Genomic DNA, 104,523 nt, shown 5'->3' on the forward strand with positions numbered 1-104,523 from the left:
AAAAACATTCTTTAAATAGATTAAATAGATCAGTAGCAGGAAACCAGCTAGGGACAAGATTAGACCTTTGGGGACAAGAGAGTGAAAGGTGTGCTAAAGGAGGATGAGGAGATGGTAGACAGGCTGAATGAATTCTTTGCATCTGTTAAGAACATAAGAAGAGCCTGCTGGATCAGGCCAGTGGCCCATCTAGTCCAGCATCCTGTTCTCACAGTGGCCAACCAGGTGCCTGGGCTGGCTTCTTCCCAAACACCAGGACGCATATGCAGTCCCAAGTCTCATGCAGAGATGCAGAGAGGGAATTCCAGGGAATAGATCATTCTTACTCTTAAAAACTCAAAAGAAACCCTTTTCAGCTGTAACAGTGAAGCAAGCCTTCACTTTTTTTAAGCCAAAAAAAAAATATATGCCACAGCTATCAGACATCTAGGAAAAAATATTTCAGAGCAACTCTCTATAGCTCTGCTGCCTTGGGGCCATTTGTTCTTGTACCTGTCTTTCTCTTAACATAAGAACATAAGAACATAAGAAGAGCCTGCTGGATCAGGCCAGTGGCCCATCTAGTCCAGCATCCTGTTCTCACAGTGGCCAACCAGGTGCCTGGGGGAAGCCCGCAAGCAGGACCCGAGTGCAAGAACACTCTCCCCTCCTGAGGCTTCCAGCAACTGGTTTTCAGAAGCATGCTGCCTCTGACTAGGGTGGCAGAGCACAGCCATCACAGCTAGTAGCCATTGATAGCCCTGTCCTCCATGAATTTGTCTAATCTTCTTTTAAAGCCATCCAAGCTGGTGGCCATTACTGCATCTTGTGGGAGCAAATTCCATAGTTTAACTATGCGCTGAGTAAAGAAGTACTTCCTTTTGTCTTCTTCCCAAACACCAGGACGCATATGCAGTCCCAAGTCTCATGCAGAGATGCAGAGAGGGAATTCCAGGGAATAGATCATTCTTACTCTTAAAAACTCAAAAGAAACCCTTTTCAGCTGTAACAGTGAAGCAAGCCTTCACTTTTTTTAAGCCAAAAAAAAAAAATATGCCACAGCTATCAGACATCTAGGAAAAAATATTTCAGAGCAACTCTCTATAGCTCTGCTGCCTTGGGGCCATTTGTTCTTGTACCTGTCTTTCTCTTAACATAAGAACATAAGAACATAAGAAGAGCCTGCTGGATCAGGCCAGTGGCCCATCTAGTCCAGCATCCTGTTCTCACAGTGGCCAACCAGGTGCCTGGGGGAAGCCCGCAAGCAGGACCCGAGTGCAAGAACACTCTCCCCTCCTGAGGCTTCCAGCAACTGGTTTTCAGAAGCATGCTGCCTCTGACTAGGGTGGCAGAGCACAGCCATCACAGCTAGTAGCCATTGATAGCCCTGTCCTCCATGAATTTGTCTAATCTTCTTTTAAAGCCGTCCAAGCTGGTGGCCATTACTGCATCTTGTGGGAGCAAATTCCATAGTTTAACTATGCGCTGAGTAAAGAAGTACTTCCTTTTGTCTGTCCTGAATCTTTCAACATTCAGCTTCTTTGAATGTCCACGAGTTCTAGTATTATGAGAGAGGGAGAAGAACTTTTCTCTATCCACTTTCTCAATGCCATGCATAATTTTATACACTTCTATCATGTCTCCTCTGACCCGTCTTTTCTCTAAACTAAAAAGCCCCAAATGCTACAACCTTTCCTCGTAAGGGAGTCGCTCCATCCCCTTGATCATTCTGGTTGCCCTCTTCTGAACCTTTTCCAACTCTATAATATCCTTTTTGAGATGAGGCGACCAGAACTGTACACAGTATTCCAAATGTGGCCGCACCATAGATTTATACAACGGCATTATGATATCGGCTGTTTTATTTTTAATACCTTTCCTAATTATTGCTAGCATGGAATTTGCCTTTTTCACAGCTGCCGCACACTGGGTTGACATTTTCATCGTGCTGTCCACTACAACCCCGAGGTCTCTCTCCTGGTCGGTCACCGCCAGTTCAGACCCCATGAGCGTATATGTGAAATTCAGATTTTTTGCTCCAATATGCATAATTTTACACTTGTTTATATTGAATTGCATTTGACATTTTTCCGCCCATTCACTCAGTTTGGAGAGGTCTTTTTGGAGCTCTTCGCAATCCCTTTTTGTTTTAACAACCCTGAACAATTTAGTGTCATCAGCAAACTTGGCCACTTCACTGCTCACTCCTAATTCTAGGTCATTAATGAACAAGTTGAAAAGTACAGGTCCCAATACCGATCCTTGAGGGACTCCACTTTCTACAGCCCTCCATTGGGAGAACTGTCCGTTTACTCCTACTCTCTGCTTTCTGCTTCTTAACCAATTCCTTATCCACAAGAGGACCTCTCCTCTTATTCCATGACTGCTAAGCTTCCTCAGAAGCCTTTGGTGAGGTTCATAGTGGAAGATATAGGGCAGATCCCTGTGTCTGAATGAGCGTTCGCAGGAAAGGAGCCTGAGACAAATAGTGGTAACGAGGTGGATTTTTCACAAAGTACCCCACTAAATACACCTGAGTAAGCTTAGCAATCGTGGAAAGGTCCCCTTGTGGAAAAGGTCCCGTGGAAAAGGTCCCCTTGTGGATCAAAGACTGTTTAAGAAACAGGAAGCAGAGAATAGGAATAAATGGACAGTTCTCCCAACAGAGAGATGGAGAGATGGATTCCCCCAAACAGCGGTATTGGGACATGGCCTTTTTCACTTAACAGCATAAGAAGATTCTGCTGGATCAGGCCAATGGCCCAGCTAGTCCAGCATCCTGTTCACACAGTGGCCAAACATGTCTGTAGGAAGCCCACCATGAGGCCCTGCTGTCCATTACAGCAGCTCCTTCTGAAGAAGTGGTGAACTGAAAAGATATTCTGGCGTTTTTGTCAATTGATTTATAGAACTGGACTCTTTATTATTCCTGTTTATGTACAAGTTTCACAGTGGCCGTTTAATTCCTGAGACGGTTTTCTACTATTTATTGTTTGTTACAAGCATTTGTATCATACAATGTTATGTTTGTGTTGTAAGTTTTCTATATTGAACTTTATCATTGACCAGTCATTTATTGATCTTTGACTTGCATACTCCATTGATGGACCTCTTCCCTCAGTTTATTATTTTGATCCCTATGAGAGAATCATGGCAGACAGAAAGGCATGGCCCATACCTAATTTGTACCTCACTCTGCCAGACGGTAATATCTTCCTTTTTCAGTTCTCTCTTGACCAGCTGGATTATTCTCCAGTTTTGACCAGGCGCCTAGGAAGGAGGCAAACTTCTCCTCTGGACAGCTGCGTTTCTTCTCACAAAACAACACACGCCATCCCTTTCTATGAAAAAGGGGGAAACAAGGCAATAATTAATGGCCAACTGACAGTCTTAGTATAGGATGAAGATTTCCTTACAGGAATCCAAGTTTGTAACATTTTCTCCTGTGGTTGGGGGAGTGGCCACCGGCTAGATAGGCGGCCTATAAATTAAAGTTTATTATCTATTATTGTTCAGTGGGGGAGCTATAGGTGTCTGCACTGTTGAATGAGAAAGCTATATAAAAGAAAAAGGCTCATACTTCCAAGCTGACGTTTCCCCCTTAAAAAGACAGGAGAGCCAGAGGTGTTGGAGATGCGTTGATGTCTTCATTGAAAGGGACATTCAGCTGATTTTCTAGCAGTTCTTGTGTGTAGCAGTTATAGGTTGCAGGGAAAGGCTGGGAACCTTCCATGGAAAGTAATGAAAAATAGGAGATACTTATGAGGTGTTTTTTTAAAAACAAAACAGAACACCAAACTACCTTAGGTTCATATCAGGGATGTCCCTGGGACAAGCTGTCACATGCAGGGCCCCTCTGGACTACTCCAGTAAAGTGGTGGCTCACAAGGAACTTGCAAGCAGATCTCCTCCTCCTCCTCAAGTGATCTGATCCAGGAAGGACGTGAACTAATAGATCTGCTCCCCCCCTCTTTCTGGCAAGCCCACCCACCTCCCCTCTCCCTTTGCCCTGAGAGCTCAGTTGGAGCAATGGGTGCCCTCAAGGCTGCCTGTTTAAAGATTTGGGGTGTTTGCAGCTGACATTCCTCAGGCATCCTTGCTCAGGTGATTCCAGAGCGTTGCTGTTTTCAGGTGAGAGTCAGGTTGCACAATTAACATTTATTTGCAGGTTTTGCACAACAAATCTCCTGTCCAAAAGGACTGGATGCTTTTGTGATAAGGAAAATGATGGAGAAATGACCTGGAACAGTGTGGGACAGCACCACTTCCTTGGCTTCATGTCATCTAGCCTCCCCACAAACAAATCAGGAATGAATGCTCAAGAAATAGGTCATCTGGACTGGAGGGAGCAACCACTGTCTCTAGGGCAGGAAGTCAGTCCCCGAGAAGCAAAGCTTTATATTCTAGGCAAGACGATGCCCCAGGCGTGCAGGTTCCCAGCAAGCAGCCTCTGTTCCCTTTGCACAAAGGCTCAGGAGATGTCGGGAAAGACTGGAGCAAGGGCCCAAGTATGTCCTGTGTCAACCATTCCTGACCTGCTGCCCTCTTGATGTTTCTGTTGCTGACTACAATTCTCACCAGCCCTCCCCCTCCAGCATGGCCATGGTGGCTGGGGCCAATCCAAAACATCTGGAGGGCACCAGGTTGGGGAAGGATGCATTACATTAAAGAGGTAGTATGGCGCCGTGCGATTCTTTTTTAAAAAATTAAGTAGCAGTTGCAGCTTTGAAAGGGAAACCAGGAGCAGGCCTGTGGTGTGCAATGAAGGGTCCCCCTCCCATGTGGTCCTGACAAATATCTCTCCCCCTCCCATCCTAAAGCTGTCAGTTTCTCATAATTAACTGTGTGGGAAAAGATGTGGGAATACAGAAGCAGCTTTGGAGGGCATTTTGAACAGGCTAATGGCCGAAGGGAAGAGGGTGAGGCACGCCTTTCAACATGACTTCTGCTCTTGGCTGCAGGAGATTTTGAGGCTACTTTCCTTGAAAAAGAAGCCACAATGGGGGAGGGACACCCAGTTTCATATCAGGTCTAGGGATGTAAGAAGATAGAGATTTCCATTCTGACTTGCCTTTGTCACAATCAGCACTGTTTCCTTTCTGCTGCAATTCAGGCTGCTTTCACACATGGGGCTAATAGCACTAGTTTAGCAGATTAAAAAGGTAGCGCTTCGTTCCGGATTTCAAAAATCCCTTTCACACTGCAGTACCTGTTATACCGGCATTTTGCGCAACAGTCTTTCACACTGGTGTATTTCCCCCGCAACTTTTCGTGGTGCTATTAGCCCCATGTGTGAAAGCAGCCACACTACAATGAACAGAGAGCAGAGTTTTTCTTTCCCCCCCTTCATTCAGCCTCAGGCTACACCGGATGAGCAGGTCTTCACCTACCTTTGGTTTGAGGCCTGTTCTTTCGGTGCGTGGGGGGGTTGAAAGAGGTGTGATTGCGATCAGCTGAGAGGTGTGGCAGCGCAGCAGCAGAGGGGGTGGTAAGGGTGGGAATACACTGTATGCTGGGATAGCTGTTTCTAAGGGTGGGAATGCAGTGCATGCTGGGATGCCTGTCACATGAGCAGTGGCAGCTAGCACAAAACTCCCGCGATCTTCTGTGTACCCAGCCTTGCTATCGGATGATTTCAGTTATCATTTACTGCAGAATTTAGCGCTATACTTGCACTACATTCCACCAGAATTCAGGAGCTACCCGTTATGTTGTGTGAAAGCTCAAATTTTATGCGCAAATTAACAGGAAATAAATCGTCAGAATAACGGAATAAAGTGCAGTGTGAAAGCACCCTCACTCAACTTCTCTGCAATCTCCTTATCCTCCGTTAGCACACCTTTCACTCCCTTGTCATCCAAGTGACCAACCACCTCCCTAGACAGTCTCCTGCTACTAATGTATTTCGGTTTCCTTCGCAAAGACGGGATGCCCTACCTAAGCTGGTTATTTATCCCCAAGTATAGGAGGGCATTATCTTTGGCTTGATTTAATGCCTCTAAACTTTTGGATGGCAGATATAAAAAAAAGTCCAAGAAACAACAGGTGCTGCCCCTGTGATAACGACGAAGTGGAGTCTATTCTACACGTCCTGTTTAATTGTAGTGATTACCAAGGGGCCAGGAAAGACCTAATAGACCCTATGATTATGCAGTCTTTCCCAGGCCGTTCTGTTGAGTCCCTTTTGACTGTTTTACTTGAGGGTTCAGATAAGGCAATTACTAAGCAAGCGGCAAAATTCTTGAACTTGACCATCCAGACTAGACCCTGTATGATTGTCAACGGTAATTAAATAACTTGAGTTGTTTAAATAATTCAGTTTGTTGCTTGTTGTACCTCGTGTTACTAAGTAATTTTATTTTATAACTCCCAGCATTATGTTTTACAGTAGGGACCCGCTTTACGGCGTTCCATTTTCTGGCGTTCCACTGATGGGGCGGCTTTCAATTAGGGGAAATTCCCTGTTTTAAAGCTGATGTTGCACTTATGCGGCATTTTGTGGCATTTCCACAGCATTTTTTAGTCATTTTAGCGCAACGTGACCCATTATAGTCAATGGGTTCCGCTTTACGGCAATTTCCGCTTTACTGCGGGGGGGGGCTGGCCCCTAACCAGCCGTATAAGCGGGGCCCTACTGTATATTTGTGGTCAGTTGACTATAAATAAAGATTGGTGATGATGATGTCTTACTAATGTAGTTAAATATTTTGTTGTTGGTGGTCTTTATGTTTTTAGCAATGTGCTCCTTATATTCTTTATAACATCCCTTATTTCTTTTTGTACTCCTCATTTCAACATTTGAAAGTTAAAGAGGAAAGCAGAAAAGTAGGACTACAGCTGAACATCAAGAAGACTAAAGTAATGACAACAGAAGATTTATGTAACTTTACAGTTGACAATGAGGACATTGAGCTTGTCAAGGATTATCAATACCTCGGCACAGTCATTAACCAAAATGGAGACAATAGTCAAGAAATCAGAAGAAGGCTAGGACTGGGGAGGGCAGCTGTGAGAGAACTAGAAAAGGTCCTCAAATGCAAAGATGTATCACTGAACACTAAAGTCAGGATCATTCAGACCATGGTATTCCCGATCTCTGTGTATGGATGTGAAAGTTGGACAGTGAAAAAGGCGACTAAGAGAAAAATCAACTCATTTGAAATGTGGTGTTGGAGGAGAGCTTTGCGCATACCAAGGACTGTGAAAAAGACAAATAATTGGGTGTTAGAACAAATTAAACCAGAACTGTCACTAGAAGCTAAAATGATGAAACTGAGGTTATCATACTTTGGACACATAATGAGAAGACATGATTCATTAGAAAAGACCATAATGCTGGGAAAAACAGAAGGGAGTAGAAAAAGAGGAAGGCCAAACAAGAGATGGATTGATTCCATAAAGGAAGCCACAGACCTGAACTTCCAAGATCTGAACAGGGTTGTTCATGACAGATGCTCTAGGAGGTCACTGATTCATGGGGTCGCCATAAGTCATAATCAAAGGCACATAACATTTGAACAAGGCATCCATTTTCTAAAAGAAGCCTTCTTGCCTCTTATTTGCCTCTGCTCATTAACCACACCAGAATCCTCTTGGCCCTGGTGGTACCTTTCCTAACCTGTAGCATGCATTCCACCGGAGCTTCTAATATTGTGGTTTTAAACAACTCCCAAAATACTCTGATGCATCAGCACCGATGAACAGGTTTTTAAAAAGACAATGAACTCTCTGTTTTCCTTAAGGTTCTTTCTCTCTTCTTTTCCTGCTTTCCGCTTCCTGATGCATAATGATGTTTTTGTTAGAAGTGTGACAAGAGCAACTCCCATTTGGTCCCTTTGCATGGGGGGGGGGAGAGGGAGAGTCCTAGTTGGCTAGGCTGCCACTGACCTGCGCTCATCTTTTCTGTCTGTCTTCCTTCCATGTGAACTGATATGTCTCAGGGAGCTGCTCGCACCTCTGACTCACCTTCCTGTTTCTCTCTTTTCTGCAGTCCACCAGAAAAGGAGCCACGTTCTCTTGGTCTCCTCTCCTCTAGCGTGAGGGGCAAACTCCAGGCATGGCCACTGCAGCCTCCAACTTAGTTAGCAAGAGAGAAGTAACATCTTTCCTATCCAGAATGTATTTCTATTAATGAAGTAGTATTTTCTTATTTTGAAGGTAGCTCACTTTCTGTCAGGTAAAATCACACCCATGAGGCACAGAACATTGAGCAAGCTACACTAAGCTAAACTCCGCTAATTTACTAAAACTCTAATTGGCATACTAACCATTGGAGAACCCAACACTTTTTATACTTTCAGGGAATGCCACACAATGAGCCTGCATCAGAGGAGGAGGAATTTTAAATTAGGGCTCCAGATCTTCTGGTAGGCTGTTTTGCTTTGCTTTGCTTAAAAAAGGTGTAAAGACAATGCTTTTGCCAATTGGTTTATTGAGAAGGAAATGTGTAGGTAATAGTCTACCCAGTCAATGCATGACACAGCCCGAGCCCAATTCAAGGTGTAAGGTGTTAGTACTAGCATATAAAGCCCCAAATGGCTTGGGACCAAACTGCTTAAAAGAGCTCCTTCCCCAGGCTCAGCCATCTCAGACCCTATGATCAGTGGGTGAGGCCATGCTGATGGTGCCACCACTGGAGGCTGCCCAGTTGGTGTTCCCTGCGACAGGGCCTTTTCAGTGGTGACTTCCCATTTGTGGAATGCCCTCCCCAGTGAGGTGCTCCTGTCTCTGTCATTGACTTTCAGGAGGAATTTGAAAACATTCCTACTCACCCAGGCATTTGATGGCTGAAAGATCCTGTTAAGAACATAAGAACATAAGAAGAGCCTGCTGGATCAGGCCAGTGGCCCATCTAGTCCAGCATCCTGTTCTCACAGTGGCCAACCAGGTGCCTGGGGGAAGCCCGCAAGCAGGACCCGAGTGCAAGAACACTCTCCCCTCCTGAGGCTTCCGGCAACTGGTTTTCAGAAGCATGCTGCCTCTGACTAGGGTGGCACAGCACAGCCATCACGGCTAGTAGCCATTGATAGCCCTGTCCTCCATGAATTTGTCTAATCTTCTTTTAAAGCCATCCAAGCTGGTGGCCATTACTGCATCTTGTGGGAGCAAATTCCATAGTTTAACTATGCGCCGAGTAAAGAAGTACTTCCTTTTGTCTGTTCTGAATCTTCCAACATTCAGCTTCTTTGAATGTCCACGAGTATTATGAGAGAGGGAGAAGAACTTTTCTCTATCCACTTTCTCAATGCCATGCATAATTTTATACACTTCTATCATGTCTCCTCTGACCCGCCTTTTCTCTAAACTAAAAAGCCCCAAATGCTGCAACCTTTCCTCGTAAGGGAGTCGCTCCATCCCCTTGATCATTCTGGTTGCCCTCTTCTGAACCTTTTCCAACTCTATAATATCCTTTTTGAGATGAGGCGACCAGAACTGTACACAGTATTCCAAATGTGGCCGCACCGTAGATTTATACAACGGCATTATGATATCCTGTTCCTATAAACCCGGAGATCACTAGATGAAAGACTGTTTTTAACTGCAATGGTGTGTTGTTACAATGTTTTTAATTGTTTTTGGAATGGTTCCCCCCCTTTTTTTGTTGTTGTGAAATTGTTTTGTTGATGTGTTTGCTGCCTTAGGCTCTTTTGGGAGGAAGGCCAGAATATAGAGTCAATAAATAAATTGTTTAAATTGAGCAGGGGGAGACATGATTCAGAATTATGAGCCTCAGATATAAATGGTACCAGTGCGCACAGAGTGCGCCTGCCTCCCCAATCTTGCTTGTATTTTATAAGATGATTCCATAGCACTAACTATAATATAAAGTCATTGGATTTTACCCAATTCTAGTCCTACACAGAACAGCCCATTGAAATTAATGAACATGACGAATCTAGGTTCATTAACATCAGCCAGTCTACTCTGAGTAGGCCTACCATTGGACACAACCCTTCATTCGCAGTCAGCCAAATGATACATGAAACTACGACTGTCCTTTTACAAAAATGCCAAAATGTGTGAGGGGGAGAACAAAAGTAAGGGGTTCTAGCACCAAGAGAATCACGGAAATGTTAGGGGAATCCAGCCAGAATTTGATGTGTTCCATTTCACCAGAGCCTAGAGCAGTTCCAGTCCAGGTTTATAAAAATAAAATAAAATAAAAGCTGCAAGGCACACAGCTCCCATTGCTGCCTAAAAAGAAATACATGTCCCAGCATATCTTTAAAGAAAAAAAGAAATCTTTCTTTTCGCTTCACTCTTAGCATAATTATGCTATCTTCTTAATCCCATCAGGTTTTAATGAGGACGAACTGCCACAGGAACTGTGGAAAAACATTTTTAAAAAACAATTTGTCATCCCAGTCTTCCCTAGCAGTTAAAAATATTGTATACATTAAAAAGACTCATTTATTTTACAGTGTGTGTAAATTTTTACAGTGTGTCCAGCGGATCTCACTCACAAAAACAGTGAAAGAATAAAGATTCCAACAACAAGGCTGGTCAGGGAAGCTGGGCCCTGAGCTTTCAGAATGTGTAGGTGTGGCCTTCTAGGAAACAGCTCTAAGCATGCTCACATATATTGGCTCCTGGGTCTACCAGAACAGTAGATCTGCTAATGTGGCTAGATTGCCGTCATGACAACAGGAAGAAGGGGAAAACTGCACAACTAGGGCTAAGAATAAAATACAAATTTATTATTATTTTCTATGTCCAGAGATAGGTGGGTGGGGCTTCCTGGCCATAGCAATACATTTGGAGTGAAATTGGCTGAATGGCACAGAAAACTGATTGGCCAGAGAATGGGAGATTGGCAGAAATGTCTTCTGAGCCTCTCTAAGTTCAAATAGTTTGTGGAAGGATGAGACTATGCCTCTGAGATTTTGAGGGAAACTTTTGGTGGGACTAAACTGTGGTTGTCCTAATCTGCTGGCTTTAATCAGGGAGTAGGCAAAATGAAAAATGAAGACTGTGCAGCAAACTAAAACACCAACGCCGCATCCACACCAGACATTTTATGGCTTCCCTTCAAGAATCCATGGAAATGTAGTTTGTGAAGGTGCTGACAGTTCTTAGGAGGCGGTTATTCCCCTCACAGAGCTCCGATCTCCAGAATTCTCTGGGAAGAAGGGCTGACTGTTCAACCACTCTGGCCATTAGAGCTCCATCAGGCGAATAGAAGTCTCCTAACACCTCTCAGCACCCTTCACACACTACACTTCCCAGGATTCTTTGGGGGAAGGCATTCCTGTTTAATGCGGAATAAATGTCTGGTGCAGATGTGGCCTATAATTCAACAGCGGCAATTCATCAATTGCAGGCATGTTTCAAAGGTATCCTCTCAGTTAAGAATGTACCCTAATCGCACGGAGAGCCCTTGGCTGCACAGGTCTCCAATTCTGCACATATATCTATAAATCCACCACTGTGTGGTTTCCCCCACACAGCCGGGGGGAGGAGGACAGGAGGACAAGGTGCTACATCAGGGAACACAAAACTAGGGCTGTGCACAGACCCTCTTCCCCGATCCACCCCATGCCTTCAACCCTCAAATTGATCTAGGGATAGATACAGGGCAGGGTGAAAGGTCCCAGGTTGCTCCTGACCATCCACCTTGCTCTGTCTGACCCCAGATCAATTTGGGGTGGAGCTCATGTTTAATTTAGGATTTTTAAACATAATTTTGGTTTCTCATTTTATAATTTCACAGATTATTATTTCCTTGGAGGGAAAAAAACTTTGTGTTTGTTGGCACAAGAGTTTAACGTGGTTTTGAAGCTGCTTGTGTCTCAATTTGTGTGTGTTGTCCACACAACATCCTCCTCATCCAGCTGACAGCCTGCACTCCCCCCTGCAATTAATTTAGATTTTCCTAATCTGAAGATAGGCCAGTAAGAAAATCCAATATGAAATTTCATGTTATTGACTGTGGATGCACTGAATAGCCCTTTTTGTTTTAAGAGTTATGACATTTTCCTGGGTGCTATTTATCACCCTACCTTTTGCTCAGTGTTTCCTGTTCTTCTGAGTACATCCTGGCCTTTTTGTTTCCATTTGTGCAAAATAGCTGCATTAAAAATTAAAAAAAAAACCCTTTGTGCGAGATAACACCCCCATATGGACACAGCCTTTGGCTCTCTCCACCAGCACTGATGCTCTCTGTCTAGCTGCCAGTCTCTACTTGTAGTGTAGACTCAAAGGCTGGAAGAATTAATTAGAGTTAATCAATCCTGGAAACAAGGAAGGTGCTGATTAACATCTCCCAGTGGAGCAGAGTCTCTCTCTGCACCTGGCAAAGTTACAAAAGAGATGAGAAATCAGCCTTGATTGCAGAAGGGAGATACTTATTCACTGATGGATGGGAGGAAGAGTGAATGTCTTCTATGAAATGTTTTTGGACAGAGATGAAATAATCCAGAGATTGTCATGCTGCCCCAAATAAATTTATGATTAAGATATGCTGAACACTGCCTGATGCCTATATATATACTGTATCTGCTGGAAAGTTTTTTTAACTGCCATGCCCCCAAAGGCATGGAAATTTCAAGTTAACGCATCCAGCCCTAATTTCTGTGCCATGTAAGTGGTAAGTAAACAAGTTCTACATTCTTGAGTGATGTGCTCACTTACAACTTAGCCTCCAAGCATCCACACATTCCCTTTGCTCTTCCACCCCTATCCTCTTCCTTGTGCGTGTGGGGAACTACTAACACTCAGAGGAAAAAAATGAGTTGCTAGATCTCATGGTTCCAAGAAAAATGTCATGATGTCTCTAGAGCAAGAGGTAGACTGAGTGGGATTTTTCTTTGACCTGGTGTGGGGTTTCAGTGTTAAGAACATAAGAGAAGCTGGCTAGGAAACAGGAACCTCAGCTAGAAGAGACACTACAGATTGAGAAAATCCTCTGGGGCCAAGAGAATGCCCATGTGATGAACGAGCAGAGTCAAATAAGAGCTTCTAATATTGTGGGTTTAAACAATGCCCCAACATGCTGGACATATTTTGCCTTTGCCTTTCTGCTTCCTTTTTTTACCATTCCCCTCATTTTTGGGAAGTTTCCTCTTTTGAATCCAAATGTACATATGGACTGTGTGGTGGTCTTTCCAAAATGGCTGTTGGGAAGAGAGTAAATCTCTTTGCATAGTTGTTTTGCTTAGTTTCCAGGATTTGCTGAGATCACAGGATACTTACCAGGCCTGGATGTGACTCATCACAGAGAAGATCTTTTTTGAGATACATGCCACCAACACCACTACCACCCTCCTCTGGCCTAGTACAGTTTTCTTGTGTTTCTTATTCATGCTATTAGCCTTGTCCTTCTTGAAAAACGGTGAATGACAGCACTTTGCACCTTGGACAGCTCCTTGTCAGTTTGAACTAAACCACAACGCGGATTTACTGCCCCGCTGACATCGGAGCCACCAGCCTCCCCTGGGTCACAAAACACAGCACAGATGAACACTCCTGGGCTAACATGTAGTGGCTTCTATCCCCTTCATGTTTTATGTGGTGAATCTCCCCTGCTCCCTGATGAATTCTGCATCCCGCCCTTCCTCCAAGTAACTCAGGATAACATATACAGGGTTATCCTACTTTCTCCTCACAACAACCCTTTGAGGTAGGTGAGCCTAGAAGGTTTGCCTACGGGCACCCACTGAGCTTCATGCGTCTGCTTTCTCACATGGAACTCAACCATACATCCCTATGCCAGAATGACTCTCTCACCCTACAATGTATTAAGCTCCATATTTTACCCCCCCCCCGGTTTTCTAAACCTCCTCTAAGACAGGGCTCCAATCCAGCAAAGGTGTGCCATGACTGAGTCCCATGGAATGAAACCAGTGGATCAAATTAGCTGTGTGGCTAACTTATGCCCTATTGCTTCCAATGGGATTTGACCACACAATTAACTGTATTGGGACGGACAGTTAACAACAGTTCACGGGACTATTTCATCATACAGAAAGGGAACAGAAAAGCCACTTTATGCCCATAGATTTTCCCACGTCAAAATAGCTGGTTATAAGGGAGTGGATTGTTGGCCAGACCTGCCTCTTGCACAGCAGGCTGGTTCAAGCCCAGGGACTGACCTTTTAATAGGAAGGAGAAGCTTTGCATAGCTTCGCGGCCAAGCACATGCCTCAGGTTCTCTCTCCCCTCAGGTGTGCCTTGCAGCTGGGCCCCCAAATGACTCCCAGCCAAGGCAGCCCTGAGATTCCCTGGAGCCCCGGATATCCCTTCCTGCTTCTGAGAAGCACCGCCAACCCTTCGCCATTTCCATGGCAACAAGTCAGGGGGTTCCTTGCTTTTCCTTGCCATGGTCCCTGAGCCCCAGTTCCTGCACCGCCCCTCCCCTTGCCCCATGCGGCCGACCGCTTCCGTGAGCCACCCGCCCTAGCCGACTTGGCGCAAATATTGTCCCTCTCTTGCCCTGAGGCTGGGATCAATGTTTTCTCCCCTAACTCAGCTGCCGGCAACACACGCACCCCCTGGTGGCCTTTACTGCCGGGTAACCAACCCGGCTCCTAACGGAACCAATGAACGGAGCAGACTCGCTCAGCTCCAACAGTGACTCTCTTCCATGCGGTTTGCCAGTTGCAAATGGCAAAAGGAAGTGAAGGCTGGTGGCCACGAGGATTAACAGGCTCTTGCTCAGACAGAGCTGCACACCCCAGTGGCATGAAGCACTCTTTGCAATGTCCCAGGAGGGCAGGGGAAGAGTAACAAGAAAAGGTTCCCTTTTTAAAGGTGGCGGGATAATGGAGCACCCAAACACCAGGAACACATCCAGCATCTGAAGAAACTGGCAGGAAGGGTGTGGTGTGGGACCCGGGTGCCCGGCAGCTCCTTGGTGCCCTGTTCTCACTGCGTGGCTGCATTGGCCGGGCTGTTTGTGCTGTGATTCTCCAGATAGATAATCCCCAGAGCCTTTTCCTGAGTCCAGGCTCCTTTGGGGCCTGATGGTTCCATAGGCAAGGTGGCAGTTGAGCCCAGAGTATCTTCAGTGGAGCTCTGGGAATCTGCATCTTCAGAAGAAAAACTCCCATGCCTGGAGAGCTGGAAATACTGTGCTGTCTCTCTCGTCCTGCTCCTTTGACCTCTTGTCGGCATGGATAAGCAAGGCTGTTTGGGGGAAGGTAGGCCATCACGTGCCCCCGGTACCTTCTTAGCATGAGGGGAAGTGGCACAGGCAGGAAGAGTTGTGTGACAACTTTCTGGGGCCTGTTCATCTAGGTCCTTAGCCTCAGGGCCCCCACATTCCAGAATAACATCCAAAGAATCAAGATAGCCCTCCTCACTTCCCTTCCCATCCTTGCTTATCTCCCTACTCAAAGGGTCCTCTTGAGAAGGACCATCATAGACACTAGTTCTGTCCACAGAGCCAGCCTCGTTCCTACGGTGGCACTCCAATTGCACCTCTTGCTCCTTGCTTTTCGCTGCTGCTCCATCTACACAGCAGTCTTCACCTATGGCTATGGGAGCTGGGTTAGGCTCTGAGTCTTTGGCACCTCCTTCCAGAGCCTCCCTGAATCTAGCAAGGGTGTCTTCAAGGAGCTGCTTGGCCTCTTGACATCTCTCCAAAGCTTCGTTCCACACAGCCAGACCCTGCTTGCTGCTCATGCTGGAAGCATGCATCTTCATCTGCTGGAACTTCTCAGCTGAAAACTCCCTGGCCAGTTGCTGGAGAGAGCGCTCCAAGTCTTGCTGGACCTCTGTGCTCCTCATCTCATTCTCTCTGTGGCTCCAGGTGTCCAGGCGTTGCTTGCAGTCGAGTTTAAACTGTGTGGCCTTGAAAAACAGAACAATAATTCTTACTCGCTCCTGCCAGGACTTTGTCTTTGCCCAGTTCCTCATCTGAAACATCCTTGCTATAATTTCTCTCAAGAGGTAGTGATGGCCACCAGCTTGGATGTCTTTACTATTTTTATTTATTTTTTAATTTATTATTTAATTTGTATCCTGCCCTTCCTCCCAGCAGGGCGGCAAACAGAAGCGCTAAAAACACTCTAAAACATTGTAAAAACAGACTTTAAAATATATTAAAACATCTTTAAAAACATGTTAAAAAGCAATTTCAACACATTCGCAGACTGGGATAAGGTCTCTACATAACAACCTTGTTGAAAGAGGAAGGTCTTCAATAGGTACCGAAAAGATAACAGAGATGGCGCCTGTCCAGTATTCAAGGGGAGGGAATTTCACAGGGTAGGTGCCGCCACACTAAAAATCCGTTTCCTATGTTGTGTGGAATGGACCTCCTGATAAGATGGTATCTGCAGGAGGCCCTCACCTGCAGAGCACAGTGACCGACTGGGTATATAAGGGGTAAGACAGTCTTTCAGGTATCCTGGTCCTGAGCTGTATAGGGCTTTGTACACCAAAACTAGAACCTTGAACTTGGCCCTTTAAAAGGGGATAGACAAATTCATGGAGGCTTTCAATGGCTACGGTCTACCTCCACTGTTGGAAGCAGGATGCCGCTGAATACCAGTTGCTGGAAACCACAGGATGGGGGAGTGCTGTTGGGCCCAGGGTCTGTTCATGCATCTAGTTGGACACTGAGAACAGGATGTTGGACACGGAATAACGGGCTCAAGTTACAGAAAGCCAGATTTCGGCTGAACATCAGGAAAAACTTCCTAACTGTTAGAGCCATACGACAATGGAACCAATGACCTAGAGAGGTAGTGGCCTCTCCGAGAATGGAGGCCTTCAAGAGGCAGCTGGACAGCCACCTGCCGGGAATGCTGTATGTTGCATTCCTGCATTGAGCAGGGGGCTGGACTGTATGGCCTTACAGGCCCCTTCCAACTCCACTATTCTATGATTCTATAATTTTATATGGTCTTTGTTCTGATAAGAACATAGGAAGCTGCCTTATACTGAATCAGGCCACTGGTCCATCTAGCTCAGTATTGTCTACACTGACTGGCAGCAGCTCTGCAGGATTCCAGACTGAGTACATTCTCAGCCCTACCCAGAGATGCCATTGGGGGACTGAATGTGGGGCCCTCCACATGCAAAGGAGGCGCCCAACCACTGAGCTACGGCAGCCCTTGCTTCTACAGGAGCCAGGCTCTTCTCAAGTTCTACCCAACCAACTCATCACTGTGACCCACCCTTCCCCAACCTCGTGCCCTCCAGGAGTTTTGCCCTGCAACCCATCAAGCCTTTCTCTAACTTCTCTTTTACCCTATATTATTTCTGTACATGTAACCAGAGACCTCTTCTCTTTTCTGGAATCCCAAACAGCCACACTTGCTAACGGGCAATGTCTAGATTACGGGCTGGTGCCTGAGGCTTTATCCCATGCTGCCCTGCTAACCCAGGAATGTTGAGGCAACCTAAGAAGGCAGAAGAACGTCACAAAAGCCGTGCCACGCAATCTAGTCCTGCAGCCTCTTTCCCACACGTGGCCAGCCAGATGCTTCTTGGAAGTCAAGCGGCAACCCTTCCTCCCCCAGCTTGCCCTCTTCTCAGCAACTGCCATTCAGAGGTCAACTCGGCCCTGAACTATGGGCCTCTGATCCAGGGGGAAGTCAGCCACACAACGTAGGGATGGTTCCCTCGGTTTCTCATCTTTCCAACCTTAAATTCAGGTCTCCACATTTCCACAGCAATTTGCTATTTTTTTTAAAAAAAATCCGCATGAAAATTCTTCAGCATTTTAGTGCAAATTTCTAGCAAACACATTTTTGTAAGCAATTTATCCTAATAATACATGTTTGTATGTTATTTTCACTACTTACATTCATTTTTAATATATTTATTTCCCCCTTAATATATGCGTTTTTCAAAATATTGTTCCATTGGCAAACTGCATCCCAAAATTCAAATGTGCAAATTTCGAAAGGTGGCTGTGTTTCGGTCCTGATATTGTTTTGGAAAGTGCAAATTTGACAGATTTACCTTTATGTGAAGAACTGAATTGAATTTATTTATTATTAAATTTCTCCCTCATCTCTGTCCACGTTCCAACAAGGACTGAAAGGCCTGGCAGGAGGCCACACGTCATCGTGGGTCTTCCTCTGTGCCTAGGTAGCCACATTAGCAGGTTTCTGGCTTTCCTGATAATATGGTGCACCCTCCACACCCGGGATTCTCCTTCCCTTGCACCAGTTCCCCATTTTCCCCAGCTTCTCTCAACCATTCACCTTGTCATAGAACCTGTAGAGGTCCAGGAGTGTCTCCAGCTCAGCCCCTTTCATCTCCATATCCATGTAGAATGTTGTCAGCTTAGCCTGAAAAGCCCTTTTCGCTGCCTCAAAGGCCCCCATCTCTGGGAATGTGGACCCTTGGACCTTGCTGGCTTCCTTCGACAGAGAGAGCCCGCGGTTGTAGTGGACCTAACAGAGACAGAAAGGAAATACCCTGAAATATCAGGTGTGCTGTGTACCAGTAGCGCAGTGGCAAACTCAGAAATGCAGGGTCCCTTCATGATAGTCACAGCCATGCCCCTCCCTCTTTTTTTGCTACTATGTTGAGAATGAGATCCTTGTTAATGCCTTCTCTGACAACAACAGCTGTCCCTAGGAGCCAATCATCATGAAAGAGGAAAGTGTTATCTACACTTCTTAGTGGCTGACTCACCTCCTTTCACTCTCATTGGCTCCAATCAGCAGGAAAGGACAAGCAAGCATGTTAGAAGACTCTTCTCAGTGGCTAACACACTCCCCTTTCATGCTGATTGGCTCATAGGATGCTGGAGACATAGGGATCATGTTGGGACCCTGCTCCCCAAAATGTAAGGGGTCTAAGATCCCCCGAGACCCTGGATGACTACACCACTGCTGTGTGTACCTTATTGATTAGTCCCAGGGACATGTCAGGCCCAAGAGACCTAAACTGAACCTCCATGGTCAGAGGCAGCGTAGCTCATGAGATGAAAAACAAACAGGGGAGGGCTATTGCCTTAAAGCTCAGCTTTGGGTTTCCAACAGGCTTTTCCAGCTGGCCCCTGCTGGAAGCAGGACGCTTGGCAATCTGGAACTAGGCATAGATGAATCTGTCAGTTTCTGTTTCTCTGATCCTCCAAATTTCAGTTCTCCAAATTTCTGCATCACTTTGCATTTTTTTAAAGATATCTGCACAAAAATGAATGAGCATTTTAATGCAAATTTCTCTGATACATTCATACCCTACAGCCGGCTGCCTCACTTGCTCGGCCGCCTGTCCCCCCACTAGTCATCCTTGCTTCCCTCACACCTTTGCCTTGCTGGCTTGTCCCCAAGCAACACCGCGTGATGGCTTAGGAAAATATTATATAGTGAGATAGATTATATAGATAGAAACAAGTGCTTAGGAATTTGCTTAGGGGTTTATGGAGAGGAAGACAAAAGAAGAGATGGGGGGCTGGGACTGATGTTTATAGAGTTGCTGAAACAGATTCTGGAGGACAATTCTCAACAAAGTCTCTGAAACTTAAAAGAGAATATATGCATTTTCCTAATCCACTCTTTCCACAGAGTGTTTTACAACAGTTATTGATGCTGCTAGATTCAGAGGTATTAGAAATAGAAAGGGAAAATACTAAAGTTGACTAGGGATGGGCAAATCTGTCTATTTTGATTCCTCTCCACGTCTCAAGTTCAGTTCTCCATATTTCTACATCAGCATGCATTTTTTTAAAAAGTCCTCATGAAAATTGATCCGCATTTTGGTGCAAATTTCTCCTAATATGCACATGCTTGTATGCAATGTTCCACAATATACAAATTTTTGGAAAGCAATTTCCCCTAATATAATGCATTTTTGTATGTGCACCTGGTTGGCCACTGTGAGAACAGGATGCTGCACTAGATGGGCCACTGGCCTGATCCAGCAGGCTCTTCTTATGTTCTTATGTTCTTATGTATGTTATTTTCACTAGCATATGTATATGGGTGCACATTTTGCCCCAGTATCTGCATTTTCGTACATATTACTTGGCTGGAGAGCTGCATTGCACAATTTAGAGAAGTGCAAATTTTGAAAGGTGGCTGTGTTTTGATTTGTGTGTTATTTTGGAAAGTGCGAATTAAGTAGGCTCACCTTTAAATGTGAACTGAACCAAAGTTCCATCCCGAAATTCAACATGTGAATTTTGACATTATTATCTTATACATTATATATAATTTAAAATCATCCTAAAATGGAATTTTAACATGTTGAAGTCTGACATTTCCGATGCAGATCTTGCCCTGTTTTGTTTGCAAGAGTGAAATCCCATTCCAGCTGCAGAATACATAGGAGGGTTTTGCCAACATACCGAGGCTTCTTTGAAGAACTCCTTAAAGCGCTGGTAGTACTCTTGGGCTGTCTCCTGGCTGCCCTCTGCAGATCCCACCTCACGGAGCGCTGACTCTCCTTCTCCATCAAACCACAAACTGAGCTGTATGAAGAAGCACAGAGTGTAGCGGCAGGATGTCTGTCTATCCAATCAAAGAATCCAGCTCATAGGAACATAGGAAGCTTGCTTTATACTGAGCCATACCATTGGCCCCTCTAGCTCTCTGCTGTTGACTCGCTGTGGCTCTCTAGGGTTACAGACAGGGAGTTTTCCCCAGCACTATCTGCAGATGCCACTGAAGATCGAACCTGGGGCCTACTGCATGCAAGGCAGATGCTCCACCACTGAGCTATGGCCTTTCCCAGATACAAAGGTTGAGGGAGGGCAGGAAGGAGCTGTAGATGGGCCACAGGGACATGCAGAAGGGGTCTATGCTTGCCTGCACCCAGCCAACACTTGACTTGTTGGATCTGCCTCATTGTTATGCTCCGAGGTATGTGTGGTTTATTGCATCTTGGCAGACTGAGCGTGCAGATAGTTGCTGACCAGCAAACATTGCTTCCTCCCTGCTAAAACAAGATCAGCACATGTCTTGTTTCTGTTATTTGGGCTGATTGCAGGTGTTGCCACCACTCACCATATGCTCAGAGGAACATGTTACCAAATTCTTCCAAGCTACACAAGAAGAGGACTGGACTGTGGAAGACCAACCCAAATTGCATTTGTATTTTGACCAATGTGTAGGGTGGTACAATATCTCAGAGAGGAGTTCAGGTCTCCTGCTCCCCTGGTGCATTCACTATAGCTGTCCAATTTCCCTGCTTTTTAAAGTTTGATAGAAATAACTGTCTGCTCTAGGTATGTTCTTAACCCGCAAGGGTTTTTTTTTTGCCTATTAGTGAATTAATTTAGTTCATTTACTTCAATTAACTTCATAAAAACGGCACTTTAAATGACTCCAAAGCAACACAGCAAAATGCCTCTAGGTTAAACTGCCAGAAGTCAATGAGGCATTGCCAACTGATCACACAGTTCCTAAACAGGCTGCATTACGCCCCAAAGACAAAGTCGAAACTAAATCCCATTTCATGCTGTTTGGATTCCTTTAATATTCAACAGAAAATTAGGTATGTCTTGCAGATTCAGAGGTTTGAAGACAATTCCTTCACAATTGGATTTCAATCACTTAGTAGGAAACCACTCGGTGCATAATATTAAACTCTGCTCCATAGAGCTGAAGCTCATAACAGCTGAATGCAGGTATCAGTCTTCTACTGCAAGGGAAGCTTCCAAACTATATGGGGGGGGAGGGAACAGCCACAGAAAGCTGCAATTTGGAGTGGAGCACTGGCAAGCGGAAGCTATTTGGTTTGATTAATTGATTTTCTTACATTTATTAACATGCTGACTTTCTTCCATCAGTGTACAAGGCTGCTCCCAGGAGTTGGCCAACCAGGCATTGACCAGGCCCAGAGATGCTTAACCCTTTTCTGCCTGGCATTTTCTCACTCACACTCCCTGTCCCCCCCCCCTTGTAAATCTGCTTTTTCATTTGCCAGAGACAAGATGCGAGTTCCCATTTCTCTTCCCTGCCAAGCGGTTAAGCAGCTGGTGGAGCATGGTGGTGGCTCATTTTGCACGGAAAAAATGGCCACAATGCAGAACTGGCTGATCTTCCATGCAGACTGGCAGATTCGCCGTACCTGCTTTTTGTTAATAAATGCAGCATCTTCAAAAGCCAAACTAGTGTCTGGGGAAAGTTATGGGCAACTGCACATAATGTCTCCTTTGGCTTGCAGACGTGGAGACTTGTGTGAATCGATTATCATGTGGCCAACCCTGCTCAGGTTTTTATAGATAGATAGATAGATAGATAGATAGATAGATAGATAGATAGATATGTTTGTGATGTTATAACGTTTAGCCATGCTTTGTTTCTATTGTATTATTTTAGCAATTTTGTGACTCTTCCCTCTGGAAAAAGTCCACGATGCAAGTGCAGAACAAAGCTTTGACATGCAAACACGTCTGCCCTTGCATTGGATCCACTGGCATTTTCTCACTCACACTCCCTGTCCCCCCCCCCTTGTAAATCTGCTTTTTCATTTGCCAGAGACAAGATGCGAGTTCGCATTTCTCTTCCCTGCCAAGCGGTTAAGCAGCTGGTGGAGCATGGTGGTGGCTCATTTTGCACGGAAAAAATGGCCACAATGCAGAACTGGCTGATCTTCCATGCAGACTGGCAGATTCGCCGTACCTGCTTTTTGTTAATAAATGCAGCATCTTCAAAAGCCAAACTAGTGTCTGGGGAAAGTTATGGGCAACTGCACATAATGTCTCCTTTGGCTTGCAGACGTGGAGGCTTGTGTTAATCGATTATCATGTGGCCAACCCTGCTCAGGTTTTTATAGATAGATAGATAGATAGACAGATAGATAGATAGATAGATATGTTTGTGATGTTATAACGTTTAGCCATGCTTTGTTTCTATTGTATTATTTTAGCAATTTTGTGACTCTTCCCTCTGGAAAAAGTCCACGATGCAAGTGCAGAACAAAGCTTTGACATGCAAACACGTCTGCCCTTGCATTGGATCCACTGGATCAGTTGAGGTCTATAGCAAAAAGGGGGGCGCCACTCCAGCCATCTCTGCAAGCGGGACAGAAATGGCTTCCATAGCAGCACCCCCTGAGGCCCAGTTCATACATTCAAGCAATTGGGTAACTGCTCACTTTAGATGATCCATCTGAACAAGACAGGAACCATGGATAAAATTTCACATCTATCCACAGTTCTGTAAGATTCATGTACATTTTCTAAGCTCAGTTTCATGGCATGCAGCTGCCCCTAGGCCCACACTCAAATGTCACGTGATAACATTTGCGAAATGAACTTGTCGCCAGCCACTGCACTTGAGGAACAGAAGCCACAGGCAACCTGCATGTGGAGACAGTAACGGCAGGTGTGTTGTGGCAGCCAAATGTGATGCTTGCTTCACCCTTAGGAATTCAAAGAATCATAGAACAGTAGAGTTGGAAGGGGCCTACAAGGCCATCAAGTCCAACCCCCTGCTCCATGCAGGAATCCAAATCAAAGCATACCCAACAGATGGCTGTCCAGCTGCCTCTTGAAGGCCTCCAGTGTTGGAGAGCCCACTACCTCCCCAGGTAATTGGCTCCACTGTTGTATGGCTCTAACAATTAGGAAGTTTTTCCTGATGTCCAGTCGAAATCTGGCTTCCTGCAGCTTGAGCCCATTATTCCGTGTCCTGCACTCTGGGATGATTGAGAAGAGATCCCGGCCCTCCTCCTTTCATGTACTTGAAGAGTGCTATCATATCTCCCCTCACAGTTCTCACAGTTCTGGGTCCAACTTTTCCCCTGTACCCACCTACCCAGCCAGCCTTCCCAAGACCAAATAAGACTGAATCAAACTCTACAAAACAGATCCCAAAATTAATTGCTGAACATTCCCAGACTTTTGGAGCGGATGGCCACAATGCTGTGGTTGACGAACTTTTACCACTTGCTCTCGTCAGGGCTACGGTGGCCTCACCAACCTTGCTAAACTCTGCCTCCAGCTCTCGGATCTTCAGCAGAAACTCCAGGTGTTCCAGGCGGCTGTTGGATTTGGTCACCAGCGTGTGAACTTCCTCCTCCACCAGATTGTAGAGGGCCAGGGCATGGCCAATGCTATTCCTAACAAAGAGATGTGTAGAAATCAAGCTTAAGCCATCCTTGCATCACTAGGAAAGACAATAATGCTGGGGAAAACAGAAGGGAGTAGAAAAAGAGGAAGACCAAACAAGAGATGGATTGATTCCATAAAGGAAGCCACAGACCTGAATTTACAAGATCTGAACAGGGTGGTTCATGACAGATGTTCTTGGAGGTCACTGGTTCAGAGGGTCGCCATAAGTCATAATCGACTTGAAGGCACATAACAACAACAAGTCATCCTTGCAGTGATCATTTGCTGATCCAGATATGCCTGGCAGGGTGTGGTAGCACATCACAACCGCATTTCTGTTGTCTGTGTGGGGCTGTTTTTGTTTGGTGACCTGGGCTCCTTCTGGGAGGAAGGGCAGGATATAAATTTAATAAGTAAGTAAGTTTTCCTGCTTTGGTTAACCTTGAAATACCAGACTTTGGGGAAATGGATGGGTAGGAATTGATGAACTGACGTGTTGTTGTAAGAGTGTCAGACTAGGGCCCAGGAAGACCAGGGTTCAAATCCCCACTTAGCCACGAAGCTCACTTGGTGGCCTTGGGCTAGTCACCATCTCTCAGCCTAGCCTACCTCACAGGATTGTTGTAAAGATAAAATGGGAAGGGGAGAGAGCCATGTTTTTACCCCACCTCTGTGGAAGATAGGATACAAACGGCATATAAAAAAACTAAAGAGAAGGGTGGGCAGAGGTTGATTGGTTTACTGAGTAAAGGCTCTTTTCACAAGACTCCTAATAGTGACAAGGGACTGGGCTCATGATATTCTTTCCAGCTTTTTTTTCTCAAAGATTGACAGCAAACAAATCTTTTTAAAAATGAGAAGGATCAAATTTAAGGATTCATGCTCCACAACATACATTTAAAGCACATACCGCACACACACAAAGACTCCTGGGAATGGTAGTTTGTTAAGGGTGCTGGGAATGGTAGCTCTGTGATGGGTAAACTACATTTCCCAGGATTCTTGGGGGTGGGGTGGGAATGTGCCTTAAACGTGTGGTGTGTATGCAGCCCAGGCTTCTTCCTTACGCTCCCTTGGTAGACCTGTCATAATTAGCTCCCCAAAACCCAGTTGTTTCTCTTTCTGTTCATTTGCTATGAAACAGCACAAAGTTCAATTACCTGGAAGCCTTCCACCGTTGCTTCTAGCTCCTATCACCAGTGAGAAACCACCAGTCCCTTTTGCTATCTGAAGATGTGCCAAGTGTGGCTCAATTCATATATAACCTTGGCAGCATATGATGGTGGCCAGTCCCCCAATGACCAGTGCCTCCATTGCATCAGTAACACGTGGGCTGTGAACACCCTAGTCACCAGATCAAAGCGTTTCCATTAGCCACACCTGGAGGGGGAATGGGTTGATCTGCCGATCAGTTGCAAATCTCTTTGAAGCTGTATCAGCGGTGTTACTAGGGAGGTGCGGGGGGTGCAGACCGTACCGGGTGACACCATGAGAGAGGGGTGACACCCAGAGCTGCCCCTAGGCACCGCCGCGGGAAGCAGGGCAGGCGGAGAGCTGCCCTGCTGCCGCGCTAACATGTGGAAGGCGTGCGCTGCGGCCGAGCTGGATCTCCCGCACAGCCAGTTAGATCTTATGAGGCCGAGGAAGCACGCAGACCACCCTCCCACAGACAGAGGCCTTTGATCTTGCCCCTCGCCTTCCTTCGGCTGCGCGCTCTGGCCAACGCAGGCGGGGGGGAGGAGGAGGCGGGGGCATTGTTGGGAGCCCGGCCCCTCCTACGGTGGTGGGGAACAGGGGGAGGCTGGAGGCAGTTCCTCGGCTCCAGCGGCCTCAGTGCCGTGGCAAAGGAGGCGATTCGGGGCATGCCAGGGCATGGCAGAGCCAGAGGAGGGGGGCAAGTTGGCCGGGGGCGCCGTCCCCATCGAGATCCGTGTGGCCGCAGCCCCTGATGCCAAGGTGGAGGAGGAGGAGGAGGAGGACGAGGATCGCCGCCGCAGGCGCCTGTGCCTGACTCCGCTAGGCGGTGGCAGCCGCAGCGAAGATGATTCCAGGCGGAGCTACGGAGGTGGCGGTGGGAGATCCAGGTAGGGCGCCCTCTTCCCACCTCATGGTTTGTTCCTTGGCGCGCCCGCTGAACATGCATGCCCTTCGCCATCCCAGAGGAAGCTGCGGGCTCCCACCTCTGGCTCCTGGGTTTGCAAAATAATTCTGTCCACTTGGGTCCCCCTGGGGGAGGGTTGTTTTTTCGCTTGATTGTTCATTCCTTCGGATTAAGTTTGCTTGGAAGAATTGGATGGCTTCTGCGGGCTAGAACCGACCGAGGCAGGTTTGCTTTATTCGCCAGCGTTTACAGCCCAAGCCTACCGATACGTATTTACTAGAGACGGGGGCTTAACCTCCCAAGTGGGACCTTGGCAACAGGTTTTTCTTTTTCCTGGAAAATCTGAATTAAATCGGAGGGGAAATGTGGCCCTGGCATTTTCATGCCAACGAGCTTGTATGGGTGCTGTAAAAGCCTTGCATGCATAAGTAGCACCCATCCTCTCATAAAACAGTTGTCTGGAAGCACCCACTCAGGCATTTCCCCCTCTGCCGTGGGGGCATTTATTTATTTATTTATTTATATTACATGTATTAGTCCTTTCATAACCTGGGTTTTTTTTCTGGGCAAGAATAATTAAAACAGTTTAATTTTTTAAAAAACACAGTCAAAATCCTTTTACAAAAGTGTTAATGTTTACACCGAAGTAGATCCCACAACATTCAGTGGGCTGGTCTCCCTAGAGCTATGTTTCAGGCTGGACCCTTACAGCAGAATCCTATGTATGTTTACACCATGTTCAGTACCACTTACTTTCTAATAAGTGTGCTTAGTGCTGCAGCCTGAAACACACTGGACTAATATGTTGCATTCACTCCACAGTTTGTTTGTTTTTTTACAGCAGAACAGGGGTTTTCTTCTCTCCCATGTCATTTCTCTGTCTCTGCACACCTTTGTAATTAGCTCCACACTAGTTAACGTGAATCTCAATCCACCTCTCCTACTGTTGCTAGAGGTTGGACTAGATTCCCTCGAAGGTCCCTTCAAATTCAAAAATTATATGATTCTCTGAATTTGGGAAATGGAAGATTGTTGGATCTTGTGCTGAGCTTTTGCAAAAAAGAAAAAAAAAGCCAGTGGTAAGGAAAAGCCATAGATGCTCCTTTGCTCTACAAAGCACAGGGTTTTTTCCACAAGCAGAGATTTCCACCCTCTGATGGAGGGGCACTTACCACTGGAGAGCAGGCGGATGACTCAGCGGACCCCTGGCCACAAGGCAAGTAGAATGAGACAGTTTGGAACTGGCACAAAGTACCCAGATTAGGTGAACAGTCACCATTTGATGCATGTATGGCCATGTGCCTGAGACTGTGTTTCATCTTTCATTCACACAGTAGCCAATGCCAATTCAACACACAAAAAGGTCAGTCTCCCTTTGGTGTGGGCCAAATGAGATGCGATGTTAAATGCATCTTTAGCAACCACATCAGGATTCTTGAAAACATTTGTGGTAGGCATGCATGTGTGTGTGTGAAAGAGAGAAAGAGACTCAATCAGGACAACAGCATGCTGAGACGGGAGGCTTAGTCCTTTCCTCCCCCTCATGATCCCCAAAAAATCTCCCCACAAGTGCTATTACACCAATAGTAGCTTCCCTGAAACTTGTGGCAGCGGGAGAGGGAGGTGGAGATATTTGTCAGACCACAGTGGGGGAGCAAAGAGTTAAACCTCCCCTCCCTCTGTGCTGTGGACCTGACAAGTGTCCCGCTCTGCTCACCTGTTATATAGGAATCTGCCTTATAGGGAGTCAGACCACTGATCCGCCTAGCTCAGTATTGTTTGCACTGACTGGCAGCAGCTCTCCCAGCCTGACTTGGAGATGCCAGGGATTGCAGCTGAGATGCTCCTCCACTGAGCCGCAGCCCTTCCCCAGTAAACTCTGTCATGATTGCGAAAGATGCATTTCATATCACGTCCCCATTTGGATCTAGGTGGATGTGAACAGAATGTGGTCCTTTTTAAAAAAAACAAATCCTCTGTATAGCTTTCCTTTGGGGGAAAGCACCCTGTCTCTGGGCGTGAAGATGGCCCATGAAGCACCTCGCCCACCAAGACGTTGTATCTTTCTACACCTGCCCCACTTCCTCATTCCCCTCCTAATCCCCCACCTTTATCCTCTTCCAGTTGCACCATCACCACCATCTCAGCATCTCAGACTTGGCCTTCCCTTCCCTCTGCTGTGCAGAAAAGGGGTTGTTGAGCCACATTGGAATTGTTCACCTGGGCAAAGCTGCCACTAGCTGCATCTCTCCACCAAGGCAGGAGTAGAATCCAAACCCTGGGCACAGAACCCGACTGTCAGGGATGGGGAATCTGTGGCCCTCCAAATGTTACTGGAACGCATCAGCCCCAGCCAGCATGGCCAGTAGTCAGGGATGTTGGGAGGAGGAGCCAGCCCTGCCTGATATTCTGCTGCAACTGATACAGAAAGGAAGGTAGCAATCCCCTTTCTTGCATTACCTGTTGCCGTATTCTCTCTTGGCATAGATGCTGTGAAAACACCCCCTTACATAAAAGAGGGAGACGGTTCTCTGTAAACAGGCACGTGGCAGCCCCCTCTCCCCGGACCGAGGTCTTCGAGGAAGGAGCCTGGTTTGGGGGCCACCCCAAGCCCTCCTCGCCGGGGTGGGAGAGGAAGGCTTCCCTCTTCCCCCCCCCCCCAGGAAAGCAAGGCGGCCAGAGGCCCGCAAGACGGCCAGATGCAGGGGTGACACCATGAGTTACCGCACGGGGTGACACCAACCCTAGTGACGCCACTGAGCTGTATTAAAACAAAAACTCACTCAAGCTGCTCCCACCAGGTTTGACAGTAACAAAGGGGTTTGAGAAGCGTCATGTGCCCCTGTTTTCAGAAGAGAGGTGGAGATGCACTGGAACCGGCAGAACAGGGAGCGTGTCTCTACCCTTGGAGTCTTAATGAATTTGTCCTACAAGAATACCAGTAGTTCTGATGATGGGGCGGGCTGACTCTGGCATGGGAAGACCCCAGATGGTTCAGTGACCCATAAGGAACCTCAGACAGCACGGATGCAGCCTGGGAGCCAACTGTGGTGGAGCGCGACATTACAAAATAGACTTCTCTGGCAATAAGCCCAGTGGAGTCATGCACAGTGGCACAGTGGGGGTCTTGAAAAATGGCCACTAAGCCCAAGACATTTTGCTGCTTGAGGCAAAGGACAAGATGGTGCCTCTGCCCCATCCCTCCCTCCTGAACCCAACTGTATGAGCAGCTGAGTCTTAACTTCAAACATGGGTGATGGAGATGGCTTCCTCCACTACACCGGAAGCAGGAGGCTAATTTTGTCTCATCAGACCCAGTGATGGTACTGGTGAGGCCAGAGCCCTTTGCTTTCATACCGGACATCAGGGGAGAAGCTGAGCCGGGCTGCCTCCTTCCTCAGTCTGGCAAGGGTGGCCCCACCTTCTCTCTGCAAGCTCACCAGCTGTGCATTGCACAAGACTTCCTGCATCAGCTGCCGGTGTCTGTCCACTTGCTGCTCAACTTCCTGTAGGACAATTATTGACGTTAGCGACATTCATGGAGGGGATGTCTGTCAATGGTTATTATTATGTATTTATTAATTTATTAGATTTATAACCCACCCTTCCTCCCAGTGGAAGCCCATATTAGCCATGTGAAAGCTAAATCTCTTCTCATCATCCCAGAGTGCAGGACACAGAATAATGGGGTCAAGTTAGAAGAAGCCAGATTTTGACTGAACATCAGGAAAAACGTTCTGTTAGAGTGGTACGACAATGGAGCCAATGACCTAGGGAGGTGGTGGGCTCTCCAACACTGGAGGCCTTCAAGAGGCAGCTGGGCAGCCACCTGTTGGGGATGCTTTAATCTGGATTCCTGCATGGAACAGGGGGTTGGACTCGATGGGCTCCTTCCAACTCTACTGTTCTATGATTCTATGAAATAAAACTTCCATATCCTGAGGCAGTCTCTCAATTTCCCAGAAGCTTTTGGCTTGCTGTTATAGGAAACAAAACGGAAACAAACTAGACCAGCCTTTGACACCGTGGTGCCCTCCAGATGTTTAAGACTACAACTGGTTAGCCAGGCAGATGGGCGACTAAGAAATCCAATAAATAAATAAACTCCCACTATACCCAGGGAGCCTGGGAATTGTAATCCAAAACATCTGGACAAAGAACCAGTTTGGCAAAAGCTGAACTAGATGGCTGTTTGGGCCCAATCCAGCAGAGCTCAGTTTAGATTATTATGGAAAAATGAAACATTGTTGAATTATTCCACAATGCTGTCTGCTCTGTGCAATGGAGAGCTGCCCTTTGAGGAAAGCTCATTCCTAACTTCCTGGCAAATGACTATATTGCACCCCTATAAAATAGTCTGTGCTATCCAGGGATCCAGCCTGAAGACCAGTAGAACTCTTCAGTGGAATCATTTTAGGGTCAAACTAGATAAGGAAACCCACTGCATCCACACTATGCATTTAAAGCACATCCCACCCCCACCCCCAGAACCCTGGGAACCGTAGTTTACCCCTCACAGAGCTACAAATCCCAGCACCCTTAACAGTGCCCAGGATCCTTGGGGTGGGGTGAACAGAATGTGCTTTAACTGCATGGGTATGCGCAGCCCATGCAAGAAGCTGCAAGCATGGCATTTCATCGAATAGTGGAGTTGGAAGGGGCCTATAAGGCTATCAAGTCCATCTTGTTTGGCTCTTAATTTGATTTGTTTTGAATGTACAGGGTACTCCTTGGGTGGTGGTGTTTTTTTGAAAGCCCCAGACTGCCTGCATGGAGCTCTCAGAGACTTCCACCGCAGGCACTGATCAGATCCGCACTTGCTCTGATTTTATTTATTTATTTATTACATTTCTACCCTGCCTTTCTTTTCATGGTTGAGACCCAAAGCAGCTTACATGTGGTTCCCAGGCGGTCTCCCATCCAGGCACTGACCAGACCTGACCCTGCTTAGCTTCATCAGGGAGCTGGCCTCACGTGCCTTCAGACCAGAGCCTGATTTGACAATGATAATGCCCCAGCTCATCAGACAGTCACAGGAACAGTCCTCTATGATGTGAAGGGAGGCTAGCTCTGCCTTGGAGTCTCTCAACTGCTTAGCAATAGGGAGACAGAAAAGCTAGTTCCCCTGTCCATTCTCACAGACCTCCAGCTGGCCTGTGAGAAGAACGGTGAACCGAAGTCACTCCTGTGGTCCAAAGCATTCTGCGATGTCCAATGTTTAGATAGACTCGTCTGGTCTGACTCAGGAGCAAACCTTCAAAGCAAGAAGCAATGCACAAACCCTGACAGAAAGGAGCTGCTTTGTAGCATCAACACACATGCATCGTGTGACGCACACAGCATCATTTCCTGAGGTCCTCCGGGGGTGTTACCTGCAAGTTCTCCAGCACCTCTCCCTTTTCCAGTTCTTGGGTGGTGCTCTGCAGCAAGTCAGAGGCCTTTCTGAGGTCGCTTAGAAACTGGTGCACCTTCTAAAAGGGGAAACAGAGACAGGCAGCCTGTCAAATAAAATAATCCACAACAAGAAGTTGCAGCACCCGGATAGAGAGAGACCAAGTAGCATGAAAATGTAGTAGACATGGGAAGCGAGCAAGAGAAATCCCAGGGTGGGCAAAGCTGGCGACAGATCATGGTTAGTAGCCCGGCACTCCTCCTAAGACTTGCTCTCTCCCCTGCCCCCCAAAAGTCTGTCTGTTTGAAAACATGTGAACAGAAGGAGCGAACGGATGGGGAAAGACATTCATCTTTGCCATATCAGCCGTTCAGAACTCTCTCTCTCACACACACACACACATACACACACCCCGTGCTGCATGGCAGAGTCTCCCAAGATGCTCTCCATAGTTGCTCGTGCCTCCCAAATTGGTGTCTCCCCTGCTGGACATTTCATAGGGGAAGGACCAAACCTCAGCAGTAGATCTGCTTTGCATGCAGAAGGCCCCAGGTTCAATCCCCGACATCTTAAAGACAGGCCCACGTCTGACACCCTGGAGCGCTGCTGCCAGTCAGTGTAGACAATACTCAGCTAGACAGACCAAGGGTTTGACTCAGCCTAAAGCAGCGCCCTATGCCCCTGTGACGATGCCTAGCTACAGGCTAGTTCCAGCTGCTTTGTTCGTTTTGGAAGAGGGGTTGGGAACCTATATTCCATCGGAGGCCACATTCCTTTGGCAGTAGTCTGATGGGGGCTGCGCGTCAGTGCAGGTAGGTGGCAGCCAGAGCCAGTGGCGAGCAAGTCCAAAGCGAAAAGGCCACTTTCCTCTCTCCCTACCCCCTCGGAGTTCCTCCTTGCTGCCACCTGCCTGACGTTAGGCAGCTTGCCCACCCCCTGACCTAGAGATTGGCATCAACGATCCTGGCATCCATCCGCTGAGGGCGTAGCCGCAGGAGGAAGGGACAGGCACAGATCCCAAGGCCAGGGGTGACTGAGAGCAGCAACGGCAGGGATCAGGACCTGTTTGATTTTTTCTAATTGCTTTTTCTAAAGGCGCGGAGGGCATTCCCCTGCGAACAGCAATAGCCTTTAGCAATAGGTGTGGCGCAATGGAACATGAGAAGACAAAGAACGGAGGAAGTCTGTAACGGCCGTGGCACAATAGACACCTGGAAGTACTGAACCCACTCGCTGTGGCAGTAGGCGAACTGGCCGTCCAAGGCTTCGGTCAGCTGGCTACCGTCCACGTGTCGGCCAAGGGCCTTCAGAGAGCCCAACAGCTCCATCTGCGGGAGAGACGCAGCACTGTCAATATTCTGGCTTGCATTGCTTTTTATTCGTAAAACTAGCCCGTTTCGTCAGACCAAAGCAGCTAATATAAATCCTGAAACATCGAAGTTCTGTATATAAAATATGCACGTTTTAAAAATCACAGAGCAGCACTATCAACCAGTGTGTAACAACAACACATTTACATACACAATATGTGATGAGAGGCCTAGCTGTATGAAGACATCTTTGCTGGTCTCAGGACCATGAGTAGCAGAAACAGAACAGACTATGCAACGTAAACAAATATATATGCACACTTGTGATATTTGCAGAATTTGTTCGTGTTGCGGAAGTTGGCCTTTGCTGGTGTGAAATCTACACACACACACAGCACGGTGTGTCTGTTCAGCCCTTCTTCTTCCTGAAAAGTTGCCCTTTTTCTGTTCAGCTCATTCCCCATCACCCCATTTTAGCCCCAGAAGAAGAGGCCCCGTCTAGTCCTGCATCCTATTCCCACAGTGGCTGGCCAACCAGGTGGGAAGCCTGACAGGAGGGGCTGGGGTGCAGCAGCAGTGGCACTGAGCGCCCTCCCCACGCCTGATTCCTAGCTGGCCGGCGAAGCCCATGAGCCTAGTTAGTGCGAAATGCAGATTAGTTTGGGGTTGTGGGGAGGGAGGAGAGCCTCCTGCCTCTCTTGCAATCCATCACCAGGCCAAGTCGAAACTCGTGCCTCTCTGGGCTCCTTGTCAGACTCGCAGGGGAAATGGAGAGCATTTTTATCATTGGCATCACAGGCAGTTCATCAAGCTCATTAATATTTCATATTATATTAATTAAACCAAGCAGCATTAATAAAAGAACAGTGAAGCCTTTCAAGTGCTGAGTTATTATCTGGATGCCCACGTCCAGCCTGTGGAGCTGTAATTGGGAGAGAGCTCACTCAGCCGCAGGCTGCGGTGGCCCATTAAGGCTCTCTGCTGCACCAACCAGAGTCTGAGTAATTAACTGGCCTGGGAGAGGGCAGGAGCAGAAGTGGGGACAAAGACTCCACTGACTGGGGGGCCAGGGGGTTGGAATGGGAGGCCTGGGCAGGGACCGCAGCCTGGAGGACTCAGGCAAGGAGACCAGCTGGTCTCACCGGTTGGTGGGCAGCTAAAGACATTTTTATTCCATGATACTTTCATCCTGCCAATTGTGAGTCTGTTTTATCTATGTAACTCTAGCTTTTTAAAATGTTCTTCGCCTTTAACTGTAGAGAGCTTTTCACTGCTGCAAACCATCTTGGGGAGTTTTCTTTTAGAGCAGAAAGGCAATATCTATTTAAGGCTTACGTAGCATCCTTTGGGGAAAGGCCATAGCTCAGTCGTAGAGGATCTGCTTTTCATGCAGAAGGTCCTAGGTTCAACCTCCCCAATGGCATCTCCAAGTAGGGCTTGGAGAGTCTCCTTTCTGAAACCCTGGACAGCTGCTGCCAGTCAGTGTTGGCAGTACTGAGCTAGATGGACCAATGGTCTGAGTATAAGGCAGCTTCCTGTGTGATGCTGTTTTTTTGGCAAGGGTCTTCTGCCTTTAACAGATGCCTGACAGAATGCCAGACCACATTGGCCTTGGGGTACACTCAGCAAAACAACCTTTCTCTTCTTATGACAGGCAGAAGCTCAACAGGTGAAGCTTCTTGCGGGATGAAAGTGCAGCAAATGGGGAAAGCTGCAGCTATCGTAACTATTTGCTTGCCACGCAGGCGTGAATGACGGAGGCCAGGCTGAGGTGGCATTTGCTGAGAAAATTGAATTAACAACCCCGAATATCAACTCTGTCGCTCTCATGGTGGAAACGATGTGAGCAGGTGCCATACGGAGAAGAGACTGGAGTCCATCGAAAGAACATGATGCTCTAGGACTCACCTGCAGGCCCGGGACCTTCTCCAGATGTGAGGCTGCCTCCTTCTCTGCCAACAGGAGAACAGCATGGATGCAGCCAGGTGAGGTCCTCTGCAAGAAAGATGGGGAGCCAAGATCAGCATTCAACCAGCCCTTCCCTTCATGACATCCTCGGACTCTGATATTTCCAAAAATCCCACACTTGTGTACTGTGTGAAGAAGAAGAAGCACCTCCTATTGTCTGTCCTGACACTTCCAACATCCAGATTTGTTGGATGTCCCTGGGTTGGGAGAGAAAAACTCTTCCCTATAAAGAGCAGAGGGCCTGTGACAGAAACTGTGTCATCCTCTACCCATTGTCCATTGGGGGGCTTTTTAATGAAATGGTTTGACCCCCACATGAAAAATTCCCCCTCCCGTTTTGGGTGATGTTTTGGGGGTAATGAGAAGAAAGGCAAACTGCTTTCCTCCTTTAAAGCGCCAACTGCATTTTGCATTTTGCGGGATGGGGTGGGGGGCTTGCACGGCATATAAGCACTGCAAAGAAAGTGGGGGGCAGGTCTGATAAATGTTCATTTTTCTGTTTGCCTAGGGAACCGGTGCTCTTTTGGAGAAAGCCTCCTGTGTCCTGCAATAGCATCTTTCTTTGTGAAAAATGAACTGTACAAAAACCCTGCACCTGAACCATGTGGGGAGATGCCCCAGTGACTAAGGGAAAAGGAAAGAATTTGGGTGTATTCTATCCATCTGAATTTTGACCCTTTATCCAGCCCCACAGAATTCTGAGGCCAGTTTCTTTAGGAGTATACTATCTGCTGCAATTGCCTTTTGAGGGTGAATGCTCTGTGAAGCACTCAGGTTTTAGAGGAAATCTCTCACCGAGAGATGTGAAGGCCCGGGGTGTGTGGAGAAGGAAACATTCGGGAGGGGGAAGTGTGGGATTTCTTTTAAATTTTTTTGGGGGGAAAGAGAAATTGGGGAGGGCAGAAAAAACCACCTCCCTCCAATTTTTTTCCAAGCTTTCATATCTCTATTCTCATCATAAAAGAGCCTTTACAAGGAACAACATCAAACAAGGAAGAAGAGACTCTGGGCTGGTTCATATGGCGGGTTACTGTGAGATTGGTGCTACTTGCGTCCCCATTTAATTTGCATGGTTCACATGACATTGCTGGCAATCAGCAGCTATCACACAGTTTACCCCATCAAACCAATCCAATGTCAGTGTGAAAAGGAAAGGAAAAACCACCTCAGGTTCGCTGCTTTCCTCCATGTAGGTGCTTTGCCTCATTTTTTTTTTAGTGGGCGGGCTCTCTTATGCCCCATTGCCAGCTCCCCCTCTCTCTCTGCCACCCACAAAAGCTGTATTTCACTCACTCCCTCTCTATTCAGTTTCATACAGTTTCGTGTCAATTGCACCCCACCCTCTCCCCCTTCAGTCCAGAGAGGCATGCAATTGACAAGAAACAATGAAACTGACAAAAAAACCCTCCCCTTCTCCATTAGCAATAGAGGGAGTAAGCATGTAAAATTAGGGGCGGGGCCACAAGGAAACAGAGATACTAAACCTTTCCAGAGGAACGCCTACTTGGGTAAAAGGAAAACAGCAGATTTGAAGGTAGAAAGTGTGAACCTTGCAAATCTATACCGATGGCAAAAGCTGCATCTTTACTGCAAAGTTCAGCTCCCGTGTGAATAAACCCTCTGTTCCAGATCTCCAGTGAAACTTTTTTATACCTCTCTTTCACCACATGAGGGCACATATTTACGCACATATTTAAGACGCAAACAGGAACCGTTCTTGGAGTTTGTGCCTTTGGGTGGCAAAAGCTCTCAGTGAAAAATCACACACTCCACACAGAATTTCCCCTGGTTTTCCCACCCACCTGAGATTACCTGGACGGATCCCAGGGCAGCAGAGAGGGCGGGAGAGGGAGTCTCTTTTCTGGCATCAATGACTATGGTCAGCCCTGCATCATTCAGCTGCTTCCTGTGGGAAAGAATGAGAAGATGTAGCCAAATTGACTTGGAGTTAGGGAAGGATGCTATTTGCTTAACTAACTCAAGCAGCTAACTCAAAGAAAAGTGGGAGCTGAGTACAGGGGCAAGATGCGGAGAGAGGGTGGGTGTATTCAAGGAGAAGGCTTACAACCTCTCTGCAAACTCTGTGCAAAGAAATCAAAATGAATGCTCACTAAACAGGTTGTCTGAAAACAGCCATAGTTCAAAGGAATGATCTGTGTGACTTGGCTTTTGGCAAGTCACAGTATGAGATGAATGCAGCTTTTATATCTCACAATGCTCATCCATTATCTGATGGATCTCCCTGTGGAGGGAATTCCACAATGGAGGTACCACCACTTCATAAAGGCCCATTTCACATGGAAAGGACTCTCTACTGGTTGTGGTGGCACCTCAAGCAAGAGGTCTGCTGATTATATTAATTAGCGGGGCAGGGAAGTGTTTGGGAGAAGGTGCTTCCTAAGGCAGCCTTCACCAACCCAGTGTCCTCCAGATGTTTTGGACTACAATTCCCATCTGTCGCAGCTAGCATGACGATGGTAGTTGTAGTCCAAATCATCTGGAGAGCACCAAGTTGAGGAAGAGAAGGCTAATTTAGAGGCAGCACAGAGATGGCCAAATGCATCAACCTTGATCATACAGCCCCATGAAAACAAAGAGAAATTGCATTTCAAAACATCTGGAGGTCAGCAAGTATCCCAACCTGCATCATTTAATGATTTAAATGATTTAAAAAGTAGTGCCTTAGATGTAATCCAGGAACAAAATGGCAGCCAGTGAAGTTCATACAGAATGGTCGCTAGTTGAGCCCTGTGTCTTGTTCTGTACAGAAGTGGTGCTGCTGCAGATGAAGTTTCTAAACGATCTCCAAGGGCAGTCCCATATAGTGTTACAGTCAGGATGACTTGCATTTATTGTGATCCCCAAGGATGGTAGGTATTACAGGGGATGAAATGGTTAACAGAGCAAACTATCCAGGCTTTGATTGCAAACGCTACACAGCTGCAGGAATTCGGCTCAATTATGAGCGGCCCATAAAAGGAGGAGGGAGGCTGCAGAGTTGTGTGGGGGAGTGAAGGAGTTATCTGAGAGAGGTGCTATCGTGTATATTTGTATTCCTATGTTTCCTGAGAACTTCATTTGTATGCTGCAAGTAAAGCTTCTTCCTAGCAAAGCTGTGGCAGTCTATCTGGCGTCTTACTTCATTATATTGGGTTACTGGGTTACAAATGCTGCTAACATAGGGTTATGGGCCCAGATTCTAAGCCTGAAAACCCAGATTCTAAGTGAGAAAACCCAGATTCCAAGCTTGAAAGCACAGGGAAGAGAACTGATTTGAAGCCGAAAGTGCAGCCAGTACTGGTAAGCTGCAAGAAAAGGCAAGCACCGCAACTCCTGAAGAGAGAGAGGCAAGGATGGCAATGTCTTTTGCATCTGGAATGCCCCTAGAACGTTTCAGTGACTCTAACTACATTTGTTGGAAAGTTAAGATGCAGATGCTGCTGATCCGTGAGGATTTATGGCATGTCATTGAGGATGAAACGCCGGATGACCGCACAGAGGAATGGCATCGCCAAGACCAGAGGGCAAGAGCCACAATAATACTTGGTGTGCAAGATTCGCAGCTGATAAACGTAAGGCATATGGAAACAGCCAAGGAAGTTTGGGAAGCACTGCAACAAGTACATATTCAAACTACTGCTGGAAGCAAAGTGCTACTCTCAAGGAAGCTGTTCCAGACACGTCTAAAAGAAGGTGTGAGTATGCATGCTCACATACAAACAATACGTAGTCTCTTTGCGCAGCTACAGGATAGAGACGTTATATATTCTGAACAATTACAAGTTTATTTTTTACTATTTTCATTGGACAATTCATATGACGCCATGATTTCAGCGTTGGAAACTATGAGAGACGAAGAATTAACCATGCAGTATGTTTCCTGTAAATTGCTTCAAGAGGCAGAGAGACGGAGTGAAAGCAGTACGCAGCAGCAAGCCGCCGCCTGTCCGTCCAAGACTAAAGACAATGCTAAAGCCTACGCAGTAAGAACATGTTACAGATGTGGATCTACAACTCATCTTCGTAAAGACTGCAAAGTACAAAGAAAAGCAGAGAAAGAAAAAGACTGTACGTCAATACGGGTCGTAACAAACAACATGTGTGAAGAGATAAAGAAAAACAACTCCGTTTGGGTGGTTGACTCGGGAGCAACAACGTTTATCTGTAATACTAAAGAACAGTTTAAAGTGTTAACTTCTGCTTGTGAGAATGTATATTTGGCTGATGGAACGAAAAGAGAGGTACAGGGGAGGGGAATTGTATTTGTAGAATGTTTACAAACTACTTTGACCAATGCGCTATTTGTTCCTCAAATGGAAACAAACATTATGTCCATGTCCGCATTGAACAAAATGAATTATGATGTTATGTTTGCTAAAGGTATATGTACAATAAGTAGAAAAGGGGTAGTGCAAGCTACAGGAAGTTTAAGGAATGCACTATATGTAATAGACATGAACCCTAAAGCCAAAGTCAAGACAGTATTGAATAAACCCATTCATGAAGGGTGTATACATGATTACCATAGAAAATTAGGCCATGCAAGCTATTCTACACTGCAAATGATGCCCAAACACAGTGCAGATATTTGTTACAAAACATGCAAACTGTTTCAAGAATGCTCAGTGTGTAAAGAAATGAAAGCCGAGGCTGCTCCTAAAATTAAAAGCAGTGACTGTAAGGCAAGCAGAGCATTTGAACTACTCAGTATGGATCTGGCAGGCCCATTTCCACAATCTAAAGGAGGGGCAAGATTTTATTTTGTTATAGTGGATCATTATACGAGATATAGTTTTGTCTATCTTTTGAAAACAAAAGCCGAAGCAGAGAACAACCTACGTCATTTCATTAAGTGGGTGGAAACTAAGCATAGAGTTAAGGTGGCACAGCTACATTCAGATAGAGGTGGGGAATTTCTGTCCGGCTCTTTACAGCGGTTCCTTAAGGAAAGAGGCATTAAACACTCTCTTACAGCCAGTTGGTCTCCTCATCAGAATGGAACCGCAGAATGCAGAAACAAAGTTTTACAAAACATAATGCGTTCAATGCTACATGGTTGCAGTTTATCACAAGGGTTTTGGGGCGAAGCTGCAATGTACGCAAACCAAATAATTAACAGGCTTTTCTCCATAGATATAGATATGACACCTTATGAAAAGTTCTATGGCAAGAAACCTAAACACGCACACCTAAGGTCTTTTGGTGAAGTTTGTTGGGTGCGTGTTGTTGAGCATCATAAACCTGGTATATCATGGATTAAAGGACTTATCCTGGGTTATGAACGAATGGCCTACAGGGTATGGGTAGTTAAATCCCACAGAGTGGTCTCAAGCCGGGAGGTAACCAGCAAGAAACATAAACCCACAGAACAGAGGGAACAAGTGGTAACCCCAGAAAAGAGGAAAGACCTAGTAACTTTGTGGGATGGTCATTATGCAGACAAGCTGCAACAAACTTACTCGGAAGTAGAGGGTACCAAACAACCCAAAGTGAAAGAAACAGTTGAGGATTGTAACATAGAGGTTACAGCAATGCCTACCAACCCGCCTACTCCACAAGTAAAACAAGAGGCTGCTGAAATAGGAGAAGGGGATGAGATGGGTCAGACAACAGTTACTGCACTGCGGAGGTCACAGAGAGCTAATCTGGGGAAACCTCCAGATAGATTCAAAATAGCTACAGTACAAACAAACAATAATGAACCTTCAAAGAAATATACTGGGGAGGATGATGATGAATGGACCGCTCAAGATTATGAAATGTGGTTCAAAATGTTGGAAGGGGATAGAGACTGGATGGAACAGCAGGATGTTCTAGTATTGGTCTAAACATGTACAGAATGTAAAGAACACAATATGTGTATGAAATGTAACATGTACTTATGTATGCAACATGTACTGTATAAATACTGGATAAACTGCATCTCTTAGAAATCACCAAGAAATACAAGGGTGGGGAATGTTACAGTCAGGATGACTTGCATTTATTGTGATCCCCAAGGATGGCAGGTATTACAGGGGATGAAATGGTTAACAGAGCAAACTATCCAGGCTCTGATTGCAAACGCTACACAGCTGCAGGAATTCGGCTCAATTATGAGCGGCCCATAAAAGGAGGAGGGAGGCTGCAGAGTTGTGTGGGGGAGTGAAGGAGTTATCTGAGAGAGGTGCTATCGTGTATATTTGTATTCCTATGTTTCCTGAGAACTTTATTTGTATGCTGCAAGTAAAGCTTCTTCCTAGCAAAGCTGTGGCAGTCTGTCTGGCATCTTACTTCATTATATTGGGTTCAGAGCTTGGAAAAGTTTCTTTTTTGAACTACAACTCCCATCAGCCCCAGCCAGCATGGTGCTGGCTGGGGCTGATGGGAGTTGTAGTCCAAAAAAGTAACTTTTCCAAGCTCTGATTGGGTTACTGGGTTACGAATGCTGCTAACATATAGATCATATTGTAGTAATCACATCACTAGGTAGGGCATGCAAGAAAGAACATGCTTCTTGAACAGCAGTCATCAAGGGACCATGATTACACCCAAGCGGTGAGTTTACTGCTTAAGGAGAGTGTGAACCAACCCCAAACTGGCATTAACTCCCACATCCAGACTGTGTCCACCCACTCAACTCTACCTTGTTCAGACTGTCTTTCCACTTATTTGTTTATAACCAGTCCATACAACTTCAGCCAGTTCTTCACAAGGGACCCTGCTACGCGTGATGCCAAAGGAGAGGCATATGCTGATTTGATGGCACTCAACCCCCTACCCCTAAATGACCTCAACTATATCTATCATCCACAAAAGTTAAGATGACTTTTTAAACAGGAAGATCGGTAAACAATTGTTTTGATGGATGTCCATGGAACGAAGTAGATATTCTAAATGTGGAGTCTTTGAATTGAGTGAGCCCATGAAGCCAGAGATCATATTAGTGGACTTGCTATTTACTGAAAGAAGGCTTTATGTTTTGTGCATCTTTACTCATTCAATTGTGGTTTCATTTTAATTGTATATTACTTTGTGTTTGTCACCCATAAAGAAAAGTGGGGGGAAAGTTATTAAAACAGTAAAATAAGAACAACAAATGTCTGAAATGCAGCAAGCATTTTAAATGTGTCATCAGAGTGAAAATTATCCAGAAGGTGGCAGTGGAAATCACCAAAGCATGTATCTAGCTGAAAAGAAATGCATCCATTAGCAATAATGCTAATAGGACAATCAGCTGGTATAGCCTAGTGGGGAAGAGAGCCTGGCTGGGAGTCCAGAGTCTGTGAGTTCAAATCCCCGCTCGTGTCTCCTGGGTGTCAAGATCATCTCCACAGTGAGTGGCTCAGGGGTGACATAAGAACATTAGAAGAGCCTGCTGGATCAGGCCAGTGGCCCATCTAGTCCAGCATCCTGTTCTCACAGTGGCCAACCAGGTGCCTGGGGGAAACCCGCAAGCAGGACCTGAGTGCAAGAACACTCTCCCCTCCTCAGGCTTCCGGCAACTGGTTTTCAGAAACATGCTGCCTCTGACTAGGGTGGCAGAGCACAGCCATCATGGCTAGTAGCCATTGACAGCCCTGTCCTCCATGAATTTGTCTAATCTTCTTTTAAAGCCATCCAAGCTGGTGGCCATTACTGCATCTTGTGGGAGCAAATTCCATAGTTTAACTATGCGCTGAGTAAAGAAGTACTTCCTTTTGTCTGTCCTGAATCTTCCAACCTTCAGCTTCTTTGAATGTCCACGAGTTCTAGTATTATGAGAGAGGGAGAAGAACTTTTCTCTATCCACTTTCTCAATGCCATGCATAATTTTATACACTTCTATCATGTCTCCTCTGACCCGTCTTTTCTCTAAACTAAAAAGCCCCAAATGCTGCAACCTTTCCTCGTAAGGGAGTCGCTTACGGAACGGATAAAGAAGATTATTAGAGACTCTTCTCAGTGGCTAACACACTCCCCTTTCATGCTGATTGGCTCATAGCACGCTGGAGATATAGGGGCCCTGCTCCTAAAAAAGTAAAGGGTGTAAGACCCCCCTGAGCCCCTGGGTGACTACACCTCTGGGATTGCAGGAAACAATCTGTGCATAATTCTCATTGAGGCTCAAGGGAGGATCATTCTGCTAAAGAGGCTGTTGGAGGAAAGAGGCTTACCTAGACATAGTGCGGAAGTAAAGGAGGAGCCGTGCCACTTTCCTGGCCGAACACCAAGGGGCTTGCCATGCTGTTCCACTGGTGCAGATCTGGACTATGGGTCTCCCGAGTTTATCTGCGTTCCCTGTGACACACAGGACAGCCAAGGCAACAAGAAATATGACGAATGCTGATGAAACTCAGTATCTCCACACCCATAATTGTATTCTATAGTCACTTTAGAAAAATATAAAATTGAATTTATTTATTTATGGGTGCATTTAGTCTTTACTGCAAAATGTGATGCTTCGCTTCTGCTTCCCCCTCCGCATTTGCTCCAGCGCTCTTATATGCTCCCTTTGGAGATATCTGGAGAGGGTGCAGCCTTTGGGAAGGCTCCGCCAGGAGGTTCTCAGGTATAAGCCTTCGATACAAATGCAACATTTTCCAGAGGGGTAGCCCTAATAGCCTTTCGCAGCAAATATTGGGCTGTAGTCCACAAACGCTCGTGCCATAACGGACAGAGCAATCCAGCTCATGGGAAGCTAGTGGAAGGGGTGCCGGCGGAGGAGGAGCTGTTGGGAAGCTCCACAGTGTCCATTTCCTGCTCAGGAGCATCCGGGCTGGCAGAACAATGGCTCTGCCGGGAGCTGGACACACAAGCAAAAAAAGAGAAAGCTGGGTCTCACGAATACCCCTACTGGGGAGTAAGCACTTCCATTAGAAACATTTCTTAAGATAGTCCTTTTTCTCGGTGTAACTTTGGCCTGGATTGGGACCCACAGGAGCACTACGAACAGGAGTTGGATGTCACATGAGTCCCCCCCCCAAGCCCCTCCTCTGATACGCCACCGCAATGTCCCATTTGGGGGCCTTCTGGTGGCTTCCGATGACCCCACTTCCACTGGGCTGGGCTTCCCTGGCAGACCCCCAGCTGAGTCTGCAGGGTCCCAGCTCTGCCACTAGGGAGGGGGTTTTGCCGGTGGCGCCCAGCAGAGCCAGGACACCGCTGGCTCAGCCGGGGATCTGCCATATCCAACTCCCCTCAGCCCAGCATAAATATGAGTTGGATTGGAAAGTCCTCATGGAAATTCATCATCATTTTTGTGTGAACTAATATACACATTTGTATGCCATTTTGCCTAATATGCACGTTTTTGCAAAGCAAACTTCCCTAATGTAATGCACATTTGTATGTTATTTTCAATAATACATGCATTTATATGCATATTTTACACCAATATCTGCATTTTTGTACACATTACTTGGCTGGAACACTGCAGTGCAAAATCCAGGGAAGTGTGCAGTTTGAAGGATGGCCGTGTTTCGGTTCACATACTGTGAATGTGAATTTGGTTAAGTTCACCTTCCAATGTGAAGTGAATCAGATTTCTCCCCCATCCCAAGCTGCAAGACACTTTATTGTTTTTGATACAAATGAGAGCTGTGCAAGAGGTCAGTTGTGCGGTTTGTGTGGGAAAACATCCTGGAGATGATACAATTCCTCTGTCATCATTCCACCTCTTTTCAGTACCTGGCAGACACACAATCCCAGAAGACAACAGCTCAGGACTGAGCAGCTCCCAGTGGACGAGCTCCTGTGGGCCAGATCCCAGAGGAAGCGATACTTTGACCAGGGCATCTGTGCCAGATGTGCTCGTGGTGATACTCTCTATGTTCTTAGGAGCTGGAAGTTCTGAAAGCATGTCACCCTGACTGGTACCTGGGCAGAGGGAAAACCTGACAGTTAGAGGAATTGCAGAGATGGACTGTACCAAAAAACCATGATCTAGCCTGGACCCAGATCAAGACTATCCAAGAAGACCTCACAAGCCACTCAATTCCATTGTGTCCCTTAAAAGGCAGAGAGCAGAGGTTCCGTATGCATATAAGCAGGGAGACTAATGTTGCACCAGACCAAAGCACCATCTAGTAAGCTAACCGTGAGTGTGTTGGTTTGTTGTTGGACTGCCTTCAAGTTGATCCTGACTTATGGCGACCCAACGAATAGGGATTTCATGGGAAACGGTATTCAGAGTGGGGTATTTACCATTGCCTCCCTCTGAGGCTAGTCCTCCCCAGCTGGCCAGGGCCTGCTCAGCTTGCCACAGCTGCACAAGCCAGCCCCTTCCTTGTCCGCAGCTGCCAGATGGGGGGCAGCTGGGCTCCTTGGGACTCTGCAGCTTGCCCCCGGCTACACAGGTGGCAGGGCACATAACCCGAGCCACTCCCTGTGGGGTGATCTTTAGCTGGCCCTTGACACCCAGGAGACACGAGTGGGGAGTTGAACTCACAGGCTCTGGACTCCCAGCCAGGCTCTCCTCCCTACTGTGCTATACCAGCTGTGTTGGTTTAGAACGTTGGTATGTTTAAATACAAATGTGCTGATCTTGTAAGGGTGTGTTTGAGTAAACTAAATGATCCCCTCCCCAACTGTAGTTAGACAAAATTATGTTATAAAGGGGGGGGTTGTTTTAATTGTTTTGCTTTTTATTATACTGTGATTAAGGAATGAGCTGATTTGTTTAATCTATTGTATTTAAAAATAAGCTTTTTTCCCTTGTCTTTTCCCTTGAAACCTAGGGAATATTTTGTTTAGTCTCTTATGTATATTATGTTTTTTTCCCTTATGTTTCTTGTACTTAATTTTATATGCAACGTTTATATTATGTTGATACTAAAGAGGATGTTTTGTTCAGTTAATTGCATTTTATTGATGGTTTTTTGTAGCTGATGTTCTGTCTTGTTGTACACTGCTTAGAGTTTTATTTAAATATAAGTGGTATATAAATGGTCTAAATAAATAAATAGTCTAGCATCCTGATTTCATAGTGGTCAAACAGATCCCTCAGTGGGAAACTCACAAAGAGGATCAGAGTGTAACACCATTCTCCCAGCAACTGGTATCCGTACTGTCCCTGCAGCAGAGTTAGAACAAAGCCATCATACCATCAGTAGCCTTCTCCTCCTCCACGGCCAACACAACCAGTGGCTATACTTTGTGGCAGTGAGTTCCAAAAATGAATTTCATGTTGTATGAAAAAGGACTTTCAGAAGTACTGAAGTCTGCATATCAGCATCAGTAACACCAGATGACTCAAACAAGGGTCATGGGGGGGGGGGTAGAGGGGTAATTTCCTTCCCAATCCCAAACTGGCCATTTGGACCCTGAAGGGGGGGGGGCTTTCATTCAAAAGACCTCACAAAATAACTTTTTATCAGGATGCTTGTGCAGACCACCCAATATCCCATTTTAGATTGTAGTACCCTTTGCAAATAAATACAAGAGTTTAAATTGCTTCATGGACTCCATTTCCAAAATCTTCACAACAATTTTGCATGTTGCTATTACCACCAAATTGCAGATGCTGGCTGAGAGAGAGCGGCTTGCCTCTGTCTGCCTTGCGAGTTCATGGCATCGGTCAGATTGGAGCTCCTGAGGGCTTGAAAGCTCTCAATTTCAGTTAGTCACACAACTGACTAACTCACTGCAATGGTCCTTTTTCTGAAGTTACAGAGGGAGAGGGGAGCCCAGACCTTGACCTCTCAGGCAGCAACAACTGCTTTCTTTTACAAAGCGTGCACATGGAATTTGGGGTATGTTCGGAGGAAAACACCATTGATTCCACAGGGGAACATAGTCAAATCAGCCACGCAGTGGAGACTGGTGGCTCCAACGTCTGTGGGGCAGCTCCGTGAAAGTTGGACTAAAACCCAGAGCGGATTCACTGAAATCAGAGCCACCAGCCCACACTGCTGCCATGTAAATTAACTCTGCCATATTCCTGAAGACTTCCTTGTCAAGCTGGGCTTCTGGAGAGGCCACAGCCTGTGCCATGTGGAGCGGATTTTCTCCCCTCGCCCTCCCCAGGTCATGTGTAGTCGTGACAGGAGGAGCCTGCTGCACACTGTGCAGGCTGCAAGATCCAGCAGTGGGTCCTTCTGGAGCACAGGGGCATGCTTCGGCCCACACACCACTGTGTGGCGCCTCCTCCGTTCGCCACACTGCTCCCTTTCCTAAGGACTCCTCTGAGCAAGTTCGGAGAGTTCCGTCCATGCCCGAAAGGCCACAACCTGGCAAGTCTCCCTGCAACCCCCTGCTCCCAATCTCAGCCTGATTCCAAGATTATGGGTATATTAATTGTATGTATATGGTTAAGTGGAATTTCCTCACCAGGGTTCCCCCACATGTGTGAGAACCCTTGAAAGCACGGGCATTTTTCTCAACATGGCAACTTTCCTGTTTTTCACACAGCTGGCTCCATGGAGGAGGCAAAACCGGCACAGGCAGACCCCAATGCGACAGGCAACACCAGGCCTTTGGAAGGGCTGCCGCTTCCATCTAACGCCTTGCTTTACTTTTGCTTATTCCTCGAGGCCTGCCCTCATCTGCCCGTTACCTTTCCCGGGTACTGCCTTTGCTCTGGCCGTTCTGGGAGAGCAAACGACCGACGTCCTTTTCTGGGGGCCTTCCTGCCCCTTCCCAGCTTTCTCTGACATGGACAAGCTGCCCCCCAAGGAGCCCAGCTGCCGGTGGCCTTTCAAGAAAGAGAATTTACTGCTGGCAGCAGGACAGTCTGCGGGAGGCTTCAGAGGTTTAAAGTGTCCTGGCTTGGAAGAGCCCTCCTCCGCTTTCCTGTCCTTGTATGGATGTTCAGAGAGGACTCTGGGAGCCGCCTGGTCTGGCCCCTCAGGAGGCAGAACATCTGTGCTTTCAGAGGGGGAGGACTGTTTGGATGCATCTATCTCCTCCATAATGGCTGCCATCAATCCTGAGCTGAAGCTGACAGGATTCTTGAGGGCAGCTACGTATGACTCGCGGTACCTGCATCTCAGCTCGTGGACCTTGGGGTCTTTGTTCAGCCTCCTCTTTAGGCAAGGTGTGCAGGGGCCTTCCTCTGGGTTTTGCCCCTTCCCACAACTCCAGACGCCCACTGTTGCCTCATTATCTCCCTCCACCCAAAGTAACCCTTTCCGAGCCTCGGGTGGTGGTGCCTCCCTTTGAGGCTGTTGTTCAGTGGCCGACGCAGCTGCCTTGGCAGGAGAAGATTCATCCAGTTTCCCTTCTCCAGAAAATCCCAGCAGATTCACATATTCCCCTTCCAGGTTCTCGCTGATGATGTCGCACAGACTTGGCACCACGAACAGTGTGGATTTCTTCCAGGATCCTTGCTCTACCTTGATGAGGCCAGGAAACTTGCCTTGAGTGGGCCGCAAGCTCCTGTCAGTTCTGCTGTGCTCATCGCCAGCCACGTTGCCGTCTTCCTGGTGCTGAGAATTCCCCCTCCAGTGTGTCTCTGGGCAGTCTGACGCCTCTTGCTCCACCGAGCCTTCTGTTTTGGGTATATTGACAAATTCCGGAGTGGCTATTTTGTTCCATGGTACAGGGACGATGCCATTCCCAGTGGCCACCAGGCAAGTGTGCAGCGTTGGCCGGTCAAAGCCTTGGTTGATCTCCTCCAGCCACTCTTTGGTAAAGAGCAAGGAGCAGGAGGATTCTGGGACGGGGATCTTCTCCACTGTGGTGAGATCCCTGGAGAGACACTTCACCACCAGACAGGCCGACTGTTCCCCACAGGGCTCTGCCTGGAGGTAGAAGTCGCCTGGGCGCAGCAGGAGGGGGTTGAGCGGGCCGAGGTGGACGACCACTTTCTCGTGGAGACATAGCGGCCAGCCTTCGTGGAGGAAAACGCAACTGATGTAAGGAGCCTATTAGTGGGCATAAAGAGACAAACAGGGAAAGATACAATGTGCAGGCAGCAGTAGAACCACCTCCCATCTGTCACCACTTGCTACCCTTCCAAAACCGATGGGAAATGCCTTAGGATAACTTTTGGAAGAGGAAAGAGCAATCTGCCCCAGTTAGGAATTTGTCTCAGAAAATCAAGCTTTTCTCCCTCCCTTCCAAACAGTCAGAAAATAGTTCTCTGTTCCCAAGCCCTGCGTTCAGTTCTGAATGTGCAAACCTCATTGTGCCCCCAGTGATGTCACTTGGGGCATGGTACGGTTGTTTTTATCACTCCCCCCCACCCGGTGATCCCCAAACCTTCCATGGATCCCTCAACTGTGCCTCACAATGACCATCTTCTCCTTCCTTAACTGGCGTGACCGTGGCAAGGTCTCTCTCGGTGGCTGCTCTCTCCATCTCTCCATCTGGTACCTTGAATGCCTGCAACAGCAACATCCAGAATGCAAGGGACCCTGGGAAATGTAATTATCTAGGCTGCCTGGATCCACGTTAAGAGAAAGACAGGTACAAGAACAAATGGCCCCAAGGCAGCAGAGCTATAGAGAGTTGCTCTGAAATATTTTTTCCTAGATGTCTGATAGCTGTGGCATATATTTTTTTTTGGCTTAAAAAAAGTGAAGGCTTGCTTCACTGTTACAGCTGAAAAGGGTTTCTTTTTGAGTTTTTAAGAGTAAGAATGATCTATTCCCTGGAATTCCCTCTCTGCATCTCTGCATGAGACTTGGGACTGCATATGCGTCCTGGTGATTGGGAAGAAGCCAGCCCAGAGCCTGCTATGCCCAGGCAAACATGTAGCTGGAAGCCATCTTTGATGAGTGATAATTCTATTGAGTCTCTGCCTTAAGAATGAGCGAATGATCCAGTCTACAATTAATGCAAACCAGAGCCAGGAATCAGGGAGAGATGCACCAGACAGACTCCTTGGGGGTGGGCCCTTTGGACTCAGCAGGTGACCTTTGAATTATTTAAGTGATGTATTTCTTATCATGATTCTATCTAGTGTATCCTGTACAGTGTACTCTGTTTGGGAATTACATTCAGTAATAAATAAGTCAATAAATAAGTTCAACCTAAATTTTGCAACAAGAAAAGTTAGATTCCATAGCCAGGAAATTTTTTTGTAAATTTGACTATTTTGGGCAATTTATTTTACTTTTTATTACTTTGAGCCAGAGCTTGGAAGTAATTAGGAAAAACTAATTACTTGTGATTTATTACTTTTTTTAGAAATGAGTGGGTAATTTCTTTACATTTTGATTGTAATAGGAGTAATTTTGTTACTTTTGAGGTATAATTGTAACGTTTCCAGCATTACATTTGGGCATTACTTGGGGGGGGGGAAGCAGGGGAAGTCTTCTGCTCCTCTGATTCGTAGATGAAAATCATGTGCCTCAAACTGGGCTTCTGTGCAGCATCGCTCTTCCCTTGTGCTCTGTGGATGGATAGGAGGTGACGAGGGAAGAGGTGGAGAATGAGACGGGTGGAGTGGGGAGAAAAAAATGTTAAAATGGATGGTGGTGGAGAAGAATGGAGGGAGAAAGGAACCAGTGGGCAAGAACATGAATAAAGGAGGAGAAGGAGGCAGCAGTGGAATGAAGATAAAGAGCTGTGGAGGGTAGAGACGATGACGATGACGTGTGTGTGTGCATATATGTGTGTGTATGTTGATACTGTGTTTGCACTTGGCGCATGAAGTGGCCTCCACCACCCTCCCTGGCTACTTTGCTGCATTTTCAGGGACTTTACTTTTTTGCACCCCAGGAGAAAAGGTTGGCTTGAGTAGGTGTGTCTTAGTTGGTGGCAGGGCAGTGTAAGAAACGACGCTTGCTGGCTGCACGCATGTGTGTGTGGGAGTTGCATTTGGTTTGATGTGCAAAGATCTGAGCTGTGGCCTCTGCCTCCCTCCCCACCTCCCTTACCAGCAGAGAGACCACCATTGCTATCTTATGGATAAAAATAATTACTCTACTACCTCTGTATGTGTGTGTTTATTTTTAATGTTGTTTTGGGCTACTTAGATGTCCAGCAGCCAAGGCCAGCACCTTGTAGGCATTTTTTTTAAAAAGTAACTGAAATGTAATTGTAGTGATTACTTTTGAGTAACAGTAATCAATTCCTTTCAGAACAATTATAATTCATTCCTTTTGGGGGGCATGTCACCATAATTGTAATTTATTCCCTTTTACAAGCAATCTTTCAAGCACTGCCCTGTCTGAGGTGTAAGGACTCTAGACAGCACTTGAACCCTAACCCTCTCTTCAGCTCCTCTCTTCCACCAGGTATTTGCATGCATTTTCAGGGAAGTTTTGAGTGCTGCAGATTCTCGTGTCTAAACTTCATGCATGCTACAAAATAACTACTGAACATGAGCAGAACACACAGCCGTTCATGAATAAATATTGATTGGACATGTGGGCACAGTCTTAGTAACGCAAGTTCAAACAGAACCGGAATGAGAAGGAGCAGATCATTCTGAAATGCAACTTCCTTTTCTTTTCATAGGCCTGTTTGAGAGAAGATGAAGGTGGGTGGATTGGGCCCTCTCTGTGGGTTGTAACCAGCGTAAGGCTAAGTAACAGCCCAGTCAGCGCAAGGATTTCCCTTTGTGCAACTAAACTTCCCCCCCCTCTCCTCCCCACCCCCACATCCCTACATCTACTCTAAGGGTTGACCCAACCCTCCAGAGCAGATTTGATGAGGTTGCAGGTGACGGTACACAGGACAGGAAGGGAGAGGAAATGAAAGTTTATTTATTTATATAATTTATTTATTAAATATATATCTTGCCCTTCCTCCCAAAGGGAAAGTTCTGTTGTGCAAGCAGAGATCCTTGGGCTGGCATGGGAGGGACACATCAGTTGGACACTGCCCCGTGCCACCTCTAATGCAACCCTCTTCAATGTGATGCCCTCCATATGTTTTGGACTACAGCTCCAATGGCTGCTTGGGCTGCTGGGAGTTGTAGTCCAAAACATCTGGAGGGCACCAGGTCAGGGAATGCTGCTCTAAAGGCCTCATACCCAAAGCAGAACACCCAAAGCCTGGGAAGTTCACATCATGTCTTCGGAAGAGTCCAGCCCTTCTCTTGTACTTACACAAGCTGCCTGCCTCACGTGCTCCAGAAGACGCTTGGAAGGGATGAGGAAGTCAAGGAGGCAGCAGAGTCCATCTCCATGGTATTTGGCCTCCAGGACCCGGAAAAGCTGGCTGAGGACTGTTGGGGCTGTGATGTCGAATGGAGGGTAGAGGCCTGAGAGTGTGTTCTGCACAGCAACATCCAGAGATTGGGGGTCCTTTGCGGGTGGGGGAAGAGTAAGCAGTTAGAACAACCCATGCTGTTGATGGCTGGGAACAGAAACACTCTGGGATACAGCATTGCATCCGAACGCTTCACAATTAGTTGCATACACGGACATAAAGGGACCTATGCAAGTGCCTTCTTCTGAGTCAGGAAAAACTTCCTAACTGTTAGAGCCATACGACAATGAAACCAATGTCCTAGAGAGGTAGTGGGCTCTCCGACACTGGAGGCCTTCAAGAGGCAGCTGGACAGCCATCTGTCGGGAATGCTTTGATTTGGATTCCTGCATTGAGCAGGGGGCTGGACTGGATGGCCTTAGAGGCCCCTTCCAACTCTACTATTCTAAGATTCTATGAGTCAAACCCCTGGGTCATCCAGCTCAGTACTGCCCACACTTCAGGATGGGCCGATGTGTCCATTTTGGTTGTCCCACTTTCTCATTTTCCCATATTTAAGCTTAGGTCTCCACATTCCCACATCAGTTTGTGGTTTGTTTGTTTTAAAAAAGTCAGCATGGAAATTCATCAGGATTTTAGTGTGAACTAATATACATTTTTGTATGCAATTTTGCCTAATACATAGCAATTGCCCCTAACAGAATGCAATTTTTTATTTTCATTAATATATGCATTTTATGCATGCTTTACCCTAGGTTCATCTTTAAATGTATGCAAAATGAATCAAAATTCTCTTCCATCCCTAGTCTTCGGCACTGACTGATTTCCCCAAGTCTTTTCAGGTCCTGCTATTCTAACATCTGTGCTCAGTAAAAAAACTGACCTAGTCTAACCACCGAGTGAATCAGGATGAATGCTGAACAGTGGAGGCTGGTAGCTCTGATGTCAGTGGGGCAATGAATCCACTCCAGGTTTTTGCCTGAATTTTTAAGGAAGTGCCCAGGGTGCATTTTGGACTAAAATCCAGAGTGGATTCATTCACTACCTCACTGACATCAGAGCCACCAGCCTCTACTGATGTTGAATTAAGCAGTCATCTGTAGGAGCCCAGTGACATTTGAAGAGAATGAGGTCCGAGAGAGGCTGTCTTCTGAGCACTTCGGATACGATTATGATCCTGCCATGCTAGTGGTGTAGGCTCCGTGGGTCTGAAGAGGAGCTTACCAAGGGGAGTTGCATAAATAGTAGAGGCTGCTGTTGCACAAGCAGCCTCTTCTGTTGCCCTGAGCTGTTTCCCCCTTTGGACATAAGGACCCCTCCTTCTGTCACCAATACTTGGAAGTAATGGAGTCTTTGGCAGGCTGGATGGAATTGCCATTCTACGTCTGAGAAGGGGATGGAATTTGAAGGGGGCTGTCTTTCTGTGCAAGGCCTTGGGGAAAGCCAGGGAGGGAGGGCTCCAGGGAGACCAAGACCTTAAAGAGCAACTGGAGAACAACGGAAGAGGCCTAATATATTGGCAGTTCCACATGCAGAAGGTCCATCACCGAATTGCAGAGCAATTGCTTTGCATACAAAGGTCCTAAGCTGACGCCCAGATAGGGCTACGAGTGACTCCTAAAACGTGAATAGCCACCGCCAGTCAGTGTAGACAACACTGAGCAAGATGGACCAATGGTCTGACTCAGGAATGGATGGAGGAGGGATTTGTTTGGTCTGCTTTGCGCAGCAGACGCAAGCCTGAAGCGACGTTGCCAAGTGTGCTTGTGGGTCAGAATGCAGCTCCCAGTCAGATTACGCACTTCCGGATTCTGCAATGCAATTTTGGTGGACAAAAAGTGCACACACAAAAACACATTGTTGATGTTAAAAAGAAAAAGCACACAAAGTGCATTATTTTGCTGGTGAATGTATTGAAAAGCATTGAGAAGTGTGTTTTTTATGTAAAAAATTGTGTACCTAAAAACTGTACACGAATTGCATACAATTGGATGAAATGTGATGCAGTAGAGTGCAGTAGGATGGAACGGACCTCTGACTGGAACGGCACAGAATTTATTTATTTATTACATTTGTATACCGCCCCAAAGCCAAAGCTCTCTGGGCCGTTTACAACAAGGATCGGCTGCTTGGCCCTTCCCACACTTGCCATGGTGGTGGAATGCGGCTCCTTATGTTCCTATAGGATTGTTGCTGAGACCCCAACTATTGTCTTTGTCTACTGAGGAACCCCTTGCCCTGTATTCCTGCCATGGCAACCCAGAGCACCACAGAGAATTTCGGGATTTGTTCTAAGGGTGGCAAAGAAAACCTTGATTGAGAGTCACTCTTGTCCTGTGCAAATGTGTGCCCCAAAACATTCCTGGCTACTCCCTTGGATCTGTAAGTCATGGTAGTGGGGAACATCATCTCTTACTGCTGCTCCTTCTCACTGAAGGACCCCTAAGAAACCTCTGACAAAACATACCGTTTTCCAGAGTAGTTTGGAAAAACCCTGAATGTGCCAATGAATTACATTTCTGAAGCTTCAATGTTTTTAATATTTGGAAACAGGAAGCCCTATGAGGAGAGACTGAAAGAACTCGGCATGTTTAGCCTGGAGAAGAGAAGACTGAGGGGTGATAGGATAGCTCTCTTCAAGTACATGAAAGGTTATCACATAGAGGAGGGCCGGGATCTCTTCTCAATCATCCCAGAGTGCAGGACATGGAATAATGGGCTCAAGTTGCAGGAAGCCAGATTTCAACAGGACATCAGGAAAAACTTGCCATACGACAATGGAAGCAATTACCTAGAGAGGTAGTGGGCTCTCCGACACTGGAGGCCTTCAAGAGGCAGCTGGACAGCCATCTGTCGGGAATGCTTTGATTTAGATTCCTGCATTGCGTAGGGGGTTGGACTCGATGGCCTTGTAGGCCCCTTCCAACTCTACTATTCTATGATTCTATGAAATGTTTTCTGGTAGCTTGCGACAGAATCTGAGAAGGGGCCTTCACATATTACCACGTGAACCCTGAAGACGAAACCCACTTCCATCTCCTGATTCAAAAATGGCTGCTTGAACTGGCGCCCTCATCTCATTTGATGCCGGTAGAACTCATTTTGTAGCAGGTTTTTAACTCCTCTATAGGCTCTCTGGGCACCAGCAAACCAGAGAGCTTCATCTCTGACCTTGTCAACTTTGTGCAGTAGGCCACTGTCTGCATTTTGCTCTCCTTGATATGGGCGGATAGGGATGGGATGCCAGAGGCCTCCACAAAGAGAGGGCCCAATGTCCTATTCAGCAGGAGTGAACACAGCAGCTGCCCTAAAGTGCTTCTCTTGCGGTCACCAACTTCACCCAGCAAAGGGACAATAGTGCTGGTCAGTAAATATTCCGTCCTTGCTGGCTTCCTACTGGGGCCACTCTGACAAGAGGATGCTGGACTGGGACTCGATGGGCCCTTGGCGTGATCCAGCAGGGCTCTTCCTCTGTTGTCATGCCCTGATGGCCTTTAGTCTCTGGCCCTGGTGCTCTCACAGCAGCACTGAAAACTATTTTAAAACCGCAGTTTGCACACACACATCCCACTATCATCTCTGGTCAAACAGGTTAGCAGGGTTTTGTAGCGCTTCATAAACCTGCAACACAATTTGACCAGAGACACAATAGCGGGGGGGGGGAATAACTATACATACCTCAGACAACAATTGCTCTAATTATACACTTCCCAAGTTCTGAAAAGCGATCATCTGCCTTTAGCATGAGAGAATAACTTCTGGATCTCAACCTCTGGCAATCCTCTGTGTTAAGATGAAAACATCTGACTAGGAGATTGCTCTGGCTTTTGTGTTTGTACAGAGGGCTCTTGGCGGTGCCTCTAACACCCGTCCAACATAAGCAAATCAAACGATACTCTGCCTTAGACCCCTGGCCTGGGAGACCTGGCAGCCACTCTCACCAAGAGCAACCCTCTTCTTTCTCTCTTACGCCCACCCTGGCCTCCTGGTGCTGCTCTCTGGTCAACATGAAAGATGTTCACTGAGCGTCATTCCTCCAGCCCACGCTCTTAAGGGACCACCCCAATTATTCTGCAGACCAGATCTCTTCCCAGACTCAGCATTTCTGGCATTTAGCCAGAGGAGGAGGAGGAGAATAAAATCTGTGCTTCTCACAAAAACCACACCAGTGCTAGGCAGCCCTGGAAATTTTATCACCAGCCCCTCGTGATATTCTCTTGTGCTTTATGCCAAAGTTCTGGCTTCAGGAATCATGCGGCACTGCAGAGATGAATTTAAATTGAAAGGAACTTACACCTCCTCCTTGGCTCTTTCTGTTTACGGAAAAGTTCTGGGAAGTGTTCACCCAGACTAAGGATTGCTCAACGTGGGTGAAAAATATTATTGTTCCTGGATATCGTTAGCTGATCTTTTGGAATGCTTTCTGCTCATTTAAACTTTCAATATGTTTCAGGGAACTATAATAGCTGAACTGGTATGTTATATTGTAACATGATTATGGCTGTTGTACTTAAATTGTCTGTCATGTGAACTGCTTTGAACACAATGCATTTTATGGAAAATGCAGTATGCAAATAAACTGATATATTTAAGAAGGTGATGGGGGATGACAGAGGGAAGGAAACAGTTTTCTGCTTTTCTGCTTTGAGCCTGTCTCAGTGTTTAGCTACTTGACTAGTGGCCACAAATAAAGTGTTTCGTTATTTTGTTACATTAAAAGAACAGTGAAAATCTGACAGTGCAACTGCGTCCCACTGAATTCAGTGGCTACATTTGTACTAATTCAAGCAAATCCACATTGCTCCAAAAGTAAGAGCTTAGTGTTTGAAGCAAACCCTGACAAGACCGAGGTGCTGCTCGTAGGTGACAAGGGAAGGTTAGGAGATGTAGACCTGGTGCTGAATGGGGTGAAATTGCCCCTGAAAGACCAGGTCCGTAGCCTCGGGGTCATTCTTGACTCCCAGCTGTCCATGGAGGCTCAGGTTTTGGCAGTGAGCCGGGCAGTTTGGTATCAATTACATCTAATACAGAGGATGTGACCCTACCTTCCTGTCCATCTTCTCCCACGAGTGGTACATGCCCTGGTCTCCTCTCGCTTAGACTACTGTAATGCGCTCTACGTTGGGTTACCCTTGAAAACAGTCCGGAAATTACAGCTGGTACAGAATGCGGCGGCACGGTTGATTAAGAACAGCCGCCGCCGTGATCATATCACTCCGGTGTTAGAAGATCTACACTGGTTACCAGTGGTTTACTGGGCCCAATTCAAGGTGTTGGTACTAACCTTTAAAGCCCTATACGGTTTTGGCCCAGTTTATCTAAAGGAGCGCCTCCAACATCACCAAATATGCCGCCTAACGAGATCGGCCACTCAAGACCTTCTCTCGGTCCCCCCAGTAAAAACAGCTAGGCTGGTGCGGACCAGAGAGAGGGCTTTCTCGATTGTGGCCCCCACCCTCTGGAATTCTTTGCCCTATGATCTCCGCCATGCCCCCTCTCTGCCAAGCTTTCGTCGAGCCTTGAAGACCTGGCTATTCAGGCAGGCCTACAAGATCCCGGGAGTAGATTAATTCTATCTTGCTACAGCTGTGGAAGCTTTTAGATTAATTTTAGATTGAAGTTTTGGTTTCTATGTTGTATTTTATTGCTGTATGTAATTTTAAATTGTACATCGCCTAGAGTGGCCGCTGACCCGGCCAGATAGGCGACCCAGAAATAAAATTTTATTATTATTATTATAAATGTAAATCCCACACATTTCATGAAATGCAAATTCAGCTCACTCCTCAAAGTCCAGCACAAGCAACTCTGGACCCTGTACATCCCAAAAGAGCTTTGGCTTAAGAGGAGGACCTTGCTTCTTCACAATCTCAGGGGTCTTCTCTGAAAGCGCCTCCCTTTCCCACGAAAACCCCAATAGACAGAAAGGTCTGGTGCGCCGCGGTGGGAGGTGGATTGAGGAGGGGAGCTCTGCTGCAAATCCCACCCAGTCATTCAAAAAGATAACTTTCAGGGCATTTTATTGGTTTGCAAGGATCGTTGTTATTTGATCAAGACTCCTATTTTCCCCAATGCTATTTTGAGGCTTTTGATTTCTTGCTGTAGCAGAAAATCCTCTGGGCTCAGCAAGCCTACTATAATCTTCCGGCTTCTTCCCCAAATCCTCCTGCAGAACCACTGAAATCTATTAGGAGACTGTTTTCTGGGGTGCATAGAAGGCACCAGCAAGTGACAAACTTGGGCAGCTGCCCAGGATTCATGAAGGTCAGAAGAACATAAGAAGAGCCACCTGTTGGATCAGGCCAAAGGGCCGTCTAGTCGCATCCTGTCCTCACAATGGCCAACCAGATGCCCACAATGAGAAGCCCGCAAGCAGAGCAGGAGTGCAACAGCAATCTCTCCCCACTTGTGATTCTCAGCAACTGGTATTCAGAGACACAACACCTCCAACAGTGGAGGTTGAATATAGCCATGGTGGCTTGTAGCCATTGATAGCCTTACCCTCCATGGATTTTTCTAACCCTCTTATAATGTCACAAGGACCCACTAAGCTGACCTGGAGGAGTGTAAATCATATACTCCTCTCTCTTTCTCTGTCTCTGCATGTGTGTGTGTGTGCATGTGATAAGGGCGGGTGTGCAGCGATGATCCTGGAGTGTAGGACAGCAACTGGTACTCAGAGACAAACTGCCTCCAGCAGTGGAGGTAGAGCATTGCCATTCTGGCTGGCCACCAAGGAGAACTGGACCTCCCATGAGGGTGGGCATCCTCGCCATCGGGTGAGTGGGACTGGGTGGAATGCACCCTGCTGTACAAAAGCCAGGATCCCCTCTGCTGCTTCTCCCACTTTTGCCTCTGCCGCCTCTTGGCACGTGGCCCCCAAGAAGGCTGGTTGTGAGGGAATGCGGCCCTTGGGCGGAAGAGGCTTCCTTGGACCTGCTCTACTGTGAGAATCAAGCCCTTCGTTCTCATCTCCTGTTGCAGTTTCAGACACACAGTGGCCTATACAGAGGCATGCCATTTGTGGCATGACCGTGTCTCTTTTTACCAGCCTTTTTTCCAACCCTAGACATATTGCTTCGCCCATGGTGCCACCTCCCTCTTTCTCTCTGAAATCCCTGGGCAAAATCCTTTTCCCTCCCACTCTTCTACCAAAGAGGGAGAATCTTCTGATCTGAGGCAGTTGGCAAGGCTGCCCGAGGGATCCCAGCTGCAAAGAACAGCCAAAGCTTTTAGGCTGTCACTCAGAGGCAGCCTTGGGGGCACCGTTGCTCCAACTGAGCTCTCAGGGCAAAGGAAGAGGGGTGGTGGGTGGGCTTGCCAGAAAGAGGTGGGGAGCAGATCTATTAGTTCACGTCCTTCCTGGATCAGATCACTTCTATCTGCAATGAGGCAGAGCCAGGCGGTTTTTCTAACCACAGCAGCTTTCCAGTCCCACACTCTCCCTTTCCAAACAGCTGCGAATGATCTCTGCAACCCTTGGTTGCTCTCTCAGTGCCAAACCTTTGTTCCCTCTGCTGGAGACGAGGAGGGCTCTTCGTGAGAAAGGGGATCCTCCTCCCAAGCAGAGAAAGAAGGAGGAGGAGATCTGCTTGCAAGCTGAGAAGTGGGAGCCCCAGTAGGCAAGCAGGCAAACTACAGCTCTGTCAGCCTTCTACATGAGGAAGGAGACCTTACAGAGTCACAACTGGCCCAAAAACCCTGGGTGGCTCTGGAGCTCTGCAACATGCAAAGAGGGAACAGTCCACAAGGCTGCAGCAGCACTGACCTACCCAAAGTGGGACTGGAGCACAACTGGACAAGGGAGGTCAGATGCCTGTTTTTGAGATTCACCAGGTTCTTTGCTAGGAGAAAATCCCCCAAAAGTTCACATATCATGCGTGTAAGCCAATGGAAGCATATGCATCTCCATTGGTTTGTCCAGTGCAAAATTAGTAGAGATTCTCAAAGGCATGACACACTTTCTCTTGCGTTGACTTAATTCCCAAATGGCTCAACCATTTGGCCAGGACAGGAAAGTCAACTGATGTCAAATGACTTTGGGAAAGATGTTTTTATTCCCTTAAAGCCCAGCTACAGCTACATCCTGCCTGATGAGGAATAGTGTTGGATCCAAAGGCAGGCTGTCAATGGTACCATCTCAGATCTCCTGTCCTTTTGAACCACCACGTTACTGAAATAGTTCAGAGGTGATACTGACTGACTGAACGCATCAGTACTTGTGCTAAACCATCAGACATCTCTGCTATGAATCCAAAGTGCTTTTTGAAAGATCTCATCACCTTTCTAGTCTCTTTAGTTCCCACAGAGGGTCCCAGCCTTGGGCTGCTACCTGTTAACTAGGGATGGAAATATTTGTCAATTTCTGTTTCCTCAGTTTCCCATTTTTCCAATTCCATTCAGTTCTCCGCATTTCTGCAGCAATTTCTTTTTTTAAAAAAAGATCCTTGTGAAAAATTCTCCAGCATTTCAGTGCAAATTTCTTCTAATAAAACACATTTTTGTACGCAGTTTTGACTAATGTACACATTTATGCAAGCAGTTTCTTCTGCATTTTTGTCTGTTATTTTCACTAAGACATTCATTTTAATGAATACTTTCCCCTAACGTATGCCTGTTTTGTAAACATGGCTTGGTTGGAGAACTGCATTGAAAAATTGAAATAAGTGTGAATTTCGAAAGGTGGCTGTGGTTTCGTTCTCATGTTGTTTCGGAAAGTGCGGATTTGTTAGATTTGGTTTTAAATGTGAATTGAAACAAATTCCTCCTTTAGCCATACCTGCAACTAAAACACCTAACCGCTGCTGGAAAACCGATTAAATGCCTTCAACAAAAATCACACCACCTCTGGCTCTCCTATCTTTGTAAGGAGCACATGGCTGCTTAGACACTTGAACCTTTTTTAGAGCGTTCTCATTCAGCAGGACAGACGCCTGCAGCACCGAAAAGTGTCGCGCAACAGCAAGAGAAAATGGACCTTCTAACTATTACGAACTCTTGAGTCCTTCAAGGCCAGGCTTCACCTTACACTAAGACCAGCAGTTTGCCATAAATGATTGCCGTGTTCCTCCCTTTTCCACAGACAGGAGGGAGGGGTTGGGTCAGAGCAGAAACTCTCCCTCCTCCTTCCCAGGTGCCCTGTCCCGGGCTGACCCCCTCGTGAAATCCAGGCAGCCAACAGAGAGCAGAAAGAGGACAAGCTTACAGTCTGGCAGAGCGAAGGGGAAAGCAGGTATACACAAAGCCGTGCTGAATGATTACCATGATTCCCTTGGATGTGACGCTGGAGAGGGCAGAGAAGCCGGGGGGGGCACAGAGCCTCGCTGCCCCCCTCTGCTGCCTCTTGCCTTGGCGATCAGTTGTTGGCAGCCTCTCTGGCCTTCCTGTTTCTGGCTGCCCCGGCCTGCTCCTTCCCGGCCATCTGGGCTGGTCTTCTGCGACGGCTCCACAGCCTCATCCAGGTGTGCTTCACGCCCCGAGGAGATGGGGGAGGGCCTCAGGCCAGCCTGCACACCGTCATCCCCACCAGCAACCCAGCCTGAGTCAAGCCCCACGGCTTCCCTCTCTCCAAACTTTTCCCATTCTCCGTGCCTTGCAGGGAAAAAAGAGCCAGCTCTCTGGCTGCGGAGGAGGAGGGATTGGGGAGTGGAAAGTGGGTGGGGGGAGAGGCTGTCTGGTCTTAAAAACACCGTCTCTCTCTCTCTCTCTCTCTTTCCCCCCCTTATGCTGCAAAGGCTCTCTGAGCAGTGCCAGACCAAGGGAACAGCAGCCCTCTTTGTGCTGAGGCACTGGCCCTGCCCCATGGCCAGACAGCCCAGGAACTAGTTCAGCGTGCATAGGAGGGGGCCGGCCGCATGATCCAGCTGTGATGTCACAAGGGCATTTCGCACCTGGGCTCAAGCACCAGGCCAGCCCTGCAAAACTATCACCCTTCCAGTCCTGTTTTTCCAGCCGTTCCTTTGCACAGGCAAACACACCAGCTTCCTTGCCACAGAGTCTTTCTTTTGGACCCTTGAAAGGGGCTTGCCAGCCGCAGACGCCATTCAGTGGAGCAGCTCTGCTTAATGGGGAGGGGGCTCGTTTGCTTTATAAGCTGACGGCATCCCCTTTCCCAGCTCTTAGGCAACTGTGATTCAGGAGAATTTAGGGGGCAAAGGAAGCTGGCTGAGAAAGAAAGTACAAAGGAGAAAGACCTCTGCAACTTTTTCTTCCTTCCCTCAGTGTTGGCTTGATATTCAGACAGACATTCCCTTTGATGTCTAAAGGTCTTCCTGAGCCTCTTAGGTAAGATTTGGGCCATGTCTAAAGGCTACGAACGCCTGACTACTTCCAGTACATTCCTGTCCATGTTGGTTTACATTTGCAATGCCAGGAGACAGGAGGGAAAGCCCAGAGCTTGGAAGATTACTTTTAAAAAGTAATAAATTACAGTTACAATTACACGGCCCCAAAAGTAGTAATTACCGTTATGATCATAATTGCTCTGAAAGTAACTGATTATTTTGCTTTTTCTCAAAATTATATTTCAGTTACTTTTTTTAAAAAAAATCTACAAGGTGCTGGCCTTGGCTGCTACACATCTAAGTAGCCTAAAACAACATTAAAAATAAACAAACACATACAGAGGAAGTAGAATAATTATTTTTATTCATAAGATAGCAAAGGTGGTCTGTCTGCTGGTAAGGGAGGCGGGGAGGGAGGCTGAGGCCACTACTCAGATCTTTGCTCGTCAAACCAAGTGCAACCCCCCCCCCTCAGCCAGCCAACATAATCTCTCTCACTTACCCACCTCCCAGACCCTGCCCTGCCACCAACCAAGGGACACTCACTCAAGCAAACATTTTCCCCTGAGATGCAAAAAAGTTAAAATACTGCAAATGCAGCACAGTAGCCAGAGAGGGTGGTGGAGGCCACTTTGTGTGCCAAGTGCAAACACAGTATTCACACACACACACACACACACACACAAGGCCGGCTCCAGGCATGACGGGGCCCTTGGGCATGCCTCCTCTCCCCTTCCATGATCCGCGGAAACAGCCACGGAAGGAATCGCAGGACAGGAGCTTCTGAGCCGCCCGCTGTCCCGTCCCATCCCCCCTGCTTCACCTACCTTTCTGCCTTTCTTGTGGCTGCGCGCACTGTGCGCGCAGGTTTGCCATCAATCAAGATGGTGGCTGAGGTTTCCCTAAGGGGCTGAAGCCTCTGCCGCCATCTTGGTTGATGGCAGCAATGTAGGCATGTAGCACGCGTGTGTGCCATCAACCAAGATGGCGGCAGAGGCTTCAGCTCCTTAGGGAAACCTCGGCCACCATCTTGATTGATGGCAAACTGCAAAAAACAGCGGAGAAAAAGGTAAGTGAAGTGGGGGGATGGCGGGCGGTTCGGAAGCTCTTGTCACACGATCTGTGGATTGCGCAAGGAGAGCAGAGGGCCCTCTGTAGCTCCAGGGGCCCTAGGGCCAGTGCCTCTCCTGGCCGCCCTTTAGAACCGGGTCTGCAAACATACACACACATACGTTGTCATCTTTCACCTCCACAGTTCTTTATCTCCATTCTGCTGCTGCCTTCTTCTCTTTTATCCATGTTCTTGCCCTCCGGCTCCTTTCTCCCTGCACTCCATTCTTCTCCACCACCGTCCATTTTTAAAAACAATTGTTTTCTCCACTCCACCCCGTCTCACTCTCCACCTCCTCCCTCATTGCCTCCTACCCACCCTCAGAGCATGAAAACTGGAAAACTGGTAGAAAGTATTATTAAAGCTAGATTAACTAAGCACATAGAAGAACAAGCCTTGCTGAAGCAGAGCCAGCATGGCTTCTGCAAGGGAAAGTCCAGTCTCAGTAACCTATTAGAATTCTTTGAGAGTGTCCACAGGCATACAGATAGAGGTGATCCAGTGGACATAGTGTACTTAGACTTTCAAAAAGCATTTGACAAGGTACCTCATCAAAGATTTCTGAGGAAGCTTAGCAGTCATGGAATTAGAGGAGAGGTCCTCTTGTGGATAAGGGATTGGTTAAGAAGCAGAAAGCAGAGAGTAGGAATCAACGGACAGTTCTCCCAATGGAGGGCTGTAGAAAGTGGAGTCCCTCAAGGATCGGTATTGGGACCTGTACTTTTCAACTTGTTCATTAATGACCTAGAATTAGGAGTGAGCAGTGAAGTGGCCAAGTTTGCTGATGACACTAAATTGTTCAGGGTTGTTAAAACAAAAAGGGATTGTGAAGAGCTCTAAAAAGACCTCTCCAAACTGAGTGAATGGGTGGAAAAATGGCAAATGCAATTCAATATAAAGAAGTGTAAAATTATGCATATTGGAGCAAAAAATCTGAATTTCACATATACGCTCATGGGGTCTGAACTGGCGGTGACCGACCAGGAGAGAGACCTCGGGGTTGTAGTGGACAGCACGATGAAAATGTCGACCCAGTGTGCGGCAGCTGTGAAAAAGGCAAATTCCATGCTAGCGATAATTAGGAAAGGTATTGAAAATAAAACAGCCGATATCATAATGCCGTTGTATAAATCGATGGTGCGGCCACATTTGGAATACTGTGTACAGTTCTGGTCGCCTCATCTCAAAAAGGATATTCTAGAGTTTGAAAAGGTTCAGAAGAGGGCAACCAGAATGATCAAGGGGATGGAGCGACTTCCTTATGAGGAAAGGTTGCAGCATTTGGGGCTTTTTAGTTTAGTGAAAAGGCGGGTCAGAGGAGACATGATAGAAGTGTATAAAATTATGCACGGCATTGAGAAAGTGGATAGAGAAAAGTTCTTCTCCCTCTCTCATAATACTAGAACTCATGGACATTCAAAGAAGCTGAATGTTGAAAGATTCAGGGCAGACAAAAGGAAGTACTTCTTTACACAGCGCACAGTTAAACTATGGAATTTGCTCCCACAAGACGCAGTAATGGCCACCAGCTTGGACGGCTTTAAAAGAAGATTAGACCAATTCATGGAGGACAGGGCTATCAATGGCTACTAGCCGTGATGGCTGTGCTCTGCCACCCTAGTCAGAGGCAGCATGCTTCTGAAAACCAGTTGCCGGAAGCCTCAGGAGGGGAGAGTGTTCTTGCACTCGGGTCCTGCTTGCGGGCTTCCCCCAGGCACCTGGTTGGCCACTGTGAGAACAGGATGCTGGACTAGATGGGCCACTGGCCTGATCCAGCAGCCTCTTCTTATGTTCTTATGAGGGAAGAGCAACGCTGCACAGAAGCCCACTTTAAGGAACATGATTTTCATCCATGAATCAGAGGAGCAGAAGACTTCCCCCCCAAGTAATGCCCAAAAGTAATGCTGGAAACATTACAATTACTCCGCAAAAGTAATAAAACTAGTTCTATTACAATCAAAATGTAAAGGAATTACCCACTTGTTCCTCAAAAAAGTAATGAATTACAAGTAATTCATTACTTGTGATAAATTACTTGCAAGCTCTGGGAAAGCCTCACATATGAAAGATGCCAGACTTGGAGACTGTAAAAGATCCTGAGATCCTTACTGACCTCTGCACGCAGGACATCAGATATCAAGGTGCAAAAGCTGTGCTGGGCCCCAGGGCTGTGGAGTTGGAGTTGGAGTCAGAAGCAATTTTGGGTGAAGTCGGAGTCGGAGTTGGTAGAAATGTACCGACTCTGACTCCAGCTTCAAACTAAATTTTGATTGACAAAATTTTTAAAATATAAATTCAGAATGTCAAAGAAGCTTCCCATGAAGTCAGCTGTATTTGAGCATTTCACCATAACTCAGGATGGAAAACATTTTGTGTGTCAGTGTATGACACAGGACCCAGATGAAGACAAATGCTGTGATGCCAAGATCAGTGCATATTCAGGCAGTGATAAAAATGCTCCTATGAGAGCTTCCGATTGAAAAAGACATTTACAGTGCTTTCCCGGGCTGTGGAGCTCGAGTTGGAGTCGTGGAGTCGGAAGCAATTTTGGGTGGAGTCGGAGTCGGACAGTAGAAAAATAGAGGAGTCGGAGTCAAAGGTTTGGCGTACCAACTCCACAGCCCTGCTGGGCCCACCCTTGTCCGCTGCAATCAAAACCATAAATGAGGGTCAGCATGGTGTTCAGTCTTGGAGGGTCACTCACACCTGAAACCTCCGTTCTGTTCTCATGATATGCCATGGGGCTGGTCTTCAGGAAAGGAAGATGCAACTCTCAGGTATGGTAGGTTCAGCCTAAAGACTGTTCTAAGTGCCTTCCTTATCTTCCAAAGAGTGCCCTGGCAAGAAATGCAATTAAGTTGGCATTTCAAGCCCTATCTATTACATTTTATTCTTCTTGTTGTTGTTGTTATTTATACCCCGCCTTTCAGCCAAAGGCCCTCAAGGTGGCTTACAAGAAAAATAAACACAGGTATAAAAATACAATATAAACAATACAATATACAAAAATTAAATTAAATAGAAACAACATTATCATTATCAGCACTGGCAGAAAAGAGGAGGTGGTGTTAGCGGGGGCGGGAGTTCCCGAGAGGCAGAAGGACGACAGGCATGTATTACAGTGAAGCTGTTTGCTGTTTCAATATTGTCTTCCTCTCCATGTCCTCGGGACATTTGCACTTTCCAAAACAACATGAGAGCTGACAGAAAGCCACCCTTTGAAATGCACACTTATTTGAATTTTGCAATGCACTTCTCCAACCAAGCAATGTTTACAAAACAGGCTTACAGTACATTAGGGGAAAGTGTGCACAAAATGGATATATTGGTGAAAATAGCATACTAAACATGCATTACATTAGGATGAAGCGCTTGCAAAAATGTGTACATTACTGAAAACTTCATGAAAATGTATTTATTAGAAGAAATTTGCACTAAAATGCTGGAGAATTTTCACAAGGATTTTTTTTTAAAAAACGCAAATTGCTGCAGAAATGTGGAGACCTGAATTTAAGGTTGGGAAAATGAGAAGCAGAGAATGAAACGGACAGATCTTCCCATCCCTCGTCCTCCTGACTGGGGATTATGGGAGTTGTAGTCCAACACATTGGGAAGGCACCAGGTTGGGGAAGGATGCTTTATACCACCTGCTTCTCGTCTTGTCCTGAGCAGAGATGGGCCTTGGGGGCATTTACAGGGTTTTCCTGGGCCCCTCAGCCTCACTTGGATAAACACAGGCTTAGTTATTTGTGCCTCACTAATTTCCCGTTGCCACCAATTCAGCTGGAATACTCCTAGACCACTTTCACACCATACATTTATTCCACTATTGTTCCACTTTAAACTGTCATGGCTTCCTCCAAAGAATCCTGGGAAGAGGGATTGATTGTTAGACCACTCTGAATTGTAGCTCTCCGAGGGGGAAGACGGCTCTCCTAACAACTCTCAGCGCCTTTCACAAAACACACTTCCCGGGATTCTTTGGGGGAAGCCATGACTGCTTAAAGTGGAATAACAGTGGGATAAATGTCTGGTGTGAACGTTGCCCTAGTCGTGCACATAATAGGCTTTAGGCGTGAGATGGAGACCAACGCCAGAGACAGGGTAGGCGTTAAACGAAGGCTGTATAGCCTCATTAAAGGGAGACTAGTTACATAAGAGAACGCTGATCCATACTGGGGTCTTAAAGGTGCTTGCTGACATCTTCTGAAGACTCAAGAGACCCCAGCCTCTAAGTGGCTTTCACCTCAGGCCCACTTCCCAAAATCCCCAGCCCAGCCAGATATGCCCACAACCTAGTCCAGCAACTGTGCCACCCACCAAGCTCCTCTGGTTGTGAGCCTGGCCATGTGGACAGTTTAGCCAACCTACAAAGCCCGCTTGTGTCCACCTTCCCTCTTGACACTGGGCTGCCTCTCATCTTACTGATTATTTATTGATTATTTATTTATTTATTATGTGATTTATATCCCGCCCTTCCTCCCAGCAGGAGCCCAGCCAAGGATTACCTGGATGGGGTTACACTCCCCCCTAAAGGAGCGGGTTCGTAGTCTGGGAGTTTTTTTAGATCCTTCCCTGTCACTTGAGGCTCAAGTGGCCTTGGTGGCTCGGAATGCGTTCTACCAACTTCGGTTGGTAGCCCAGCTACGTCCCTACCTGAGCAGAGAGGACATTACATCAGTTGTACATGCTCTGGTAACCTCGCGATTAGACTACTGCAATGCGCTCTACGTTGGGCTGCCTTTGAAGACAGTTCGGAAGCTACAGCTTGTCCAAAATGCGGCGGCCAGAGTAATAACGAGGACCAAGCGGTCGGAACACATAACACCTGTTCTGGCTCGCTTACATTGGCTGCCAATATGCTTCCGGGCCAGATTCAAAGTATTGGTTTTAACCTATAAAGCCCTATATGGCACAGGACCACAATACCTGTCGGAACGCCTCTCCCGATATGAACCTGCCCGGACACTGCGCTCTGCATCGAAGGCCCTCCTCCGAGTCCCAACTCATAGAGAGGCTTGGAGGGTGGTGATGAGAACTAGGGCCTTCTCAGTGGTGGCTCCCGAACTCTGGAATAGTCTCCCCGTTGAGGTGCGTACGGCGCCGACGCTGCTGTCTTTTCGGCGCCAGCTTAAGACCTGCCTCTTTTCTATGGCGTTTTAATTTAAATTTTAAAATATTATGTAATTTGATTTTTTGCACTTTATACGTTTTTGTAATATTTATTATGCACTTTTTATGAGAGGTATTTTGTATTTTCTGTTGTACACCGCCCAGAGAGCTATTGCTAGTCGGGCGGTATAAAAATAAATAAATAAATAAATAAATAAATAAATAATAATACCAACGCACCGCATAGTCATGCAGAGATCTCCGTTGTCCCCTCTGTTGTCCTCTGGCTTCCCACTGCCCTCATGAACCAACTCCCATCTGACTCCAACCAACCCACTCCCCTGACTCCCTCCCACCAACTGATTGGAATCTCCAGCCAATCAGACTGCTGTCAGTCACCCAGATGAGCCAGAATGAACGTACCTGATCCAGGCCCTGCCTAATAAATTCTCCACACGACCATGCCTCTCTCCTCGTAGAGGCTGTCACCAAGCAGCCACTGCTAAGCAGGCTGTAAGAACACAAACATTTTATGCATGGCCAGGGAATATTTGTGTATATTTTTATACACTTTTCAAAAAATTGCACATTTTTGTACACGTTTAATTCCAAAATATGCACTTTTAATACATTTTAACAAAAAATGCACATGCTGATATGTATTTTGTTACATTGTTGGTATTTACATTACTCTTAGTGTTGCCAAATTTTGTGCTGCAGCAATTAAATTTCAGTACAAACTGACTCTAGCCATCTTGTGACTCCTGCCCTTCACTGGATTTTATAATTATGACTTAGACAACTCTGTTTTATAATATTATGTCTTAATATAACGTAACATAATATAACTTAATATAACATAACATAATTTTATTCTATAATGTTTATGTTTTATCAACCTTATTTGATTTTATTCTATCTCGTTTTACTGTATGCTACCTTTGGGATAATTTTTTTTCCTTCTACCTTATGCTGGTCACTGACCGTAACAATAAAGATATACATTTTTGGGTATTGCAAATTTCCACTTATTGGTTGGGGAAGGACAGATTATGTCTGTTCAGTTGAAAATGAGGACAGAATGAAATCTGTAAGCATTTCTAGTTATCAGTTAGCACGTAGACCGAATTAGACTTTTCCAGTCTGTGCACAGGAATGAAGACCAAATTCTCCAAAGCTGGCCCCTGTAGCGACCCTCTACACACAGAGAGAACTTCCATCTTTTTTTTTGTTTACAAAAAGGGAGAGTTGAGACAAGGGTCTCTCATGCCCACGCCTCACCCTTCTTTCACCCCCCTGCCCCCACCCATTCTGCTTCCCCCCCAACCCAGCCTTTCTGCCCAGCTGCCAAGGCGAAACTCTGTGTGGCTTTTCAGCTTCCCTGGAAGGCACAGAGTCCCCATTCACAGATGTAGGGAAGCTTGGGGGCCCCTGTCTGCAGAGTCTCCTGGAAGTCGCCCACCCCATTTTCTTTTGCTCATGCACCCTGCCCCAGCGCTCTGGGCCTGCATTGTATCTCAGGTTGCCCCTCCAGACATCATGTCACTGAGCAGAAGTGAGGGGAGGGGTCTCAGGATGACCGGCTGGGCAGGGAGGGAACAGGGAGGTTTTTATGGAGGACGGTGACCTCAGTGCATGTCACTCTGCACAAAGGGATGGCCTCTGAATATGCCTTTCATTCTGGAAGACATTTCTGAATTACAGGTGGGGAGGAACGGGCATCTTTCTGCAAGTTCCCAGCAATGCCTTCTTCTGGAGATGGTTTGGACATTGTCGTGTAGTGGCAAAAGCCTTGCCTGGAGTTCTACTGCACAAATTTGCTATGGCTTCTACCCCCCCCACCAAAAAAGAGTGCTTTACTTTTTGCTATTGTTATAAGAACATATGCCATCCTGGAGCCAGGAGGAAGAGCAGAATATACATTTAATAAATAATAATAAGACAGGTGCGGGGAACTTCATGATAATCACAACTACATCCCCTCCCAGCCACACTCCCTTCTAATATTATAGAGTAATCTGGCCAGGCTTCAATACTGCTTTCTGCTTCTCTATCATTGTCACAATTTGACAGTCCGCACTCACTGTCAGAGATATTGCTTGAATTATTGAATTCAGGTTCTACATGATTATCAGCATGAAAGGGGAGTGTGTTAGCTACTGAGAAGAGTCTTCTCATGGCTGACTTGCCTCCTTTCACTCTGATTGTCTCCAATCAGCAGGAAAGGGCAAGCATTTAGAAACCTCAGTGGCCAACACACTCCCCTTTCATGCTGATTGGCTCCTAGGATGCTGGAGACATAGGGACCCTGCTGGGACCTGGCTGCCAAAAATGTTAGGGGTCTAAGATCCCCCCAAGACCCTGGATGACTACATCCCTGGTCATAATTGTCATGCCTCCATTTGGAGGAGTACTCAGAGGAGGATGAGGAGCAGGAGATTGGCACAACAGACCCAGGGGAGGGAACAAGCAGACCCACCCAGAAGCAGCTCCAGACCCTGCCACTGGAAGTTGTTCAGTCCACAGCTGGAGCCCCTCAGTCATACTCAGGGAGTGAACATGAGGCCCCTCCACTCCCTGCAGAGCGAAGATGCCTGCGAGTAGCAGAGCAATGCAGGCGTTCTGGCTGTTTAAGGCTACAACCTCCTGGGAGTTGGAGGGCTGATTGCTAGCACCTGAACCAGGGAGATGAGCTTAAAAGGTAGTGAAACGCCCTTTGCCCTTTACTAGAAGCAACGTCAAGACGCCAGTGTCAGACACTCACCAGCCGTGCCTTGAAACCCAGATTACCTTGTTAGAATATCGAACCTTGCTTTGTTAACTGACTTTGCCTTTTGGCAGATGACCCAGTGCATGCACTGAGACCCCTTGACCCTCTCCCTTGCTTATCTGCTTTACAACCAAGCCCCTGTTTAGTCAGCTGCTGGCTAATTGTTTTACAGCACCATATATCACTTGGTGCCGGCAGAGACTGACAACATCCTCCATGGATCTCCCCCATAACCTGCTCACATAAGCTGCCTTATACCGTCAGTTCAACTCCTTGTTGAGATGACTCAGGCTTCTGGTCCATGGGGGACCACTAATAGCGCTCCCCCAGATGATCTTGGTGATTGGCTTGGGACATACAGAAAAAGGTGGTCGTTAAGGTACCCTGGGCCTCAGTTCTTCAGGGATTTGTACACTAGTACAAGAACCTTGAACCCAGTCTGGTAGCAGATGAGGAGTCAGTGCAGGTCTCTCAACTGTGGTGTCATGTGTTAGCAGTAGTCTGTTCCCATCACCAGTTGTCCTGGCTCCTGTTCCAAAACACTACAACAAGGCTTCTCGTTCACTTAAAGAGAGCAACTCAGGAAAGCTCAGTACTGGTTTAGCAGAAGGTTCAGATGACCACAGGGCTCATGACACCAATCTATGTGCAGCATTCTGCACTAGCTGAAACTCCTGGACCAGATCCAAGGTAAGCTCCCATGCAGTGCATTGTAGCAATTCTGTCTTGAGGTTACCAATGCATGCACCAACGTGATCAAGTTGCCCCTATACAGGTACGGCCATAGTTGTCTGACCATTTGAAGCTGATGAGAGGCATTCCTCCTAGCCACAGAGCCTCAAGTGCCAATTATGGTTCCAGGAACACCCCCACAGTATGTTCCTGTTCCTCTGGATAGAGTGCAACCACATCCAGGGCAGGCAACTGGCTTGTCTCAGATCTGTGAACCACCCACCCAGATATCCTCCATCTTCCCAGGATTGAGACTCACTTTATTGGCCCTTCTCCAGTCCACCACTTCATCCAGGCGCCACCCAGGCCTTTCACAGCCTCTCCTGATTCAGAGGTAATCCAGAAATAGAGCTGGGTATCATCATCGTACTGAATGCACCTTGCCCCCAAACTCCTAATGAATGCTCCCAAGGGATTCATAGAGATGTTGAACAGCACTGGAGACAAAACAGTGCCCTGCGCAGGGGGACTCCATAACAGAACTGCCATGTGCCTGAGGTGCTGTCTCCTAATGCTTAGGGTTGCCATATTGCCCGGTTAGCCGGGTTTTACCCAGATTCTTTGCATGCCACCCAGCGCGTGGTTAGCCCATTAGGTGGCCCAGATTCTCAGCTTTAATTTTTTTTAAAAAAATAAGTTTCTAGGTGGTCTGGTTCTCGAGATATACATAAAAATGTCAGCCCCCCGACTGTTAAATCTTTCTTTAAACAGTACTGTATAGCACTTCATAGCTTTAACCCCACCCATTCAGGATTGCAGCCAATCAGTGAAGCCAGGGTTGCATTTGGTTGACCTGAGGCAGTGTCACTCTAAAAAACCTCATTGCAATGCCAGAAAATGGTGGTTTCCCCCCGTTTATCTGAAAATCTCATAAATTGGGAGTATATACATTTCAGGTTTTTTTCCTCTTGTGTGCAGGAGTCAGATCCTGGGCAGTGTTTTGAAAACCTTCCCAATACTTGCTTTTTGTAAAAGCAATGCTAATCCCATATGCCCAAAGTAAATCCCATTTAATTCAATAGGACTTACTTTGAGTAGACATGGTTATGAATGTGCTGAAAATCAATGGGACTTTGGAGTGAACGTAAAAAAGAATTGTGTTTGTGTTCTCTTTCTGTCCCTCCCTCCTCCAGTCCTATTTTAAAGCAAGTAGGCAGGGCTTACTTAGGTATTACAGTTTTTATTCTGTAGGAAACTAATACTGATTTTTTAAAAACTAATACTGATTTTTCTGCAATGACCAGCTGGTTTGATAATAAACTATTATATGGGCTGTATGTATTTATACATCTGCTGTGTGTGCGTGTGCGTGTATGGAGTCTTTCCAACACCCCTGTGAGGTAGGGTTGGAAACCAAGGCAGCTCACAACAAGAAATAAAGCCATTTTAACCATAAAAACAAGTATAAACAGTTGCAAAGCAGCGGAATTTTGGGTTGTGTGAATGAAGTTGCTTATCACTTGAGGTTGCATTTCTGTCCTTGTTTGAGTAAGCCCCACTGAATACACTGGGACTTGCTTCTGAATAAATAAACCTAGGATTGCACTATAAATATCTTTACAGTTTGTGTAAATAATAAATATATTTGATAGTCATGCTTATATGAATATTTCTTCATTTATCATATTTTTGGTTTTTGGTTAGGAATCCTGACTGGTTGTGAGATGCTTAGTTTTCTGCCTTACTCATAGGAATCTTGTTGTGGTTGGTATGGTGTTGCATTTAAGAAATCATGGTACGAAATGGCCTGAATCAGTATAAGGCAGATTCCTTGGTTCCTAAAAGTGGGAAGAGACTCAAGGGCCACAGTGACTCCAACATTTATTCATGTATTTTTATTTACAACATTTATATACCGCTTTATTGTAAAAAATCTCAAAGTGGTTTACAGAAAGAATTAAAACAATAAAATTATTGGCAAAAGCGTTAAGGACAGATACTTAAAAACATTCATAATAATAAAACCAACAATGAGTTAAAAACAGATTTAAAAACACAATAGTTTTCACATGCCTGGAAAGGCTTGCCTCAAGAAAACTGATTTTAGCAGGTGCTGAAAAGAGGCGTCTGCCTAATGTCAATAGGCAAGGAGTTCCAAAGTGTAGATGCTGCCACTTTACAGGACTGCTTTCTTACAAGAGCAGAATAAGTACTATGTGGCACCCGTAACATGGAAAGCACAGCTTGAACTTGGCCTGGTAGCAAATCAGCAACCAATGCAGATTTCAGAGCAGAGGTATTATGTGCTGATATGATCTCATTCATGTCAGCAATTGTGCTGCAGCATTCTGCATTAACTGCAGTCCCCAGGTCAGGTTGTGCTGCATAGGGATTTCTTTTTTTTTTTTAATAATTTTTATTCAAATTTTTCAAAAGACAAACAAAACAAAGTCAAAAAAACATAACAATACATCAACAAAAAATGAAAATAAAATAGTTGACTTCCGATTTGTCGCAGATCAGCTATAAGTATATAATATACATCAAACCTGTCCCTTAATGTATACATACAGAGTCCCTTTTCTCCGTAGGCTGTCTTAATTAATCGTCAAATCCCAATATCATCATTTTATTTTGATCTTTCAACAAAAAGTCTAAGAGAGGCTTCCATTCCTTAAGAAATGTATCTGTCGATTTTTCTCTAAGTAAACATGTCAATTTGTCCATTTCTACTAAATCCATTAATTTCAATAGCCATTCTTCCATTGTTGGTATTGATTCCATTTTCCACTTTTGTGCATATAATAATCTTGCTGCCGTAATCATATATAATATTATTCTTCCATATTTCTTTTCTATTTGTTTATCCATAAAACCCAATAAAAAAAATTCTGGTTTTGACTGAATATTTATCTTTAGAATTTTTTGCATCTTCCTACCTATCTGTGCCCAAAATGATTTTGCCTTTTTACATAACCACCACATATGATAAAATGATCCTTCTTGTTGTTTACATTTCCAACAAACATTAGAAACATTACTATACATTTTTGACAACTTTTCTGGAGTCATGTACCAACGGTACATCATTTTATAAAAATTTTCTTTAAGATTATAGCATAGTGTAAATTTCAAACCTTTTTTCCACATATTTTCCCATTGATCCATTTGTATGTTATGACCAAAAATTTTTGCCCACTTTACCATACACTCTTTTACTTGTTCTTCCTCCATATCCATTTTCAATAAGAGTTTATACATTTTCGCAATTATATTTTCATCATTTGTACACAATCCTATTTCAAAATCAGATTTACTTATTTCAAACCCATACATTTTCTTGTCCATTTTATATCTTTCTAACAATTGTAAATAGGCAAACCATTGAAAACTATATCCTTCCTTTGTCAGTTGTTCTCTCTCTTTCATTGTATATTCTCCATGTACATTTTCTAATAGTTCTTGATAAGTTAACCATTTCTCTTTTCCAGTCATTTCTCTTCTATAAAACACTTCTTGACTTGAGACACATAATGGTATTTTCGAACAAAACCTTGGTTTGTATCTATTCCATATTTTCAACAGAGGACGTCTTATAAAATGATTGTTAAAGTCTACATTTACTTTTACTTTGTCATACCATAGATATCCATGCCATCCCCACTTCAAATTATGACCCTCCAAATCCAATAGTCTTTTATTCCTCAATAAAATCCATTCCTTTATCCAGACTAAACAGCAGGCAGCAAAATAAAGTCTCAGATTTGGTAATCCCAGTCCTCCTCTTTCTTTGGCATCTTGTAGTAGTTTAAATTTAACTCTTGGTTTTTTTCCTTGCCATACAAATTTAGAGATATCTGCATAGGGATTTCTGTGACCTTGGCTGACTGGCTGCTAGGATTTTTTTAGTTTGGGTTTTTGGTTATGAATCCTGACTGGTTGTGGGATGCTGAGTTTTCTGCCTTACTCATAGGAATCTTGTTGTGGTTGGTATGGTATTACATTTAGGAAAGTGTTACTGCCTTTTGTGTTGTTTTTTTCCTATTTGCATTTCACTTATCTTTAACCTCACTCCGTTACAGCCATAGAAGCAACAGCAGCATATGCAAGATAATTAACTCCCATTAGTGATAAGAGCAAGAATTTATAATTATTATTTCAATTAAAACAAGAGGCTTCTCAATACTTTGAAGAGGACCAGATATTTATTTTGTTTCTGAGCCCAGGACTGGGTCTTTCATGATGCCCGGTGGGGGGGGGGAGCAGGAGAGTAGTCGATAAGACAGACATCCTGGCATTGATAATCTAATTAGCAAGGTATGTGTGGGGTTATTGCACACTTCCAGGCCCAGTTTCATTTTGAGTAGGGAGGTGGAACCTGTGTAAATGTGGTTGAGAAATTTTGAGTTAAGCAAAGCTCTGCTTTTATAAAACCTAAGAAACGTACAGATACTTTGAATGTCTGAGTGCCTGCACCAATGGAATACTGGAGGAACTTGTAAAACTTGCTGCAACAGTATTTAGAACTGAGCATGTGGTGTGAAAGACTCCTTTTCCTAACAATTTGGCTTCTTGTTTTTCTCCACCCACCACATCTTTGAAATATATCGTATATGGTTAACCGTACTGCTGCCCTGACTTACTTTATGTTTGTTGCTATTTTGTGTTTTTATTATGTTTTTATATTGATTGTGTATTTTTATTGTTTTTATTATATTTGTAAGCTGTGCTGAGCTCTGTTTTTAGCAGCAAAAGGGCAGGATATAAATCCTCTTAATCAATCAATAAATATTCCATAGTGTTGGAAACCAGAGTCTAGGTATTTAAGGCTGAAAATGTTGCTTTTAAAAAAAAGATTTCTCACATCTTTCCCCAGTTTTTGGTGGTAACTCCTAGGCACAAAAACAAAACAACTGGACAATCCAAATATTAATATGCAAATAATCTGCATAATATGAATAATTTGCATAATTTGCAAATTAGCCTGCCCAGATTTGTGGAACTGGAATATGGCAACCCTACTAATACTGCTGTCTCTGGACACGAGCCTACAAGTAGAAACCACTGCAACACTGTGCTATCGTCCTACATTGCCGAGCCAGAAAGATACCGTGGTCGGTGGTATCAAAAGCCACGGAGAGTTCAAGTAGAAGAAGTAGGGCCACACACACCCTGTCTCTCTCCCCGCCCCAAGAGATCATCCATCAGGAAGACCAAGGCTGATTCAGTGCCAGACCCGAGCCGGATCCAGACTGAAATGGATCTAGATAGTCTGTTTCTTCCAAAAACACCTGTTTCTAATTACAGCCCTGCAGTGCTCAGCACGGGATAAAACGTCTTGCTTTCAGTGCTCAGTTTCCCTCTTAAACGTTGTGAGTTTCTGTCCAGAGGGCTCTCCAGCCCAGCATCTGTCTTCTGCAGGGAAAGAATCGCCCCGCCTGTCTGAAACAATTGGCAGGCTGCTGTGAGAACAGGGTGCTGGATGAGGTGGGCATTTGCTCTGAGCCAGCTCCAGCACTCTTCTCTTTTTCTTATTCTGATGTGGACAGAAGGGACCTGCCCTTTCCAGAAATGAATCCCATGCCCCTGTCTCTGTGGTACAGCAGTGCCCAGACAGGAGCAGCACATCTGTGTTGCAGAGTAGGCCTTTATCTCGCCGCAAAGAAGACGGACACATCTGTAAAATTTAAAGTGGATCCTTTACTCAGCAACATCAGCCTTTACTGGTTACAGCAGAAGCGGGGAAGAAAGCGGAAAGAGAAAGTAAACTCAGAAGTCAGGAAGGTCAGTCAGCTTCCTCAGCATAGATGCATTAACCCTTTAGTGGCTTTTCCTTCTCAGTGAAGTGGGACTGTTGCTTTTTCCAACAGTGGATGAGGCCTGAGATGTAAATGCTGGTCTTTCCCATACAGAGTGCCTTCCCCATTCTCTGGCTTTACCCCCACATACACCACCTTGACCTTCCTGTTCTTGTCCCAGCTGGCTACTCATGCTCCGTCCCAGCAGTCTCCGACACATAGACGCCACTAGCTGCAACACTCGGAGCTCTGGGGTCGTGCGGGGGTGGCTGGTTGGGGGTGGGGAAGAGCCCAGAGCAGCAGCTGGAGAAACAGAAGCAAGCCAGGTGATGTTGACCATCCTTGGCCTCCTCCTGGCCTGGTGGTATTCTTATACAGACAAGGGAAGGACAGCTGGCCACAGCTGGCCATGTCTGGGAGGGAGATCAATTGGACTTCAGCATAAAGAGCAGTAGTGTGTGTGTGTGTGTGTGTGTATTGCTCTCTCTTTGGGGTCCCGGTGGAGTGGCCCTACACAGGGTCTGCTCCCAAGAGCCCGTTGTTCTGTTCTAGAAGGGTCAGCCACGTACCCCTCTCTCCACCAAATTAAGCAAGGGCTGAAAAGACAGGCAAAAGCCTGGCAACGCTAATCCCCTCCATTCCTCTTTCATTGCAGGATCTTGAACTTCACTCTTAGGGTTTTTCTTGCTCTTTTCCCAGAGAAAAGTCCTGACCCAGCCTCCACCTCACATTTTCACCGAGGAAGCACAAAGGAAGTTTTGCTGCAGAAAATTGATTTGTAGGAAGGAGAGTTATTTGTCTCCTTAATGATCATGGTTTGGAGGAAAGAGAAGGAGTGGGGGCTCTTTCCAGGGCAGCAGGGGGGGGTCCCCCCAATACCAAGAGCTGGTGGAGGCAGGGGAGGAGCTGCGGAAAATGCACATCTTGCAAGAGCTTTCAGCGAATAGTTTATTTTGCATGAAATTAGCGGCGGCAAAGAGTCCCCCCATCCACCCCCACCAGACCGCATTAGCAACTTGTGAAGTGCTTGTGTAATATTCATGACCTTCTTGCTATAAACAACTGAGGCTCTTGTGCAACAGCCCCGTTTGTTCTCTTCCCAGGCAATCAGGGCTGGGGCTTTTGGGTGGACATTTGTTCTCTGGGAGCCTGCAGAACGGAGCAGCAGAAGCAAGTAACCCCCTGATCCTTCTCTCTCCCCCCCCACAACTTCCTGTCTCTTCCCCAAAAGAAGAAACCAATGGTTCTTAAAAAGAAGGGTTGTCTTCCCATTCCTTCCCCTTTGACTGATTTTCCAAGCAGCTTTTGGAATCATTGCTTCACAATGGAAAGAAGCCTAGTTGCTCCTAAAAGCTGCTCTCAGTAAGACACCGTTCTGTGTCAACAGAGAGCTGGGCTCTGCCCCAAGAACTGAGGTCGAAGTGAGGTAGAAATAGGTCCCTTGAGAACATTTGCAGGAGGAATACAGTTCCACCCGGGGAAGATGGAACGAGGAGCTAAACCAGACCTAACTTCTGTGATGGTGACAGAGAGCCCTGTACAGAAGTCCGGAGAACTGTTGTTGCCAGTCATTGTAGACAATACTGAGCTAGGTGGACCAACAATCTTGGGATTGTTGTTGATCACAAGCTGAATATGAGCCAACAGAGTGATGTGGCTGCAAAAAAGGCAAATGCTATTTTAGGCTGCATTAACAGAAGTATAGTTTCCAAATTGCATGAGGTGTTGGTTCCCCTCTATTCGGCACTGGTTAGGCCTCATCTTGAGTACTATGTCCAGTTCTGGACACCACACTTTAAGAAGGATGCAGACAAACTGGAAGGGGTTCAGAGGAGGGCAATGAAAATTATCAGGGGACTGGAAACAAAGCCCTATGAGGAGAGACTGAAAGAACTGGGCATGTTTAGCCTGGAGAAGAGAAGACTGAGGGAAGGTATGATAGCACTCTTCGAGTACATGAAAGGTTGTCACACAGTGGAGGACCAGGATCTCTTCTTGAGCATCCCAGAGTGCAGGACATAGAATAATGGGCTCAAGTTGCAGAAAGCCAGATTACACCTGAACATCAGGAAAAACTTCCTTACTGTTAGAGCCATATGACAATGAAGCCAATGACCTAGGCAGGTGGTGGGTTCTCCAACACTGGAGGCATTCAAGAGGCAGCTGGACAGCCACCTGTCAGGGATGTTTTAATTTGGATTCCTGCATTGAGCAGGGGGTTGGACTTGATGGCCTTATAGGCCCCTTCCAGCTCTATGTTTCTATGACTCAGTATAAGACATGCTAGCAGGGCCTGGAGGGGATGCCGTGTGGCACATACAGCTCCCACACCTCACTGCTTCTGCCCACCCCAACGTCTGCCACCAGAGGCAGCTGCCTCATTCTGCCCAACGGTAGGGTCGGCCCTGGACCTTGCACAGTGACAACCCACAAGTATTTCAGGCTTATACTTTAATTCCCCAATACAGTGCCAGTAGCCCTCTGGGTTAGTTGCCCTCTGACAACTGCACTTCCCATGCACCTGGGCCACTGATTTAGGTATCTGAGGAATGTTTATGTGCAGGACCTCCCTTGTTTGTGGTTTTGAGGGCTTCTCCAGATAACCTGTTTATTGAGCATTCAAAAAGTTGCTTCGATAGCACTGACCTGAATGAGAACAAGTTTTTCTTTTTTCCTCCCACTATAAAAAGATGCCTCATAAACAAGCACTCTTTCTTGCTAGGTTTTCAGGAGGTTTTTTTTAATGGGGAGGGATCCCAGTTAATAAGAAAAAGGAGTCGTCCTTTTTACCCTTCACTCTCCCTCATTGCTCTTGCCCCTTTGTTTGTTCCCCAACTGTGGACATTTAAACTGTCAGCAGCACGGGACAGAGATCTCCAGCCCTGCTCCACCCTATAGGCTCAGTGTATCTCACCCTAAAGAGCGGCAACTCCAGCGCAAAGCTGTACGTCACGCAACTGTACACTTTTTGACGTTGGGGATGGAATGATCTGTCAATTCCCATTCTCTCCGTTTCTTATGTTTCCAAACTTATACGCGGTTCTCCACATTTCTACAGCAATTTGTGAATTTTTCTTTTAAAAAAGTTCTCATGAAAATTCTTCAACATTTTAGTGCCAATTTCCCCTAATGAATATATTATTGTATGCAGTTTTTGCAAGCAATCCTAATATAATGCATTTTTGCACATTATTTTCATCAATATATTTATTTTGTGTGCACTTTCTCCTAATAGTGTATATGCATTTTTGTAAACATTGCGTGGCTGGAGATCTGCATCGCAAATTTCAGGTAAGTGCAAATTTCAAAGGATGGCTGCATTTCAGTTCTAATATGGTTTTGGAATGTGCAAACTGAGCTTTTAATGTGAACAAATTTATCCCTCATTCCTACTTACGATTCCACATCAGTAACCTCCACTCCTCATTCCCTCTTGCAGTCGGAACTTTCACAGTTCCCACCTGCACCAACCTGTGCTGTAGGACTCCAGGGGGGCATCTCCAGCACTGCTGCTGAGCTGACGGGCAAATGAGAGGTGCTAAGCTTGTTCTTGTGAGGCCCCCATTACTTCTTGCCTTTTAAAAAATATTCAGCATTGTACCTTATGCAGAGAGTAATTATGGGCATCTCCCTTGCATGAGAATATTAAGGTTGGTCTTACAGGAGGGATGCGGAACAAATGTGGCCCTCCAGGCCTCTCTACCTGGCCTTTGGGACTCCCCCCTCCCCAGCCACACCTCCTCTCCCTAGGCCACTCCCCTTTGCACCCCCTTGAGTCTGTCTGCATGATTGGACTGTGTCCTTGAACTCTGAGAATGCCTCTTTGTTTGCCTGGGCGGAGGAGAGAGAATGGTGTCTGAGTGGGTGCAGGGACTGTACAAAGGTAAAATTCACATTTATTGCTCTGCCTGCATTTGTGTCTGGCCCCCGCTCTCCACCGCCACATGTCCCCTGAAGGTTGCCCAGAGAGGAATGAGGAACAAATAGGAACAGGTTTCCCCGCTCACCCTAGGGCACTGTTCTTCAACCTTGGGTCCCCAGATGTTGTCAGACTACAACTCCCATCATCCTTACCCATTGGCTAAGCTGGCTGGTTGATGGCAGTTGTAGTCCAGCAGCATCTGGGGATGCAGGATTGAAGAACAGTGCCCTAGAGGGTCAGATCCACGGTCCGTCCAGATCTGCTTTCCCTGCTGAGATGTAGGAAATAATGCAAAACTAGTCCAGCCTGTTTCTCAGAGGCAACAGTAGGAACTGTGGACTGGGCAGACCACAGCAGTGCAAATCCCTCTTTCAAGGCAAATTAAATCTCTCTGAAAATAAAGCCATTGTCTGTCTGCAGAATAACTGGAGAGACGCACTGCCTTATCTGTATGCAAATAGAGCCAGTCCCCTTTGGTCTAGAATCTTTAATCCCTAATCTGAGATGGAGGGAGATGAATTGTGTTTACTAAATGCTAAGGAAAAGCTGAGAGCAAAGCTGTCAGGAGTCTAGACCAAGAGGCTAGACTCCTAGCAGGGGCACCCAAGGCGGAATGGTCAAAACTGAAACACCAGATTAAGATGCATCCAAACTCAGAGGAAGGAAAGGGAAACCACCTCTGAATACCTCTTACCACGAAAACCCTATGAACAGAGTATCCAAAATGCAACACGAGATAGTGCTGGAAGATGAGACCCCCAGGTCAGAAGGCACTCACTGAGCTACTGGGGAAGAACAAAGGACAAGTACGAGTAGCGCTGTGACTAATGACGCAGCTGGGTCAAAGCCGAAAGGAAGCCTGGAGGCTGATGCGCACAGATGCGAAAGGAGAGTCCGGAGTTGTACAACGCGCACGATAGGAACATGGAATGTGAGAAGCATGAACCAGGGAAAATTAGAAATTGTCAAGCAAGAAATGGAATGCATCAACATTACAATACTTGGTGTGAGTGAACTAAAATGGATGGGAATGGGACATTTCCAAAGGCAACTACAAAATATTTTATGCAGGAAATGAGAAATTAAGAAGAAATGGGGTTGCTTTAATAGTGAGAAGTGATGTAGCAAGTGCAATTAGGAGCTACAACGCAAGGTCTGAGCGAGTGATATCAATGAGATTAAACAGGAAACCTATCAACATAACCATCATCCAAGTCTATGCTCCGACGGCAAATGCAGAAGAAGAGGAATTGGAGAGATTTTACGCAGAAGTACAGGAAGAAATTGATCACACGCCAAAACAAGATGTGCTGATAATCATGGGGGACTGGAATGCAAAAGTAGGGAACAGAGAAGAATTAGGAATTGTGGAGAAATGGGGCCTAGGAGAGAGTAATGAAGCAGGAGAAAGACTTACTGAATTCTGTGAAGCCAATAATTTGTTTCTTGCAAACACATTTTTTGAGCAACCAAAAAGATGACTGTACATGTGGACATCACCAAATGGCCGATATAGGAATCAAATTGCTTATATAATTGGTAGCAGAAGATGGAGAAGTTCCATACTTTCTGCAAAAACAAGACCAGGAGCAGACTGCGGTACAGATCATGAACTGGTAATATCGAAAATCAGAGTAAAGCTAAAGAAGACCAACAAAGCAATTATAATGCCAAAATGCAATTTAAATAACATCCCAGAAGCATATAAAGATCAAATAAGGAACAGGTTTGAGGCTTTAAACTTAGTTGACAGAGAACCAGAAGAACTATGGAATGAAGTCAGATACGTTATCAGAGAAGAATGCAAAAAGACAATACCTCTAGCTAAAAAGAGAGAAAGACCCAAATGGATGACTGAAGACACTCTTCAAATGGTTAAAGAGAGAAGGAAAGCAAAAGCAAAAGGAGATAGAAACACAATCAGAACCCTAAATGCAACAATACATCGACTAGTACGTAGGGACAAAGAGAACTATTATAATAGTTACTGTATAGAAATAGAAGAGGACACCAAAAAGGGTAGAACAAGAGCCCTATTCCAAAAGATTAGAGAAATGAAAGGGAAATTTAAACCACGAGTAGGGATGTTGAATAATCAACAGGGGAACACATTGAATGACCAAGATGAAATAAAAGGAAGATGGAAGCAATACACTGAAGAACTCTATAAAAGAGATGCCAGGATGACAGATTAATTCACGGAGGAACCTTATGATGAAGAACCAGAAATTTTAGAATGCAAGGTGAAAGCTGCTCTTAAAATACTTGGAAGAAACAAATCATCAGGAATAGATGGCATACCAATAGAGTTGCTACAAGCTACTGAGACTGAATCTGTCCAAATTTTGACTAAAATCTGTCAAGAAATATGGAAAACTAAACAATGGCCCACAGACTGGAAGCGTTCCATATACATCCCACTTCCAAAGAAAGGGGATCCCAGGGAATGCAGTAATTATTGAACTATTGCCTTAATATCCCATGCAAGTAAATGCTCAAGATTCTACAACAAAGGCTCTTGCCATATATGGAGCGAGAAATGCCAGACGTCCAAGCTGGATTTAGAAAGGGAAGAGGTGCCAGAGGTCATATTGCAAACATACGTTGGATAATGGAACGGACCAAGGAATTTCAGAAGAAAATCACCCTGTGTTTTATAGATTACAGCAAAACCTTTGACTGTGTAGATCATGAAAAACTATGGAATGCTTTAAAAGAAATGGGGGTGCCACAGCATCTGATTGTCCTGATGCGCAACCTATACTCTGCACGAGGCTACTGTAAGGACAGAATATGGAGAAACTGATTGGTTCCCCATTGGAAAGGGTGTGAGACAAGGGTGTATTTTATCACCCTATTTATTTAATCTATATGCAGAACATATCAGATGGACAGCAGGATTGGACCAAGATTGTGTGAAAATTGGAGGGAGAAATATCAATAATTTAAGATATGCAGACGATACCATACTACTAGCAGAAACCAGTAATGATTTGAAACGAATGCTGATGAAAGTTAAAGAGGAAAGCACAAAAGCAAGACTACAGCTGAATGTCAAAAAGACTAAAGTAATGACAACAGATGATTTATGCAACTTTGCAATTGACAATGAGGACATTGAACTTGTCAAAGGCTAGGACTGGGGAGGGCAGCTATGAGAGAACTAGAAAAGGTCCTCAAATGCAAAGATGTATCACTGAACAGTAGTCAGGATCATTCAGACCATGGTATTCCCGATGTCTATGTATGGATGTGAAAGTTGAATAGTGAAAAAAGTGGATAAAAGAAATTTGAAATGTGGTGTTGGGGGAGAGCTTTGCAGATACCATGGGCTGCGAAAAAGACAAATAATTGGGTGTTAGAACAAATTAAACCAGAACTATCACTAGAAGCTAAAATGATGAAACTGAGGTTATCCTACTTTGGATACATCATGAGAAGACATGATTCATTAGAAAAGATAATAATGCTTGGAAAAACAGCAGGGAGTAGAAAAAGAGGAAGGCCAAACAAGAGATGGATTGATTCCATAAAGGAAGCCACAGATGTGAACTTACAAGATCTGAACAGGGTGGTTCATGACAGATGTTCTTGGAGGTCACTGATTCATAGGGTCGCCATAAGTCATAGTCGACTTGGAGGCACATAACAACAACAACAAGGAAAAGCCACTCTGCACATGCTCTAGATCTACCCAGCCAGTATGAAGAGGTTCCAGGCTGAGCCTGGTGAGTTCTGTACATGCTCAGCTCTGCCACTTCTGCCTTCTTGAAGACTGTTCATCCATACTATCCTAGCAGGGACAGTCCATTGACAAGTCACAGGTAATTGGTCACTAATGTGAAGGCTTTGAAAGACAACTCAGCAGCAATTTAGGGAAGTCATTATGTTAATGGAATGCTTGCCACAGCCACTGCCGCTCTGCCCAGCCTTGACATATCATCTCCTTGGGAGGACCAAATGTACAGATGGCAATTTCGCATAAGGAGGAAGCGAGCCTAAATCAAACACCGGGAATCCATCACTCCTGGGAAGAAGGGAGATCACCCGGCACCCTCCACCTCTGCTGACCTTCTTAATCTGGACATTCGCAACATGCATCCTAACTCTCTGGGAAAACAGTTTCCATTCTCATTTGTTTTAATTTATAAGGCTCTTGTTAAAACAGCCAGAAGCGGCTTAATGCCGCTGTGGAAATGGATGTGAAGGATATCTTCTCATCTCTGATGAATCACTTCTGAAAATTATTAACACAGCACAGAAAGTGTATGTCAGGATGCTAGGGGAATTCGCTGTTTGCGAATCTGAATACAAAGTAACCTGATTCATACCATTTGGAATACTGTGCAGCCTTATTCATATTATTCAGAGAAGGAATACCCATTGAGTTCAATGGGATTACTCCCATGTAATAGTTGCACCCTGAGCATCATTTCCAAAAAATACCCATCTTCCCAAACAACTTTCTGGACAGTTGATTTGCATCTCCCTGTATTTTCCATGTGCTTTGTTTACACCATGGTAAAAAATGGTTCTTTGGTTACATTGTTGTATTGAAAATCAATTGACTTCTGGACAAGCTGAAGAATTATTTTGTTATGAATAAGGAGAGAATTGAGAGGAAATCTGGTGTGTCTTGCAATAGATCCTTGAAGTGGAAAAAAGCCTCCTATATATTTAATGGGTGAGATCTAGATTGCTCTTACTTGGCATTGTAAAATTAGCCCATTCAAGGCTTACCCCGTGACACTTCACCTTCCTTAAACCTTTCCAATTAACCTTTCCTTAAACCTTTCCCATTAAATCAATGCATGCAGTGAAGATTGGTGGCTCTCATGTAAGTGGGGCAGTGAATCCGCTCTAGGTTTTAGTCCGAACTTTCAAGGAGCTGTCCAAGGTGCTTTCAGCTCCTTGAAAGTTTGGACTAAAACCAGGAGCAGATTCACTGCCCCACTGACCTTGGAGCCACCAGTCTCCACTGACTACTGGAAACCCATCTTGCCCTGCTTTCGTCAGGGCTGGGTCATGCACAGGCAACAGTCTGAGGTAAACTGAGAGCCAGGAACAGCAGGGGAATGTGGGGGGAAGCTATTAGATTCAGGACCAAAGAGTAAGTTAGGACTGAAGGACAAGACAGAAAGCAAAACCGAGGAGGAGGGAATAATGGATGTTACAAAAATCACACAAGCATTGAATGCCATGGATGCCAAAGTGTAAATGTACACAGTTTATTGTTATTAACCGTAAGTCATGACAGTTTGTTGTTGTTATGTGCCTTCAAGTCGATTGCGACTTATGGTGACCTCATGAATCGGTGACCTCCAAGAGCATCTGTCATGAACCACCCTGTTCAGATCTTGGAAGTTCAGGTCTGTGGCTTCCTTTATGGAATCAATCCATCTCTTGTTTGGTCTTCCTCTTTTCCTACTCCCTTCTGTTTTCCCCAGCATTATTATCTTTTCTAATGAATCCTGTCTTCTCATTATGTGTCCAAATTATGATAACCTCAGTTTCCTCATTTTAGCTTCTAGTGACAGTTCTGGTTTAATTTGTTCTAACAACCAATTATTGGTCTTTTTCACAGTCCATGGTATGCGCAAAGCTCACTGCAGAAAAAAAGGAAAAATCAACAGGCATTCTTAAAAACAGTTGACCAATACACATCAAGACCAAAACGGGCTACTTTTTCATGAGTCGCATTTGCCCCTTTGCCTACATTTTATTGATGTATTGATGTATTTTTATATTTTTGGTTTTTTGTAAGCTGCTTTGAGGGCCTTTTGGCCAAAAGGCAGGGTAGAAATACAGGCATACCCCGCTTAATGTGGCTTCACTTAACGTCACCTCGCTATAACGTACATGCTCCATACGTCCCCATACCCCGCTTAACGTTCGCGCGCTTCGCAATAACCCTACACTTTATTGGCATGACGCCGCTGCCATCTAGTGGTGTTTGCTTGCAGTACAAGTGAAGACAATTGCTTCACTTATTTATTTATTTATTTATTAAACTTGTATACCGCCCCATAGCCGAAGCTCTCTGGGCAGTTTACAATAACTAAAAACAAATACAATTTAAAATACATCTTTTAAAAACAATTTAAAACACAATTTAAAAATTTAAAACAATATAGAACACATACTAAAATGCTTGGGAGAAGAGGAAAGTCTTGACCTGGCGTCGAAAAGATAACAGCGTTGGCGCCAGGCACACCTCATCAGGGAGATCATTCCATAATTTGGGGGCCACCACTGAGAAGGCCCTCTGCCTCGTTGCCACCCTCCCAGCTTCCCTCGGAGTAGGCACCCGGAGGAGGGCCTTTGATCTTGAATGTAGTGTACGGGTGGGTTCGTATTGGGAGAGGCGTTCCATCAGGTATTGTGGTCCCAAGCTGTGTAAGGCTTTATAGGTCAAAACCAGCACCTTGAATCAAGGTCGGAAACATACAGGCAGCCAGTGCAAGCGGGCCAGAATCGGTTTTATATGTTCGGACCGTCTGGTCCCTGTTACCAATCTGGCCGCTGCATTTTGCACAAGCTGCAGCTTCCCAACCGTCTTCAAAGGCAGCCCCACGTAGAGTGCATTGCAGTAAACTAATTTAGAGGTTACCAGAGCATGGACAACTGAAGACAGGTTATCCCTATCCAGATAGGGACGTAGTTGGGCCACCAACCGAAGGTGGTAGAAGGCACTCCGTGCCACTGAGGCTACCTGAGCCTCAAGTGACAGAGATGATTCTAGGAGAACCCCCAAGCTATGAACCTGCTCCTTCAGGGGGAGTGCAACCCCATCCAGAACAGGTTGGACATCCACCATCTGGTCAGAAGAACCACCCACTAGCAGCATCTCAGTCTTGTCTGGATTGAGCCTCAGTTTATTAGCCCTCATCCTGTCCATTGTCGCAGCCAGGCACCGGTTCAGCACATTGACAGCCTCACCTGAAGAGGATGAAAAGGAGAAATAGAGCTGCATGTCATCAGCATACTGATGGCAACACACTCCAAAGCTCCAGATGACCGCACCCAACGGTTTCATGTAGATGTTGAACAGCATGGGGGACAGAACTGACCCCTGCGGAACCCCATACTGGAGAGTCCAGGGTGCCGAGCAATGTTCCCCAAGAACCACTTTCTGGAGGCAACCTCCCAAGTAGGAGCGGAACCACCGCCATGCAGTCCCTCCCACTCCCAACTCAGCCAGTCTCCCCAGAAGGATACCATGGTCGATATCGAAAGCCGCTGAGAGATCAAGGAGAATCAACAGAGTCACACTCCCCCTGTCTCTCTCCTGACAGAGGTCATCATACAGGGCAACCAAGGCTGTTTCTGTGCCAAAACCAGGCCTGAAACCCAACTGAAATGGATCCAGATAATCGGTCTCATCCAAGAGTGTCTGGAGCTGGCCCGCAACCACTCATTCAAGGACCTTGCCCAGGAATGATTTTCACTTAAAGTATACTCTCTGGTCCCATTGCGAACGTTAAAGCGGGGTATGCCTGTAAACAACAACAACAACAATACCCGCCCCAGTGATGATGGGAGCGGGGGGTAGGGTGGTGCGTAGTGTCCTTTCTGTGTGTAGAAAGGAGAGCTGCTGGGAGGGACTCTACCACGATGGAGCTCAATCCGAGCAGGACGTGTGATTCTGCCAATGGGAGAGCTGGAAGCAGGGTGTTTCGGGGCAGGTGACCTGTAGATCCTGGAGCTGACACATTAGAACAAACTGAACCATGTGCCCCTTCCTGCTCTGAATTCCAAGGCAGCAAGGGATGTAGAACCCCTACCTGGAAGTCTGTGATTCATCCTGAAGGGCTGTCGCTCATTGGAAGAGCATCTCCTTTGCATGTGGAAGGTCCCAGGTTCAGTCCTCCGCAGCATCTGCAGGTAGGGCTGGGGCTGGACACGCTTGCATTAGAAACACTGGGCAGCTGCTGCCAGTCAGTGCAGACAATACTGAGTCATGTAGACCAATGTTCTACTTCACTATAAGGCAGCTTTCTATGTTCAGATCCTGGAGATAGCACTTTAACCCACTCTTTGACCATACGCCTACTTTCTGCCCTGAATTTGGGTGCACCCCTCTGCTGTGCTTTGCTCCTCTCCAGCCAGGATGTAGAATTCCTCTGTCAGAAGATCATTTCTGGCATATTTGATGAGGAATCAAAATCAAGAGAAATGTTCAGCGACGGCTCCAGGTGTTGCACCCCAGGCACAAGGGGAGTTAGATCAGGGAGGGGAGTCAGATGAGGACGAGGTCCCTGGGGGTGTTGAAGGAGGAGAGGACTCTGCCATCCTGCAGACTTCCTCGGCCAGCCCCCCCCCCACCGAGGCAGGTCCTGCCCGGTCTGCAAGCTCCCTGCCTGAGCCGTTGGGAAGTGACTCTTGGCGCCCACCCCCACAGGAATCCCCACCACCCAGCATTTCAAACGCTTCCCCGTCAACCAGCTTGCTGCTCCCTGAGGATGCGCCATCACCTAGCGAAGTCCCACTGTCAGATGGGCCAGCAGAGACTCACCCCGCACGAGACAGCACGAGAAGAAGGACTTTCAGAGGGTGGCACTTCGGAGGAGCCATCGTTTACGTGCGAAGACCTTCCCTACTGTGATAGCTGGCTATCAAAGTCCAATCTGACGAACTCCATAAAGAGACACTCCAGTCTTGCATACGGGAAACAGGTTTAATGAACAGCTCAAAACATACACTTAAATAAGGAATGCTAGACAAAGCACTTGGCTGATTGAATACTTCTCACCTGTGCTTAGCAAGCAATTCAAGTATCTTAAAAAGACATTACACCACATCTCCGTTTCATGACAAAACACATAAAAACAATAAAATGATATTTAACATATTAAAAACACAAAAATAAAAGAATCAAGAAGATCATTATAATGGGGCCAGAGGTCACCAGTACTTAGCCTACCACTGAGGATGGTCTCTACCACCATCCTTTCTCAAGGGACATAGTCCCTAAATCTTGCTGGTAAAATGACAGGTCTGCCTCGAGATGTTACACGTACAGGAAGCCTTTCTTTAACACGGGAAGCACTTATCTCCTGAGGTATGATGTTGTCCTCATTAGCGTCTTTGGCATCACTTACAGAAGGAGTGGCATTGTCAAAAGGATTGTTCAGTTTATTCTGTTCCATGGCAAGAAATTCATCCTGCCCTGAACACATCTCATCACAGTCTTCAGATGTCTGCTGTTGAAGCTTTAAATGGCGTCTATTACGCCGACACTTACGACCGTCTGGTGTCATTACTTTATAGGAACCAGGCTGCTCACATTTCTCTGTAACAGTAGCAGGAAGCCAACCTTCCTTAGACTTTATCAATACTGAATCTCCTGTATCCAGTTTGAATTTTGCTGAAAGTCCTCGCAGAATTATATCAACATACCATCCACCCACTTGACTTGCAGCTACGCCAGTAGTCTCATGAGCTAATTCTCCTATAAACAAACTGTTTAAATCAAGCTCATGGATTTGATATCCCTGTTCTTTGTTGAAACTTGATAGTTTTACTTTACATACTCTAGCATAATGATTTTTATGCCACATTTATGACAAATCTTTCCAAATTCTGGACAATGTCGAGGCTTATGCACTGTACCACAACAAGAGCACTTATTATTTCTAGTTTGTTCATAACTGCATTTAGATTGTGCCCTCTTAGGTCCAAGGGCCTGTACTGGAATCTCCTCACAATCCTTGTCAGTTACATGTACTACATGCAACTCCTTGCCATATATTGAGGAAGTTGACATAGTCTGTAGTTGAGCTCTCATTATTTCTTCTAGACGACATATTTCAGTTGCTTTCTCCAGAGAAATATTAGGGTCCCTCAGCAGTCTTTCCTTTAATTTCTCCTCCTTCACACTAAACACGATCTTATCCCTTATATCATTAAATGCCAAACCAAATTCACAGTAGCTGGCTTTAAGTTTAAGTTCAGTAACAAACTGTTCAATGGTTTCTCCATGTGTCTGTGAATGATTCCAGAAAGAATATCGTTCAAATACCACATTCTTACGAGGAGTACAATATATCCTAAATTGTTCAAGAACTTCTGCTACATCTTTTGGGCCCTCTTCAGAGATAGTAAAAGTATTATAAACTGCCAGCGCTTCTTCTCCCACACAGTGCAACAATATAGCTACTTGCCATTTCTTAGAAACATTATCAACTCCAGCAGCAGTAAGATATAGCTGAAAAGCTTGCTCCCAGCATTTCCAGTTCTCAGCCAAATTGCCTTGCAAAGCAAGTGGAGGTGGAGGCTGAAATGAGTCAGCTACTTAAGCTGATAATTGTGTGCAAAAATACACCAACAATCCCTCACTCAAAAAAGAGAGAGAGAGGGGAAAAAATCCAAATCAACTTCTGACACCATGCGATTGCTGGCTATCAAAGTCCAATCTGACAAACTCCATAAAGAGACACTCCAGTCTTGCATACGGGGAAACAGATTTAATGAACAGCTCAAAACATACACTTAAATAAGGAATGCTAGACAAAGCACTTGGCTGATTGGATACTTCTCACCTGTGCTTAGCAAGCAATTCAAGTATCTTAAAAAGACATTACACCACACCTACTTAAGCAGGTGCCCACCCGGGCTCTAGTGGTGAGTTAACTCTTCCCACAGGCTGCAGAGACTGATTAGGAAGGCTAGTTAGGGAAAGTAGCAAGTCAGAGCAGACACGTGTATGACGCGCACTGCTTTGGATGTAACCATCACACTAATAAAAGGAGAATTAGACCAAACCTTGCCCCCGTCTCGTGTCTCGGACTCAGGGCAGGACACCATGTTTCTTGGGAAGGGCCCTTGGCACCACCCTTTCCTCCTTAAACCACACCCCTCCTCCCCTTTAAACTAAAACAATTTTTGACCGAAGTGACAACACCTTATTGTCAAGAACAACACCACAAACTTTAGTGTTCCATTAGGTGCCTTTTTAATTTCTTTGTCAATAGTATAACTTTTTTGTTGTTATGTGCCTTCAAGTCGATTATGACTTATGGCAACCCTATGAATCAATGACCTCCAATAGCATCTGTCATGAACCACCCTGTTCAGATCTTGTAAATTCAGGTCTGAGTATAAGAGGTACAATTTAATCTGCAATCCTGTGCACACTGACTTGCCACCATTGGGCTCCTTTGTGTGGAAGGGTGTGATATAAACTGAATAAATAAATAAAATAAATAGACTCACAGGGACTTACGTCCAAGTATTTATTTATTTATTATTTGATTTATATCCTGCCCTTCCTCCCAGCAGGAGCCCAGGGCGGCAAGTAGACATGTACATAGGATTGTACTGTCAGAGAAAGAACTTGAGACATAACTTAGATGTAAACAGAAAATGTACATACAGTATCGTAACAACTATACTAAATGCTACCCTCTCCCCTGCAATTTCCAGCAAATTAACAGGCTACTAAAACACTTTCCACCTAGTTTCCACCTAGTTTTTTCAGTGGCAAAATGGTGAAGCATAGAATCAAAATCTGCATGTTCTGCTTCCTGTGATCCAGTCAAGGAAGGCAGGAAGAAGATAAGATCCAGTTGGACTTCAGGGAGGGGAGAGGAAAAAGGAATCTGGGTAAAAGCCGCCTCTGCCACTGGCTGCAAGCAGGCAGATTTGATTTAAATTTATTATACAGCCACAAGAGTGGCTGTATACCATAGCCAGCATGGATTTTTCACATTCTGTCATGTTAAATTGAAAATACCCCCCATGCCATTCTGCTGCTTCCCATAAACTCCTTTCAAAACAAAATCTTACAAAACATATAGTCCTAAACTCAGAAATGCTTGCTTAACAACCTCTAACTTTTCATAAAACACTCAGAGAGAATTGAGAGTTCAAAGTATAAAAGAAGAAGAAGAAAAAACAGACCTCTGTTGGACTTTTTTCCGTCAATGGTCTCATAATTTGTTTAAAATAATTAAAAATCAGCCATGTTCACAGAGTACCTGTAATCCTATTACTGACTTTGCCTCATACTCTGACTTTCATCGTCTGCAGTTTAAAAGTAAAAAAAATATGCATGGCTGATATTTAATTAAATTAAGAAAATTAACATTGGAGTCAATTATAAGCGCAGGCATGCTCAGTAAGAACCAACTGTCAGTGTTCTAAAAATCTAAAAGCTGCTTGGCTTGGCTAATCAGGAAACCCCTATTTGCCTGACAGAGCTCCAATGGCCAGAGTGGCTTAACAGTGAGCCCTTCTTCCAAGAGAATTCTGGAGCTCTGTGAGGGGAATAACAGTCTTGCCACCACATGCTCAGAGGCACGTTACCAAATTCATCCAAGCTACACAGGAAGTGCATTAGACTGTGAAAGACCAAGCCAAATTGTCTTTGCATTTTTACAAATTTGTAGGGCAGTACATTATCTCAGAGAGGAGATCAGGTCTCCTGCTCTCCTGATGCATTCACTATAGCTGTCCAATTTCCCTGTTTTTAAAAGTTTGATAGAAATATCTGTTGGCTATAGGTACTTTCTTAACCTGCAAGGGTTTTTTTTGCCTATTAGTGGATTTATTTTTTAAAAGCAAGTAGGTCACAAGCAAAGGAGCTGCACTTTCCCTTTTTTGGGGGGGGGCATCTTGATTAATGAATGAATGCAATTCCATGATATGAACCTACCCGTACACTGCGCTCAACATCTAAGGCCCTCCTCCGAGTGCCATCCCATCGAGAAGCTCGGAGGGTGGTGACTAGAACCAGGGCCTTTTCAGTGGTGGCCCCCGAACTGTGGAACAGTCTGTTAAGCTCTAGTCTGCACAGGCAAGGCAGAATTAGCTTGCTGCACAGGACACAGAGGTTTACAGCCAACACAGTTCCAGTAAGGCGGCAAACAGGAATGAAGAACTCCGACACAGTCCAGCTTCGTGCCAGTAACAGAAATCTTTATCAACGTGCAGTTTAACAAATACATTCACCAACATTACATGCTCCTACTTTCCCCCCACACTGCCTGGCTCGCTCGGCTTCCAATTTATAGCCAGCCCCTTAGATCAATTGCAGCTGTGTGTCCTTGACTTAATTGAGCTTTTAACCCATTCCCAACATGGGGAATGGCTCAGCTTAAACATGAGCCAACACAGTCTCCCCGATGAGGTGCACCTGGCGCCGACACTACTATCTTTTCGGTGCCGGGTGAAAACCTTTTTATACTCCCAGGCATTTTAAAGTGTATTTTAACAGTGTTTCACTATTATTTGTATTTCGGACGTTGTTTGGTTTTATTGTTTTGTTTGTTTTTGGTTCTTGATTTCTTGTATTTCTTGTATTTATACACTGTGCTTGTTTTATCTTTTATGTACACCGCCCAGAGAGCCTTCGGGCTTAGGGCGGTATATAAATAAAATAAATAAATAAATAAATAAATAAATGATCATGCAGCAGCACCTGTAAGGGAATAAGGTAGGCATTCTTTAAAACAGAGGAGGAGGAGGAATAGCAGTGCAGGAAAGCTTTGCTACAATGCAGAGAGAGAGAGAGAGAGAGAGATACTGAGAGTTGGGAGGGCTTCCCAGACCTTGAGGCTGCACCAAAACACAAGCCTTCATGACCATCACAAAGGTAGGAAGAGAGAGCGTTGCGAAGGAGGAACTGAAATGATGCCCCTATTCCTGAATAATATCCACATGTTTTTCAAGGCAGCACAAGTAATAGATGCCCTTTTTAATACATCTGTTGGGCTGGCAACATATAAATCTGTTGCTCAATCAGAGGATAGAGGAGATCCATTGCTGATTCCCACCCCAGCCCTTGTTAAGAATAAGGAGCACAATCCACCAAGAAGGTCCACTACTTTTTGTCTTTACTTTCTCCCCTTTCCGCCCCCCCATCTTGTTGCACGCTCCATTTGGAGGGAAGACATGTGGATGTAAACTCTCCTCAATAGGAGCAGCTTGCATGCACACTGTCTGCTCAGGATAAAATCATCCAACATGTATGAGTAACTTTACCCCAGCCTGGTAGCCACTGAGCAAGTGAGGCGTTCCCACTGAAGAGAGCTTACACACTGCAAGCCTTCTGTACAGCCCAAACTGTCCACTCAAGGGGGACGGCAGCTGGTAGGGCAGGGCAGCTGGGTTGGGGAAGGGGTGTCCGTAAGGGCTGCCCCCCGGGGGGGGGGGGGTTCCTTGCAACTTGAGCGGCCATTCACAGTCTGCCAGCACCAGCCCTGGAAATGTTGCCCTTGCTTTCTTTTAAACAGAGCATGAAAACAGAGTCTTTCATCTCTTCATTTAGACCTATCAAGATGTGGTGTACTGTAAGCCCTTAAAGTGGTCTACAATAATGCAGCATAAAATAAGGAAACATCCATAAAACATTCAAACCAAGTAATTATCCCAGAAGCTGGACAGCCCCCTGTCGGGGAGGCTTTAAAGTGGATTCGTGCATTGAGCAAGGGACTGAATTTGCCTTAACGGCCCTTTCCAACTCTACTATTCTGGGTTTCTATGATTCTAAGTTGGATAAGCTGAGCAGCAACAGTTTGAGCTGCAGAGGTCAGCAGGGACTGCAGGCTGGTTGGACCAAATATTGGGTGAAAGGCTTTGTTGGATTGATGGTTTCATCTGCAGGGAAGCACCCTGCATATCCCATTCCAAAATCCCTGCAGCCTTTCCCCATGCCTCCTCCTTTTCTGTGCGTCCTCTTCGCTCAGATATTAATTCCGTGTTAGAAGGCACACAAAGCACCCAGCATGCAAAGGTGTTTTGGGCTGCAAATGATTTTGTATAGCTTTTAAATGTTTTTATGTTGCTGTACACTGCCCCGATGTTTTGCGAGAGGGCAGCAGCATTTAAATACTTTTATAAATAAATAAAAGACTTTTGCAACTTGGGGCAGCAATCCATGCTCCTCAATTTTACAGGGCTTCAGGAAGCCAGCTTAGTGGAGAGTGCCCTTGGACAACAATGGTCTCTTCTGCTCTCTGCAAAAAGCCACCACGTAGGTAGTCTGTGCCAAGAAATGCAGACAGGCTGTTAGTAGCCATGGCTACCTGGCACCTCTGTCTGAGGGTGCAGGAAGGTGTAGAGGCGACTGCAAGGAGGACTATGCAAGGTATGAGTGCGGTTGGTAATAGATGGTGTTTAAACCAGGGCTGTGCAAGGACACACACACACCCCAGATCCGATGTGTGGCTCTGATTTGCAAATATAGATCAGGCCCAATCCAATCTGGATGGAGCCGGATATTACAAATCTCTAGAAATCCCATTGATTTACACTGAAAAACCAAAATGGCCACAACTTTCTTATTTTTTTACCTAGGGCCATGACATTTGGAAACATCTCACTAGTATATCGGGGTTCTACCTGTGAAGGGACTGGTAGATAGCTCCAGGGGTTTTCATGCTATCCACCTTTAAAAGTTAAAGTGTTTTAAAATTAAAATGGTGTTTTCACACAGTGACATGAAATTTGGGACAAGGCAGCCTCTATAGAAGGAATTAAGCCTGCCAACTCTAAGGGGGGTGTCTCCAGGGGCTTTCATGCTAGCCCCTTTTAAAGTTTGCTACATATAGTCTGTGAGTGCTCAGTCATGCCAGTTCTCATGCGCCTGTGTTTCCTCTGTTCCTTTCTTCAAGATTTTGTTTGGGGGAAAGCAACTTTTTTTTTTTAAAGTAGTTTTGTGATTCTAGACAAGTTAGGTAGGCACGGGCTGGCAGCACCATGGAGGCAGTATGCACACAGGGACATAAAATTTGGCGACCTGGTACCTCCTATAGAGGAGATTAACCCTGGCAAATTTCAGGTGAGTAGCTCCAGGGGATTTCATGCTAACCACCTTTAAAGTTTGCTTTTTCCAAAAAAGTGTTTTTTTAAAGTAAAGACTGTGACTGCTCGGTCATGCCATACTCCTGTGTTTCCTCTGTTCCTTCCTTAAATATTCTAAAAAAAAAATGGGTTTTTTAAAAAAATTACTGGACATGTGTAGGTAGTATCAGGCAGGCATGGGCTGGCAGCACCATGGAGATAATATGCACACAGGGATATGAAATTTAAGACATGGCAGCCCCTATAGATTTGGCAGGATCAACCCTGCCAAATATCCCTGCTAGGGGTTTTCATGATAGCCATCTTTAAAATTTGCTTTTTCCAAGAAAGATTTTTTTAAAAGACCCTGTCATATAGGGGGTAGATTTCCAACAGCAGTTGGTTAGCAACTGGAAAGAATAATAATTCTTAACTCAGAATACTAACATACCCACAGGGTTTGGCTGGCTAGCTAGAAATAATAACGACAACAACAACAACCATACAAGCTGGCTGCTTCTTATTTTTTGTGGATAGCAACTGCAAAATAATAACAATAAATCAGGAAGCTGTGGCTAAATATGCCCACAAGGTTTAATAATTCTTAGCAATTAGAATAAAATAAAAACATTACACAGGCAACAAACATATTTCTTAACAAGAAAGTAAATAAGAATGGGACTGGTATTGATTGAGAAAGAATAGAAAACATATGCGAGCTGAACAAATGCCACCCATCCCCCACCAAACATTTCTAAGAGAGAGAACATACAAAAGATTTCTGCATTTTAAGACTTCACCCCTTCCAAGTACTGTGATTGGGGGATGCTGGGTAGGGTGATAGCATTCTAGCCTTCCTCCCTCTCTCACCACCCTGTGTTCTCCTTATATGATGTTGTAATAGCTCCATTTTGAGAGACACCTTATCTGGGTTCATTAGAGACTATTTCGATATTTGTATAAATCCCTACAATTGATTTGGGATTAGTTGATCTGCTCTGTAGAGATTTGTAGCTGTTTTGCCTTCAACCCAATCTGGGCAGGTGGATATAAATCGGTCTGAATCAGCCTGATTTGGTTTGTGATTTGTACAACTACAGGGCACAGCCCTAGTTTAAAAACCTGTTTCAGCATTATGTTTGGTGCCACCTGGTGGATATTTAATCCCTGCAGAGAGAAGTGAGTGAAGACAATACAATTCCCTCTTCACATCTCTCCACAGATGCATTCAATATGGCCAGCTGTGGGTATAAAAAGGGATGTGCAAAGCCCCAAGGTTCAAATCCCTGCAGAATCATGAAGCAAATTTGAGATCATATCAGTAATTTTTTAAAAAATGAACAGAGTTCTGGAAGAAAAGTTCCCATTGGTGCCAGGTGAGACTGCCTTCCCAGGGTTCCCTCTGGCGGAAGAAGAGGAGGGATTTTTTGCTGGGACTGCTCAGAAGGAGCACACAGAAAAGGGCTGAGGTGATGAACTTGGGGGGGGTAGAGACACACCCTGTTTTGCCGGTTCCAGTGGTCTCCACCTCTCTCTTCTGAAAATGGGAGTCCACGACGCTAGTCAAGCCCTGCCCCTTTTTCCTGTAAAACCTGGTGGGAGCAGCTCGAGTATGGGTTGTTGTTTTTTTAATTCCGCTTCAAAGAGATTTTTCACCTGATCGGCAGATCAACCCGTTCCCCCTCCAGGTGTGGCTAATGGAAACACCTTCTACAGGGCAGGGTCATATGGGAAGAGGTGGTCCTTTAGGTGTAGGAGTCCGAAGCCATATAAGGCTTTCAAGGTCAAAGCCAGCACTTTGAATTGGGGCCAGAACCAAATTGGCAGCCAGTGCAGTCAGGCCAGAACCGGTGTTAAGATGTTCACACTTCCTTGTCCCAGTTAACAATCTAGCCACCACGTCCTGCACTAGCTGAAGTCTCCAGACCATCTTCAAAGCCAGCCCTACACACCACACATTGCAGAAGCCTAACAGGGAAGTTTCCAAATCTTAGGCAACTGAAGGCAGGATCCTGGTTGTTGTTTCCCCAACTCTTCCATTCGGTGCTGCTCTTTCTCTTGTCTCTCCCAGTGACCCAGGTTCCACTGATGCAAGCCCTCATGAAACCATGACCCATACCATTAATGGTGAGGACTAGACACATTAATCATGTTTTGGTTGCTGCCTAGGAGATCTCTTTCTGTCAGAGCCTCTCATATCACCAGAATTCGTGGACTCCAATGAAGCTGAATGCTGGAAGGTCCAGGACAGACAAAAGAAAGGACTTCTTCACACAGTGCACAGAGAAACTATGGAATTCCCTCCCACAAGAGGCAGTGATGGCCACCAATCTGGATGGCTTTAAAAGAGAATTAGACAAATTCATGGAGGAGAAGGCCACCAATGGCCACTAGCCACGATGGCTATGCTCTGCCTCCATAGTCAGAGGCTGTATGCTTACAAATACCAGTTGCTGGATACCGCAGGAGGGGAGAGTGCTCTTGCGCTCTGGTCCTGTTTGTGGGCTTCCCATAACGGGCATCTGGTTGAGAACCGGATGCTGGACTAGATGGGCCATTGGTCTGACCCAGCAGCCTCTTCTCAGGGTCTCACTTCATCCTTACTGGGATGTTGTGCTTTAATTAGCCTTAACAGGAGATCAGTTATCCACACTGACACCCCCTCCTGAAGTCGAGCTCAGGATGCAGACCCGGAACCTGGCCCAGGACAACATTTTCACAAGGGAATAACCCCCTTTTTGTATCTTTTATCCAAGACTCCCCCCCCAACCATCCCATGGACACGCGATGCTCCAGTAGGACAGGCAGCCCACCTGGCTGTATCACATGTGCTGGAAGCACTTAGTCACAGGCGGGACGTCATAACCTGTCTCTCACTCATGCGTGTAACAGCTCCAAGAGGCTGGCCATGATGATAACCAGGTGCAGAACAGGAGAGGAAGAGTCGCTTATTCAAGGCCTCTCAGAGTGCGTGGCTAGATTTGAACCCAGATCATCAGGATGGCAACCAAACACATCATGCCATAGATTTTACTTGGGGACCAGGGTAGGGAAGAGGGTAGGCTACCCCTCTGTGGGCAGAGCGAAGGGAGAGGATGCTGATCAGAAATGCTGAGGAGGAGGAAGAGGAGGAGGAGGGAGGACATGGGGAGCTGCTTGGAGCAGGAAAGCCTCTGCAGGTGTTTATCGAGAGCCGTCGGCTGCTGCCAACCCAGAGTATAGGAAAGACATGTTGCTTGGGTGCTTGGGGGAGAGAAATCTCCTGCAAACTCTGGGCTGTCTGGAAGGGGAACAGCCAGTGGAGAAAAGGAACATCGCATACTCCTGACCACACAAGGATGTTCCAACCCCCACCAGTCCGCTTCTCGGTAGCTCCCCAAAGCCTAATTGGGAGGGGTGAATTCTGAAGACGAGGCTTGCAGGAGGAGACCTCTCTCTGGCTGTACAACATCATTGCCATTGGAGTCACGTCACACTGACACACGCACACACAGGCTGCAGTTGCCAGGTTCAATCCCTGGAAGCCTCTCCAGGTAGGGCCGGGACGCTCCGTACTGAGCTAGGTGGACCAGTGGTCTGAGGCAATGGTAGGAGGCAGCTTCCTCGGCCTTGAGACCTGAAGACAGACACAGGCAGGCAGTCCTCTCAGCTATCGCTCAGTTGCTCACATTGAGCAAGAAAGTGTTTGCAAACTGCCCGGCAATGAAACCGGAAGCCTGGTTTTGGGGTTGGAGTGGGGTGCATTAACTGCTGCCAACCTTACTGAACGTTTATTTAGTCCAGCCTCGGACAAACTGTGACCCATCCAAGCTGACTGCCGCCTGCGTGTCCTGTATGGCAGCTCAAAAGGGAACTGATAACGCTTCTGCATCCCCACGCCACACTCCTGGGACCAGAGAGAGTGTGTCTCATTCACAGGCAGCCATACAAGTCTGGTGGTCTCCGGTCTGATGGGTCACAAACTGTGCAGGCCTGATTTAGCCCCAACTGCTGAAGGTGGCCAAATGGGTCCCTGATTCCCTTCTCCTGTCTTAATCTCGCACCTCACCTACATAAAGTCAGAATGGAGCGGAGGAGGCTTCCCAGTGCCTGCTGGGAAACCAGCATTAGAGTGTCTAACAAGCCAGTACTCTTAAGTCCTGCCAAGCTATATCCACGGCCTCCAGATTCTGAGCTACTCTGCCCTGCCCTTCCAGGTACCACCCTAAACCCACCAGGATTCATCTGCTCTTGGGCTCAAGTTGCAGGAAGCCAGATTTCAGCTGAACATCACTAGGCGTCAATGCACAGTGTGAGTGATGCATCCCAGGATCCATGGCAAGGGAGGGAGAACTCTCCCTGATCCCAGCGAGCTAGTAACAGATAAAAACAAAAAAGCCACAAAGCATCCTTCCAAGCACAGCTCATCATAGGCTAAGATGAGCAGGGGTTCTGTTTAGGGAGGGGGCAGAGTCTTAAAATACAAAGGGAGCCTTTAGCCATATTACACTGAATGCATCTAAAAGCAGGCCTTTGAAACTTGGCTGAGAACTTGACTCTTGCCCTGATCCCTTTACAATTATTAAAGGGCATAAGTCGAGATGGAAGGATCTGTCAAATTCAGTCTGCTCAGTTTCTAATTTTTCCAATCTGAAATTCAGATCTCCACATTTCTGTAGCAATTTGAAAAAGAAAATCATGAAAGTTCTTCAGCATTTTACTGCAAATTTCTCCCACTGAGCATCTTTAACGTGCACACTTTTGCAAGCAATTTCTCCTAATTTAATGCATTTTGTGTGTTATTTTCACTGTTATTTTTGTGTCATTTGTGTACACTGTTTTGTGTGTCATTTTCACAGACTTTTTTCCTTCTATATGCATTCCTGTGAACATTGGCTGGAGAACGGCATCGCAAACTTTGGGTAAGTGCGAATTTCAGAGGACGGCCGTGTTTCAGTTTGCATATTGTTTCGGAAAGGGCAAATTTGATAGATTCGGCTTTAAATGTGAACAGAATTCCTAGTGCCAAGTGTTTGGTGCAATATGGCCTGCATGCTGTTGGGACCAAAAGACGCCAAGTGCTCCTTTCTCCTTATTTCTAGAAGTTGCATGTGGTTGCCGCTTCCTCCTCCTCACCCCAAGAGGTGGCAGCATCCTTAGACTCCTGCCTGCATTTGTTGCTGTCTCTCTGTTGCAGCTAATGAAAGCCAAGCATTTCAGAGCTGTCAATGAACAGTTAAATAGTCACTTATAATTCATATATCCATGGCACAAACCCAGAAAAACATTGAAAGATCTCCCAGAGCTAAAAGGAACTTTGAACTAGTGTGGGAATCCCTGGGTGTGGGACTTTGCACACACACACACACACACACACACAAATGCACACTGTGTATATGAACAGGGAGACATCTGGATCCACACAGAGAGTCTTGTGCACAATAGCTGGCAGCAGATGTGCACTTCCCTCTGAAGTGAAGCCAATATTGGCCCAGGGCACCTCACACTGCATGCACAGTGAACACGCTTGGAAACGTGGAGATTATTGTTGGTGACAGAGAACCAAAGCATGCACCCGACTTCTTCCAAAACCTCAATTATACTGGGAAAACTCAAGGCATTAAAAATCTGGGTTGGAGGGGGAAGGAAGAGCAACTTCAGTGGCAATTGTCCCTGTTTATTGCTGGTCCATCTATGCTAGCCTTCTCCAACATGGTGGCCTCCAGATGTTTTGGACTACAACTCCCATTAGCCCAGTCAGCACAACTGGGGCGGATGCAAGTTATAGGTCACATCCACATTAAAAGCACTCTAATACCACTTTAACAGACGTGGCTTCCCCCAGATAATCCTGTGAATGATTGTTAAGGGTGCTGGGGACTCTGTGAGGGGTCTCCTAACAACTGTCAGCACCGTTAACAATGTTTTTAACTGGAACATAAATCTCATTTTCTGTAATATGGAGGTTCACAAATGAAACTAGTACAAACATCTGTCTCTCCACTCACACCTCATTTCATCCAAAAAGTAACCAAATGCAGATGTTTATGTACAAAGGTGCTGTTTTCTTTGCACAGAGAGAACTCACTGAGATTATTTTTTCTAGATAAAATTATTTATCTCTAATTGCAACTGCTTCCTCTGAGTTTGGATGCATCTTCCTTCCCCCTCCAACCCAGATTTTTAATGCCTTGAGCTTTCCCAGTGAGTTTTCCCAGTATAATTGAGGCTTTGGAAGAAGTCGGGTGCATGCTTTGGTTCTCTGTCACCAACAATAATCTCTGGTGTCTCAGCTTTGACCATTCCTCCTTGGGTGCCCCTGCTAGGAGTCTAGCCTCTTGGTCTAGGCTCCTGATGGCATTACTCACAGCTTCTTGAACACTCTCAAACCCCCTCACCATGTTAAGGTGTGCATCCTAGAGGGGGGTAAACCACCTCTGAATAACACGAAAACCCTATGAACAGAGTATCCAAAATGCAACACGAGATAGTACTGGAAGATGAGACTCCCAGGTCAGAAGGCACTCACCGAGCTACTGAGGAAGAACAAAGGACAAGTACGAATAGCGCTGTGACTAATGACGCAGCTGGGTCAAAGCCGAAAGGAAGCCCAAAGGCTGATGTGCACAGATGCGAAAGGAGAGTCCGGAGTTGTACGATGCACACAATAGGAACATGGAATGTGAGAAGCATGAACCAGGGAAAGTTAGAAATTGTCAAGCAAGAAATGGAACGCATCAACATTACAATACTTGGCGTGAGTGAATTAAAATGGATGGGAATGGGGCACTTTCAATCAGGCAACTACAAAATATTTTATGCAGGAAATGAGAAATTAAGAAGAAATGGGCTTGCTTTAATAGTGAGAAGTGATGTAGCAAGAGCAATTAGGAGCTACAACGCAAGGTCTGAGCGAGTGATATCACTGAGATTACACGGGAAACCTATTAACATAACCATCATCCAAGTCTATGCTCCAACGGCAAACACAGAAGAAGAGGAACTGGAGAGATTTTACACAGAAGTACAGGAAGACATTGATCACACAGCAAAACAATATTTTGTTCTGATAATCATGGGGAGCTGGAAGGCAAAAGCAGGGAACAGAGAAGAACTAGGAATTATGGGGAAATGGGGCTTAGGAGGCAGCGCTTCTGTCTAACAGCTCTGCAAGAGGCAGGCATCCAACCGGTAAAGCCGCTCTCATCACTGTCCCAGTCCCAGAGAAAGATTCACCAGGCAGCGGAAGGCACAGGAGGCTTGCTGGGGAATGCCAGCCATGATGAGGTGGGAGTCCACCTTGAGGTCTGCAGAGAGAGTGGC

At 45.9% G+C, this 104,523-nt stretch overlaps 1 protein-coding gene across 2 annotated transcripts; it reads right to left on the reverse strand.

The window, feature by feature from the left end:
- Positions 1-10,655: 10,655 nt before the first annotated feature.
- KIAA1755 (KIAA1755 ortholog) lies at positions 10,656-61,529 on the reverse strand. Of its 2 annotated transcripts, XM_061630768.1 has the most exons (14): positions 61,032-61,529; positions 51,668-51,865; positions 47,224-48,532; positions 44,358-44,546; positions 42,845-42,968; positions 36,522-36,615; positions 34,650-34,736; positions 32,643-32,759; positions 31,412-31,510; positions 29,397-29,545; positions 23,808-23,946; positions 20,228-20,350; positions 18,135-18,326; positions 10,656-15,768 (listed from the first exon to the last, which is right to left on the reverse strand). In XM_061630768.1, exons 1-14 carry the CDS (start codon positions 61,032-61,034, stop codon positions 14,842-14,844), a joined length of 3,750 nt encoding a protein of 1,249 aa, XP_061486752.1. In that variant the 5' UTR covers positions 61,035-61,529; the 3' UTR covers positions 10,656-14,841. The 2 variants fall into 2 exon arrangements, with proteins under 2 accessions (XP_061486752.1, XP_061486753.1); XM_061630769.1 differs by lacking the exon at positions 20,228-20,350.
- Positions 61,530-104,523: the final 42,994 nt, after the last annotated feature.

This window comes from Rhineura floridana, chromosome 6 (genome assembly GCF_030035675.1).
Source record: "Rhineura floridana isolate rRhiFlo1 chromosome 6, rRhiFlo1.hap2, whole genome shotgun sequence".
Taxonomy (NCBI): domain Eukaryota; kingdom Metazoa; phylum Chordata; class Lepidosauria; order Squamata; family Rhineuridae; genus Rhineura; species Rhineura floridana.

Excerpts from the sequence above, each read along its gene's own strand:
- KIAA1755 (XM_061630768.1), bottom strand. Across the intron at positions 34,737-36,521 it reads CTGCCCTGGGATCCGTCCAG|AGGACCTCACCTGGCTGCAT; the intron begins GTAATCTCAGGT and ends TCTTTCTTGCAG. Across the intron at positions 23,947-29,396 it reads AGCTTCTCCCCTGATGTCCG|GAATAGCATTGGCCATGCCC; the intron begins GTATGAAAGCAA and ends TCTCTTTGTTAG.